The sequence below is a fragment of the Pleurodeles waltl genome, chromosome 5 (genome assembly GCF_031143425.1).
Source record: "Pleurodeles waltl isolate 20211129_DDA chromosome 5, aPleWal1.hap1.20221129, whole genome shotgun sequence".
NCBI lineage: Eukaryota > Metazoa > Chordata > Amphibia > Caudata > Salamandridae > Pleurodeles > Pleurodeles waltl.
Window position 1 is genome coordinate 8,398,305 of NC_090444.1, and position 144,179 is coordinate 8,542,483.

Sequence of the window (144,179 nt, forward strand, 5' to 3'; positions counted from 1 at the left end):
ACAACCAAGAGAACTCTCCACATTACCCCAACGCACACCAGACAACCCTAGGGGAGAGGATGTGGGGTAACAGCCAGAGAAGCCGACTTTGAAGCTGGGGAACACGGTTCGAGTTTCTTGCCAGCTCAACAAATCACCAAATTGTCCCTTGCAACCAAAAATGAATGTGTCCTTGTGTAATGTAACCAGTGTTCATGTAAAGCGCTCTAATACCTTTGTGTTGAGTTTGCGCTATACAAAACTGCAATACCTTACTGTTGAATTCAGCTACATAAAACCACAACAGAAATAAATAAAAAGAGCCCATTGACATGGCAAAGAAACAGCAAGATGCCCAAAAACAGGGAAGAAGAAGAAACAACATGTCGCCATCAGCACGAAGCAGTGAGGTGAAAGAAACAAGCATTTGCAATGCAATGGGTCTTGCATTTGTTCAAGTTAGAGCTATTACCGTTGTAAATTCCTAAGTTGACTTTTCTTGCCACATAAACTGAAAATGAAAAGTAAAACAGTTGATATAAGCGAGCCGATTCAAAGCTCCATGGCCGCCATGAGCATGAGCGCGAAGGAAAGACACAAAAGGAAAAATAATTACGCTTGCAGTCAAACGTATCAGCAAAAGTGCAATTATCCATGTAACAGTGTGTAGGAAGTGAGCTCTGTATATACTATTTCAAAGTAAGAAATAACGTGCACAGAGTCCAAGGGTTCCCCTTAGAGGTAAGATAGTGGCAAAATTAGATAATTCTAATGCTCTATTTTGTGGTAGTGTGGTTGAGCAGTAGACTTATCAGAGGGTAGTGTTAAGCATTTGTTGTATACACAGAGGCAATAAATGAACACACACTCAAAGACTTACTTCAAGCCAATAGGTTTTTATATTGAAAAATATATTTTCTTAGTTTATTTTAAGAACCACAGCTTCAAGATTTACATGAAACACTTTAAATGTAAGGTACTTCACTTAGATACTTTAGGAACTTTGAATGAAAACAATATCATGTACAGTCTTTGTAAAAATGGCAATAAGCTATTTTCAAAGTGGACACAGTGCAAAAATCAACAGTTCCTGGGGGAGGTAAGTAAAGGTTAGATTAGGAGGTAAGTAACACACTTACAAGTCTCAGTTCTGGGGCATAGGCAGCCCACCGTTGGGGGTTCAAGGCAACCCCAAAGTTGCCACACCAGCAGCTCAGGGCCGGTCAGGTGCAGAGGTCAAAGAGGTGCCCAAAACACATAGGTGCCTATGGAGAACAGGGGTGCTCCGGTTCCAGTCTGCCAGCAGGTAAGTACCTGCGTCCTCGGGGGGCAGACCAGGGGGGTTTTGTAGAGCACTGGGGGGACACAAGTAGGTCCACAAAACACATCCTCAGTGCGCAAAGCAGGCGTCGGGTTTTGATATGAAACAATGGAGGGACCAGGGGGTCACTCTAGCGGTGCAGGCAGGCACAGGGGGGGCTTCTCAGGACAGCCACCACCTGGGCTAGGCAGAGGGTCACCTGGGGGTCACTCCTGCGTCAAAGTTCAGTTCCTTCAGGTCCTGGGGGCTGCGGGTGCAGTGTTGGTTCCAGGCATTGGGTCCCTTGTTACAGGCAGTCGTGGTCAGGGGGAGCCTCTGGATTTTCTCTGCAGGTGTCGCTTTGAGGGCTCAGGGGGGTCGTCTCTGGTTACTCACGGGCTCGCAGTCGCTGGTGAGTCCTCCCTGAGGTGTTTGTTCCCTGGATCTCGAGCCGGGGGCGTTGGGTGCAGAGTGTGAAGTCTCACGCTTCCGGCGGGAAACGTGCAGTCTTTGAAAGTTGCTTCTTTGTTGCAAAGAAGTAGCTGGTTTTGAACAGGGCAGCTGTTCACAGGAGTTTCTTGGTCCTTTAGTCCAGGGCAGTCCTCTGACGCTTTAGAGGACGCTGGTCCCTGTCTGATGCATCGCTGGAGCAGGTTTTCAAAGTTGGAGACAGGCCGGTAGGGCTGGGCCAAAGCAGTTGTCGTCTTCCTCCTTCTCTGCAGGCTTGTAGGTCAGCAGTCCTTCTTGTTTCTTCAGGTTGCAGGAATCTGATTTCCTGGGATCTGGGGAGCCCCTAAATACTGAATTTAGGGGTGTGTTTAGGTCTGGAAGGGCAGTAGCCAATGGCTACTGTCCTTGAGGGTGGCTACACCCTCTTTGTGCCTCCTCCCTGTGGGGAGGGTGGCACATCCCTAATCCTATTGGGGGAATCCTCCAAACTCAAGATGGAGGATTTCTCAAGGCAGGGGTCACCTCAGCTCAGGAAACCTTAGGGGCTGTCCTGACTGGTGGGTGACTGCTCCTTGTTTTTCTCATTATCTCCTCCAGCCTTGCAGCCAAAAGTGGGGGTAGTGGCCGGAGGGGCGGGCATCTCCACTGGCTGTAAAAAAAGGGGTGAGCCTTGGACGCTCACTGCCAGGTGTTACAGTACCTGCCGGGGGAGGTGAGAAGCACCTCCACCCAGTACAGGCTTTGTTCCTGGCCACAGAGTGACAAAGGCACTCTCCCCATGTGGCCACCAACATGTCTGGTGTGTGGCAGGCTGGCAGAAACTGGTCAGCCTACACTAGAAGTCGGGTAGGTATTCAGGGGGCATCTCTAAGATGCCCTCTGGGTGTATGTTACAATAAATTACACACTGGCATCAGTGTGCATTTATTGTGCTGAGAAGTTTGATAACAAACTTCCCAGTTTTCAGTGTAGCCATTATGGAACTGTGGAGTTAGTGTTTGACAAACTCCCAGACCATATACTCTTTTGGCTACCCTGCACTTACAATGTCTAAGGTTTTGCTTAGACACTGTAGGGGCATAGTGCTCATGCACATATGCGTTCACTTGTGGTATAGTGCACCCTGCCGTAGGGCTGTAAGGCCTGCTAGAGGGGTGACTTACCTATGCCACAGGCAGTGTGAGGTTAGCATGGCACTGTGAGGGGAGTGCCATGTCAACTTAGTCATTTTCTCCCCACCAGCACACACAAGCCGAGAGGCAGTGTGCATGTGCTGAGTGAGGGGTCCTCAGGGTGGCATAAGACATGCTGCAGCCCTTAGAGACCTTCCCTGGCATCAGGGCCCTTGGTACCAGGGGTACCTGTTACAAGGGACTTACCTGAGTGCCAGGGTTGTGCCAATTGTGGAGACAAAGGTGCAGTTTAGGGAAAGAACACTGGTGCTGGGGCCTGGTTAGCAGGGTCCCAGCACACTTTCAAATCATAACTTAGCAAAGGCAATAAGTTAGGGGGTAACCATGCCAAGGACGCATTTCCTTACACAGTGTCGATGGCCAAGGAGGTAAGAAAACTGCCCCAAGAAGGGACAAAGTTAAAGGATTTACCAATGATAACAAAGGGTTTTTGAAAGGCAAGCCCATGGACGAGTGATACTGATGGGCTTGATTAAAAGCCCACAGATAGATTACACCAGGCCAGAGTGCTTGCACGCTCTACCTAAAAATTAATGCACCCACATCAAGGTTTATGGCCCATTGTGCGATAATCCACGCAACAGGGCCAGTCTCCGAGGCGGTAACAAACAGACTCAAGGTGGGACAAACGTCAAGCATTTACCTAAGAAAGCAAAGGAATTTGGGATGTCAGCCGAGGACCGAATTAAAGTGATGGGCGTGATAAAAGCCCACAGAAGTAGATTACATGTCGAGAGACAGCACATCACTTCCTAGGCTCGACCTAAAAAGTGCATGATGCAAAAGACCAGACAGGCATCATCCTACACACCACTGATCTGAAGCGCCAGCTAGAGAGATAGCCCTAAGCACAATCACTTATCTGTTTTAGGAAAGTGCTGAACATCACCGCTCAACAATTTATATAGATCTGGTAATAATAGTATTCAAATTTGGGTACTACATATGCCGACGTTTCGACTCCTATAACAAAATCACACTGTGCCTTCTTCAGGGAAAAAGAAGCAGTAGCACCTTGACCAAACACAACTTGTACCTTAGTCTATATTTTTTTCACTTTCAAACACGGCTTTAGCAGGCGCACTTTAGCGTATCAGACTCCTACTCGGAAAATGCAGGGATTGATATTAATTGTTTTTCCATGTTGGGTGATCTCTTCTTTTGTACTTTTTGTAAGTATTGCCTACACTAATTGCTACATACTGTGTGGCTCATTTTTACATTTGCATTTCGCCGTCACTTAGAGCAACTACATTATTTTGATTACAATTATGCCTGGGCCTTGGAAGTTCAGTTGTCCCTTCTTGGGTTGCTGATAGGGTTGGTTAAAGTCCTGGCTTTGTGTCTGAGAGGTCTGCATTAGCCCAACAGATGACTTGGTAGCTACAGAGGAGGTTCTGAAGGGGAATCCGTTGAAAAATGATTAGTACTTCAAACTGTGTTCCTACTGAGTTATTCTCTACTCAATGGTTCATGGGGAGTGTAGTTTTTCTTGATCTGTTAATAAAGTAAGTACACAAAATGCATGCTTGCCTCTGTCTTAAAATAAATCAAGACTGCACTTTGTGCTAGAAAGGGAATCTGCATATGTATCACTTTTGTCACATTTTATTGCCTTTCTAAGCATGTATCAGGTTTGGATTTTAATTATTAAAATACAATATTTGACTCCATATTCATCTTTGGTTGAATACATGCCCAGGTAGTTGGTATTGTGTTTCAAAGTAATTACGCACAAGCATTTTCACAGACATTAATGAGCTAGACTGAGCAATCTTGGAATTCTGCTATTGCCCAAGCCCTTCTTAGTCCGGCAACCATGGCTGGCAGCCAAACTAAGTAGCCAACAGAAAACTAGCCTGAGGCCAGGGGTGTAACACCTCCCCTGCTGTTTAAGAGGTCCCCAAACCTTCAGGAGCCCCTCAGTACTTTGGAAGGGGCATTTAGCCCAAGACTAACATATATCTGTGAGATACAGGAGACTAAGGGCCCTTTTTCACATTCTGACGGGGGCCCCATCATTTTGCATTACATTACTGCCCATGGCATTACAGAGACACAGTAAGGACTTTCCTATCTACTATCTCAACTGTGTATGGTTGTTGCTTTAGAATTCTCTCTTTATACTGTTGACTGAGCAGAGGGAGGTACAATGCAGGTCGTTTATCCCTCCAGAAAAAAGTACTTTGAATGTCCATCTATCAGGGAAAGGTAAGAAGTTGTACCTGGTTGTGGGGTTTGATTTTTGTCGTTTGCCTCTTTTTTTTTAGCAAGACGATCGATCATGTTTAAGATTTCAGCTTTCTGAAATTTGGTGAAGTTTGTGATACCAGAGGTGGCTGGAGACTTTGAAGGGGCAAGGGAAGTCTGGTGTAGGGATGATGGCCATAAACATTCTGGTGATTTGCAGCATGTACATAACTGCAACTCCTAAAGTTTGCAAATTTGATGTAAAAGTGACAGGGCCCAAAGATTTGCATAAATGCAATGCATGACAGGAAGAAGAGCATCAGTAAACAGGGGTGTGTTAGGGTAGGTGGAAGGATTGCAAGAGGTTTCAGGGTCTGTATGACGCTTCAGATTTTTTTTTAACACTGAAGAATATAGAGAAGGGCTGCATTGAGCTTGTGGACAAAGAACACTAAGCAAGAACAGTAAGCAGCAACTGAAAAATTAGTAAAACCAAAAGAAAACATGTGGAAAGTGAGAAAAGACGACTTGCCAAAATAAACGAAAGCTAGCTTTAAAAAATAAAACTTTGCAATGCTGTTTGTCCTGCAGGGCATGTTTTTGCCAGTTACAAGCCTTCTGTTTGTGGGGCACTAGAAGTTAAAAAGAACAAAATAGTACCTCGATCATGTCGGGAGCAGCAGACAGGCACTAATTAAGTTGAATCAATTAGTGCTCGGTCCCTGCTCCACACAGAGAAATGGAAATGTCAGGTGTGCCTTGATGAATTACGAGGTTGTAAAGAAGAGTGTCACATAAACCAACAAATGGTGAAGGACAGGTGGGCTCCAAGCCCTTTACTCAATGCAACAGTCTCGCAAGCGAGACCCATGCTCTAGTGCATGCACACACAGGCTTGACCCTAAAAAGGGCCCTTTCTGGGCCTAGATCTAGCTGTCTGCCAAATGTTGTGTAATTCCATTCAGCGGTTTTGGGCTGTAGCCATGTTCAAAATCCCTATGGGAAATGCACAGGGAAAATGTGTTTTGGGACCCCCTCCCTATTTCTTGGCCCCTGCTTGCTGAGATTCATCAAAAGGCACCATAGTTATTAGCCAAACAAACAAAGCCTTTTCCTATAGAAACTAGGTCCTAACTATAACTACCTACTGGCTATAGCCAGTAGGTATTTTAAATATAAATTCACAAACTCAAAGTTAGATTTTTACAACATTTCAAGGCTATAAAGAATCAGGATAGGTCCTATCCTTTAGCCCATGGGTACTCGCAAACATTTTCCCAGGGGCCAAAATGTTTGGTCTGTGGTGTGCCTGGGGGCCGCATTGATGCCATGGCAGTGGGGGTCGGGCGGGGTGGCTAGGGGGATTGTTGGCAAGGTAGGTGTAGGGGAAGCAAAGGATATACATCTAGTGGCTGAAATAAACAGTGGGAAACCAGAAAACCTGGAATTAATCCCAGCTCACCCACTTTTCCAAATTGTGTGATCCTAGGCAATTGTTTAGTGTCACTTTCCCTCCTTTTTCTGCATTATCACATTTAAGATGACCTCGAAATACATCATTCATGGTGTGCGCGGCACAAAACCTGCTTCTATGTTTGATTTAATAAACTATAATGTTGTTTATGTATGATAGGAACCCAGGCCACCCATAAAGTGCACATACCAAGTGACCTGCCTCTTTAATTTACTATTGATGGTGTTCTCAGGGTAAGGGAAATAATTAATGTTTCCAAATTTATGTTTGAAAACTATAACTTTAAAAGTAATGCATCTCAATGCACTGATAAAATAAATTGTACTAAGGCGAAAAGGTTCTGCATGTTAACTAAATACACTTAATTCATTTTGAAGAGACTGTCTTAGTTTTACACTTATGCTGCAAGATGTCTTTAAAAATGAAGGCGTTTCTAAAGTTAAGTGCAGAAGTCCCTAGGTACTTCCTTTCTTTAGCACCAATTAAGTTTGAAATAAATGATTATGTGTGTATTTAATATTTTTGTTAGTGCGGAGTTGAGCAAACAGCTGTCCAGTGCTCCTGTTGCCCCAGGGGCCGCATGTAAAGGTCAGAGGGGCCGCATGAGGCCCGCGGGCCGTACTTTGAGTATCCCTGCTTTAGCCAAACATTTTTGGGAAGTCCATGACGGTGACTGCAGTTCATTGATATTCTATGGGATCAAACCTATTAAAATCAATTAAAGAGGAGGCGATAGAACACTAGAGCTCCGGCAGATGGAATCTAAAATGATTCGGCTACTTGGCTCAGAAAACCCATGGGGGCATAATCTAGATGCAGAGCTTTATGTTCATCTGTGATATACCTTTTTGATTTTTTAACATCTCAGTTTTTGTAATTAGGAGACATCCTACTAGCATAATAATTCTCCGACATAGCAGCAGGTAGAAGGGACTCAGAATTGGTCATAACAATGTGTCTGTTCTAGATGCAATATTATGGCCAGTACCAGTATACTTAGTTTTATAATTTTGGATTTATAAATATTAATCGTTCATCTTTTGCACATTCTTTTTATTACTTTGTAGATTAGTTAGGTTGCATGGTTGGACACTGAGCACTTTAACCATGAGCGATTTTACTATTCTATTGATATAGGGTCATAGAATTGCTTCCTTGAGGATAAATTAATATATGGATTGATATATTCCTCCACATATTCCTACGAAGTTTTACATGAGGTATTTTTGTCTGATTTTTTTAATGAACCACCATTAATTATGGGTTGCAAATTAATTTATCAAAATGATTTATGAGATCTTACAGTATCTATTTAAATTTTTATATCATCACTCTTTATATTATCATTTTTAGATCTTTATCATGGTGATGATTTAGACCATAGATGGAATGTATGTTCTTGCATATACCATGTATTTTACATGTTTCATCCTGGTTTGAATTTGATTAGATTTGCTGTAGATATCTATACTGGAAAGTTTTCCATTTCGTGATTATCAGACTTTTATACACATGTATTTATTCAATTCATTTTATCTGAATACTTATGGATATTTATTATATTTACATTTATATTATATGCAAGATAGATTATTATTTATCTTTTTGGTATAAAATGAATTGGAATTGGTGTGGAAAGATATGTTAAGAAATAGAACTATAGAATTATTAATTGGTTTTGTTTGGATATTTATAAATATCTAGACTGTGAGAATTAGATATTAGACAGTCTTTTTATCATATAATTACCTATATTTGATATTCTTTTTCTATTATGATGAATTATGCCACAATACGAGGAAGTTTTATTGACATTTATAATATCATTTGTTGTATTACAGTAACAATAAATCATGTTTTAAGATGGCCTCCGCTTTTGTAAATGTGCAGTGGGGCATTGAAATTAAAGAAGGACTATATTGGTTAAATAGATGTGTGCAATAATGTCTGCCAATGTCCAGTTGAAGGCGTTTGCCGAAATGCGTAGACATTTGGCCAGGACAGCGTGATGGTGAATTTGTTCTAAATCTACTATTACGGATTTTTTCATAATAAATTGTTGACAATCCCTGGGGCAGTGTGCAGCCGTCCGGTGATTTCTTTTTCACTGGGTTTGATATATATATATATATATATATATATATGAAAAATGTCACTTACCCAGTGTACATCTGTTTGTGGCATGTTCTGTTGCAGATTCACATGCTCTGAATTAGTCCACCATCTAGTGTTGGGCTCGGAGTGTTACAAGTTGTTTTTCTTCGAAGAATGTTTTCGAGTCACTGGATCGAGTGACTCCTCCTCTTCTGTTCCATTGCGCATGGGCATCAACTTCATTGTTAGATTGTTTTCCTGCAGAGGGTAAAGGAAGGAGTGATAGAGTATGTAGGTATAAAGTAAGAGATGTCCATGCAAATGTATATACATATGTACTGTCAGGAATAAGGCCAGGCGCGGTCCAGGTCTCGCCTGAAATTCCGATGCGCAACTCTGCGGCGCCTTGTGCGCACCACTGGCCATCCCCGCTTGTTCCAAGAATGGCCATCAGTATCGTCTGTCCTGTGGTAAAGCTCACGTAGCTGCAGGTTCAGGGCATTGATGGACCAGATGCACTTACCAGTGCTATCTTATGAAGAGACTACATTTCCCATGTTTTTAGAGGCAGCGGCCATCTTGGGGTGTGGCAGGCCTATAAAGCCCAGCCACACCCAAGCATGTTGCTCACTATTTTGAAAACTTCAATGCAGCCAGACCTCGTGGAGGATTCTCTGGAAAAGTCCTGAGTTTCTGAATGGCAGAGTATTGTCTAACCAAAGTCCATGGTGCATCCAAAAACGAGTAGGTTGTACTCGTAGCGGTAAGGCCTTGCTGAATCCAAGTTTGGAGGAAGGTATTACTTCCAAGAGGTAACGTGCTTTGTGCACATGTAATTCATGGTGTTTCCGTTCACAGATGTAAAGCGCTCTTTTGGCTCAGTGATTCAAAGCGTTTCAGTTCATAGAGATAACGCGTTTTGTGCACATTTAATTCATGGTGTTTCCGTTCACAGATGTAAAGCGCTCTTTTGGCTCAGTGATTCAAAGCGTTTCAGTTCATAGAGATAACGCGCTTTGTGCACATGTAATTCATGCTGTTTCCGTTCACATATGTAAAGCGCTCTTTTGGCTCAGTGATTCAAAGCGTTTCAGTTCACAGAGATAACGCGCTTTGTGCACATGTAATTCATGGTGTTTCTGTTCACAGATGTAAAGTGCTCTTTGGGCTCAGTGATTCAAAAGCGTTTCAGTTCACAGAGATAACGCGCTTTGTGCACATGTAATTCAAGGTGTTTCCGTTCACAGATGTAAAGCTCTCTTTTGGCTCAGTAATTCCAAGCGCTTCAGTTCTCAGACGTAAAGCGCTCTGTGCATGATAATTCAGGCACTTCAGTTCCCAGATATAAAGAGCTTCAATTCACAGAAGGAAAAGGTTTTTGGCACAATGATATAAGTGATTTAGACAACTTGAGTAAAATCACTTCCTGGTGTTATTAAGTAAGGCGCTTTAGGTTTTAATGAGTAAAACCTTTTTGACGTTTATTATTATGAATGTGAAAGTATTTTGGAGATGATCCAATCAAAGTTTTCATTGTTCTTTGAATAACTTAAGATATGAAAAAACATATTTAAGTCTTTGAAATTTTCTAAGTCATGATCAAAGGTTTATGTTGTGAATACATAAATGTTGCAGGATTGATATTCTGTGTAAAATCATAATTCAACGTTCTTGCCATCTGTTGAATCGGAGGTCGTGTTTTACAAGGGGCTTTGCCCGCATTTCAGAAGGTCTCCACCTGATAGCTCGGAGACACATTTAGTCAAGAGTCTATAAATGATTTACGTTTTATATGAATGAGTAAATGCATATTGTTCTAACCTTTCCTTTTCAGATCTCTCTCCCTGCTGTTCCCTTCCCTAATTCCCTTCCCCCCAACTGGCTTCACCATAACTCTGTGCTATAATAGCTTTCTGAGTTGGTGACGCGGGAGGTGGGCCTTTTGTTCAGCAACGTGCAGATACCGAGGAAAGGACCCTGTGACATGTACAAATGTTTGTAACTTAAACTTCCGGGGAGGAGGGAGGGTACATGTGAATCTGCAGCAGAACATGCCACGAACAGATGTACACTGGGTAAGTGACATTTTTCCATTCAATGGCATGTGTAGCTGCAGTTGAAGTTGTTTGAAATAATGTTCTTAGAACAGCTTGTCCTACTGTGGCTTGTTGTTGTAATAATAGGTCTACACAGTAGTGTTTAGTGAATGTATGTGTCGACCACGTGGCTGCTTTACATATTTCAGCCATTGGTATATTCCCTAAAAAAGCCATTGTTGCACCTTTTTTCCTTGTAGAATGTGCTTTGGGAGTAACTAAAAACTGTCTTTTTGCTTTAATATAGCATGTTTGGATGCACCTTACAATCCATCGTGCTAAACCTTGTTTTGATATAAGATTGCCTGTATGAGGTTTTTGGAAAGCTACAAATAGTTGTTCAGTCTTTCTAAATGGTTTAGTTCTGTCTATATAGTACATTATTTGTATCTGATGTCTAATGTATGTAGAGCTCTTTCTGCCACAGAATCTGGCTGTGGGAAGAAGACTGGCAGTTCCACTGTTTGATTTATATGAAATGGTGATACAACTTTTGGTAGAAGTTTTGGGTCTGTTCTTAGTACAACCTTATGTTTGTGTACTTGCAAGAAAGGTTGTTCAAGAGTAAAGGCTGGGATTTCACTTACTCTTCTTAAAGAAGTAATTGCTACTAGGAAGGCAACTTTCCATGTTAGAAATTGAATTTGGCACGAGTGCATAGGCTCAAATGGTGGTCCTGTAAGTCTTGTAATCACTATATTTAGATTCCAAGAAGGAAATGGTGGTGTTCTTGGTGGAATGATGCGTTTTAAATCTTCCATGAAAGCTTTAATGGCAGGAACTCTAAATAAAGAACTATGTTGTTTATTTTGTGAATATGCTGAAATTACAGTAAGATGAATTTTTATTGAAGAGAATGCTAAGTTTGATTTTTGTAAATGAAGTAAATAACATACAATATTGATGCTGTAAGAGGGTCTATATTTTTGGATTGACAGTAATATACAAATCTTTTCCATTTTTTTGCATAGCACTGTCTAGTAGTGGGTTTTCTTGCGAGAGTTGTAAATATCCAAACTCTATGACCTCAGGAGCCAAATTGCTAGATTGAGTGTTTTGGGATTTGGATGACTGATTTGGCCTGTGTTTTGTGTCAACAGATCTGGTCTGGATGGGAGTTTAGAGTGTGGTACTACAGACAGATCTAATAATGTTGTGTGCCACAGTTGACGTGCCCATGTTGGTGCTATGAGTATCATGTTGAGTGAAGTTTGATGCAACTTGTTGACTAGAAACGGAAGGAGTGGGAGAGGGGGAAATATCCCTGACCAATTGACCCATAGAGCATTCCCCTTGGATAGGGGATGCGGGTGTCTGGATGCAAAGTTTTGACATTTTGTGTTTTCGCTTGTTGCAAACAGATCTATGTTTGGTGCTCCCCACTTTTGAAAATATTTTTGAAATACTTGAGGATGAATCTCCCATTTGTGAGTTTGTTGTTGATTTCTGCTGAGAATATTTGCCAACTGATTGTCTATCCCTGGAATGTATTGTGCCAATAGATTAATTTGGTTGTGGATTGCCCATTTCCAAATTTTCTGGGCTAGAAGGGACAGTTGGGATGAATGTGTCCCTCCCTGTTTGTTGAGATAATACATGGTTGTAATGTTGTCTGTTTTGATGAGAACATTCTTCTGTGTGAGAAGAGGTTGAAAAGCTTTGAGTGCTAGAAAGACAGCTAATAACTCCAAGTAGTTTATGTGTAGCTGTTTGTGTTTTGACATCCCATTGCCCTTGAATGTTGTGATTGTTTAGGTGAACTCCCCAACCAATCACTAATGCATCTGTTGTAATTATGGTCTGAGGCACAGGGTCTTGAAATGGCCGCCCTTTGCTTAGATCTGTGGAATTCCACCACTGAAGGGACATGTATGTTTGGCGGTCTATCAACACTAGATCTTGGAGTTGACCGTGTGCCTGTGACCATTGTTGTGCAAGGCACTGTTGTAAGGGCTGCATGTTTAGTCTTGCATGTGGAACAATTGCAATACATGATGCCATCATTCCTAAAATTTTCATGACAAATCTGACAGCGTATTGTTGATTTGTTTGTATTTGTGTGATTATATATATTATTATGCTGTATTATGTCCTGCATCTCTTCCCAATGGGCTCTGTCATAGTGAGCTAATAGTGCTTGCGAGTTGGCTATCCTCCACTGATTTGCTGTCTGGGACGCAACTCTTTTCCCTGCAGCATCAAATTTCCTGCTTTCTTTATCAGGAGGGGGTGCATCTCCTGATGACTGACTATTTGCCCTCTTTCTGGAAGCACTAACTAAAACAGAATCAGGAGGAACCTGATGGGTGATATAATCTGGGTCAGAGGGTGCAGGTTTATATTTCTTCTCTATCCTAGGTGTTATGATGCGTGCCTTTACCGGTTCATTAGAGATCTGATCTGCATGTTTTACCATGCCTGGGAGCATCAGGAGGCATTGGTACCTAGAATGTGCTGAGGATAGAGTGTTAAATAAAAAAACCTGTTCTAGTGGCTCTGTATGCATGGTAACACCATGATATGCTGCTGCCCTAGCTATGACTTGATTATAGACAGTACTATCCTCAGGTGGTGATGGTTTAGAGGGATAGCTGTCTGGACCATTACTTGGAATGGGATCAGGGTCATAAAGATCCCTTGGAAAACAACTTGTAACGCTACGAGCCCCACACTAGATGGTGGACTAATGTGGACTCCATCTTAGATTGTTTTCCCCGCAGAGGGTGAGGTAGGAGTTGTGTATGCTAGTAATAGTGCCCATGCAATGGAGTGAATACGTATGTACATAATGTAGTTTAAAGTAATATATTTACAAATTTACAAATGTTCAAGATCAACTTCTAAACGGCTACAGGCTCCCGGGGAGGCGGGTGGGCGCATGTGAATCTGCAGTGACTAATTCCACGAACAGATGTACACTGAAAAGTGACATTTTCCATTCGATGGCATGTGTAGCTGCAGATACACAAGCTGTGCATAGACTAGTAAGCAGTTATCTCCCCAAAAGCGGTGGTTCAGCCTGTAGGAGTTGAAGTTGTTTGAAACAATGTTCGTAGTACTGCTTGACCTACTGTGGCTTGTTGTGCCGTTAGCACATCTACACAGTAGTGTTTGGTAAATGTATGGGGTGTAGACCATGTTGCTGCCTTACATATTTCGGTCATGGGAATATTTCCTAGAAAGGCCATGGTAGCACCTCTCTTTCTAGTTGAGTGTGCCTTTGGTGTAATAGGCAGTTCTCTTTTTGCTTTAAGATAACAGGTTTGAATGCACTTAACTATCCATCTAGCAATGCCTTGTTTAGAAATTGGATTTCCTGTATGAGGTTTTTGGAAAGCAATAAATAATTGTTTTGTTTTTGAATTAGTTTTGTTCTGTCAATGTAGTACATTAACGCTCTTTTGATGTCTAATGTATGTGGTGCTCTTTCAGCTACAGAATCTGGCTGTGGGAAGAACACTGGTAATTCTACTGTTTGATTCAAGTGGAACGGTGATATGACTTTTGGTAAAAATTTAGGATTTGTCCGTAGAACTACTTTATGCTTGTGTATTTGAATAAATGGTTCTTGTATAGTAAATGCTTGAATCTCACTTACTCTTCTTAAAGATGTGATGGCAATTACAAATGCAACTTTCCATGTTAAGTATTGCATTTCACAAGAGTGCATGGGCTCAAAAGGTGGACCCATGAGTCGTGTTAAGACAATGTTGAGGTTCCATGAAGGAACTGGTGGTGTTCTTGGTGGTATAATTCTCTTTAGGCCTTCCATAAATGCTTTTATGACTGGTATCCTAAATAGAGAAGTTGAGTGCGTAATTTGCAGGTAAGCTGAAATTGCGGTAAGATGTATCTTAATGGAAGAAAAAGTTAGCTTTGACTTTTGCAAATGTAGTAAGTATGTTACGATGTCTTTGGCAGATGCGTGTAATGGTTGAATTTGATTATTATGGCAGTAATAAACAAATCTTTTCCACTTATTTGCATAGCAATGTCTAGTGGTAGGTTTCCTAGCTTGTTTTATGACCTCCATACATTCTTGTGTAAGGTCTAAGTGTCCGAACTCTAGGACTTCAGGAGCCAAATTGCTAGATTCAGCGATGCTGGATTTGGGTGTCTGATCTGTTGTTTGTGTTGCGTTAACAGATCTGGTTTGTTTGGTAGTTTGACATGAGGCACTACTGAGAGGTCTAGTAGTGTTGTGTACCAAGGTTGTCTTGCCCATGTTGGCGCTATTAGTATGAGTTTGTTTTGACTCAACTTGTTTACCAGATATGGAAGGAGTCGGAGAGGGGGAAAAGCGTAAGCAAATATCCCTGACCAACTCATCCATAACGCATTGCCCTGAGACTGATCTTGTGGGTACCTGGATGCGAAGTTTTGGCATTTTGCGTTTTCCTTTGTTGCAAATAGATCTATTTGTGGTGTGTCCCAACTCTGGAAGTAAGTATTCAGTATTTGGGGGGTGAATCTCCCATTCGTGGATCTGTTGGTGATCCCGCGAGAGATTGTCTGCTGATTCTGAATTCCTGGAATAAATTGTGCTATTAGGCAAATGTGGTTGTGAATCGCCCAATGCCATATTCTCTGTGCCAGGAGACACAACTGTGTTGAGTGTGTCCCTCCCTGTTTGTTTAGGTAATACATCGTTGTCATGTTGTCTGTTTTGACAAGAATGTGTTTGTGGCTTATTATGGGTTGAAATGCTTTCAGCGCTAGAAATACTGCCAATAGTTCTAAGTGATTTATGTGAAACTGTTTTTGGTGAGTGTCCCATTGTCCTTGGATGCTGTGTTGATTGAGGTGTGCTTCCCACCCTATCATGGAGGCATCTGTCGTTATTACATATTGTGGCACTGGGTCTTGGAAAGGCCGCCCTTGGTTTAAAATTATACTGTTCCACCATTGAAGCGAGGTGTATGTTTGGCGGTCTACCAACACCAGATCTTGAAGTTGACCCTGTGCTTGTGACCACTGTGATGCTAGGCACTGTTGTAAGGGCCGCATGTGCAACCTTGCGTTTGGGACAATGGCTATGCATGAGGACATCATGCCTAGGAGTTTCACCACCATTTTGACTTGTATTTTTTGTTTTGGATACATGGCCTGTATTACATTGTGAAATGCCTGAACCCTTTGTGGACTTGGAGTGGCAATCCCTTTTGCTGTGTTGATTGTCGCCCCCAAGTATTGCTGTGTTTGACACGGCAGAAGGTGTGACTTTGTGTAGTTGATTGAGAAACCTAGTTTGTGGATGGTTTCTATGACATACTTTGTGTGTTGTGAACACCTTTCTAGCGTGTTGGTTTTGATTAACCAATCGTCTAAGTACGGGAACACATGTATTTACTGCCTTCTGAGATGTGCAGCTACGACTGCCAGGCACTTTGTAAAAACTCTTGGCGCAGTTGTTATTCCGAATGGCAACACCTTGAATTGGTAATGTATCCCTTGGAATACAAACCTTAAGTATTTTCTGTGTGAAGGATGTATTGGTATATGGAAATATGCATCCTTTAGGTCTAGTGTTGTCATGTAGTCTTGTTGTTTGAGCAGTGGGATTACGTCTTGTAATGTCACCATGTGAAAGTGATCTGATTTGATGTAGGTATTTAATGTTCTGAGATCTAATATAGGTCTCAGACTCTTGTCTTTTTTGGGTATGAGAAAGTACAGAGAGTAAACTCCTGTTCCTTTCTGTTGTTTTGGTACTAATTCTATTGCTTCTTTCAGTAGCAATGCCTGAACTTCTAGTCCTAGAAGATCTATATGTTATTTTTACATATTGTGTGTTTTCGGTGGGACGTTTGGAGGGAATTTGAGAAATTCTATGCAATAACCATGCTGGATAATTGCCAGTACCCAAGTGTCTGTTGTTATTTCCTCCCAATGTTTGTAAAATTGGCTTAGTCTCCCCCCACAGGTGTTATGTGTTGGGGATGTGTGACTTGGAAGTCACTGCTTGTTTTGAGGGTTGTTGGGGCTTTGGAACTTCCCTCTATTCTTTTGGAATTGTCCCCCTCTATATTGCCCCCGAAAACTTCCCCGCTGATATTGGCTTTGATAAGTGGGCCTTGCTTGTGAGGTTGTGGCCTCTGTAGGTTGACCTCGAAACCCTCCCCTAAATTGTGTTTTGCGAAATGTGCCTCTGCTCTGTGGGGAGTAGAGTGCGCCCATGGCTTTTGCCGTATCAGTATCTTTTTTGAGTTTTTCAATAGCAGTGTTGACTTCCGGCCCAAACAACTGCTGTTCATTAAAGGGCATATTCAGCACGGCTTGTTGTATTTCCGGCTTGAATCCTGACGTACGCAACCATGCGTGTCTCCTTAACGTTATCGCAGTATTTACTGTCCTTGCAGCCGTATCTGCTGCATCCATTGCTGACCGTATCTGATTATTGGAGATACTTTGTCCTTCTTCTACCACTTGTTGTGCCCTTTTTTGGAACTCTTTGGGTAAGTGTTCTATGAAATGCTGCATTTCGTCCCAATGAGCTCTATCGTATATTGCCAAAAGTGCTTGTGAGTTGGCAATACGCCATTGGTTTGCTCCTTGTGCTGCAACCCTTTTACCCGCAGCATCGAATTTGTGACTCTCCTTGTCTGGAGGTGGTGCGTCTCCCGAGGTATGAGAGTTTGCTCTCTTGCGAGCTGCCCCAACAACCACAGAGTCTAGTGTTAACTGCTGCGTAATATAAACAGGGTCTGTTGGCGGTGGCTTGTACTTCTTCTCCACCCTTGGAGTTATGGCTCTGCCTTTTACAGGATCCTGAAATATTTGTTTGGAAGGTTTTAGCATTCCCGGGAGCATAGGTAAGCTTTGGTATTGGCTATGAGTGGAGGATAGTGTATTAAACAAAAAGTCATCCTCAATTGGTTCTGAATGCAAGGTGACGTTATGAAAAGCAGCTGCCCTTGCGACCACCTGCGTGTAGGATGTACTGTCCTCAGGTGGCGACGGCCTCGCAGGGTAACAGTCTGGGCTGTTATCTGATACAGGAGCATCATAAAGGTCCCATGCGTCGGGATCATCTTGACTGATTGCAGTATGAGTCGGGGATTGCATCAGTGGTGGAGTGGCTACCAGTGATGTGTGCATTGATGGTGGTGGAGTTGTTTGTCTTGCCACCTTTGCCTGTGGCTGCTTGTCCTTTTCTTGAAAGGCAAGTCTTCTTTTCATCTTAAATGGGGGAAGAGTGCTTATCTTCCCTGTGTCTTTTTCAATGTGGAGCCTTCTTTGAGTGTAGTCTGGCTCAACTGATTCAAGTTCCTCTCCGAACTTATGTCTTTGCATCTAGGAGAACAATCCCTGTTCCTCTGTGTAGGAACCTGTTTTCGGTTCCGAGGCTGGATGTTTCGGAATCAAAACCTTTTCGGTCTCCTTTTTGGGCTCCGAGGAAACCTTCTTTATTTTTGGCGTCGTGGTGTCTCGGTGCCGAATCTGCTCGGAGCCGCTGTCTCGGGCCCGAGATTGCTGTGTGGCGGTATCTCGACCGGAGTCGGATGACTTCGTCACATGCATGCCCTTTTTCGGTGCCGATGATCGGTCACCTTTTTTTCGGGTTAAGCCATGGCCTGTTGGCGGTGGCGTCCCCTGGGCTTTTGTTGTCTTCTCGTGAGTTTTTTGTTTCGACGTCTTACTCACGGTTTTTGGCGTTTCTTCGGGATCGAGCTCGTCCGAGTCCGATTCCTGGATGGAGAAGGTTTCTTCTTCCTCCTCGAAACGCCCTTGTCCTGTCTGCGCAGACGCCATCTGCAGTCTTCTCGCTCTTCGGTCTCTTAATGTCTTCCTCGACCGAAACGCTCGACAGGCTTCACAGGTATCCTCCTTGTGCTCTGGGGACAGACACAAGTTACAGACCAGATGCTGATCTGTATACGGATACTTGTTATGACATTTTGGGCAGAAGCGGAATGGGGTCCGTTCCATCAGCCTTGAAGAGACACGTGGCCGGGCCGACCTGGCTTCGACGGGGGATCGAAAAAACCCCAAAGGGCCACCGGAGCTCTTCAAAAGTCGGTGTCGATCTGTTGTAACTAACCCGATACCGAACGCAAACAATACTGACGATTTTTCCGAGATTCTAACTAACTTTCCGACCCGAAACACGGAGCGAAAAGGAACACGTCCGAACCCGATGGCGGAAAAAAAACAATCTAAGATGGAGTCGACGCCCATGCGCAATAGAGCCGAAATGGGAGGAGTCCCTCGATCTCGTGACTCGAAAAGACTTCTTCGAAGAAAAACAAGTTGTAACACTCCGAGCCCAACACCAGATGGCGGGATGTGCACAGCATGTGTATCTGCAGCTACACATGCCATCGAACATATATATATATATATATATATATATATATATATACACACAGACACACACACACACACACACACACACACACACACACACACACAGAGAGAGAGATCCCCATGCCTCATTACCAACTTAAGCACAGACGTCCCCAAGATTAGGCACATTCTTTACGAGAATTGGAAAATACTCAAAGCTGATCCCATCTCAGAGAAGATACTGCCAGCACAACCATTAATAACCTTTAGGAAAAGTACAGCTCTAAGACACCATCTTATTCATTGTCATGTTAAACAGAATAGAAAAATCTGATTGGAAACTAACAAGAAGGGCTTTGTTACAAGCAAAAAAAGTAAGGCATGCAGGAACACTGTGTGTCTGGATACAAAACCCAGATGGACGACAAAAGCAGAACGACAGACACATTTGATATGTGTATTTCAAACTATTGTATGTTTTGGTTTGTCCATGTGCAAAACAATACATGGGAAACATGATAAAACCATTTAAAAGAGTATTTTACAACCCTCCCTCACGCTAGAGGGAATAACAATACAACTTATCCAGTGGCAAGAAACTTTAGAGAGTCATGATGGTAATATAAATCTGCTGAGTTTTGGGGAAGGGACAGGGTATTACCTAGAGAGCAAAGAAGTAACACAGAGAAAATGCTGAGAATTCAAAGTTAAAATATATGTCCAACTTACAGACCAAGACACCAGATGGTTTGAATGCTGATGAAGAGCCAGCTGTTCATATCAAGTAATGCCTTTCACATAACTGTCCCGCAAGTGATATTATGGGAACAGATGCAGACTGGGGCTTTAATGTTAGTGCACATGTAGCATATTTACAAACTAATATTAGAATAAAGGTGAACTTTACCCTGCGTTGAATATAATAACCATGAATGGCCAAAGCATTACAGGGTAATGGGGTAACAGAGTTAACCTCAATGGGTTACCTGCGCCCTATGAATTACAAATACTGAAGATTTGAGTGTGAGACAGTAATGTTATGTTTGAAATTATTATTTTATTTTGGACTCCAATTTTGTATCACATCCTAGAAATAAATGAAAAGGAATTAACAGCAAATTTGCAAAGTACCTTGTCATGAGGGATGAACACTGAGTGGTACCTTTAAATTATTTTTTTTCGATTTCAAAGTTAAAATGAGTGAACTGTAGTCCTTCTTTTATGTTTTATTTTGCATTATTTTTATTTTCACTAACAGAAGAGTACTTTTCCTACACACTGCCTCACAAATGCCACCACAGTGATAGATACCCACTGGAGCTGAGTTGGAAGGGAACATGTAGCAATTTTGTATACATTTATGTTATGATCAACGTAAATTCAACTGTGTGTATAATATATCAATGGCTGCAAGTGGCACAGGGTAATGTGGTAACAGAGCTGACAGTAATGTGTTGCCACCACCAGATGCATTACTAATACTGAAGGTGCGAGTATAAGAGAATAATGCAATGAATCAAGTAATTGTTGAGTGAAAAAGGATGAAAGGGTATATGGAGACTATGCGTTTTTACACAATAGAATGGGCGAGCTTTAGTCATTTCTTTGTTTTTTATCTTTGCGAGCACCAGAGCACTTTATAAATGGTGGCTGTTCCTGTCCTTTTATAATCCATTTCAAGACACAAATATGATTTAGTGACTTAGTGCCTGATTTAGATTGACAGACGGGCTATTCTGTCATAACGGTGATGGATAGTCCGTCTGCCAAAATATAAATCCCATTATATCCTATGGGATTTATATTTTGGCAGACAGGCTATCCATTAACGTTGCGAAAGAGTAACCCGTCTGCCAAAATCTAAATCTGGCTCTCAGTCTTAGAAATGCAGTTTGGGGGTTGCATCCTTGAAGTGCCAAGTCCTCTGTCTTGTTCTTCCGCCCAGGAAGCGGACTGTCACAGCACTGCTAACTCCACCTCTGCTAGACCCACAACACAAGCCAGAGAAGGGACTAAAGGATTACACCTGAATGTCAGTCTCACTGATGTACGTTTGACAAAAGGATACTCAAGGGGCCCAGCCCTTCTCTTTGTTATTCCGTTATCAGCCCCATCTCCTTGCTGTGGTGTGCCCAGGTCCCTCTGACCAGAATCAAACAGCTTTTTTGAAAGTATATAATAGCTCGACTCTACCTTCCTCCAGTGTGTGTCCTACCCAGCTCTCAGGAAAGGAGAAAACTATAAAGCAGTCTGGAGGCTCTTCTTCAAGCCTCTTCAAAAGCCCCGGGTTATCCAATACAGAACCCACAGGCTTCCATACCTTGTACTACTCACAGACACACATACATCCCAGAACACACATGCAAAACACACCGCAAGCTTCCATGTACTGTACCACGCACAGGCACACATACTTTCAGTGCGCTGTGTATTTTGAATTCATTTCACATGGACGATCCTTTTTACAATGTTATCCTTTTTACCCCCGACTGACTAGATTTCAAGCACACTTTGACATTGCAGCTTGGCCGCTGCAATGCGATCTGCCCTTTTGGTAGGACAGCATCCACAAGCGTGCATGTTCATGCTGTGAAGGGATTCTCTTTATCGCCTCTCCCTCTTGACCATTTGCTGTCAGTGCAGCCAAGCGGGAGAAGGAGATGCTTTAAATTGTGAGCAGTAAGAATAATGCCGCTCTTATTACTCTGTTGCTAATAGGAATGACCCTTTGTTACAAAACGAAGCCGTTTGTAATAATGTATTATTCATGCTTTCAGCCCATTCTACAGGTATTACGAAGGGCTCTCCTACCTGAGAGTATCTGAATAATGCACCACGGCGATCAGTTTTTGACTGAGACTGAGGCACATATTTTGCGCCACTATTTAATGCCATTATGGGTGGGTTGCCTATTCATCTTGGGCAGGGGCTGAAATAATCCCTATACATAGGAAGGGTTCTCCATTTCTGCCAACCAATTATAGACCCATTAGCCTCATAGACATTACGCAAAAATAATTTAGTAGTCATTCTCAAAAGATTACAAGAATGGATGGAGGCTAATGATATGTTAAGTCCCCTGCAAGTAGGATTCCACAACTGCACATGTACTGTAGACCAAGTGTTTAGGTTGCAGCCACTATATTGGAAAACGGTTGCTCTTGATGGTGGTAGACTCTACATGGTCTTCGTAGACCCAAGATCTGCGTTTGATTTGGTCCCCAGAAACGTTTTGTGGCAGGTTCTGGCTAAGATGGTTCTTCCTACTTACTTACGCATAGTTGTTGCAAGACTCCTCCATCAGAATATTGCTCTGGTCCAATGTGGTCGGCTTGGAGAAGTGACTGAACCATTTCCACTTATTAGAGGCGTAAGGCAGGGCTGTGCCCTTGCCCCAACATTCTTCATGCTGTATATTATTGATCTGGTCACCCGTTTCAACTGGTGTGATAGTGACGCTCCCAGGGTAGCATACTTCTATTTAAGTCACCCATGGGCATTCAGAGGATCCTGAATACATTTTGCATTTTTTGCACATAAAAGGGCCTGGAAAGCAATGTGGGGAAAAAAACATCTGGTATTCAGCCCGTGCGGCATAACACAACCCAATACCACACTGAATGGGACGTTGTTGGAGCGTTTACACATTTTTGAGTACCTCGGGATCAACCCCAACGAGCGGTTGGATTGGGCAGCACACATTTCCAAGCAAGCCTCAAACTGAACCAACATGCTGGTGGGTTGCTGAAGGTTCATTGAGGGTCCTTCTTTAAGCCAGTTTCCGCAGTAAGACAGACTTATACTTATCAAGACTGGGCTCCACTTTTTAGGATGCTGAGCTCTGGGGACATAAGGCTATCATTACTGTAAAAGTGGTTGAGAATCATTTTTTTGAGGCAGTTGTTGAGTCTCCCAGGTTAGCATCCAACAAACCTCTAACGCTGGATTTAGGGCTGAGGCCAATTTGACCATTATTGTTGGTGAGAAGGGTTTGGGCAACCCCCGAATTGCTTTCTGATTGCTGTGGGTTGGAAGAGATACTTGGTCTTCCAGGGGCAGGTCATCTTCCTTGGGTTAAATATGTAAGCGATACCTTTATAAATATGGGGGAAGGCAGGCTCTGGAAAGATCTAGGGGAGAATAGCACATTAATCTCCAAATTGGAGCGCAAAAGAAGCTTCAAGATTTTTAAATGAAATACCCTTTTGACTAGCTCTTCTTATGACTCATTGACAAACTTTAATCTATGGGTAAAAGATTAAAAAGCCGAACAGTTTCTTGATGAAATTGAACCCAACTTAGCTAGAAACCTTTAGGTACAAATTTGGTATGGGTCTTTAGCAGTGTGTACATGTGGACTTGATACTGAAACTGTGGTACATGCCCCCTTTTTCTGCCCAGAGTATATCAGGCATAGGGCTAAATGGTTGGTTCCAATCTGGAGGAATCTTGGAACCACGCAGCACTTTGAAGCTTATAGAATTTTGGAATAAGATAGCAGCAGATGCATCATTTTCACTGTGTCAAGGTACCCATTTGCAACGAGGCAAATTAGGGAAAAAATCATCTTGCTATCAACTACTGGAAGGGATGTAGAGGTTGAGCCACTGTGAGGGTACAATTATGCAGCACAAATGATTCTTTGTATATTGCTATGAGAATAAATTAGGCACTCTTAATTTTATTGTCTCTTTTCAGCATTAGGCTGCTTTTATACACAATACTGCCTGTTTTAGTACCAGGCTGCTTTAATACAATCTTAATCGCTTGCTAAGCTTAACGGCCTGTTGACATTTTATCCGACTTAGTGTGATGTCAGAGTTTAGAGTTTTAAGAATGAATTGTCCATGCATTTTTATGGAGATTGCTTGCTATTTTTATTTTCTCCCATTTTAATTCTTATTAATGTGTATAACTTTGTATTACCTGCATTGACTTTCCGTTTTAAAGTATTTATTTGCTTGTTCTTTTTACGGCACATGCCAAAATAAAGAGTACTGACTGGCTGAATAATGCACAAGAATCTGGAGAGTTCTCTGCATTCATCCATAGTGACGCAGCACGCTTTATTTTAAATATTAGAACCTTGGTCGCTGTTCGTTTAGCCAAAGTTGGATTCATTTTCTCTTCTCGCCCTATCTATATTGATGACGAAGGGCGCGTTGTTTTTCTATGCTGCTCCTATGCAAATTTCTGTACTCCAGGTGACTGCCAATTAAAGATTATTTATACCTTGAATTTGACACATATGTTGTTTTACATGTAGATTTTTCCACGTTACAGAAACCACTGGACCTGTGAGCCCTATGTGAGGAGCCCACGTGCCTCCGTCTATATGTGTTTGCTGGCTCACATGAGGGGTGAGCAGCCATGCAACTCCAGGTAAATGTGGCAGAGAAGTGAATTATAGGAGAACACAGCAGACACGTTTTTAACTGACAATACCCCATACAGGTTGCCTCACTCACCTGTCCTGGTGAAGGCCCATGTGAAAGGTTTGGAGTGACCGCGTGTTTTGGGGGTTGAAACGTCGACAACCTACTATCCAGCCTGGACAGTCATTATTATCGTTTGAGAGGAACTTGACTAAGTGAGCTGTTACCTCCATTAGAAGAATATTAATTAGGATATGCAGTTCCAGCTCGGAGAGGCCTCATGCAGGTGATCGTGTGCACTGCAACTTACATTTCATCCTTTTATTGGTAAGTATTGATCCCCTGTCATTTAGAGCGAGCACCTGATCTGCACTTTTTCACCCAATGGAGCAACCATTATCTCATGACTTATTTGTATAAACTACAAAACCTGAATGTACACAATATTCTGCATACTTTGCCCCTGGTGCTGTGTGTCCTGTTTCCTCTTTTCTTCTTCAGAGATCAGTATGTGATAAGTAACATTTTGTTTCTTGTGTGATGTGTTTCTTTTTTCTAAATGTTAGTCCTCTCAGGCCCATTTAGAGTTTGGCTTGTGGGTATACAAGGGTACTTCACCTTTATGACAAGTACATCAAGCCATAAAACAATTATAATAAGGTGGACGCGATATGTGTCCACCAAACTCTAAATCATTACATATTGTAATGAACTGTCACCGTTACTCTCAGCAACTCCACTGACCATGGCAAGCCACATATCCCCCAAAGGGGGCCTGGGAGAGGACATCAATCCTAGTTAGGTGCAAGTATTAATGTACAGTAAACATTGCACTCAGCGCCACCACTCATCATATTAAGCCGGACCAGGGGGTGGATGGCATCCGTTTAGGTGGGGCCTTGCTGTAATGCGCTGTGATCATTACTCTTAGCATCTTCCTGGATCATGGCAAGTAATATCCCTCATAGAGGGCCGGGGAGTGGACGGCATCCATCTTAGGTGGGGCCTTGTTGTAATGCACTGTGATCATTACTCTTAGCATCTTCCTGGATCATGGCAAGTAATATCCCTCATAGAGGGACGGAGAATGGATGGCATCTATCTTAGTTACATGCTGAGGGAAACATGAATTGAGTTCTTGAATAAGAACCTAACCAGCTTTCAGCTTCAACATCAAATATATATGGCACTTTTTGTGATTTTAGCAAGCACAAGATGTGGCAGGCCCACTCATTATTGCCGGATGAGCCTGCATATCTGGCTTTGGAGGAATTCCTTTAACCATCTTCAGCTACTTTGGGCTACTGCAGATCACAACCAGCACACTTACCTTACTCAGCATCAGAATAGGGCTCACCATGCTTTAATACCTAATCCTGACATGAATAAACCCCTGTTCTACATAAGACCATGACACAATCTTATGAAACAAGAACAGGTCTCGCCCCTTCATTCCTTCATCTGTTCCAGCCATTATTTAAACTAGACTTTCTATCAAGGGACTGGCCCATTCCACCCATAATCTGTTATTTATCCAATTTACAATATGCATCTTTGACCTCTGCCACAACACTATTTACCTGTGCACATAAAGAACTGCACAGACCTGAAAAGACTGAGGGGCATATTTATACTAGTTTTGAGTTGAATTTGCGTTATATTTTTTATTTATTTTTTTACACAAATTCGGTGCAAAACTAACTCCATATTTATACTTTGCCGCTAGATGCAACTAGCACCAAATTTATGGAGTTAAAGTCATTTTTTGGCCGTGGAAACCTACTTTGCGTCAATGGGTTGCAAAGTAGGCGTTCCTGTGCAAAAAATGACTATGGCCTTAGCACCATATTTATCCCCTGTGCTAAAATCACGCATGAGGGAGGAGGAGTGGTCAAATAATGGTGCAAAGTAAATTTTACACCATTATTTAACAACTTGGGCAGGGCAGGCGTTAAGGGACCTGTGGGCCTATTTCCATGGTGGAACACCATGGAAAAAGCCCACATGTGCCCTTCCCAGGCCTCAGGGACACCCCCACCCACACCAGAGGGACAGCAGAGGATGGGGGACCCCATCCCACGTAAGTATAGGTAAGTTTTTTTTTTTTTTTTAAGAGCCATTGGGGGCCCTGAAGTGGCACTGGGTGCAATGGCCATGCCCAGGGGATCCTGGTCCCCTGTGCTGGCCACTGGGGTGGCAGGCACGACTCCTGTCTTTTCTAAAACAGGAGTCATGTGGTATGGATGGTTTTGAGTCAGAAAATGACACTAGGCTGGTTAGTCTTTTTTTTTTTTTTTTTTTTACTGTAACCTGCGTAATGTCATTTTTTAGTGCAAAACCCCCTTCTTTGGTGCCAGAATCAATCTTCCTCCTCTGTTGCCACTTTTCATACCTGCACTCTGCTTATAGAGTCTGTGCCCTCCTCTAACCTCTGTACTCCTACGATACCCTCTTTTTCCTTTAATTCTTACTCATCACTTCAGTCCTGCCCTCCTGGTTTACTACAGAGGAATATAGTGCTCGAACCGAGGAGACAGACTGTACACACTTTACAAACAATGATGCTTGTCAAATGAACAAGTATTTGGAGGTCACAGAATGGATAAAGAGCCTCCAGTGTCATTAGTATCCCCAATGACTCCTTCATCCATTACTTATGAGTGAGAGTTGTCACTAGAAGACATGTACACACGCTATCTCCTGTAAAGTGTCTTCTCTCTGCCTATTAATGAGAACTCTTTCCTCATGGATTTGGCCTCCTCTGTGACCTTAGAAATTACTTGTAATATTAAGCAAATCAGGAGGCTGGCTATACAGTGCTGTGCTGCATTTTGTGTACTTTATTTTGGTTATTCCAGCAGTATCATGCTGAGGTCTGCTCAGACAACTCACACCAGAAATTACACTGTGAACATTGACATTAAGGCACTTATATTTAGGAACAGTTTAGGCAGAAGTAGCTGACCAGTTACTGTAACTTTTTATTTACTTTAATTTCTGATTCACTTTCTTAAGGGCACAGTCACTCCCAAAAGAACAGGGCATTGTTTGCTAAACTTCATTGTAACAAACAATAATCTTTTAGGAAATTAGGCAAACAAAAGATGCAAGGGGAAAAAAACAAGTACAAAATAAAGATATAATTCGAAAAATGCAAACCGCTTGTTGGCTTCCAAGAATCAATATCACACAGAAATGCAATTTCCCTTCATTATTAATTCAATTTGTTAAGGATCACGCTGCACTGCTAGATCAGATCCTCTGGCTGGTCAAAATGTAATATGGAATTTGAGAATGTGCAGGGCCTCTGGGAAAACCATGGGGCTAGATGTTCACTTTCCTCTTGTTGTCTGATCGTTTAGAGCGCCTGAAGGATGTTCCTACTGTGTCAGTAATCACCACTGCTTCACGCGTAGGAGTACCACTGCATGTACACTGATATTACCATATTTGACGATTGCAGAGGCTCCTGCCTGCACACTGAACTTCACAGTTGTCTCAGCTCCTGTTACAGCTTTAAAACTGCCAATAAAAAGTGTTTTTGTTAAATTAATATGGTTTTATTAGGATTTGGGGGAGGGGGGTTACCAAAGACAGAAAGGGTAGCACAAATAAAGTAACTACCCAGTGGAATATTAGGGAACATTGTTTATGCACAGGCCAAGGGTGGGGCCCCTGTGTACAAAAAGAAGCTAGAAACCCCTCAACCGCCATGAACAGGTGCCAGAGTTTCCACAATCCACATGTGCTTCGGGGTTTTAACCTCCACCTTTGTATAGAGGTTGTTACCTCCAGCCCTGCATAGCATTTATAGCTGCCAACTATGCAGGGCTGGAGGTTATATATTAAAAAAAAAAACCTTTACAAAGGTGGAGGTTACCACCTTTAAGCACAAGTGGATTGTGGCAACTCTGGCACCCCTGGACAAGGGTGGAGGACAAAACCACTTGTCAAAAGCCGAAGCTAAAATCCTTGGGTAGAGGTGAAGGTTAAAACCACTGTTTACTGGTGGATATTGGAACCTCTGTGTGCACCTGTGTCCTAGAGGCCACGTGAAGACTGGAATCTCTGTTCACACATGGAGGTTAGAACCTCTGTGCACAGGCTAAAGATAGAACCCTGATGCAGAGGTGTAATATAGAACCTACTTGCACATTATTTATCACAGGGATTCATACAATGGAGAGGAGATATAGGAACATCAGCATATTCTGCCTTATTCACAGTTGGACACAAAGCGGAAAACCATTCTGTAGCAACAGTTTTTCAAATGAAACCTCGTGAAACTCATCTAGCATCAAGAAGCAAATACCTGTGACCAGAAGATGGGTCAGCGGTGTCTTACTGATCAGATCCCTTCTAACTCCCTTCAGACTCTCCAGAACACCTTGTGCGCATGGATAGCAACATGTGTGTACCATGATTAGATATTTGTTTATTTTTTTTTTAGAGCTGGTTTTAATTTAGGGGATCATCAGTGCTAAGGGATACTTTTTTTCTTTGCTCTTCTTTTTTATAAGGGCTTAACACGGCCTTTTTTTAGTCTGTGTGGTACCTGCCACTGAACAAAAACAAAACAATTTAATTGATCAGTTAAAATTCAAGTTAGTCAAGCACAGAACAACAAAAAATGCTGAATAAGAAAGTTTAGCCTTTGTTTTTGTTTTTTTGCAACACCTCATCCTGGGTGTAATGAAGGCCACATTCTGAATATTTGAATGCTTTCTCTTCTGTGTGGATTTTCACTTGTCACATTAGGTTTTCCTTTAATACAAACAGCTTGCACATTAACTAGAACCATATGGTTTCTTCCTGGTGTGGATTTCCTGATGTTGACCTAGCTGGTACTTTCAACTGAAAGCCTGGTCACATTCCGTGCATTCATATGGTTTCTTTCCACTGTGGTCTTTCTGGTGTCGCACTAGGGTTCCCTCTGAAACAAACACTGTCACATTCATTACAACCATATGGTTTGTTCCGATTGGGATTTCTTCATGTTGTACTACTTAATACTTTAGCATAAAAGCCTGGTCATATTCAGCATGGACTTTCTTATGTTGTATTACCTGTTGCTCTGTAATGTTGCTCTCCAGTGCGTGCAGTATATGTGCGTTAAGTACATTTTTTCTTGCAGTATCTTTGAACATATCCTTATGTGGGGGTAAGCAGATTGACTTTTTACTTACTAATTTCCTTACTTGGTCCGTTCTTACTTGGTTCGCTTACATTCATTATGTTCCCTCATTCCGTTCTTGCCTGGGGTGTTTCATGTAACTACCATTCTTATTCTCATGCTCACGTTTGGCGCGCTCACTGGTTGGATTTTGTTTCCCAGGCACCACCAAGTATTACATCAAATATTTATTACTTTGATGGGTCATTGCAATCCTTGATCATGGAGTAGTCATTGTGGTTTTGCTTAATTCCTAGATGTCCCTATAATTCTTTGTTCTGATGAGACCCCACAGGTGGTAGGAACGTCACCAACAAATACAAATTAATCAGCTATTCGGCCCCTTATATTCATACATCTAATTTATTAATAGCTTTTCAATGCGGTCATTTTGTTTCATCAAAACGTGCATTTATTTTTAGTAATATCTGTAGGATTGTGTTGTTTTTCCTTTCGTATTTGTTCCATTGATCATATGGGACACCAAGCACATCACATTTGATGTACTTATGAGAACAGAGTGACTTCTGAACACAATGATCTCTTGACTCCTTTTCCTTATTTTGGACATCCTTGAACAGTTTTACTGTGCTCGCTTGATTTACATTTTGCCATTGTGCTTATGCATATGTTATATAAGATTTATACATTATGTATCACCAGTGGCAACCTCTGGTTTTCTGTTAAAAAAAAAGCTCTGCAATGAATGCCACGCCACATTAAGCACATTCATATGATTTTGTTCCTGTGTGGATTTTTAGATGTTGCATTAGATGCGTCTTTCTTCTAAATGCCTTGTCACATTCAGTGCATTGATATGGTCTCTCCCCTGTGTGTGTTTTCTGATGTTCCATCAAGTGGTGTTTTCTATTGTATGCTTTGTCACATTCCGTGCATTCATATGGTTTCTCTCCGGTGTGGATTTTCTGATGGGTCATTAAATGATGTCTTCTAAAGAATGCTTTGTCACACTCACTACAACCGTATGGTTTCTTTCCGGAATGGATTTCCTGATGTTGGACTAGCTGGTGTTTTAGAGTGTATGCCTTGTCACATTGAGTACATTTATATGGTGTCTCTCCAGTGTGGAGTTTCTGATGTCGCGTTAGGCTTCCCTTTCCAAAAAATGCCTTGCCACATTCATTGCATTTATGCGGTTTCTTCCCAGTGTGGGTTTCCTGATGTCGCATTAACCGCAATTTTGTAATAAATGCCTTCTCACATTCACCACAACCATATGGTCTCAACCCTGTGTGGGTTTTCTGATGTAGTATAAGTGTGTGATTCACAGTGAATGCCTTACCACAGTCAGTGCAAACATATGGTTTCTCTCCAGTGTGAGTTTTCTGATGTTGCCGTAACTGCCCTTTTGTAATATATGCCTTCTCACATTCACTACAACCATATGGTTTGTCTCCAGAGTGGAATTTCTGATGGAGCTTTAAATGCACTTTTTTAATAAATGCCTTTTCACATTCAGTACATTGAAATGGTTTAATCCCGGAGTGGATTTTCTGATGGTTCAAGAGATTGCTTTTTCCAATGAATCCTTTCTCACATTCACTACAAACATATGGTTTCTCGCCGGTGTGGATTTTCTGATGTTCCAAGAGATGACTTCTTATAATGAACGCCCTGTCACATTCAGTGCATTCATATGGTTTCTCCCCAGTATGGAATCTCAAATGTAGTATTAGGGCTCCCTTTGTAATATATGCCTTGTCACATTCAGTGCATTTATATGGCTTCTCTCCAGTGTGGACTCGTTGATGTCGTATTAGGCTTCCCTTTGTACTGAACGCCTTGCCACATTCTGTGCATTCATATGGTTTCTCTCCAGTGTGGACTCTCTGATGTCGTATTAGTTGTCCTTTTGTAACATACGCCGTGCCACATTCAGTGCATTCATATGGTTTCTCTCCAGTGTGGAAGTTCTGATGATGCTTTAACAGAGCTTTTGTAAAGAATGCCTTGTCACATTCAGTACATTTATAAGGTTTCTCCCCGTTGTGGACTGCATAATGTTCATTTAGCTCACCCTTTGTAAAGTATGCCTTGTCACATTCAGTGCATTTACATGGTTTAACCCCTGTGTGGACTGCATGATGTCGAAGTAACTCTACCTTTGTAATGAATGCCTTGCCACATTCAGTACATTTATATGGCTTCTCTCCAGTGTGGACTTTCAGATGCCGCATTAGGCTAGCTTTGTCAACAAATGACTTGTCACATTCAGTACATGCATATGGCTTTCGCCCAGTGTGGGCTTTTCGTTGTCGTATTAGCTCTGCCTTTCTAATGAATGCTGGATTACATTCAGTTAGTTTAAAAGGTTTCTCATCAGTATGGACATTCTGATGTGCCTGCCGGTCTCCTTTTGTAATGAATGTGCTTTCCTCAGCATGGTCTGCCTGATGTATTGTTAGGTGTCCTTTCACATGCAAAGTCTTCTGACATTCAGGGCATTCATATAACTTCTTCACAGTGTCAAGACTATTTTGATTGAATGTCTGCCCACACTTCTTACATTTACATGTTCTGAGTCTCGTGTGAGCTACTTGGTGGATTTTTAGACGCCCCATGGTCCTGAACGTACTATCTCATTCAGAATATTTATAAAGTCATTCTATTATGTGTGCTTTGTGCTCACACCCTTGTCACATTAGTAACAAATTGTCTTTCTTCTCTACTGACTTCATGTGCTCCTTATATGATGTTACTAGAAATTGCTTTGTGACATTTAGTACATTTAAAAAGTTCTGCATTCCCTTGTGTCTCTCAGGCTAGTCTTTTCGAGTCAAGAATTTTTTTTCACGCTACTTGAGTGTGTAGAGTAAGATTTGGAATGTGGATTAGTCTTCAAAGGATGAATTTCAATGCCCAACTTTGCAGACTTTTGCTTTAACAAAATAACCTTATGCCTTTTCAATCTTCATTTCTTAAAGCATTTCTTTCACCTGTAACATAAAAAAGCAAGTCAATAATAAAGAATCTATAATTATGATATGTTATCCGGATAGACTTACACTGCATATTTATAACTAAGTGAAAGAAACTCTGCAATATACTTAGGACCTCATTATGAGTCTGGTGGTCACTAGACCGCCAGACTCGCGGTGGCAGTCGGACAGCGGTCCAAGTACCATAGAACAACCACAGTGGTTGTGCCATGGTCGGACCACCAGCACTGTCAGGATCGGAGAGCCCGACGGTCTGGCGGTCCTAATCCGCCAGGGCAGCGCTGTCCTGGGGCTTAAGACCTTGTTCTCCGCCAGCGAGTTCATGGCGGTACCACTTGGCATGGGCAGTGCAGGAGCCCCCCTGGCCAGCACTACTGCAATGATCACTGACTGCTTTGCAGGCAGTGAACATTGCAGATAGTGAACATTGTGAGGGTGCTGATGCACCCTGCGCACTACAGCATAGTCGCCAGCTCGATTATGAGCCGAATACAATGCTGTAGGGTGTTTCCCACTAGGCCAGTGGGCAGAAACTCAGGTTTCTGCCCACTGACCTAGCCAGAAACTCGTACTGGGCCCAGGAGGGAGGCAGCCACTATGGCGGAAACCTCCCAGTCAGATAGTCTTTCCTATTTTCAGATTCTATTTGATGTGAACTGCAGAAGGGGGTTTGCCAATATAAAAATAAGTGGTTATCAGTGTCTAGATGTTTTTATCTAGTACTTTTAGAGACTTGCTTTTATTACTTATTACTGCTTTGTGCAATGACATTGCAGGATAAACAGTGTATTGGAGGTCCCGCGCGCTGTGGGTACTCCACAGAACTATACTAGTCAATTGGATTACTTTTGCCCAGGAGCACCCTTGACCAAACCAGGAGATTCCCTCACTAGTGCAGTACATGCCTATAGCAGCAAATGGCCAACCCCACACCAAGACCTGCCCTTCTGAAGAAAACAAAGTATGAAACTCGTCAAGGGTGACCAAGCACTGGGCTGCAGTTTGTCATGCAAGAAACCACTCTACATTTAGTAAAAGATGTGTTTGCTTATATGTCCCATTATGTATTGAAAAGGACTAGGACAGTCTTGTCAGAACCAGTGTGCAAATCTACACCTTGCTGAGCACATGATGCTTACGGTTTGTTCTAGGCCAGTCATTACTTTCTGGCAGTGGGTTAGTGCTCTACATCCACAGAGATTTACTTGGTTCTTAGTTTCAATCCTGTAATTCTATGTGACAGCACATTTCAGCTGAAACATTTAAAAAATACAGAGGATCCACAAAGGTAGACTGTTTTAAAAGTAGATAGAATATTGGATTTGGCAAGGAGTCATTTGCAGATATCAGTGGTTCTTAACCCATGGTCTGTGAGCTCCTAGAGGTCCACAGCACCTATTCGGGGGGGGGGGGGGGGGGGGGTGTAGGTAGACCACTATAACCTCTAACCATTACTTTTTCTCAATCATAGGCATTTTCAGCTCAATAATTGTATAAAGACAGCTTCACCTATAAGTATAATAATAATAATGATTTTATCAAGCAACAATACTCCTTTTAAGTCTACTGGTTAGCCTCCCACATGTACTTGAAAAATGCCTTAATACAATCCTTAAAGATATGGTTAAAAAATAATAACCATTAGTTGGCATCTCCTCCTAGTTCATGATGGAGCACGTGTGAACGCACTCTGACCTGAACCAGCTATCAGCTTGTTACTAATTATAATGCTTAACTGCTTATGATTTCCTGGAAAGTTGTACGTATCTGCACACATAGATGTCTAAAGGCTTAGAACACTGGCTTTCTATGCGTTATGTTCAGCTAGACAGCGAAAAAGACCGTTCCAGGCTGCATGTATTCCCACCCACTTTAGATAAACAGCACTTACAGACTCAAAGCACTTCCAATTTAACATGAAAGGGGGAAATCCCACACTCTTCAGCAGAGATCAAATATTTTGAGAGGCAAAGTACCACTTCTTACTGAATGAATGTATTGCCAAAATTAGTGGTCTTCTAGATATGAGAAAATAATAGTATTTGCCTACTTTTGACACAAAAACCAGTCCATGATCTCCAACTTGTCTATAAAAAGCTGGATTATTGTCCTTGTCTGTTCAAGGCAAATGTCAATCTAGTTACTGCTTCTGTCCCAACACTACAGCTGGGAGCTCCATTTGTACACAATTGCCTTTTAATTTGAGAATGTGTCTTGGGCCTTATACTTTTGTTTATTCCCTCTCATATTTAAACATGCAGTTGCATAAGGGAGGATAAGTGCTAAATGTATATAGTGTATACTTGTTAGTGTGTTTGTGTGCATTATTGTTGCGTGCACATTGTAGAAATTGAGAAACACATCAAGAAAAAAGTGTTGACAATTTGAAGAGTCCGTAAAGTTAGCCAAGTGTAATGGGTTTTGGTTTTCTCACAAATGACTTATATGTCCCAGAACCTAGTAATACAAGTGCTAGCCTGGTACAAATCACCCTTTAACCCTGGTTGAAGAGTGTCCAGCCTCGAGAACCAGGTGGGAAGACTAATACTTAGAAAGTACTGAAGCACACGGAGTGTAGAATATAAAAAGTCCAGCAGTCACAAAAACATGCTTCATCGAAATGATGGTTTATTTTCCAGAAAACAATGGATGAGTAGAATAGTGCCCTCACAAAGCACCAGCCGACACGCGTTTCGTCCCTTGGACTTTTTCAAGGCTGAAGTTACTAATGAGGGTAAAAAAAAAAAAAAGGAACCAGAGTATCAGGTTGCAAAGTAGTCAAATAAGATGCTGTAGTATCAGGAAAGGTACTTCTACTCTAATATTTTATGTAGGTATGCGGCTAGAAGCGTTTGCCAAACCGTATAAATATAGTTAGCTGTGTTAGGAAAGTAACTCAATTCTAGGGGATACACCAATTAAGGCATAAAAAAAAAAAAAAAGCAGCATCTTAGTCCAATAAAGGCGAGACACAAACAAATGAAAGCCAGATAATCCTTAGGTTTGTGGGACGGTTGAATACAAATCAAATGTGAGAACTACAGAGAAGGACCACGATAAGCCTTAACCAAATGTTGGAAGGATCAACCTTAATCCTGTGAGTGACTCAGGAATAAGGTTGGCGTACTTTTCCAATACGGAACCTAGAGGATTAGTATAGGGTACTTTCAGCAGTGGACATGCAAATCTGTTAGTCGGACTGAATAGAGTCATGGAGGCATAAAAGTTGGAAAAATCAAAGTGTTAGTTGGGTGATCATGATAGTAAGATGAAGTTTGGGATGAATAAATAAGAGAAGGAGCAGGGAAAAGTCTGTAGAAAGGGAGGGATTTGGGAGATCATAGTAGTAAAATAAGGTCTGGGATGAGTCACAAGAGGGATACATAAGGAAAGAATTTAGCAGTGTTGTTTGGGGGTGGGGTCATAGGAATAAAATGAGGTTTAGGGTGACCCAGGAGAGACAGAGGAGGGAAAAGGTCTAGGATGAGACACAAAAGTGCAATGGAGTGAGTTTGTTTTTCTCTTGTACATTAGGAGTAAAGTAATAAATAAATACATGAATAATATCAAATCAGAATGTATAGAGCATGCTATTCACCTGTTAGGGTCTCCGTCCTCTGTGCTTCAGTTGAACAGCCAGGCGTTAAGGTCCTTCCTGAATTGAGGAAATGATGGTGACTGCCTGAGGTGAAGAGGCAAGGTGTTCTAGTTCTTTGCTGTGAGGTAGGTTAAGGATCTTTCTCCAGCTGAAGTCTTCAATATGCAGAGTACGGTGCTAGTGCTCATTGAGCAGAAAGGTCTGTTGGGGGAGTAGAAGGTGATGCGGTGGTTGAGGTAAGTAGTTCCTACGTTGTGGAGAGCCTTGTATACATGGACGAGGACTTTGAAATTGATCCCTTTCTCGACAGGGAGCTAGTGGAGGTCGCTCAGGTGTTTTGCTGATGTGTTTGCAGTGGGGGACGTTCAGGATGAGTCTGGCAGAGGCTTTCCGGATGTGCTGTAGTTTTTTCTAATTCTTTTGGGTGGTGCCGGCGTACAGAACTTTGCCATAGCCGAGCTTGCTGGTGACCAGGGCGTGGGTTAGTCTTATGGCAGTTGTTTGAGATTCTTTTGAATATTTCCCACAGAAGTCCGAGTGTGTGGAAACAGAAGTATGCAACAGAGTTGACCTGGCAGGACATGGTGAGAGATGACTCCAGAATGAAGCTGAGGTTACGTGCGTGGTTCATTGGGGTGGGTTTGGGGTCTCGAGTGTCACAGGCCACCAGGAGTTCTCAGGCAGATGTGGAGGGTCCCAGGATGAGGATCTCGGTCTTATCTGAGTTGAGCTTGAGGCAGCTCTCCTTCATGTAGGCAGCGACGGCTTCCATCTTGCTGTGTACGTTTTTCTTGGCAGTTGTAGGGTTTTCGGTCAGTGAGATGATCAGCTGGGTTTCGTTGGCATAGGAGACGATGTTCAGCCTGTGGCTTCGGACAATGGATGCGAGCAGGGCCACGTAGATGTTGAAGAGTGTGGGGCTCAGAAGGAGCCCTGAGGCACTCTGCAGATGATCTCTGTATGTTCTGACAGGTAGGGCAGAAGTCTGGCTCTCTGTGTTCTGCTGGTCAAGAAGGTACTTATTCGCTGTAGGGCTGCGCAGCGGATGCCAGCTGCGTGGACTCTGGAGCAGAGGGAGTGATGGGAGACCATGTCAAAAGCAGACGAGAGGTCAAGTAGGATGAGGGCTGCTGTTTGGCCGCAGTCGAGGAGCAAGCAGATGTCATCTGTGGCGGCAAGGAGGGCGGTCTCTGTGCTGTGGTCGCTCCTGAAGCCTCATTGGGAGATGTGCAGTATGTTATCTTCAACATGTTGTGGAGCTGTGCGTTGATGGCCTTTTCGCTGACCTTGGCTAGGAAAGGCAGCAGAGATGGGGCAGTAGTTCTTGAGATCCAAGGGGGGGGGTCGGCCATGGGTTTCTTCATAAGCAGGTGGATTCCCGTGTGATTCCATTCATTAGAAAAGGTAGCCTTCTCCATGGAGCAGTTGAGAGCGTGGCGGAGCTTGGGTGCAATGGAGGTGTTGGCTTTGTTGAAAATGTGGTTGGGACAGGGATCAGTAGGGACTCCCGAGTGAATGCTGCTCATGATAAGAGCGGGACTCGTCCGTGGTGAGGGTGGCCCAGCAGTGCAGGATCTACAAAGGTTTCGAGGCTTCAAGCTGGAGAGTTGTTGGTGGGTTTGTAGGGTCTTGTAGTCAGAAGCTATTGTAGATGCCCTTGATTTTTCAATGGAAGAAGGTGGCTAGTCTGTTGCAGAGGTCCCGAGTTGTTTGAAGCTTCCAACTGTGGTTTGGCGAACATAGAAAGGTAATATATGGAAATAATCGAATAAGTCTTTACATTGCATTGTATAAATTCAGACTTTCAAGTGTGGCAGTATTTGAAGGTAATTTATTTGTGTATGTTTTATAACTCAATTTTTTCTTTTATCATTTCCTTACTATTTCAATAGTGAAGCTCTAATACAGTTATAATATTTACCTATTGTGATAAATAAAACAAAGACCCATAAGCATCTAATCAAACAACTTATATAAAAGCATGCAATGACCTACAAACGTGTCAAGCATAGAATCATGTATATCTTTTTATTCTTAAGATATATATATATATATATATATATATGCTAAACAGGCCTAAAGAGTATCTATTTTTTTTTTTTAAAGGACTACACATATTTGTACAAAGAAATACGCATATGTACAGATATATATATATAATTACATTATAACTATATTACATACACAGGGATATGCTGTATATTACTGTTTGAGTATGGTGGTTATGTAGGAAACAGCCAACGCTTGTGTAGTCTTACGAAGATAAGATAGTTATCCAGGATCTTAGTTGGTGGGTAATGAATTCCATATTCTGGCCACTTGAACAGAGAACGATGTACCACCAACATTCTTTGTCCTGTACGGTGGGGTATTGAAGCCAGGTGCCACTCTTGAGCGAAGGCTTCTTCGCTGAATGCATTTGGTGGGTGATCCAAAGCAGCTTGAAGGTGGATCTTCTGGCAGCTGGCAGCCAATGTAAGGTCCTCAAGACAGGGGAGATGTAGGCTTATGGCTTTACATGTAGGAGTAGACTGGCAGCACAGTTCTGAATCGGTTGAAGTCTTGTCACAGCTGATAGAGACGATTGTGGTAGAGGCCATGTTGTAATTCAATTTAGACAGTGCAAGAAAGATTAGCCTGGATCATAGTCATTACACATATGTGTACAAAGAAATATATAGATATATACATACAATTAAATTTTAAATATTTACGAACCAAGGGATATGCTATACATTACTGTTTGAGCATGGTGGTTATGTAGGAAAGAGCCAACTCTTGAGTAGTCTTCTGAAGATAAGATATTTATGCGTAGATCTTATATTTAGGGGGATGAATTCCATATTCTGGCCGCTTAAACAGAGAAAGATGTATCACCTATAGTCTTTTTCTTCTGTATAGTGGGGCTTTGAAGCGAGGTGCTAATCTTGAGTGGAGGCTCCTTTGTTGAATTTATTTGGTGATTTTATTCCTGATAAAAGTTGGCCCTGTGCCATGCATTGCTTTGTGAGTGATACAAAGCAGCTTGAAGGTGTATCTTCTGGCAGCTAGTAACCAAGGTAAGACCCTTAAGGCAGCGGAGATGTTGGCTTGTGGCTTTTCATGTAGGAGCAGCTGACAGGCCTGGACCACTCACCTGAAATCCAGGTTTCCGCAGGAATGAAGAGCAAGACCCACACCCTTGTGGAGTAAACCTTCACTCCTGAGGTTACAAACAGTGAGCAAAAAGTCCTGAGGGGAGAGGGGTAGGTAACAGGGAGACGGGCAGAGAGGATATGAGACAACAAGTCCTGAGATGCCTTAATTCTGCAGTGCTCACCAGAAGGATGGTTCCTACCCTGGCAGTAAAGGACCCGGTGCACAAGACAGAAAAAGTATTAACCTTGAGCATTTATTCACCCTACTACCTTTCTTAGTATATGTTTAGGGGATTAACCATTGACAAAATACAAACCAATAAATAGCTTGCTTCGGATCTTTCAGCAGACAAAGTGACAGTATTCAAGTCACACAAAACGTTTTATACAAACTTCTTGTGGCACAATAAACCAGGAGTTATTGCACCACAATATGTAGAATACCAAATTGAGTCAAAGTTCCTTAACTGGTTAATTATCAATATTTGGATAGGTTCTTAAACACCTATTTCAGCATAGATGTCTCTTCAGATTAAAAGTCAGCGTTTCAAACAAAACAATATTCTGAATTGCAATCAGTTTTAGGGTCAACAAAGTCATTCAGCAGGAAGCAACACCCAGAGTAATCTCTTTTGCAGGAAGTCCGCTGTAGGATGCTACCAGGAAACAGTAGCAGAGTCAGAAGACTGCACACCGACCGGGGGCTGGAACAGCACAGGTAAGGACCTTGAAGTCAAGCAATGAGAGCGACAACAGGTGTGTTTTAAATAGAAAATATCTCATGTAGCTTTGCATGGGGTGAGAGTCATCATTTTCCCCAGGTGCTGGAACAGCTCTTGACAGCAAGAGGGAATAAGGCATAAGCAGCACGTTTGAAGGAATGTGAAAGGGATTTTGAGATTTTAATTTGGACTGTTCTTTATCCTTGTTAAAAATGTTTTAAGCAGTAATACTGTATAAACATCCGGGTCATAAGCAATAATACTGTATAACATCATGGGCCATAATTACAAGAAATCTAAGGCTTCTTTTAGAATACATGTGGACTATACAAAAGTGTTTACTAAGAGCTGTGTAGGCCTTAACATCAATCATGGACACCTACAGGGTTCCAAATGGCACAAGAAGTGTGCGTTGTAACCGTAGTCTGGCAGAACAGATGTGAATCTGTTGTAGTCTTTCATATTTAATAGAGATGATCCGTGGTAGAGGCCATTAGCATAATTCAAATTAGACAGTACAAGAGAGAGATATTAGCCTGGACCTTGTGTGGAAATCCCAGGTTTGGGGAGGGGGGGGGGGGGTGTGGAGGAGATGCGCCGTAGAGTTTTCTTGGTGATGAAGCTTCATCTTGCTATGGGCGTATAGATGGCTTTTTTCGGCCTTCTGGAAAGATTCCTGTAGTTGAAGAATTACTGAGGATTCCTCTTACTGGTGTGGTAGAAGAGGTAGATAAAAGAATGTTCTTGAAAATGTATGCAGGACAAGGGGAAGAAAGGCAGCGGGAAGGCCTCCTTGTTTGACCAGAGCCAAAAATTCACTTTATGATATTTCTTTGAAGAAGGAGTGCAGAGGCAGGGTTAGCTTACTCTTGGAGTGCATTTTCGGAAATGAGTTGTTGCTGGTGGTTTTCCATTGTTTTAAACAGGAGTTCAACGTGTCTGCTTTGGCTGTGTAATGATTTGCCAGTTTGTCTGAGAATTCTTGAGTAATGGGATGAGTTTTTTCCGTGCATTTAGGTTCACGAAATTTGCTGAGAATTTTGTAAAATTCTTTATTTGCACATTTAGCACTCTGACTGTTGATCTTTATCTTCTGTTACATTTGCATAGGTGAAGTTTGTCTTTATTGCGGTTTGTTTTTATCCAAGCTTGGTGCAGCCTTCTCTTTGTTTTATATTTTTTAGCTCTGTATTTCTCCAAGCTGCTCGTTTTCTTTTGTCCTGTATTGTTGTTCTTCGTGATATTAGGATAATGAAAGCTTCCTGAAGCCATTCAAAGTCTTTGAACTGAATTTATATATCTAGATCTATGTGGCTGTTAGTTGTATTTCTGAGAATTCAAAATTGTTTGTTCGTTCCATGGTTGATAGATGGATGATGTGTGTGTGTGTGTGGATCTGTGGTGTGTTATGTTAGAAAGTTAGCAAATGGTTGTCTGGTCTGATCATGTGTCTGGAGTAATACTTTAAAAGATAACTAATCCTGGATTTGCAAAAATGACATCTAGGGTGTGTCCAGCAAGGTGTGTGTAGCATCTGGTGTAAGTTCAGTGTGACTAGGCCAGTAAATGTTTAGGTCCCCAAAAATGCATAGGTTATTGTGTAGTGTTATAAGGTTTGAAGCAGTGTCTAACAATCTCTCTGGGAATGTTGCATTGCTAGCTGATGGTCTATAAAGGAGGAGGAAGTTACAGGAGGATGTAGGTGTCAGGGTTCACCTGGTCATTAGGGCCTCACAACCTTTATGAAAGTCTCACCAGTTTTGGTGAGATCTTATGTTTGCTTTAATATAACAGTCCACCTCATCTTTTCCCTATACGATGTTGACTGATAGTTTGAAAACCTGGAGGACTGGCTCCAGCCATGGCATCTCCTAACCATGATTCAGTTAAGAAGAGTAAGTAAGGTTGTATGTCTGTCAGTAGGTCGCAGATGTGGTGCTTGGTTTTAGAGCGTGATCGAGCATTTGTTAGTAGGCAGTTTCGAGAATGGGTTTTTGGTAGCGGTGTGACTGTTTTGTAGAAGAGTGAGCAGTATTTTTTTTTACTTGAAGCAAGTGTGCCATTAGCACTCTTACTAACTGTAAGAGGGTCACAATAGTGTTGTTTTTCTTTATCATATTCCTTGTCTAGACAGCTTAGAAGGCATTTTGTAGGGTCTGCACGTGTTGTGAGGGAGATGATGGTTGAGTCAGATGGTGTTTTTGTAGAGTAGCTTTACTGTGTAATAGGCATGGAAAAGTGAGGTTATGAAGAGCGTCAGCTTGTTTATTTTGTTTGTGTCTGTTTAGGGTCGAAGATGTATGGGTTAGGGTTGGTCGTGGAGCATGAGTCAAATTTTAAGACTTAACTGTGCAATGGATGAGAGGCGGGTGAATGAGAATGGTTTTGTTTTTAGATCTGTTATTGGGGTTGTTGAATGAAAATTTGGGAGTAAAGATGGTTTAGGATGTGTGTTATTTGTGTAGTCATATTGATGGGAATAGGTGTATATTTCCAATTTGTGATGGAAAGTATTATGAAGGTGTGTGCAAGATTTTGTTGTGCTGCTGTGTGTGTATGTTTTGTTTCTGTGGAGTAATGGAGAGGAGATCCACATGTAGCGGTTTAATGAGAAGGATTTGTATGTAAATTATTGCTGATGAGTGGAACATGTATGGTGTAGGGGTGGTAATGCATGTTGGAGAAGAGTGTATGAGGTGTGTAAGAGGGGATGGACAAGAGCTATGAGTGTGTGTTAGATTTGATCACTGGAAGAGGTAATGTGTGTGGGAGTGGAGTGTAAAGATGGTTTGGTTTTGTGTTTCGGGTAATAAGAGGAAGATGTTTGTTGATGGTATGGTGGAAGGCTAATTAAAGGTTTTGTGGTGACAAAAAAGGGTCTGTTATGAGGAAGTAAAGGAGAGTTCTGTATGACTAGGGAGTGTGTGTTCGGATACATTAAAGTTATGTTTTACTGTGGGATAGTGTTGTGTTGGTGAATTGTGGATGTTAGTGGTATAGGATACAGTGGTGTTTTGACAATGAAATCTTTGTGAGATTTGCTTGTGATATGCGAATATTGAGTATTTGCTGAGAAAGTGTTACTATGTTTTTGGATGTGGATGGTGACGATGGTTGCTGGTAAATGTCAAAAGGACAGTATTTCGGGCATTAGGCTCGACCTGGCCAAAACATGCAACTACCCTTGTCCTCTCTGCCCTTGATGAGACACCCTGAACCCTAGGCTTAAATAGCCCTGTTGCTCAATGGGAACCCTAGCCCTAACCAATCAGAACCCTGAACCCTAAACCTAAACCTAAACCTTAGAGCCAATGGGAGAACTGGCCCTATTAACTGGTCCCAACCCTAGCCCTATTAGCCAATCAAATCCTAAGCCCCAAGTCCAATCAGAACCCTAGCCCTAACAACCAATCAGAAACTCAAAGCCTTAGCCCAGTAGACACCCTAGCCACCAATCAGTATTCAAATCCTAAGCTCTTAGCCCAGTGGTAACCCTAGCAACCAATCAGAACCCCTAGTCCTAACAGTCAATTAATACTGAAACCCTAAGCCTTTAGTCCAAAAGAAATCGTACTCCTAGCAACTGATCAGAGCACAGGATGCAACAACCAGTAAAAACTTACATAAGGGGTAAGAGAACTTAAGAACAGGCTGCTAGGGCAGAGAGGTGCTGCTCAATTCAGAATCTCCTTGGATACAGACAGGCTCAAGCCACACTATAGCTTCCTGAATTCCACTCTCCAGGTAAGGCTTAAATCTGAAACCAGTAAAATACTGCTTTTCGTGCACTTAAACGAATCACCTTTTCAAGCCAAAAATGAGTGCTACATAAAATTTCCAAAGACAGTTTACACCATAAAGCAGATTAAGCAGTCTATTAAGCACACTCTGGTTAGCCACTGAGGTGTATTTCACCACCAGGTAAATTTAAACAGTCAGGGGTAGGGGGAAAAAGCATTTACATTTGTTTTTAAGACTACACAGAAAGTCAGAGTTCCTACCACCTTCTTTGTCTCTTGATCACTGGACTGTTTAGGGCACAGAGAAGTTGGGGTGGGGGGAGGGGGGGGGGGGGGGGAAACAAAACAGAGGAGGCTGTCTTGGGGGTTCCCTCCACAGATTTAAAGGCCCAGTGCAGGTATGAGAGGAGGGCTCAGGGTTGCCTGGGAGCTAGTGCGTCAATCAGCAAGAACAGGCTGCTGGAGTAGGGGGCTGTTCCTAATTTCAGACTCTCCTTGGATACAGACAGGCTCAATCCACACTTTGTAGCTTCCTGAATTAAGGCCAAATCTGAAGCCACAAAAATACTGCTTTTCAAGCACTTAAACTAATGACTTTTTCAAGCCCAAAACGAGTGCTACATACACTACCCAAAGACAGGTTAAACCATAAAGCAGACTCAGCAGTGCAGTATCTTACTCACACTCCGGCTAGCCACTGAGCTGTTTTACATTTTTAACATTTTGGGGGGGACTAATACAGTATAGAGGGGGGAAAAAATAGGAGAGCTATATAAACAAAATCACGGGTAGAACAAAACAGAGGTTTTAAAGTACAAAATTTGCAGAAACCGAGAGGTAAATTCAAACAAAAGCTACATGCACATTCCAAAGACAGTTGAAACCATAAAGCAGATTGAGCAGCCTCTTACACACTCATGCCTCCCTTCCCTCAGCTTATTGAACGAGTGGCTGGGACCCACGCCTAGGCATACCTGTGGCCACTTAAGGCATCTTGTGTTCATTTGCTGATTTTGGCCCGGGGCCCGGCCCATTGCTCAAGGGGGAGGGAGCCGCACAGCACCACTCCCTGGGGCGATTTCGCCCCTCGGCACCCCACTCCAGGGCCCACCCAATAAATGGTGGGTGCCCTGGACTCAAAGGAACCGTGGCTCCTGGATCCAGTGGGAGCCAGCAATGCCCCCCCCCGCAGGGGAAACAGATCTAAAGTCTCCTTACAGCATTTTTAAGCTCCTGCCAGATGGTAGCAGACTGTTTGCTCTTGCTTGGCTGGAGCTTTGAAATTGCTCCAGCCAACCAAGAACAAACACAGATTTCCCAGCCCCCGCCAAAGCAGGCAGGGAAACCACCTTGTCCCAGGGGGGATCACACCAGGACATGCAGGAGCCTGGCATGGGAAATGGGCCCCCAGGGGGTCATTAATGGCTCAAGGAAGAGTGCCACATGGCCCCCACTCTCCTTTCAATTCCATCTGGGGGCTGGGTGATGTGGTGCCCGGTCCAAAAACCAGCCAAGAGATCCCCCCCAGTACTATTGCGGCAGAGTCCCAGGGGATGAGGTCCCTGGGGCTAAATTAAGCCTCATGCCCTAAAGTAACTAACTTGCGCTCTTGCCATGCACTGCTTGTAATCTCACAGTACAGCACTCATTACATCTTAGATAACATCATTGATAATATCAATGTAATATTTGCAGTCAAATTTTTGAGCAAAAAAACTGTGCATGGCGGTGTTGCAAGTTTTAGTTACCTTAGGGCATGAGTTATAGTTACTTGAAATAACTAGCTATAACAGCTGAATTTCTATGGTTTTGCACTATTTAAAATGTGAGCTTAATTATAACGCACTTGTAACCTTTGTTATATATATATATACACACACACACACACACACACACACACACATATACATATATACATACACACATATACACACACACACACACACACACCTAGTGGCGGTCACTAGGTAGTTATAGTTAGGACCATGTTTCCATAGAAAAAGTGTTTTTTTACTTGCCTATATCTTCGCCACCGTTTGACGAATCTTCACAAAATTTTCAAACAAAAGGTGCCCTAGTGATTCTTGTTGCACCCAGCAAGTTTCAGGGTGATCTGTCAAGCCGGGGCTGAGAAGAAAAAAACAAAAAACAAAAAAAAAGGTTAATTCTCACAGGGCCTCTGAACAAGGCCTCAGCCTGAACCAATTAACAGAATTACACCAGACTTGGCAGAAGACTAGCTTTCGGAATGCAGCCTGTGCTTTCGCTTATATGGTGTGAATCCGTTCAGTAGTTTTTGATATTAAAGGGAATACAAATTTCTATATCTCTGGCTGCTACGACTTTGCGAAGATTAAGAGCTCATACACAACAAATGCACAGCTCTGATTTGCCGCCAACACTTCAAACCAGCTTCAAGCCAGGAATTGTTGGCAGCCATCCTGGAACTCTGCTTGAGCCAAGTCCCACAAAAAAAGCGTGAAGAAAATAAATACAAGAATCACCCTGAACCCTTAGAAAAAGCCCCAAAAAAGCATTAAAAAAATATATATATTTACTGCAAAATTGTGACATATTTCAAGGAATTAATTTTTTTAAGCCTGTGTTTGTTTTTCAATAAGCCCCCGGCTGGGACAGGTCCCGGGCGTGTTTTTTGTTTTTTTAAACAGGGGGAGCTCTGGTCCCTCCCTAAGCTCCAGGGACCACCACCTCCCCAGGGCTATTGTTAAAGTAAAGGCAGTGAGGGGGGGGGGGGGGGTAGATGAGGGGAGGCTGCGCAGACCACCACCTCCCCCAGGCTACAATGTAATTCTATGTGAGGAACTGCGAGGACCCCCTCACCTCCCTGGGGCATAACAGAAATATGGTGCAGGCGGGCGTGCACACCCCCCAGCCCAGGGGACCACCACTTTCCAGGGGCTATAATGTAAGCATTCAGCCCCCCTGCAGTCCCAGGAACCACCACTTCCCTGGGGCATAAAAAAAATATGGTGAAGGGGCTGAGCTCGTTGGAGAAGGGCCGCGCAGCCCCCCCCCCCTCGAGGAGCCACTGATTACCCTGGGAAATGCCTCGCCCCAGGGCAAGCTTTTGCCATATCCCGGGGTGGCCACCCCTAGGACATAGATGTTTGCTGTGGCTTGGCTGCAACTTTACAGCTGACACCAAGCCACAGCAAACGCTCTGCTCCGATAAATGGAGAGCTATTAAACAGCTCTCCCTTCATCTGAGCAGAGGTTTCCTCTGCCTGTCTGATCGCAGAGATGCAGGCAGGCACAAAGAAGACACGGTTTTCAAGTAACTATAACTCACGACCTTAAGTAACTATAACTTCCGCCCCCGCCATGCAGAGTTTTTTCTTCAACAAATCGGAGTGATAATGTTTCACTTATGTTTTTTTTTTTAAACCAACTTTTATTGATTTATAAATGTAAAAATAAGTCGCAGAGAAGGCACATTTCATTATCGTATTACATTTGCTTACAGATTCATAGATTAACAGGTCCATTTAGCACTTGGATGGGATAGAATGTTCACGTTCCGGTAGAGCCCAGCCACACATCCCAGATCTTATGGTATTTGCCTACACAACCCCTTGCTTGGTAGGCAGATCATTCCAGTTGGACACACCAGTCCATCCCCCTCCTCCACTGTTGTAGCAAGGGTGGGGCCTGAGATGCCCAGCACCTAGCAATGTCTTGTTTTGCAATAAGTAAGACCGTGCCCACAAGTGTGTGGATCGCCCTGGAGCCCCCAATGCCCTCCATTACCCCAAGTAGAGCAACCTTGAGGGAGGCCATCAAGGTGAAATTCAGCAGAGTAGAGAGTTCACGCAGGATGTGTGACCAGTATAGTTGAATCTTGGGGCAGGACCATTCTATGTGGAAGAGGTCTGCCGGTGAGTGAAGGCATCTGTCGCATTGAGAGTTCGGTCGGAGCCCAGCACAAAGGAGTCGGGCTGGGGTCAGATAGGCACAGTGCAAGAAATACATCTGCACCATACGCAGCCTGGCTGGGATTGCGAGAACGTGCGGTGCCATCAATGCATCCCGCCAGTCTTCCTTATCTAGGGGGTCAATTCAAGCTTCCCAACGGACCCGTAGGTGCTGGAGGGGTGGAGAGGCGTTCAGTGTGAGGGAGCAGTAAATCTGCAACCCCCCCCCTCCAACCACTCAGAGCCCCCATCATCGCCTTTGCCTCCATAGAATTGAATTCAGGTATCTGGGTATCATTCTTAACATGGGCACGCAGTGCATGTCTGAGCTGTAAAAACTTGTGAAATTGAGTCAGAATCAGGGCATATGTTTCTTGGAGTTGGTGGAAAGACATCATGCGCGTACCCTCCCAGACATCTCCCACTACCATGATGCCTATGGCGTCCCAGCGTGTGAAGCCTTCAAGATTGGTAATCTCATATGGCCACGTTCCCCACCATAGAGGGGTGTGTTGGGTGACCCGGTCCTATCACCCAATCAGTTTTTGGGCCGCGAGCCACCCATACAGGACCTGGCTGTTGACTTCCAGTTCCGTACAACATGTCCATAAGGTGTGCGAACCCCACTGTTGACAGTTCTAAACGATAGGTTGATTTGTCTTATCCCCCTGTGAGCCATTCGTTGATGGGGAGTACCTGTGCTGCCAAGTAGTAGAAATATAAATTAGACACAGCCAGACCGCCGTCGTACACACCGCGCTGGCATGTGTACCAGGATAGCCGCCATCGGCCCTCACGACTTATAAAGGAACAGGCCACAGCATCAATCTCCCGAAACCTGAGGCGGGGAATCCGGATGGAGAGGTTTTGGGGGAAATACAGAAAACAGGGTAGGACAAGCATTTTATAGAGTGCTATGTGACCCATGGCATTTAGCAGCAGGGTCTGCCATTTTCCCAGGTCTGCTTTCACCCTGTGGGCAAGCGGGGTAATATTGAGGGCCCAGGACAAGGATGAGTCAAGCGCCACTTTCATGCCAAGGTACATGAAGCTTAAACATCGGATCGGAATGGTCGTTTGGCAATCAACCAGGGCGCAAGACTCTGAAAACAGGACCAACAGAGATTTTGTGGAGTTCATCTTAAGGCCAGAGGACTCACCAAAAAATGTGCAGCAATTGAAGACACCTAGGGCCGCTTATCTCTGGTGGTGATAAATAAAGCAGGACATCATTGGCATAAAGCGCTATGCGGTCTTCCTCTCCTCTCACCCATCGCCATCTGTAAGAGGCTGGCCTGGTTTGTAGTGGGTACCTTGGATACCTACACCAGGTCCAGTTATCCCTTATTAGTGAAATGTAGTAGTGTTCTAGCAGCTTAGGCTGAAATAGGAGACGTGCAAAGCTCCTGCAATACCACTTATAGTCACACAGTACTTATAAACAAGTAAAGACAATACTCCGTGTTAACAAAAATAAAAGTATTTATTTGGGTGACAGTACCAAAAATATCTTGGAGAACACTCCTTCTGGAGGTAAGTATTATACACAATATATACACTAGACACCAAAATAAGGCACGTAATTAGGCATAGGATAGTGCAAACAATAGGAAATGCTATAGAATGCAATGAGAGAAAATAGGTCTGGGGCACACAAACCATATACTAAGAAAGTGAAATGGGAATCACAAATTCCCCCCTAGACAAGTGTAGTGTGTGCAGAATCGCTGGGAGTGTAAGAATACAGTAAAGTAAGTAAATTACCCCACTCAAGAGCCAAGAAAAGCAGGAGTAAAGTACTGCAAGTTTCCTTAGGATACACTATACCTTGTGATTGGGATTTTGCAGCAGCCAACCAAGTCCTGCAAAGGAAGGAGACCAAGTCCAGAAGTCGAAAGAAGTTCCAGGAAGGACAGGAGCCCCTGCAAACCCAGAAGAGGGTGCAAAAGAAGAGTCCCCCGGTTGGACAAAGAATGCAGAAATGCACCCTAGGAAGAAGCCAGTGGGTTCTTGTGTGATGCCTTGGTCGAGTTTTGCGTCACCTAGGCAACCAGGAGGGACTTGGGGGCCTCAACGCTGTGTGAGGAGGAAGAGGGGCCTCTCAGCACTTCAGAGAGCCGTCAGTGCACCAGATAGCACCCACGGGAGTCCCAGGACACAGGGACAAAGGAGGTGCAAAATGCGGTTGGTGCAGCACTACAAAGGAAGGTCCCATGCCGCTGGAGAACAACTCAGCGAGTTGAGTGTCGCAGGATAGAGGGCTGGGGACCTGGGCTAGGCTGTGCACGAAGGAATTTTGCAAATAGTGCACAGAGGCTTCAGGAGGTGAAGATGCGGTGCACAGGGGTACTGACGTTCTGGGGGGAAGGCAAGGTCTTACCTCCTCCAAATTGCGACAGCAGGACCTCAGGACAGTGTGTGTTGATGGGTCCACCCTCTGTGTTCCAAGGAGCACGCTCGTCGCTGTGAGTGGAGTCCAAGAGAACCCGGCCGTCGACTTAGAAGGTGCCTGCGTGAGCAGGGGAGTGACTCCGTCATCCCATGGGAGATTTCTTCGGTCCTTCTGGTGCAGAGTGAAGACAGGGAGTCCTCAGAGCGTGCAAACCGTGGAAACTGTTGCCGGCTGCAGCTTAAGTTGCAGAAGAAAAGTATCCCTTGTGTATACTTTGTTGCCGTTACAGCGGTTCCTGGAGCAGGCTGAGTTTATCTTAGGTCAGAGGATGAAGTAGTAGTTGCAGAGGATTCCTGCTGGAAACTTGCAAGTAGAATCTGAAGAGAACCCACAGGAGAGACCCTAAATAGCCCTGAGAAGGGGGGGAGATTGGCTACCTTATCAGATACGGACCTATCAGGAGGGGTCTCTGACATCACCTGCTGACACTGGCCACTCAGAGGCCTCCAGAGTGCCCCCCACACCTTGCAAAGCAAGATAGCTAAAGTCTGGGAGACACTGGTGGTGGACAGGGGAGTGGTCACTCGCCTTTCCTTTGTCCAGTTTCGCACCAGAGCAGGAACAAGGGGTCCCTGAACCAGTGTAAACTGGCTTATGGAAGGAGGGCAACATCTGAGCCCTTCAAAGCATTTCCAGAGGCTGGGGGAGGCTACCCCTCCACAGCCTGTAACACCTATTTCCAAAGGGAGAGGGTGTAACACCCTGCTCCCAAAGGCAATGCTTTATTCTGCCTTCCTGGGACTGAGCTGCTCAGACCCCCAGGAGGGCAGAACCCGGTCTGAGGTGGCAGCAGCTGTAGCTGCAGTGCAAGACTCCGAGAGCTGGTTTGGCAGTACAGGGGGTCAATAGTTGAGCCCCCAGGATGCATGGAATTGGCTCCCCAATACCAGGTTTGGAATTGGCGGACAATTACATGATCTCAGACACCTTACATGGCCATATTCGGAGTTACCATTGTGAAGCTACATATAGGTATTGACCTATATGTAGTGCATGTGTGTAATGGCGTCCCCGCACTCAGAGTCCCAGGAAATGGTCCTGAACTATATGGGGGCACCTTTGCTAGTGCAAGGGTGCCCTCACACTTTGCACCTAGCCTTCAGCAAGTGAAGGTTAGACATACAGGTGACTTATAAGTTACTTAAGTGCAGTGAAAATAGCTGTGAAATACACCTCGCGTTCCAAAAGGAGTGTCCGGGCCTCAAGAGATGTAACTTGGGCTTGTTTCTCCCTCTCCCGTCATCGCAGAAGACCCTTCGCATGACCACAGATTGAGGCCCTGCCTGCTGCCCAGAGAGTGATATGGGACTGGACCGACCCAATATTGTCACTGAAGTAGTGTTAAACCTCTCTGCGGAGGTCCGCAGAGTAGGCATAGTCTTGCAAAAACCATGCATTGAAACACTACCTATGTCTCCAACTCTGCTCTGTGTGGCCAATGGTCATAGATATAGGGGCATGATCGGAGAGGCCGTGAGCGTGTATCTGAATTTGGGTAACTAGGGAGAGGTCAGTGGTCGGTGCAAGGATCAGGTCTATACGGGCTTGGGTGTGGTGCGCCGCTGAGGTGTGGATATAGCGCCAGTGGCGGAGATGCCACGACCGCCATGTATCACAGAGGCCCGTGATCATCATCCAACAGGTAAGAGATAGGGAGTGCCTGCAGCGAGTGTCCAACAGGGGACCCGTGATGCCTAGGTTCGGGTCTAAGACTGCGTTCATGTAGCCGCCTATATAAGTAGGTTGATGTTATGCCCATCTAACCACCCAGTCTCCTATACTTCCCCTCCCAACTTGAAGAAGCATCTGTTGCCTTAGAAAAGCCCAGGCAAACGAAAAGAAAAGGTAAGGTGAACCTCTAGTGGTGTGGAGTGGTGGACTCCTCCATTGAGTCCGATCTCATCTACGTTCCACTGCTGGCCCATGCTGAGCCCTTCGTTTGCCCCACCCCCACAGGCCGTCAAATGGGTGGAGTTTGACAGTCCTTCTTCCGGAGCGGTGTGCCCCGGTGATGCCGGACCGTGGGAGGCCTCCCTCTGCGACGATGGCAAGGGGGTGTCCGCCCCATGAGCTCCACCGGGAATCGGTGTCTTCTGCGGCGGGAACCAGCGCAAGGGCATCCCAGGTGGCCGGAGCACTCCAGGTCTGTCCCAGGGAGAACATCCAGAGTACACCCAGAGCGAGATGAGGATCCTCTGGCACCTTCCCGAAGCGGTCGCTCCTCCGTCACCCAGGCCGCCTCCGGTGTATCAAAAAAGTGCACCTTGCTCGCATATAGGACCTTAAGGCAGGTCGGGAAAAGGAGCATATACTTTAAGTGTAGCGCCCTCAGTTTTTGTTTTACCTGTTTATAGGAGTGCCGTTTTGCCTGGACCTCTCAGGAGTAGACCAAGAAGATCACAATCCTCGAGTTCTGATAGTGGAATTCCAGCTGAGCACGGGTCTCATGCAGGACAGCGCCCCTATCACGAAAGTTGAGGAAGCAGGCAATGAGCGCCCTGGGCGGTGCCCCCGGCGAAGGCCTCACAGAGAGGGCCCTGTGGGCATGCTCAATGGCATACCACGTGGACAGTCTGTCCGAGAGCACCCACGATCTGAGCCAAGCCTCCAAGAACTCCACGGGCTGGGTTCCTCTGCCGCCTCCAGGAACCCCACGAAACGCATGTTATTCCGTCTTGAGCGATTGTCTGCATCCTCTGCATGTTGCTGTAACTCATGTGTGCAAGTTAGAAGTCAGGACACCTTGGCTTTGAGATCGCGGACCTAATCTTCCACTGTCGATACACGAGTTTGTCTCGGTGAGACGTTTTTGAGGTCTTGGCGCAGCAGCACCATGTCTACTCTGACCTCCCCAATTTTTTTCTCTTCCACTGCTTGGGAGGATTGTATACCACGTAGGATCTTGTCAGTGTCTCCCTCAGTCTCTGGTCAGGGCAGGAGCCCCCGCTGCATCACCCCCGGGTGCCCCAGCTGGGTAGTGAACTTGTCAAAACGAGGTTGAGGGGAGGATGATTTTGTTTTTTCCATGGTGCCAAGGGCCAATGTGTTGTAGGCGCAGCTAGATCCGCAATGCTGTGGGAGGTCCAGTTCCCCTCCGCCGGGCCCAGCAGAGTCCAGCTGCACAAAGCCTGCCCAGCGATACTGGCCTCAGATGGCTGGGGGCCAGCAGGCGAGCCCCATTGTGTTCTACGGGCCGGGGAGCGCCGGGTCGGGACCAGGCTCAGGCCACCTCATCGCAGGCCCACCTCGTTCTCTCAGAGCCACGGGCTCAGCCGGCTTAGTAAATTAGGTCCCTGGCAGGTCTCAGGGGCCATCAGGAGAGTCTCGTGGCCACTCCTTCCAGCTCTGGTCACCTCACGCTCTGAGGCCTGCCAGCTGCACGATCCAAGCCACTGGGGTCCTGGTCTATGGAGTCACTGTGCCCCAGGAATCACCAGGGAGCAGCGGTACCCCTCCGTCAAGGGAAGCCACCAGTCCTCACCTCCACTGCCAGATCAGGCACGTGTATCCAGGCAAGAGGGACAGACGATGGGAGGGGAAGGGGGGCAGTCCCTCGTCCTCAGCTCCAGGAGCTACCATCCGGCGAGAGGCGTTCCGGGCTGCGACTCCAATCTTAGCAGGCGCCCACCATCATGGGCACCCATTGTCCGGGGTCCTCGAGGGGGCCAGTCAATCCATGCATCGGGAGGCTTGCTGCACACCCACAGCTATCTGCAGGTCTCTCCACAGTCAGATAGGGCTCCCAGCTTCAGCTCGGTGATCTCTGCATGACGTGGATGGCAGTGGTTGATGGAGGGGTCCGAAGCACTCTCAAAGTGTGGCCGCCATCTTAACGCCCCAAGCCACACCTCATTTATGTTTTTAATTAAGTTATAGAAGTTGTTGCGAGTGCTGTAATATCTGGGTGAATTAGCTATAACTTGCGCCTTCGCCATGCACTGCTATCTTAGAGTGCGAATTATAGTCAATTGAAAGAACTCTAACTAGAAGTGCTGAACTTCTATGGTTTTGTTTGAGTAAATTCAGAGCCCAACTATCATGTCCCTGTAAACTTTGTTTTTTTCCCCAGTGAATTTCTATTATTATTATATATATATATTTTTTATTTCCTAACTATAACACTCTAACCTTGTTTTGTCAGTGAATTTCTATGTTTTTAAACATGCACTTACTTTAATTACTACACTTTAATCCAACCACTGCAGCGCACGGCCTTTAGACAGGCCCTTCAACTAACCCCCTGTAACCACCCAACCTTGTGCAGTGGGGGTTGGCTGCAGAGCCCCTATACTCACTCAACCCTGCATCCTCTTGCCCTCTGTTTCTGTCTTTCTGCTAGTTTCTTGCCACCTTTTTGTCGGTCTTTGTCAATTTCTTGCCCTCTGATTTGGATTTTCTGACCATTTCTTCCCCTTGGTTTGTGCATTTCTGCTCATATCTTGCCCTATATGCTTGTGCCTCTTGCCTGTTTTCTGCATATTTCTTGCCCTTGGTTTCTGCCTTTATGCTAGTTTTTTGCCCTGTTTCTGCCTTTATGCTTGTGTATTCCTCTGTGCCTCTGTTTTCTGGTTGTTTCTTACCCTCTGTTGGTGCATTTCTGCTAATTTCTGCCCAGTTTGTGCCTCTGTGCCCATTTGCTGGTTGTTCCTTGCCCTCAGTTTGTGCCTCTCTGCCCATTGTCTGCTTCTTTCCTGCCCTCGGTGTCTCTATGCCCGTTTCTTGTCCTATGTTTCTGCCTTTCTGCTGGTTTCTTCCCTCCGTCTGTGCCCTTCTGCTGGTTTTATGTTCATTTTTTGTCCTCTTTTTATGCCCCTGTCTGTTCTTCTGCTCATTTGATGCCCTGTTCGGGCTATCTGGGACTGCAGGTGGAGCCTCAAGGCCTCCCCTGCGGTCCCAGCCGACTCCTTGTCACAGAGAGAGAGAGCTGCTAAATTTGCTCCGAGTAGGTGGCGGTCCACAGGTCTGAAGCAGAGTCCCAAGACGGCTGCCAACACTTCCTGGTTGAAGTGATGGCAGCCAATCAGAGCTGTGCATTTCCCTGCACAAGGCGTCATTCACAAAGCCGTCACAGCCAGAGATATACAAATTTGAATTTAAATAAGTGTTTCCAATGTTAATTCCCATAGACATGCCTACAGGCCGGTCTACTAAATGGAATTACACCAAATTTGGCGGAAAGGTAGATATAGTCTGCAATTGAGCCTTTTTCTTATTTGGTGTAGATCCGTTCAGCATTTTAGGATAAATTTAAGAAAATCCATATTCGTATATCTAGGGGTTCGACGATTTCACGAATAATGATGAGTTGGTGCAGGGAAATGCACAGTTGACTGGCTTCCAATACTTCAACCAGGAAAAAGTGAAAAAAAAGAAAAGGGGCCGGGGTAGGTAGGGACACCCTGATCACTTAGCTCTGATGTTGGGGTCCCAGAGGGACCCCGCAGGGCAAAAAACACTTGCCACGAATTTGCAATGACGCTGCAAATTTGTGCCAAAAATAAAAATAATTTTAAAAAAAGAAAAAAAAAGTGCAGTCTCCCATGCTTGTTTTGTTAAAGTCCCTGGGTAGGCCAGGTCCTGGGGCATGTTAAAAATAAAGAAGGGGTACACGGGGCCACGACCTCAGCTTATTTATGCGCTGGGAATTGCCACCTCCCTGGGGCTTTAATTCAATAGGGTCTGCCTTTGCGGGCGGCCTTATAATAGGGAGGGTTCTGCATCTCCCCTCACCCTGTGTTCCCCAGAGACCACCACAAGGTTTGTATTATATGCAGTGGGCACTTGACACCTTCAACAACCCCCTTTCCCCCCCCGGCAACCCCCACCTCCATAGGGCTGCACTCAAATACTGAAGGGGTTCCATCCCTGAAACCCCCGGTCCCAGGGACCACCACCTCCCTGGTGGAAATTCAGATGTTGGATGGCCCCCCCGCGAGAAGCCACTAATGGCCCTGGGAACCAAACCCACCTCCCCCCGCTCCTGCAATGTTCTGAAGGGCCCACCGCTGGGACATAGCTGTTTCTTGTGCCTTGGCGGGAGCTTTGACAGCTCAAGCCAAGTCACAGCAAGCACTCCGCTTCGAGCAAGTGAGAGCTATCAAACCAGATGTTTCCTCAGTTCCCATCCCCAGACAACCTCCAAGTGTTTGCAGCCATCTTGGGTATCCTTAGCTCTGGTGCTGGGGTCCCAGCCAGAGCAAAAAACAAAACAAAAAACTAAAAACTGGGGGGTGGGCTAATTCTTTTAATTGTACTTAGGGGGTGGGTCCCACTACCTTCCAAGGGCTTACATCTTATGATATGCGGGGGAGCCATGGCCCCTCCCTGCAGCCCCAGGGAATGCCACCCCCCGGGACTAAGTTGAAACCATAAAGGGGGTCTGTTCCGGACACCTGACCCCGGGACTGTTTATCTTTGGAGGTGTGTGTCTGTGTGGGGAAGGGGGGGTACATCCCCGGGCTGGCTCCTGCTATATCCCGGAGTGCCTTTCCCCAGGACATAGATATTTTCTCTGACTTGGTGGGAGTTTTGACAGCTGCGCCAAGTCAGAGCAAACAACTCTACTCCCAGCAAGTGAGAGCTGTCAAACAGCTCTAGCTTGATGGGAGCTGAGTTACATCTGTTTCCGTGGCCCCAGACGTGCAAGCAGGGAAACAGACAAAACAATTGCTCTCAGACAGGGAGCTGCATGTTGTCATGTTGTCTGTGATAGCAATGCCGGTTCTCACAGGAAGCGGGGAGCTGGCTGGGACCGCGAGGGCAATGAGGCCCACCCCACATCCCAAAGGGAGCAATAAAAGGCAAGCTAAAAGGTGAGAAACTAGCGGAAAGAGGAAAAATAATGTACAGAAATGAGCAGAAAGTGGCAAAATAAAGTCATAAAACAGCAGCAAGGGAAAAAAGCACTAAAAAAACAACAACAAAAAAAAGTTTTGCTGCAAATTTCTCTAACATCTCTAGCAGAGATGTTGGTAAGTCACACCGCGAAAAAAAAAAAAAAAAAAAAAAAAAATGTGTGTTCTCCCGCACTTGAATTAGTTAAGCCCCATGGAGAGCCCAGCCCCGGGAGCATATAAAAAAAAATAAAGGGGGTGGGGCCTGGCACCTCCCCTCCCCCCTTCCTCCTGGGCTTATTTATGCCCCGGGATCTGCCACGAAGGGGACCGAAAGAAGCAGAATAAAGGACAGAAACCAGCAGAAAAAGGCAAAAATCAAGGTAAAAAATAAGCAGAGAGAGACAAGATAAAGGTGAAAAACGAGCATAGAGGCAGAATAAAGGTGAGAAACGAGCAGAAAGAGGCAAGAAAGGTGAGAAACGAGCAAAAAGAAGCAAAATAAAAGGTCCGCCATCAGCAGAAAGAGGTAAAATAAAGGTGAGAAACGAGCAGAAAGAGGCAGAAGAAAGGTTAGAAATGCACAAAAGGAGGCAAAAAAGGTGAGAAAAAAAAGAGGCAAAATAACGGTAAGAAACCAGCAGCAAGACAAAAAAGCACTTTAAAAAAATATTTTGCCGTGAATTTGTGGTGACGTCGCAAAGTAGTGGCTATTTTTTTTCTTTAAGTGTGGTCTCCTGCGCTTGTTTTAGTAAGTACCCTGGGTGGGTTAGGTTGCCTGAGGCATTTAAAAAATAAATGAGGAAGCCACTAGTCTGGGCTTATATATGCCCCAGAGACAGACACGAAAGCAGCAGAACGAGGCAAATTAAAGGACAGAAGCACGCAGAAAGAGGCAGAATAATTTGCAGAAAGGCAAGATAAAGGTGAGAAACATGCAGAATAAAGGTCAACAGCGAGCAGAAAAGGTGAGGTAAAAAATGAAAGTGCCAAAATAAAGGCCAGCATCGAACAGAAAGGGCCGAAATAAATGTGAGAAACTAGCAGAATGAGCAAAATGAATGCCAGAAACCAGCAAAAGGCAAAATAAATGTGAGAACAAGTAGCAAGAGGCAGAATAAAGGTCAGCAACAAGCAGAACGAGGCAAAATAAAGGTGAGAAACGTGCAGAAAGGTGCAACATAGAGAGGATGATCGAGTAGAGAAGAGGCAGAAAAACAAGCAGAAAATGAGCAGAGGAGGCACAAAAGCAGAGGCAGCAGAGGGTAGTGGACTGCAGGCAAGTTGGATAGGAGGACAGTCATTGGGAGCGGATACAAGGACTTTCTCCCATGTGCCCCTTCTTTTTTTTTTTTACCACGCACCCACTGAAAGACCTAATCATACACTCATGTACCCACTGGCACACACTCAGGCACTCATGCACCCACTCACAGATCCATTCAAGCACTTATCCGCTCACAGACTCGCTGAGAGAGAGAGAGACTGTTCTGCTTAGCTTCAATCTAAGAGGGAACGAAGCAAAAGAATGCAGCACTCAGTCTGAGTAATTAATTTATTAGGGCACTTCCCACATCTCAAACAAAAGCACACAAAAATATAAACATTAGCATTTAACTTGAATGCAGTAAAACATATGTAAATATCAAAATAATCACAGCAGTTAAACAATGATAGGCAGAAAAATTGCAATACATCAACAATGAATATGTGCAGTGTATATGTATATATGCACAGTAAAGCTAGGTAATAAAGAATTAAAATGCATCACCATCGGGGTTGATTTCTTCATCCTTGCCAAAACAAACAGCTAGATATGCCAAACAAGGCCCCAATCGGGTCTGGCACAAGCGGTACCTGAAGCTGCTCACTGACTGACTGGAAGATTTTGTCCCAAAGTTAGTTATAAAAGGACATAGGAAGCAGATATAAAGCCAATCGTCAACCTCACAATGTCATCTTCAACATTCACTTGGAAGTGATGGAAACATCTTGCTAACCCGCTGAGGTTTAGAATAAAGCATCCATTTTGTATAAAAAGCCATCCTCTTAAAGTTGGCACCTCTCAAGGCTTCATGGGAAAAAATATTATACTGCTTACATCAATGAAGATCTATCACACAGCCTGTTGGAATCATTATCCTATTTAGATCAGAAGGAAGAATGATTGCAGGTTTCTCTTGCTGAAGAATTTGGTACCTATTACCAACCCCTGTTTGTTTTTGCACCCACAAGGCTTGAGTAATCTTGGAAGACAGTGATTCGAATCGGTAGCAGGTTGAAGAAAGCATTGACTGGATTTAATGGGAAATCTGAAAAAACTAAAATCTTAAAGAATTTGGGATTGCAGGATTATTAGTCTTGAGTTGTTCTCATGCTTTTACTTTGCCCCTACTATAACATCTTGAATTTTAAAGAAGCCCAACTCTGCCCAGTCATCTATAAGTTTTCTAGGAAGCAGGAGCCCATATGCTCCAGCTTCCTCTAAACAGAATGATGGATGAAAGTGAATAAAGTGATAGAGCTGTTGCATTTCGACACCTCTGGACCATAGCAGATATGAAACCTTATATCGAGTACACTTCGGGAGCCACAGTATTTTGAGAAAACTGGATATTTGAATATTATTTTCTAAGAGCATCTGGTTGAGGTAGAAATTAGAATCACCTGACACATGGGGGCAGCATTAAAAATCCAATCCATGTATGCTGCCTCATAATACTTCTTAAAATAGGGTAAAGCTAGGCCTCCATCCTCAACAGCCAGCTGAAGTGATTCCAGCCGAATACAAGGTTTTGTGCTTGTCCAAATAAAGTGACGAAGCACATAATTTTAAATCTTTAAAAACGTTTTGAGGGACTTTGATCATTACGTTTTAAAAAATGAATAGGAACAGCTGAAGTATCATCATTTTGACCAAAGCGATGCAACAAATTATTGTTAAAGGGGAATTCTGCCACTTATGCACAACAGCTTGTGCCTTTTTACTAGTGGAGAGATAGTTGAGCGAAAAAAGATCTGACATGTTTCCTACTTTTTCCTTCCTTATTTTTTTTTTTTAAGTAAGGCCATATAAGCAATGGCTTCCCCTTTAATGAATTCCTTACATGACTCCCAAATTGAAAAGATGGAAGCAGTTGCCTCATTCCTAACTGAGAACTCAGCAACTCATGCCCTTAAAACTGAAATCCTACCCTCATCGGTTAATAAAGATTTGTCTAGGGGCCACCTAGGTCTCTCCATCTGTCTTGCTGGAAGAGACAGTTGGACCATTGGAACCGAATGGTCCAAAAGGGGGTTGAACATTACGCTTGAGGCAGCCCTGTTCCAGTAATGAGAAACTAGGAAAAAAATAATAATAATAATAATCCTTGAGGCCGAATTAACCCTTAAAAAAAAAAAAAAAAAAAAAAAAAAAACCAACAGGTATAGTCTTGTGCCTGAGGATAATAGAGCCATCAGGGATCCTGAAGTGCCAAATCACAAATAAAAATTTGCCAAATATTGCAAAGCTCGCAGATTTTCTGTGCTTAGATTTTTGCGAGATGCATAGAGTTTCATGTCTTGAATTATACTGAAGTTGCCTCCTACCAAGTGGCCAGAAAACATACTCAAAAGATCATAAAGGTTCTCCAGGGAGGCTATCTCATCCTAAAAAGGGCATAAAAGCTTGAAATATGAACCAATAGTACCCCCCATTTGGACATTAACCACTACCCATCTGGCTTGGGGTCTTGATAGACCTGAATAACTTCTTCTTGAAATTTCCAAGTTAGAAGAACAGCAACCCCATGTACAGCCACGCTAGCAGAGGCAAAAAACAGAATGAGAGATGAAGACAGGAGTGCTAGGAGGATTGCCTGCTCCTTAAAGAGAGTCTCCTGAAATAAAATGACCTGAATTTGGGAGGATCTTAACCACTAAAGTATAGCTCTTTATTTGTGGGAAATATTGAGCCAATTAGCATTGCAAGAAGCGATTTTGAAAGAGCTGTAAGGACGCAGATTACTCTGTCCGGCGATCATTTAGCGAACAAATTAGGAACCTTGGAGTCAATAGCTCGAAAGGGCCCGCCTCCCCTAAAATCTGCCCTGAAAACCTACATGGGAAAAAAAAAACAAAAGACAACTTCTGAACTACTTGCACATTTTTCACCCCCCACCACATTGTGATTCCACCCCCCCCTACCATTGGAAGAGGCCTAACCCGTCATGACCCCACCTCCTAGTGGCATCCAAACCAACCCTGTGATCAACACCCCAAAACCTAATTTGGAGTGCACTGGCATGGCACCCTCAAAACCTGCATCCTGGAAGTGAGGAGGCCGCACATAGGCCAGGATGTATACACATTAGATAAACATTACGTAAATGAGATTATGGGAATATCCCCTCATTATTGATGCATCTCAAATCTTAATGTGGAATTCAATCTTGCTACAATCTTTATGCTTACTGGGTAATTTACTAGAAGTAGAGTTACTACTTAGGGAGCCCAAAAAAATCCCTTGCCTGCTGGACACTTTGAAAAACGTGGGCCTGACCCTTAAAAAAGAAAAAAAAAAAAATCCTTACATTTTGCAAGTTGAACAATGCCAGCTGGGGCACAAGCCTTTTGAAATCAACGGGGCTAATAAATTCAAAATGTTGACATGCATTTGCTATAGACAAGTTGAAGAAGACCTAAAAAGGAAAATTGCTCCCTGAGTTGAACACTGTCATTTTTATGGCTTGTGAAAAGATTTGTTATTTGATCATGAAGTCACCAAAGTAGACCAATATGGTGCGCGGATACTCTGAGTTAAGGGATCTTGCTGCGGGAACCCTATGAGCCCGCATGATGCTTAGGTCTGAATAAGCTGCGGCCTTATCAGGAAGAATGCATTTGTAGATAAGGTCTGTAATCATTTTAGAGACCGTAGATGTTGCTTCCGCCTCTTCGAAAATTTCAACAAATCTGAGACATGAACATCTGGATCTGTGTTCGTCTCCATCAAGTTTATACTGAAGGTCCCAGAGTTCTGACTGGATCTGGTTTGTCGAAGTTTCATAGCCCTAATGTATGTCCTCGAGATCAGAGCCCCTGTGTTTTATTTGGGTTATCCCAGAAAGATGCAAAATGTTGGAATTGAGCTGAGCCAGATGTTTGTGGGTTTTCCTATGTGCCTCCTTATGTGAAAATTTCAGAGTACGTAATTCAATAAGGATCTGATTAAGCATATTTTCAACAGTTAATTTAGGAGGTGTATCTGGGGAGTTTGTGGAATTTGAGTTGGATGAACGAATAGATAAAGTCTGAATGTGGATGAGATTGCTGTTGGGCGGTGGATCTAGTACCAAATAAGACAGGTCTGTAATCATTGGATCAACTGTGTTGATCACTGGATTATTTAGTGCTTTATTAGACAGGCAAAATCTTTTCTTTTTCACTCCCCTTTTTATTACACACTGAAAATAAGGGATGAGAGGGCTTTCTGTTATGATGATCCGCAAAAGAAGATGAGCCGGAGGGTGGAAGGGTATCCATGCTTGCAGAGGAGAGCCCTGCCTGGTCCTCAGGAAAGGGATCACTCCTTTATCGACTTGAGATCAGTAATGCCTGGGCTGACCCAGACTTCTGCAGCACCACAGAGCTGGAGTTGGTTGAAGCAGATACCATAGGAGATATAGGAGCAATTGTAGTTTCCTGAGGCCCATCAGAGTCTCTTAAAGATAACTCCATATGGTCTTGCTTGGGGCCCGACCTTTGCTTTCCCAGTAAAGGAATCAAGCTCTTCAACTGCTAGCTTTCAGGGTCTTCCAAGCTGTGCGTGATTTCAATAAAGCATCACTAGCAATATGCTTAAATCTCGGCTAGAAGACGTTTTACAGGGGGACGACGGAGGAAAACTATAGCACAACAGGCCACATCTGTACTACACAGACAGCTTCCACTACACCACCCTAGATTCACACTCCACCTAGGGAGCTGCCTACTAGTGCAACATCCCGAGTCTGCTTCAACTCCTGTGTGGCTCTTAGTCCTTGGCCTTTGGCCCCAATACAAAGAAGTGCCAGAGAATGCAAGGACAACCCAGAAATTTACAAAGGGCTTTGTAATCTCTTAAACCAGTAGCTACAATACCAAAACTAGTGAAAAAGCAATGCTGGAAAGCAGCCCTATGCTGGTAAATTATAAGAACCAGGTCGCTGGATGAAATGCAACTTGTAGTAACAAGTTGGCTGACAAGACAGGTGTTCCTGTATATTTCCTATATATGTAGCAGGAGGCAGGTGGCTCTGAATAAATGCATACACCTTTAAAATCAGATAAAGGGCTTAATGTTTGCACAAGCGTTTTAATATTGGATGGCAGCATATATAATATGGCAAAATAATGCTTGATTCTGGCTTGCTGCTTGGCTACTGGTAAGATAATTGGAGTATTGGATAATTGGAGTACCCATCTAGAAGGCCTTTGGCTGTATGAAGTACTACAGTACTATACATATTGAAATAAGAGTATTGAACAAAGATTTGAAGTGACTGGTTGTAATGGAGGTTTAGTGAGACATTCAAAGCCAAGTCTCATTAATCATGGTAAACTGAGCTGTCAAACAAGTGAGAAAAGAGAATTCTTTTACCTGGCTCTCTTGCATCTCTTTGAACCATGGCATACACCAAATGTGGCAGAAAGCTAGCTTTAGTTACACAGTGTGTGCTTTTGCTTATTTGGCATGAATCCGTTCAGTAGTATAAGATATTGAAGGAAAAATAAATTAGTATATCTAGGATCCTTTGCAGTGAATTCATGAAAAAAGGTGAGCTCTCGAACAGGGAAATGCACAGGTCTGATTGGCTGCCAATACTTCAATCAGGAAGTGCCACCTTCCTGGGGATTACTTTTAAGTAAATGCGGAGAACCCAGCACCCACGAGGACCACCACCTCACCAGGGCACATTTATTTATGAAATTTTGGAGGGGTTGGGTGGGGAGGGGGAATTTTTGACTCTGCCCCTGCGCAGACCCTGGGACCGCCACCTTTCTGGCGTAGACCTTTTAAAATATATTGGGGTCTGTTGCGGACCCCCTGGCCCCTCGGATCACCACCTCCCTGGGCAGAACTTTTAAAATCTGTAGGAGGCTGCGCAGCACCCCTCCTTGAGGAGGGACAGATGGCCCTGGTTGCGCCAACCCCCAGGGCCGGCTCCTTCTACGTCCCAGAGTGCCCACCTGTAATGCTATTGGTGTTTAACTATAGACTCCATCTTGACACATCGGTGGCGCACGGTTTTTCCACACCAAGCTTGTTTTCGCTTTTTCTCACCAGCACAGTTACACCATGCAGGACATAACATGGGGGATGTGGAAGGTAGAGGTGATAAGATTCTCAGCCTGAGAATGTTCTCATCAAGGAAAGTACAGCTCATCTGTCTCTGGAATGCGCATTTAGAGCAGGGCCCGCTCCTTTGCATGTTTTCAACGCAGAGAGTACATTTATTTTATATCTGGGGAGTGCCTTAATAAATTCATTACTAAGTGTAAGAGTGCTGCATTCTTTTAAATTGTTTCCTCTTAGTTCAAGGTAGCGCATCATACCACCCCTGGGACATAGCTGTTTGCTTTCTGTAACTGAGAGCTGTCAAACAGCACTCCCTTACAGAAAGAGGATTTTCATCTAGATTCCTGAACACAAATGTGGGTGCGGGAAGACAGCTGAAAACATTGCTCCCACAAGCAAGCAGCTGGTATTTAAAGCAGCTCCTTGTTTCCTTGAGCAATGTCGGCTCCTGCAGTAGATGGGAGGTGGTGAGACTGCGGTGCCTTAAGGCTGCCCCATGGTTCCAAAACAGAGGGCAAGAAACAAGCAGAAAGGCACAAACAGAATGCAATAAACAAACAGAAAGACAGAAATAGAGGGCAGAAACTAGCAGAATGGGACAAACAGTGCAAGAAAGGAGAAGAAAGGCACAGAGTGCCAGAAACAAGCAGAAAGGCACACATGGAGAAGAAACGGAGAGAGGGGCACAAACTGAGGGCAAGAAACAAGCAGAAAGGTAGAAACAGAGGGCAGGACACAAGCCTAAAACAAGCAGAAAACTGGCAGAGGGGTAGAAATAGAGGGCAAGAAATCAGCAGAAAGGCACAGAGGGTTAGAATTGAGCAAAAAGGCATAGAGGGCAAGAAATTAGCAGAAAATAGGAAGAAACAGAAGGCAAGAAACAGGCAGAGAGGCACAAACAGAGGTCAGGAAATGGGCAGAGGCACAAACAAGACGCCAAGAAATGGGAGGAGAGGCACAAACAGAGGGCTTGAACTGAGCAGAAAGGTAGAAACCCAGGGCAAAAAATGGGCAGAGAATCACAAACAGAGCAAGAAATGGGCAGAGAGGCGCAAACACAGGTCAAGAAAGGAGTAGAATGGCACATACAAAGGGTAAGAAACGATGCATCATTGGGTGATTATAGTGGCCTTGTTCGGTTATAGGGGGTTGGGCGCAGGGCCTGGCCATTGTTAGATTACCATATAGGAATTAAAATAAATGTTGAAAAAACAAATTTACTGGGGAAAAAAAATAAAAAAAAGTGAAGGTTACAGGGACATTATAGTTACGTTCTGAATTTACTTGTACAAAACCAGAGAAATTCAGCAGTGAGAGTTCTTTTAAGGAATTATAACTTGCGCCCTAAGGAAACTATAACTCGCACCCTCACCATGCACTGCTAATTACCCCAGATATTACAGCAGTCATGACAACTTCTATAACATCCTTAAAAGTATAAATTAAACATCATCAGTGAAATTCTTGAAGAAAAAAAAACTGTGCATGGCGGTGGTGGGGGTGCAAGTTATAGTTACCTTAGGGCGCAAGTTATAGTTACTTAAAAGAAGCCCAACTGTAAGTGTTGAATTTCTATGATTGTGTGAATACATTTAGAACCCAACTACAACGTCCCGGACGACAACGGAGAGTGATGCCTTTCTTCTGGAGGGAGATCTTCCGTGACTTTCAGAAGTGTGGAGGTCCTCTTGGAGTTTGTAGATTCCATCCGATGTCCAAGCAACCTCTCATCGGCAACTGTTGAGTCCTGTGTGCAGCAGGCTGAGTTTAGTGCCTTTTACCTTGTGCAGCAGGACTTCAGTTCTCCAGCCTTGGGTCTTCTTTGTTGCTGGTTTTGTGTCCTTGGAATCTGAATCTCTGATCTAGGGGTGCCCACTAAATACTGTATTTAGTGGGAGTTTAGAGGAGTCCCTAGTAGTGGGTTGTCTACCTTAGGGTGGCTACACCCACTAAGTGAGTACTTCCTATGGGCAGAGGTCACTTCCCTTCGCCAGACTGGCTGTTTTCCTTCTATTCAAGATGGAGGAAAATGAAATGGGGAGGGGCCACCTTGCATGTAAGACCTTAGGGGTGGTGCAAGCTGGGGCTGACCACTCCTCTTGTCCTTTGTGTGTTTTCCCGCTGTTGTTCCTGCCAAAAGTGGGGGGTTCCAATGGGGGCGGCCATCTGCAGCTAGCATCAGGCTTGGGGGTCAAGTTTCAAGGGTTGTAAGCTCTTTGAAGCTCGTTACCAGGGCAGTGCACATTCCTGGGGGAGTTGTGATAGCATCTCTGCCCAAGAAGGGAGAGCAGGATCTCTCCACCCCTGGGTTCCAGAATCTTGTCTGGTGGTGGCAGTCTGGTTGTGACTGGCCAGCAACCATGCCAAGGTTAGTTAGCTTTGCAGGGGTCACCTCTACTGTGGTCCATGGGTACCTTTTGCAATAAATCCACTACTGGTACCTGTTTGGATTTATCATTCTGAGTTGTTTGATACCAAACAACCCAAGGTTCAGAGTGGCCACCATGTAGCTCTCAAACTCATACTGACTAGTGTCCAGCACATGCATTTAAAATGGTTTCTCTTTGGGGACGACACTGTAGGTGCATACTGTTCATGCAGCTATGCCGTCACATACAGTATACAGCAGTGGTTCCCAACCTGTGGGCTGGGGACCCCTGGTCCGCGGCTGCTTAAAAAATGTAATATTATTAGGTCCCAGCTATCAGTATTGACTCAGTGGGGGTCCCCGGTTCCAATAATGATTCAGTGGGGGTCCTCGGGCTCCAGTATTGATAAAATGGGGGTCCACAGAAGTGAAAAGGTTGGGAACCATTGGTATACAGTATGAAAATGCTGGAAACTAACACTGCATTCTAAAGCTGGCCAGGAGCACAACACTGCCAGTCCCCAGGGAAGGGCAACACTTTAGTTTTACCATCAGAATGACTTCCACTCTAATTGTGATCTAGTGGACTAGTTGGGAATTCGGAACCAGGAGACAAAGATCAACTCCTGGCCTCCCATTTGGCCAAATTGTGTGCTCTTGGGTAATCAGTGTTTGAATGTATTCCTCTGCTCCATTTTTGGCAACAAAATGAGTATTTAGAATTATTTTAAACTTAAATATTAAGCAAGTGATAAAAAATGGACTGGATGTTACGTGGTGGAATGGGGAAGTGCGTAGTCTTGTGAAATATTTACACAAAGGATAGATCACGGTAAACGTATAGCCTTTGCAGTAAGTAGCAGTATGCAGAAGTTTGTGGTCGAGTAATTTGAATTGAAATTATATTCATAACCCTTTCTACCCCTGACGAGCTGTTGAGGCACTTTGATCTAAACTGTGTGATCCTGGGCAACTCATCCTCTTCCTGAGCCTCTGTTCACAGATCTAACAGTACATCAGAACTTTGCAAAAGGCTTCACAGAAGCAATAAAAACAAAGGGCATAGAGTCATGGCAGGTCCCCAGCTCTGTATTCATTCACACGTTCAAGGCTGTTTAGTGGCAGGAGGCTGGACTTCCATTTGTCGGTCGCTAAACACTCCTGAAGCTGCAGCTGCAGCCTTCCAGCCACCAGCCACCAGTAGAGACTCTTTTATAGCTCTGGCAGCTCCTCATGAGCCTCCGAGGACCCCCACAGAGAACTTCACCTCTTCACCACCCCCGCCTGCTCCCCAGATCTCCTCCTGCCCCCCACCGCCCCCAGGACCCCATGCACAGCTTCACCTCTGCACCCCCCTCCCCAGACCATCCCCTGAGCCCCCCACCCTCCAGGCCCCATGCACAGCTTCACTTCTGCACCCCACCCGCTCCTGTCACCCCCTCCCCACCCTCCAACCACATGCACAGCTTCACCTCTGCACCACCCTCCCCAGACCATCCCCTGAGCCCCACACCCTCCAGGACCCCATGCACAGCTTCACCTCTGCACCACCCCTGCCTGCTCCCGTCACCCCCTCCCCACCCTCCAGGACCCATGCACAGCTTCACCTCTGCACCACCCCGCCTGCTCCCGTCACCCCCACCCTCCAGGACCGCATACACAGCTTCACCTCTGCACCACCCCCCACTGCTCCCTTCACCCCCTCCCCCCTCCAGGACCCCATGCACAGCTTCACCTCTGCACCCCCCTCTCCAGGCCACCCCCTGAGCCCCCCACCCTCCAGGCCCCATGCACAGCTTCACCTCTGCACCCCCCTCTCCAGGCCACCCCCTGAGCCCCCCACCCTCCAGGCCCCCATGCACAGCTTCACCTCTGTACCCCCCCCCCGACCATCCCCTGAGCCCCCCACCCTCCAGGACCCCATGCACAGCTTCACCTCTGCACCCCCCTCCCCAGACCATCCCCTGAGCCCCCCACCCTCCAGGACCCCGTACACAGCTTCACCTCTGTACCCCCCCCCCGACCATCCCCTGAGCCCCCCACCCTCCAGGACCCCATGCACAGCTTCACCTCTGCACCCCCCTCTCCAGACCACCCCCACCCTCCAGGACCCCATGCAGCTTCACCTCTGCACCCCCCTCCCCAGACCATCCCCTGAGCCCCCTACCCTCCAGGCCCCCATGCACAGCTTCACCTCTGCACCCCCCTCCCCAGACCATCCCCTGAGCCCCCCACCCTCCAGGCCCCCATGCACAGCTTCACCTCTGCACCCCCCTCCCCAGACCATCCCCTGAGCCCCCCACCCTCCAGGACCCCATGCAGCTTCACCTCTGCACCCCCCTCCCCAGACCATCCCCTGAGCCCCCCACCCTCCAGGACCCCATGCACAGCTTCACCTCTGCAACCCCCTCCGCAGACCATCCCCTGAGCCCCCCACCCTCCAGGACCCCATGCACAGCTTCACCTCTGCACCCCCCTCCGCAGGCCATCCCCTGAGCCCCCCACCCTCCAGGACCCCGTACACAGCTTCACCTCTGCACCCCCCCTCCCCAGACCATCCCCGAGCCCCCCACCCTCCAGGACCCCATGCACAGCTTCACCTCTGCACCCCCCTCCCCAGACCATCCCCTGAGCCCCCCACCATCCAGGACCCCATTCACAGCTTCACCTCTGCACCCCCCCCACTGCTCCCCAGATCTCCTCCTGCCCCCACCGCCCCCATGCACAGCTTCACCTCTGCACCCCCCTCCTCTGTAGTGTTTCTATTCGAGAGGTTGAAGACTCACTCCACTATGTGCCTAATCCGAGACTCCGCAGTGTGTGCGTGCCCCCCCCCCCCCCCCCAATGAAACACAGAGATACGGGGTGTACTCACTCCTGCGCAGAGCTCGCTCGCTGCTCTCACACCCGGGGGGCGGGGGGCCGGGGGGCCGCGCGGGAAGCCTGCCCCTCCGGCCACGTCACATCACCGGCGAGGGAAGGTCATCGCGTGCTCAGGTATCAACTTCCGGGCCCTTTTACAGTTAGTGACCTAAGCTACGCGCACGCGCAGGTCTTAACTTCTGGACTACGCGCAATTAGTATCCGCGGCTCGGCGCATGCGCGGATTCAAACTTCTGGTCTATCGCGACTCCGATCTCTGCTCAGCGCATGCGCAGATCTACTGTTCCGGTATATTTGACACTCCCTCCCTCAGATTCCGCGTGCCACACCCCAAAACACATCCCTAAACCCTCGTAAGCCAGAAAAAAAGCCAAACGGAGGAGAAACGAGTGTTTTCAAGCAAGGGCAGGCCCTTTCACATACCGAGTACCGCGCCCCAGCCGCCAGGCCCTCGTTGGTCTTATCTCTGGCGCGAACATTGTGGCGCAGCCGTCGAGATGTTTACATTGGGTCAGGACTCGGCGGCTAGGATCTCCTTCTCTGCTGTTTAATACTGAACTTAGCAGAAGCCGAGCCCAAAAAAGTTTTTTATTTCCCATGACCCTTGACATGAAAGTTCCTGCACCAATCGCTGCGTCCCTGGCGTCCTCTTCCTTCTCTCATTGGCTGAACGCATCCTCGAGATCCGCCTCTTTAGCGGTTTTATCGAGCGCAGCACGCGCGTGGCGGTTACTGGCGCGTGGATGCACCGGGGGTGACGTGACCTGCGCAGGATCACAGGGGGTTCAACCGAGAGACTCCCTGGTTCAAGGCGGCAGCTCCGCCGTGAGGCCAGGACACCAGCGCCTCGGGAGCCGGCCACATCCACGAGATCCGCCGGGTCTCCAAGAGCCGGAGAACGCTTCACGTGTCCATGTTTCTGATCCGCATCTGGAAGGCAATGGAGACCATATGGGAACATACCACGACCCGAGGGCGGGAAATCACACACCACTTACCACTGCGGTGTAATCAACAACAGGATGTAACCAGGGTGGGGTAACCCTCGCCTCCGCGTCCTTAGTAGAAATGGAAATTCTTGACTCGTTACCTAGAATTTTTGTATTCTCTGTCAGGATCGGAGGTTTGATTATGCTTGTTCAAAGCTGTTGTAATATATGTTTAACACTACATCTAGAATTGGCTTTTAATAAAAGGTTTTGAAAGTAGACTCAGCAGACCGGAATGCTGCTCTCATTGTGTCCTGCAAGGGGAAGTCTAGGCCGAAGGATTTTTAAGCTGTGGCCCCTCTGAGTGCCAAATCTAGAAATATAGGTACCTGCTTCGAAAAGAAACAGTTTCACCCAGTGAGCTAAGGTAGGGGCAGAGACTACATGAAAGGGTTTCGGGCGGTGCTCAAAAGTTGACCCCCACTGAATTGACAACATTCCCTAGTACGGACTTCATACTCCTTCAAACATTGCACAATTTGGTATGGTCTGGAAAACTAGAGTAAGTAATCTTTCTCGAGAGCATCTTAGTCCACCTTGTATGAGAAAGGGAAAAAACTTTACCTGAAATGTCCACATCTTTGACATCAGACAACCTTCTGCAAGAAACTAAACCTAGAAGGATAATCAACAAAGTTCTTTTCTGGATACATCTGAATTGGCCAGCCATCTCTGTAAGTATCTGAACATGATGTTGACATCCCAAAGGAAGTAATATCTCAGAAGGGAGGGATTAACTAAACCAAAACCCCTCATGACTCTACCTACAAGAGGGTGTTCACCAATTGGTTTACCATCTATTAGAGAGTGACCGGCTAAAAATGCAGCCCGATAGTTGTTGACAGAAAAATAAGTTAATCCATTATGAGCCAATTCTGCTAGGAAGTTGATGACAGGAACACTAGGTGCCCCCAGGGGATCCAAACCCTGTTTGTTGCACCAACACAACTATTTCTTCCAAGCTGAGGCATATTGCTTGTGAGTAGAGTCCAACCAGGAGTTTGATATGAAAGAGATAGCTCAGTCTGAAAGGTCTGGCAGTAACCAGCGTTTCCTGAGATGCACCAGGAAGTGTAGAGGGCCCTGGAGAAGAAGCGGATGTAATAGGTGCGACGGAACCGGAATAAGGATGTTTGCATTGTTTCCATGAATGCCTTTACCATGCATGCCTTTACAACAATTTTTTGTTGGTAAGGCATGCCTAGTAAATGCATGTGTGGAATGGCATGCATGGATTTCACATGCTACCCCCCCCCCCTGTGTCCTGCACTTCAGAGTTTAATGGGGCCACCTTATCAAAGCTTTTATAAGTGGACCCCTGCCTTCTAACCTGCAAATGTGCCAACCTCTGCCAATGTACCAGATATACTTGCAAACGTAAACCAATGTGCTCCACTGTCTAATGTGTGTTGGTGACTGTAACCCTACCAAGTTCATACCAAAAAGTTTCACAGTACGACTGTACTTTATCGACTCCTACCCAGATATGCTCACAGAGGTATAGTGTGCTTTAGCATACTTTATTCATAAAGGCAGATGTGAGTGAAGCAGAGTCACAAATCAGCTCACTGGAAGATAATGCTTTTAAACAAAGATGTCCAGAAACTACAAAACGCAGCCAAGATCCTTCAAAGAGATATGGCTGAATTGGAGGATAAAAAAATCGTAGAGGGAATCTGCGTATTTTTGGAATTCAGGAGGGCTCAGAAGAATTGGCACATTCCTGCAAAACCTTCCTAGAGAAATGGATATCAAAAGTGACAGGTCTAGTCTTTGAAAAAGGATTTGAGCTAGAAAGGGCACATCATGTCCCATCATTCAAACCCGCCAACAAGAACACCACATGCCAAACTGTATGTTGGCCGCTGAGATACCAACACTTGGAACTAAATCTTACACACATGTAAACATAACACCATTCTGTGGAACAGCCACACAATATTCATTTCACAAGACTATTCCACGGTCGAAGTTAGGAAAGACTTCCTCACCCCTGACCTAGACTCAGAAATGTGAACCTACAATTCTCCTTTGTTGGCCCTGCTAATTTTAGGGTTCTTCCTGAAGGCAACCATCACATCCTTAATGATTACGAAGACTTGCAAGCCTTCCTGGATTTAGAAGAGGGTGTTCTAATGGATACTCACCAACCGCCTGCAAATAAACCAAAGTTGCGATTCCTCTCACAAGGCCTAACTGTTACAACCAGTTTCTCACCACTCGTGATGACGTGGACTCCTTTGAACTTATTACAATTTTCGATGGCTTGAGCATATGAGCTCCTATGTGCCTTGTTTTTCAGGAGTAGATAGGCATTTTTCAAGCGCGACAACCTCTTTAAAGACAACTGCACATTATTCTCATTGTCAGATGTGCACTCATCATAGCAGTTTCAGGTTTTGTTTTATGGCTTGCCAGTGACCTATCAACAGATATGTGCCATGTGTTTTAACAGGTGCATCTGAGATTTCTGTGACTGCTAAGTGCTCTTTAAGGTTATAATTTACATGTTTGTTACCTCAGTGATACAATTTGCCTTTGTTACCAACACACCTTTACGAAGTTGTGTGATAATTCACACTATCCTGCTAATATGTTCTCTTTGCAAAAGTGTGCCTGTTACACTGATAAGTTGCTAATTTCCAACCTTGACCCCTCAGTGACCTTTGATTATTTCTCAAATCCGTATTGTTTAGATATATTGCATGTTCTGCTCTTTAGGAATGTAGATCTAAAACTTATTTGATGGTTCTGCTGGTTCAACTAGTTCTACCAGTTATTGCATGCTGTGACAGCCAGGGTTTTTTGCCCTTCTATCGTCTCCCTCACATTCTGTATTTTGGGTGGGTTCAGTGGGTGAGTTTTTTTGTGTGATGGGAGAGGGTTTAGGGGGAGTGTTTTTCTCTTATTTTGTTTGTGGTTGTTTATGTCTTTATTTTTTTTTTTCTTCTTGACCAATGGTTTGACTTAGCAATCCTTTTACATTCATGGCTGATGTTTGCCCCTTAGTTTCGTAACACTACCCATCTAAGTTTTTGTAGTAGGATTGCTGGTCCAGCTATGCTCCAATGACCTTCCGATGTGGACTTCGAGTTTGCTTGTTAGGAGTTTCTTCCAAGGCTATCGTACTCTTGACCATATAGACGTGCTTTCTCAGCCCACACGTTTCACAATTGCGTACACACTCTACAGTATGGCTAACAACCCCTTAGGTACAAACTTAACATTAATCTCCCTAAATGTTAAGGGTCTCAACCATACAGTTAAGCATACAAAATTTAGAACTACCTGTATAAGCTTAAAGCAGATAGAATACTCCTACAATAATCCAAAATTACTTGTAAAGGATTCACCACAGTTGGAAGGAGCTGGATCAGTAACACTATTCTCCAACAGTTAAAAAAAAAAAAAAAAAAGTGGTGTGATAACACTAATCACCAAGATCTCAGGACTTTTCTTAGATACACAACAGATGACGATGGTAGATAGATCTCAAAGATACTATACAATTATTTTAATCCCTTCTATGTCTTAAATGTGTATGACCCAAACATAGATGACTCCGAATTTTGAAACTCGCTCACTATCCCCAGAGGTCAAATCCCTGGTGACAGACTATCATGGGCCGGGGTTTTTAACCTTCCCAAGGAATTTACCATTGATAGACAGTCCAAAACGTCATTGCAACCCTCTTTATCCCAAATAAACACTCCATAGTGTATGCTCTAGGTTTAATCTCCGAGATTCTTGGAGGCTACAACAGCCTGATACCAGGAACTACACTTTCTTTTCCAGCCCACACAAATTGTACCCATAATAGATTATCTTTTGCTAACCAAGATACACACACAGCTGATTGATCAGATGGCTATATTACCAAGACTAGTCTCGGATCATTCAACCGTCACTCTACGTCTTTTAGGCACCAACACAAGACCGTCTTGCAAAATCTGGAAATTTAATGACGAGTCAGTTTGAGACGTGACTTCAAGAAGTTTAGTCAAAAATACCATTCAAAACTACATCAGAGGCAACTCTTCTTCAGATACTTCTCCCACTATCCTTTGGGATGCACTCAAAGCCACGATTAGAAGCTCATTGATTTAACTCCAATGTAAACTGAATAAGGCCTACAGTAACAGTTTCCTAGAACTTGAGGGAGAGCTCAAAACCTTAGAGGCTAACCACATTTGCAACCCGAACAACCAAACATTCTCTAACCTTAATAACAAGAAATACAATAACAATAGAATCCTAAGCGAGAAAACTGGAGTTTGGATTAATACATACAAAAGATGTCAACTTTGTGAAGCAAACAAGGCTGGTAAAACACTTTCATCGTATTTGAAACATAAGCAATCCAACAAGAACATTACTGCACTTAAAGACAAACAGTATCTCTACGAGCCATCATAAAATTTCAGACATGTTCAGTGACTTCTATAGATCCCTATAAGGAGGTTGATTCTAACACTTTTAGTGAAAAATGTAAGGAATATCTAAATAAAATACAATTGCCCACTATGAGTGCTCTAGAGAGGTCGATTTTTACTTTAGCGCTGAAATTAGCAGAAGTTACAGAAGCCATCAAATGCCCCAAACCACACAAAGCCCCAGGCCCAGATGGCTTCTTGGTTTACTTCAACAAAATATTTGGCCCCGTCCTTTGCCAAACACCCCTTGACCTCTTTCATCACCTTTCAAGCTTGGGATCCATAGTTGGTACATCCAGCGAGGCCACCACTGTAGTGATCCCAAATGAGCATAAGGACCCAACACAAGCTAAAAATTGCAGGCTAAAATCCTTAATGAATCTGGACGCAAACATGCTTCCTCTGCCATATTATAGAAAAAACTAAACATGCAGACTCCGAAACCGTTGTGTTCACCCTGGATGCCAAAAAGAGAGACGTTTCTACATGAAACCCTACTTAAATTCAATATGGGCGATACCTTTACTTAAATGGTCATGGCCCTTTACAGCAGACCCTCAGCCAGAGTGAGAACTGGAGGATTACTGTCCTCTGCGCTCAATCTGGAAAGAGGCACTAGACAAGGCTGCCTCCTATCCCCCTCGTTGTTCATCTTGATGCTCGAGCCTCTCTACTGTATTCAGTCTAATCTTCTATCACAGGTGTTTCGTTCAAAAAAACCACAGTGAAATGGCGCCGTACACAATTGATGTACTAACCACAACTGAAAATGCCAGTCAATGTATCCTTTATTATTGCAAACCATAGAAGACTATGCGCCGGTTGCAGACTATAAGCTAAATAAAGAAAAGTCAGGCGTTATGGGCTTAAACACTCTAAGCCTCATTATGAGTATGGTGGGTGGTGGAGGCCACATGCCAAACTCATTAGGTCGGAAGACCACCAGTTCGGTCTTCTGCCCACTGGCCCAGCGGAAAACTACCCACAACGTTGACACTGGCTCATAATCAAGGCAGTGAAAAGCACCACGGGGCTGCCCATAGGGGCCCCTGCATTGCCCATGCCAAGTACATGGGCAGTGCAGGACACCCCTTGGAGTCACTGTCACCACCAGCCTTTGCATGGCGGTGAAAACGCCATGCAAAAGCTGGCGGAATCGGGAGTCGTAATCCCCTGGCAGATGAAGACTGCCGGCACTGTCAAGCTGTCAGCCAGCAAAAAAAGTGGCAGTGCTGCCAGTCGGACCGCCAGACTCGTAATAAGGGCCTCAGTGCAATAGGGCCCTCCTGAGCTCCACAAGTCTGTCATGGCAACTTAGGTCCATAAAATATCTAGGAATTAATTAATCTCGGACCTATTAGAAACCCTCCAACAAAATGAAAAATTGAAAGTAAAAAAAAAAAAAAAAAAACACCTATTAGAGGTTTGCAATCCAAAATTTATCACGTGGTGGGACTGCATCGAGACAGTGTAGATGATAATGACTCCCTTTGTGAATTATCCTAGAAGTGTAATACCTCTTGTATTGTCTGATGGCTTCCACAGAAAACAAGATATGTTGGTAACAAGATTCACATGGCAGAAAAAAACACCACAGAGTCTCCATCAAAAAGCTATGCCTTCCTATGACTTTAGGTGGCATGAATCTGGCCGATTTTAGAAATTACCAAAATGACTTCTTAGCCATGCAAAGATCACTATGGTTCTCCCAACCTTACAGCTATACCCCCACTTTTTTTTTATAAAGTATTTATTTTTATTAGAAGTAAAGTTGCAGTACATCCAAGACATTGTACCAGAAACAACCTTGTACATATATGCCAGTCAACCCACCCCCATTTCCCAGCCAATCATCCCAAAGGGGGTCCACACACAAATCTCCAGGTTACAGAATAATTGGATCAGACCTATTAACAAAGACGTTAAGACACTTTATCTCTCTTAGTACTAGGACTGTTTTCTCCTATAACATGATGCGTACTACGATTCATTCTGAGTCCCCCAAGACGTGCCCTGGCCAGGTTCTTCCACTTCCTCTGTCTGTTCGAGTAACCCCGCCATGTTTGTATATCTTCCTGTATATGAATGTCTTGTCTGACCTGCCTTAGCCATGTTTCTTCTGCCACTGCCCATTCCTGTGTATCCTTAAGCCATCCCTTTGCACTAGGCCCCTGAGTATTCATCCAAGCAATCGCTACTCAGCGCTTGGCTAATAATATAGCTAGCTGCATCAATTTCCATTCAATTTTTTTACCCTTCTTTTTTTTTTAATAGCCCCCAGTAAGCACTTTACGGGAGTCAGTTCGAGTTCCACCCCCCCCCCCACACTTCTCAAAGTTTGCACTACAAAGCCACAGGAAGTTTGCACTGTAGGATAATTCCAAGCTAAATATAGGAAAGTTGCTGGTCGGGCGTGACACCTTTGACAGCTGTCATCTTTACTAGGGTCGATTCTATGTGGGAAGACTGGGGTAACATATGTGCAATGTATATAATTATAATAATGTGTGAGCTTAAATCTCGCATTTCATACCCCTATCGGAGCCGGGCACATGCTGCCTTCCACTGTGCCTCCTCCAGTGGTGTGCTCAACTCCACTTCCCAGGCCCACCTGGCCCATACAATGAGCCAGGGTGTGTCTGCCATCAAGGCCCTGTAGATGAGGTATAATATGATGCCCCCCCACCTGTATTCCAGGAGTACTCTAAGCATTGCCGACGCGGGAGGGGCCTCAGGGTATGTGGGCCATATCTCTCTCACAATATTGAGTATGCTGGCATACATCAAAAACTGTCCATGATTCACCCTGAAAGCATCCTGAGCTGCCTCAAAGGTTACAAAAGGTTCGCTGGGGTAAAGATCTGCGAGCGTTAGACACCCACCCTCTCGCCAAGGTCAAACATCTACCGTAGTGGTAAGGTGTCTGACACTGGAAGGTCCCAAAACTCAAATTTGCGGGCAAATGGTGCCCGCCGTAAAACCACCTTCGCTGCACGCATCCAAAGCATTGTTGTGTGTTTTATTATGTATGCAGGCTTGTGGCCCCCACCAACCCCAGTGTGGAGTAGCTGTGATAGTGTTTCGGTTCGAGAGTCATCCCTGAGAAGGGTTTTCTCCCAGTTGTCCCCCTCTGTTAGCTGCACCCTGCATGCAGTAATTGGGAGGCCAAAAAATAGTACTCTATGTTGGACAATGCCAATTCTCCCTCCCTCTAATGGGAGGTGAAGGGTTTCATGTTTCCCCCGACCACACCAGAGAAAGTAAGCAGGAATAAGTTAGCCTAAATAGCAAGCAAGGAAGTGTGTCTGGAGAATTCTGTAAAGTATTGAGGCAGAACCATAATTTTTACCACTGCTAAATGCCCCATGACCGACAAGGGAAGGGTGTTCCAAAACTGCACCAATCCCTTCAACCCTGACAGTACTCTCTCAATAATACGCTGATTTCGCAGTGTGACTGTGTGAACCACCATAATTCCGAGATATCGGAAGTGGCGAGTTTCCCACCTCCGGGGCATATGCGGTAAAATCTCCTGTGGGAGTCTCGTCAGGCTCCCCAGTGGGAATATTAATGATTTTTTTATATTAAAACATAGGCCCCATAATTGCCCAAAGGATTCCAGCTGTCTGAGCAAAATAGGAATAGAGGACCTCAGCTCTGTTAAGTAGAAAATAGTATTGTCTGCGTACAGCAACAGTAGGTGGTGCGTCTCGCCCACTGTAATGCCCTATCTCTCCATGTCCTGTCGAAGACTCTGCTCCAATGGCTCCAGAGCCGTCTCAAAAAAGCAAGGGCGATAAGGGACACCCCTGTCTTGTGCCCCTCTCTATTTGCAGTCTGTCAGAGCATTGACCACCCCATGCGGACCCTAGCTGAAGGTTCTGTGTAAAGAATTTTGACCCATCTCAGGAATTTTGGCTCAAGTCCCACAGTTGTGAGGTCCGTCAAGAGGTACTCCCAGTTGACGGTGTCAAACGGTTTCGCCATATCTATCGAGACCTGTGCGAATTCCTCCTCCTTATCCTCCACCTCATGGAGCACATGCTTCAATCTACGGATGTTCATAGTCATGTTCTGCCTAGGTATGAACCCACTTTGGTCAGGATGGACCTGCCGGCCATCTCTGGGCCAAGCCGTGTTGCAAGAATCTTACTCAGTATCTTTACATCTAGGTTGATCATAGTGATAGGCCGGTAGGACCCCCGACCAGAGGAGACTGCTCCCTGCGTAGGAATCCTAGCTATGAGCCCCTCCCGCATGGATTCTGGTAATATATTACTGGTAAATGCCTCATTGTACACCTCTAAAAGCAGAGGAGCGTCCTGGAGTCTCCCCTCAAGTGGGGGTTGGTTGTGTCAGGGACAGTCTCTGAATCAGGGCATTGACCATGCGAGATGACCTCTCCCGGGGACATCCGTTCCGGAGACTAGCCAGTTATCTCCAAAGAGGTCGATTGAGTGAAATGCATAGTACCGTTCTCCCCTATGCGAATTCTGTGTGAGGTGACGAGCTGTGTGCTGTACGCTCCCTGTGGACATCTGCAGATGTTTTGAGTGCGCAAGCACTTTGTGGTCCTTTCCACCGCCGACCCTCCCCGCTCCGGCCTTCAGCCCTGAAACTCCGATCTCAAGCCAGTCCCAGACAGCTTGTGGTGTATCAAAGAAATGAGCTTTATCATTATGGAGGACTTTCAGTTTGGCAGGGTACAATAGCATGTAGGTCAGCCTCTTGGCCTTTATTTTCTGTTTTACTGCCTAGAAGGATTCACGTTGTTCCTGCACTTGTTTGGTATAGTCTGGGAATATGGCAATTTTACAGTTCTCCTACCGTGGCATTTCTTGCTCCCGAGCTGCTCTCAGGATGCAGTCCCTGTCCCTGTAGTTAAGGACTTTGGCTATGAGGGCTCTCTGAGGGGCACCAAGGTGGGGGGTGTGAAGAACCAGGGTTCTGTGCGCCGTTTCAATGACAAAAATCTCTGAGAGGCCCAAAGTTTCAAGGAGAACCTAATCCACTTCTCAGGAAAGTGCTCGGCGGAGGCACCCTCTGCCTTTTCCGGGAACCCCAGCACTCGAATGTTACTGTGGTGGGAGCGGCATTCCACTTCCTCCCCCCTCCTACCCAAATTGGCCACCTCTGTACTCACTGCGTTCATCTGTCTCTTCAGGACTGGCAGGCCCCCCTGGAGGGTCCATATGTTGGTCTCTGCTGTGGAAACTTTGTCTGAGACTTTGCGCAGGTCTGCCCATAAGAGGTACGCCCTGGTGGGCTCCATCGTATCCCCCTCCGGGGGCTCACCAGCCACACCTCCCATCTGTCGTGAGGCGCTGAGTGGGTTGTTTTGGGGTGGTGTATTGTGTTATGGAGTGCGAACCGGCTGCTCGCGCCATCCTGTCCTTTCCCATAAGGGCGTGTGAAACCGTCCCCTGGGATGGCATATGATAGTCCCCTTAGCAACCTGATGAATGTCTGCAAGATCTTGAGCGTCTGCCAGAGAGGGCCCACTGGTGCCCATCCAGCGTTCTGATACATGCCAGTCAAGTAGATGTTGTTCAGTACACAGAAGAGTCCTAAATTGCCTTTCTGCCGGCGCTGCTGGTACGTTGCCATTACCGTGCCCTGGTCACATTCGCGTCCCCCCTCCATCAGGAAGCTTGCCCCCATGGAATTCCCCCCCAGTCTCTCCTCACCACGCCTGGCCAATGAAGGGGGGGGTCCCAGTGGTCCAATCCCTCGCAGGGCTTCGTCAATTCCAGGCCCCCCCAAGGGTGGTATCATCAGCCAGGCAACTGGGGCTCCCTCCTTGGCAAAATGTCTATTCCCAAAATAACTCTAAATCAAAGAGGCTTTGAAACAAATGCTCCTTCTAACCTCTGGTCAATGACCAACAGTTTTTAGGCATAAAGATTGGCTTCAGGACAAGTATCTACATTTGTCGAAGAAAGTAACCTCTTGCATTACCCAAACACATTCTGGTATGGCTGTGGTACAAAGGGGCACTGCCTTCCACACAGAATGAATTAAACACCTCCATGGATTCAAAAGGAGAACCATACCTTTCTAAGCCCCTGTCCACTCCAGGCCACCAGAAATCCGTGCATGCCTTGCACTTCATGGCAGTCATGCCCCAGTGACACTCATGCAACAGCGTAATCAGTTTTCCTCAAATAGAATCAGGAACCACTAATTTCTAACCTCTGCGCAAGATGTTATCCATCATTGATAATTCTGACCATGCCAGTTTATATTTCCCAAGCAGTTCATCATCCTTCCACTCCTTCCTCCAATCACTGGATAAATTGCTCCTTACTTTTTTCAATTCTACACCATGAGCACACTTCCATTCATTTTCCCCTCCAACAGCAATCCCACAGTGGCCACCAACCAATCATCCGCCTCCTGTTGCTCCATGCCTCTCTCAATAAATGGATAAATTGATAACTGTTTCTTGAACGAGGGACATATCTCATCTTGAAGGAAAATTCTTGAAGCCTAAGTAGCCACTTTGCTATCCGAGTGGTGGCTCTCCCGCCTTCTTTTGTTGTAAAAACATTCATGGTCTGTTCTTTTTTTCAAATTTGGTTACCCATAAATATTTCCTACAGTGTTGAATCCCCCACCAAAAAGCGAAAGCCTCCTTTTCAATCAGGGAGTAGCTTTCCTCAGCTCCCCTCAAAGTTCTTGAGGCAAATGCAATGACTCTCTTCCTCAGTGTAATTGTAAATGTACAGCACCCAGTCCATGTGGACTTGCATCAGTACCGTTTTATACCCAGAACTGTACGACTTCAATACAGGAGCTTTGACTATTCATTGTTTGACAATACAAAATGACTTCTAACATTCGTTGAACCATGCAAATCTCTACCCTTTTAGAAGCAATCCAATTGCTCTTGCTAAATCAGCAAAATGATTAACTGACTTTGCATAGTACTCAGCCAGTCTCAGAAACTATTTGAGTTGGTCTTTGTTCTTCGGACTGGGAGCAAGTTGAATAGCTTCCAACAATTTTAATTTGGGTATGATGCCCTCCACCCCAATCACATTACACAAGTACTCATTCTCTGGCATTGCAAACGTGAATTTGTCAATCCCTATAGTTAGCCCCGACATCTGCAACTTTTTCAAAACCTGCTCTAGTACACCATCATGATCTTGCGTGTTCTTCCTATAAATTAAAATGTCACCCTGAAACATAGTGACATGATCTATTCCTTCCAGAACCTTCTGCATGACCTGTTGGAAGATGGCAGAGGCCAAATCAAATGGCATCCTTAAATATCTAAACGCCCCTTGTGGTGTCATGAATGAAGTTCTCTGTCTGCTATCCAGATGCAATACAATCTGGTAATAAGCCTTTGACAGATCTAGTGTTGTAGAACAACTACCTTCCTTTAAAGTGCTCAACCTATATTAGGTAATGGGTGGCGGTCCACCCATATACTATCGTTGAGGTTGTGAAGATCAACACACATTCAGACCTTACCATTGGCTTTCTTTGCTCATACAATGGGATTTAGCCATCCTGAAGTCTATTGGCTTGATAATCCCTTCAGAGGACAATTTATCTAGTTCTGTTAATGCTTTTTTCATGGACAAGGGAAATGTCCTGACTTTATGGACTTTAGGAGTTGAACCATCCTTAAGAATTATCTGCTGTGAAAAATTCTTTAGTTTGCCTGGCCTGTCCTGAAGCACCTCTACGAATACACTCTCATTTGTCTGTCTCAGTTATATTCATTACTATAACTTGTCCAGGATGATTTGGATTAAGTGTTATTCCAAACTTCTTTTGCTGTCTCCATCACAACAGTAGTTTACCTTTTTCTAACACATAGAGGTAGCCCATAATAGATTTATTCTTGAAATGTATTTGAGATTAAAGGCAACCCAACAAGGTAACCTTGTACCACAATAACCTACAGGAGCTGCATGGGTGTTTTCCAGTTTCAATTCAAGAAATTTAAGGTATGTATCTTTATCATTTACAGGTTATGGTGAGCAAGAGTCTGCCCGCATATCCACACTAATTACAACAATCATTATTTTACATTTGGGAGGATTAAAAGGTTCCTGAACATTCAGTACCTTTAGTTCGTCCATTTCACTGTACAAAATGCTATTACCTGAATCTGACACATTCACAACTAATATTTTATCATTCTCAGATGAGTTCTTCCCTATCATTTGAATCAAAATGTTGCTTCTTCAGGCCTGACGAGCCCCGACATGCAGGCCTATTACTGGGCATCGCAGCTGATCAATGAGTGCGTATTTGCTGACATCGGTGACCCAGCGTATCGGTCGACAGGGAGGATATGGGGATCCAGGGCTGCTGGTCCACCCTATATGAAAGGCGCTGAGAGCGCAAGCTCCCACTAAATACACAGACTGTAGTTAGGACCTGGAGAGAGGCCATTAAGCACCTGGGGGGGGGGGCAAACTCAGACATGACACCACTGTGGAGTAGTGATCAGTTGACGCTAGAGGGCTTCTGTAAATGGAGCCTCATTGGTATTGAGCGGCTGGGGGACATCTAGAGGGAGGGGGACATGGTCTCCTTCGATGACCTGAAAAGGGAATTTGAAATGAGAAACACCGGATACTACAAATATCTGCAGTTGAGGCATGTGATAACCTGTCACCTGCCAGAGGGGGGGGGAACGCCTACCGGCAACGAGGACCGGGTGGAGTTGCTACAGAACCCCAGAGAAATTACAATTAGAGCTCAATTCAGATTAATACAGCTGCGACTATTGCATCAAGCATATATGGCTCGAACACTCTTGCATCGCCTGAGGCGCAGTGACTCCGATTTGTGTGATAGGGGAGGGGATGTGGGATGGTGGGATCATTCTTCCATATAATCTGGGAATGTCCAGTGATTCAGAACTATTGGCAGGAGGTGGTGGCAGTCATGAATCAGGTGCTGGGCCTTACGATACAGGTGGAGGCCAGATGGATCCTCCTACACATAGCAGAGGAGGCGAGGAGGAACATTGCAAGGATATGGGGGGCAGCGCACCCACCGGCTCTCAGATTGGAAAAGGGACCTAACTTGGTACCAAAGGGCTGAAGACATGATTTATAAAAGCTGTGGTTGCCCCGAGAAATTTGAAAAGATTTGGACCCCCTGGGTTGAATACAGAGGGTAGTATGGGTAATGGGGAACGAGATGGGAGGAAAGCTTTCTACTACCACATTTATTTTTCAGCTGTGGGGTTCATTTAAGACTGTGATAGCCTTCTCGTATACATCGTCCTCCCCCTCATCTTCATCATCCTGAGTACCAGGAGACGGTAAGCTTCTTTTCATTTTTTCCCCATCTATACCTAGATTATGTTTGAGTAACACTAATTTACACTTGGAGACAAAACATCACCACCAATTGCCTGTAGGTATGCTTGAAAAGCATCTTCCAATCTTCCCACAACATTAGCGGTTGCCCAGGAGATTGCAGAAACATTGGTGGTGCTATTACAGGTTCCATAATGCACAGCTAGTCACACACAAGTCCAATACAAGTTAATAAAATAATAAACAGTCACCGCAGTCTCACCGCAGTCTCAAACTGGATAAACAATGCACTTTTGTAGCAGTAATAAACAATATAATAGTACACCACACACTGAATAACTTATCATGAAGGTCCAAGTCTCATATATAGGCTGTTAAAATCTTCTTTTATTTATTCTTCTTAAAATCATCAAAAGAATACTTAAAGACAGCCAACGCGTTTCATTCCAGAAAGGACTTCTTCAGGTCATACTGAAAAGAATGCAAGTTTCTCCAAATCTGTTATATGGGGCACATCATTTATGAAGTCTTGAATTCACCTCCTAGCGCCATCCACACGTGCCTCAATTGCGAGGAGCAACTCCCATCGGCCTTCACTGGTCAAAGTGACATCGAGCATCATCCCAGCTTGAATGTGGCTCAGTTCTCGCATTGTGGCACTAGTATTGGCGCCCGCAGCGCTTGCACAAATCCTCTTCCCGTCTCACCACCCGACATGAGATTTGCTGCTGTGGTGGAGCTCCTTGTCAGATGGCTCTTTTCCTTTGCTTGAGGTGAAAGGTCAGAAAGTCTAAGGATGTTCTCCCTGCGCACAGCTACTGCGCATGGGAGGGGCCCAATGTTAACATTGTAAATGAGCTGAAACAGCAGTTTATTAGATGCTCAAGCAATAAATCAACAACTAATACATCTTTCGCTCCGACCCAGAGGCGGACTTGGCCTTTCCACAAGTTTAAGTTTCCTTTAAGATGAGCTCCTGCAGTGGCGCTCGGTGCCTGGCTTCGAGGAGCTCTCCACACAGCCACATACATGATGGCCACATCCCACTCCGGCCGCCCAGGCGTCGGTTCAGCATTGCGCCTGGTAAATAAATCAGTCCAGCAATGTTTTTATTGCAGGTGCGCCTGCTAAGCATGAAAACTGAAAACATAAGTGAGGGGCAAACTTGGCAATATGATTTGTTTAAATAAACTTCACTAGTCTTCTCCGCAGCTATTTTCCCTTGGACAGAGTAACAGAAAAGAAAATCACCCCATGAGTCCTTTCCTTGGGAGGTTCACAAAGCTCTATTTTACCATCTGCCTCGCACTGGCAGGTCGTCTGAGCTCTCGAGCGCCTCATGGCAATTATGCTATTAGGATTTATGCTCAATAATTCCTCTCTTTCAGCTTTGTTCCAGCCACTGACTCAGACTTTAAAAGCTGCTAAATTCGCAGTTCACCGTTTCCTTTTAATGTGGCTCACAGTTCCTCACATCCATGTTAAAGCATAGACTCTGGTATTTTGGTCGCACACCACTTTGCCAGTAGACAGGGTTCAGTCTTTAAACCACTGATCACCAGTGAAAGAACCCATCCGCAATTCATGTTGTTTAATGAAGATTTATTGGGACCACACAAGTCACATACAGCTGAACCCCAGAGAGCAACAGAATCTGCTCACTCCCCTCAGCTCCACATCCTACGTGGATCTCCTAAGTTCACTCTACCCTTAAAGCTAGCCGACATAATGATACAACAGTGTGCATCCTCCCAAACCCCCGGATGACCACCCAGTGCTTCACCAACCAGTCAGCTTCTCCCTTGGGGTGTAGGAGCCATCCCCCTGCATCTGCAGGCACTGACCACAGCTGTGTCGTACTCCGTTTTGCTCGCCGTTGGGCCCACTGAGGGAGCATCAAGCCAGGAGGAGTTTTTATGGCTCTAGAAGGTCAGCCCTGTCTCTCTGCTGAGTTTTGAGACGCTCGACCCTCCAGGACCCACCCCTGCACCAATACCCTGAGCACCAAAGTGTAGGAAAGTACCATCTTGCCTGGCATGTTACCCCCATATTTCACTGTATATATGTTGTTTTAGTCTATGTGTCACTGGGACCCTGCCAGGCAGGGCCCCAGTGCTCATAAGTATGTGCTCTGTATTTGTTCCCTGTGTGATAACTAACTGTCTCACTGAGGCTCTGCTAACCAGAACCTCAGTGGTTATGCTCTCTCTGCTTTCCAAATTGTCACTAACAGGCTAGTGACCAATTTCACCAATTCACATTGGCATACTGGAATACCCTTATAATTCCCTAGTATATGGTACTGGGTATTGGGGTTCCAGGAGATCCCTATGGGCTGCAGCATTTCTTTTGCCAGCCATAGGGAGATCTGACTATTCTTACACAGGCCTGCCAGTGCAGCCTGAGTGAAATAACGTCCACGTTATTTCACAGCCATTTACCACTGCACTTAAGTAACTTATAAGTCACCTATATTTCTAACCTTCACCTGGTGAAGGTTGGGTGCAAAGTTACCTAGTGTGTGGGCACCCTGGCACTAGCCAAGGTGCCCCCACATTGTTCAGGGCAAATTCCCCGGACTTTGTGAATGCGGGGACACCATTACACGCGTGCACTGTACATAGGTCACTACCTATGTACAGCGTCACAATGGTAACTCCAAACATGGCCATGTAACATGTCTAAGATCATGGAATTGTCACCCCAATGCCATTCTGGGGGGACAATTCCATGATCCCCCGGGTCTCTAGCACAGAACCCGGGTACTGCCAAACTGCCTTTTCAGGGTTTACACTGCAGCTACTGCTGCTGCCAACCCCTCAGACAGCTTTCTGCCCCCCTGGGGTCGAGGCAGCCCTGGCCCAGGAAGGCAGAACAAAGGATTTCCTCTGGGAGAGGGTGTGACACCCTCTCCCTTTGGAAATAGGTGTGAAGGCTGGGGAGGAATAGTCTCACCCAGCCTCTGGAAATGCTTTGATGGGCAGAGATGGTGCCCATCTCTGCATAAGCCAGTCTACACCGGTTCAGGGATCCCCCAGCCCTGCTCTGGCGCGAAACTGGACAAAGGTAAGGGGAGTGACCACTCCCCTAACCTGCACCTCCCAGGGGAGGTGCCCAGAGCTCCTCCAGTGTGCCCCAGACCTCTGCCATCTTGGAAACAGAGGTGTTGCTGGCACACTGGACTGCTATGAGTGGCCAGTGCCAGCAGGCGACGTCAGAGACTCCTTCTGATAGGCTCTTACCTCTCTTGGTAGCCAATCCTCCTTCCTAGGTAGCCAAACCTCCTTTTCTGGCTATTTAGGGTCTCTGTTTTGGGGAATTCGTCAGATACCGAATGCAAGAGCTCACCAGAGTTCCTCTGCATCTCCCTCTTCACCTTCTGCCAAAGGATCATCCGCTGACTGCTCAGGACGCCTGCAAAACCGCAACAAAGTAGCAAAGATGACTACTGCAACCTTGTATCGCTTCATCCTGCTGGCTTTCTCAACTGTTTCCTGGTGGTGCATGCTCTGGGGGTAGCCTGCCTCCTTTCTGCACCAGGAGCTCTGAAGAAATCTCCCCTGGGTCGACGGAATCTTTCCCCTGCAACCGCAGGCAACAAAAGACTGCATCACTGGTCCTCTGGGTCCCCTCTCAGCACAACAAGCATGGTCCCTGGAACTCAGCAACTCTGTCCAAGTGACTCCCACAGTCCAGTGATTCTACAGTCCAAGTTTGGTGGAGGTAAGTCCTTGCCTCCCCACGCTAGACTGCATTTCTGGGTACCACGTGATTTGCAGCTGCTCCGGCTCCTGTGCACTCTTCCAGGATTTCCTCCGTGCACAGCCAAGCCTGGGTCCCCGACACTCTAACCTGCAGTGCACAACCTTCTGAGTTGTCCTCCGGCATCGTGGGACTCCCTTTTGTGACCTCGCGTGGACTCCGGTTCACTTTCCTTCCAAGTGCCTGTTCAGGTACTTTTGCGTGTACTGCCTGCTTCTGTGAGGGCTCCCTGAGTTGCTGGACGCCCCCTCTGTCTCCTCCTCCAAGTGGCGACATCCTGGTCCCTCCTGGGCCACAGCAGCACCCAAAAACCTCTACCGCGACCCTTGCAGCTAGCAAGTTTTGTTTGCGGTCTTTCTGCGTGGGTACACCTCTGCAAGCTTCATCGCGACGTGGGACATCCGTCTTCCAAAGGAGAAGTCCCTAGTCCTCTTCGTTCTTGCAAAACACCAAGCTTCTTCTATCCGGTGGCAGCTTCCTTGCACCCTCAGCTGGCATTTCCTGAGCTCCTGCCCACTCTCGCGACTCTTGGACTTGGTCCCCTTGTCTTACAGGTACTCAGGTCAGGAAATCCACTGTTGTTGCATTGCTGGTGTTTGTTCTTCCTGCAGAATCCCCCTATCACGACTTCTGTGCTCTCTGGGGGTTGTAGGTGCACTTTACACCTACCTTTCAGGGTCTTGGGGTGGGCTATTTTTCGAACCCTCACTGTTTTCTTACAGTCCCAGCGACCCTCTACAAGCTCACATAGGTTTGCGGTCCATTCGTGGTTCGCATTCCACTTTTGGAGTAAATGGTTTGTGTTGCCCCTATACCTCTATGCTTCTATTGCAATCTATTGTAACTTTACATTGCTTGCATTACTTCCTTTTGCTATTACTGCATATTTTTGGAATTGTGTACATATATCTTGTGTATATTTGGCATCCTCATACTGAGGGTACTCACTGAGATACTTTTGGCATATTGTCATAAAAATAAAGTACCTTTATTTTTAGTATATCTGTGTATTGTGTTTTCTTATGATATTGTGGATATGACACCAGTGGTATAGTAGGAGCTTTGCATGTCTCCTAGTTCAGCCTAAGCTGCTCTGCTATAGCTACCTTCTATCAGCCTAAGCTGCTAGAAACACCTCTTCTACACTAATAAGGGATAACTGGACCTGGCACAAGGTATAAGTACCTCTGGTACCCAGTACAAGCCAGGCCAGCCTCCTACACAAAGCACTTGCAGCAACCAAGGCTTGTTGAGTGTCCAGTCCGGACACCAGCACTAAACCCGACCTGCAGGACGCGGGGCTTCGGAACAGAGACGACACCGAGAGGGATCCCGCAGGCTTCTGTTCGTTCCCTCAAGAAACGTGAGAGCCTCGGACGCAGAGGGGCGGCCGGACAAACGCCCCTGCACCCCAGACCCACAGCCAAGGTGCACCCCAACCGACTGTGCCCTGCTGCCCCAAGGCCTTCACGAGCTGAGCCCCCCAAGTCCTGTTTTCACAGGTACCCCCTGTAGCGTTCGAGGCTATCACCCGACCAGCACCTCTGCACCCAGACACCCCCGGGCAGTGAACCCAAACTGCTGCTGGGGCTTTGGACCTTGGCCCCCCAGCACCGTAAATCCCAAAGGGCACCCCGAACTCTGTCTACAAGTACCCCAATGCAGTCAACGTTTTTGCTTCCATAAGAAACCATTTCCGCGTTCGAGGTGCATGCCTCAAGAACTGACAAGTGTGCATTTTAACGTTTTCTTCTATAATTGCTAACTCCGAAAGTACTTACCTGATTTTAATGATCTTGGTGTCTAAAATAATATAAAAATGTGTGTTGTTATTAGAAATTAGCCTTCGATTTCCTTCTTGAGTGTGTGCACCATTTATTGACACATCCTTAACACGCCCCTCTGATAAACCTATCCTGCTCGGGGGGGTTATTAAAGAAAGCCCCGTAAACCAGAGAGTGGTGTCTGGAGTTTGTGCATAGTGGCCCTTGCACTGGCCCACCCCCCTGAAGTTCAGGTCTTGTTTAGCCCCCTGGGACGAGAGCACATGCAGTGACCCCACCCACAATACCCGTGACGTGGGTGAACCCACAACCACAGACAAGCTAACACCGGAGCACGAACACAACACATCAGTGGTAAATGTGTGTTAAACAAACATCACATTCCATCAAATCCACTGTAAGATGACATCACACCCAATATCTCACCGTGGCAACTACTAATATCCACCTCACAAGGATGAGAGGCGGAGATAGCCCTGCTGGTGTCAAAGGCTGAGGGTCTGATCACGAGTGACCCCTTTTAGGTGCAATAGTTATTGTACCTGATAACACCAGGGACCGAAGTGTATGTAGAGATGAAAGATAAAGATGGAACATACAAAGGGGGAGGAGGGAGGAAGAGAGGTGGGGAGGAGGGAGAGAGAGAAAGAGGAAGTGTGTGGGAGAGAGTAAGGTGGGGTGGACGTGGGGGCAGAGGAGAGACATAGAGGAGGAGGGGGAAGAGAGGAAGGTGGAGGAGAGAGCGGGGGAAGTGGGGGAGGAGAGAGGGGGGGGAAGTGGGGGAGGAGAGAGGGGGGGGAAGTGGGGGAGGAGAGAGGGGGGGGGAGTGGGAGAGGAGAGAGGGGGGGAGTGGGGGAGGAGAGAGCGGGGGGGGAGAAAGAGAACGGGGCAGGAGCACAACAAGAGCATTTATATCAATAGTGGACAACAATTTTTTTTACTATTTCTAATTTGTTTTGTAGTTTTATCTAGCGCAGGTATACTGGAGGCATCGGAGCGCTTACACGAGCAGTAGTTGTATGTACACAAAGATGCATTCATTGTCGGTAGAATAAGTGATTTGCCCAAAATCACATAAAGTGGAGCAGACGCCGAGACTCGAGTCTCATTTCCTGCTCCAATGTCGGCAGCTCAGGCCCTTACACCACAATTACATCCAAACAGGAGGAGGAAAGAAAACCCCTCAATCAATAACCCTGCCACCCAGAAACTCGCCTGCAGCAGATCACACGGCGACAACTCATCCGCAGAAGATCGCACGGCGACAATACACCTGCAGCAGATCACACGGTGACAACTCAGTTCACACATGGAGCAGATCACACGGCAGCAACTCACCTGCTGCAGGTCACGCGGCCACAACTCACTCATCTGCAGCAGATCACACGGCAGCAACTCACCTGCTGCAGATCACACGGCGGCAACTCACCTGCAGCAGGTCACGCGGCCACAACTCACTCATCTGCAGCAGATCACACGGCAGCAACTCACCTGCTGCAGATCACACGGCGCGCTCCCTTCACACGGCACTTCTGGGTGATAATTCACGGTCTGTGTCCATCCGGGGCTTGTGTGCTGCCCCCATCCCTCGTGATCTGTGCTGCAGCTGCTCACAAGACCGGAAGGGGCTGTCAGCATCCTGTACAAATGTCTTAACTTCCTGCCCTGTCCCACCAGTGCTTAATTTGTCAATAAAAACATGCCGGTGCCCGAATCCCTCCTCTTAATCACGCGGCTGCTGCAATTAAATGTGGGAACACGGAATACTGAGGCAGCGTAATCCGGACGCCCTCTCGGGCCTCTTTAATCCATCTAAAGCCACTCCCTGCCCCTTCTGCTCACTCTTGCATCTTACTGCTTTCTGCCTTTGTGCCGCTTTTTCGTTTTTTCCCTTCCTCCGTCTTTCCCATGTGTGTCTTTTGCTCGCAGCAAATGCTTGAGGCAGAAGAATAAGTCCCGCCCTCACAAATAAGAGCCGGTGCTCAGCACCGGAAACAACAAGCACAAATTAAGCACTGTGCCCCACCCTCACCAACCGAGTACTCTTGCAGCCCGCAGCACCCTGGAACCCACTAAAAGATATGTACTTGGCACAGCCCCCAAGTTCCCCTATGGAGTAACAGCAGATCTCACTCACAGCTCAGTGGTTACCACATCCACCTACTGATATCGTGCACAGGGTGGGTGAGACCCAGTTTATCTGAACCCCAACCATTGCTATCTCAGCCCCACACTCCCAAAGCATGGCATGCTATTGCAATGTTACATGTATGAAGTGCAAATGCCAACATAACACTCAGATATGTACCTTAAAGTAAACGCCAGACTAATCCCACCCCAGGAACCACTCTACCCTACAATGAATGTCCTTTTACTGCTGTGTCCCGACCTCAAAAGGCTCCTTCAATAAACAGGTTCATAGTTTGCAGGGGTGACTAGGGTGCCCCAGTGCCACCCGCAAGCCCCCCACAGAGGCCGGATGCCTCCTCCCAGCAGACTTTGTAGGAGACGCAGTTTGTGAATTGTTTCTTTTGAGCATCGATGTGGATGTGACTTACTCTGAACCTTCCAGGAACACCCCCATGTTATAAAATACACCCCTGAGTCTGTAGAGGCCGAAAGCTCTTGGTCTCACATCGGATTGTGAAGGGAAGTCTGGTGCTCAGACTCCCTGCTGAAGTATGTAGACTATATGTGGCCACTGGTATCCACTGAGTCTGTGAAAGAGACCCGAGAGCCGCCAAACTGATAAATAAATAAGCATTGGCTAATCCAGTAGGATATACACACAATATCAACAATCACCATGTCAAATATATATCTATGGATCTGTGCAGACACTGGCCCCAGGAAAAATAATTGCCACTGGACCTAGGAAGAGCATTCATGAATGTCTTTAGGCAGCAGAGCACTTCAAATGAACATAGGCGACAGTGACCTTCGATGGCCCCAGACACTAATGGGTGAGAGTGTCCCCAAGCAGCAACAGGGCTGACTGCTAACAGGTATTAATGAGAATCACTGATCACAGGTAGCAATGAGTATCAATAGCGTCAGCCAGTAATGGACTGCGGTACTCACGAGTAGTAATGAACAGAAGCTGCTCTAACCAGTACTGAGCTCAATGGCCCCAGCGAGTAATGGACTAAACAGAAGCTGCTCTAACCAGTAGTGACTTTCATTGGCCCCAGGCAGTGATGGGCACGAGTGTCCCCATGCAATAACAGGGCTGAATGTTAACAGGTATTAATGGGAATCAGTGATCACAGGTAGCAATGAGTATCACTAGCACCAACCAGTCATGCACTGCAGTACCCATGAGTAGTAATTAGTGTCAGGGTCTCCATTCACTAACAGGCCTCAGTCTCAACAGGTATTAATAAAACTGTTAGAAACGGGGTCTCTAGTTGGCAGAGGTATACACCCTTGTCCAAATAGGGACAACAATCCTAGTCAGGGCAAGTGACACACAATCTAAATTATCCTGTGCCCACCCTCTGGTAGCTTGGCACTGAGCCGTCAGACTGAACTTAGAAGGCACTGTGTAAAGTATTTGTGCAATAAATCATACAGTAACTGTAGGAGGCTGGCCCGGCTTATAGTAGGTACCTAGTGGTACTTACACCTTGTGCCAGGTCCAGTTATCCCTTATTAGCAGATTAGAGGTGTTCTAGCAGCTTAGGTTGATAGAGGTAGCTATAGCAGAGCAGCTTAGGCTGAACTAGGAGACATGCAAAGCTCCTTCTATACCACTTATATCACTTAGCACTATATCATAAGAAAACACAATACTCAGAGTTACCAAAAATAAAGGTACTTTATTTTAGTAACAATATGGCAAAAGTATCTCAGAGGATATACTCCCTTAGGAGGCATGTAATATACACAAAATATACACACGCAAACCAAATCAGGTAAGTAACAGTTAGAAAAGTAGTGTAAACACTGTAGAATACAATAGGATGCAATAGGAGACAATAGGCCGAGGGGGAACACAAACCATATACTCCAAAAGTGGAATGCGAACCACGAAGTGTAGGCCTAGTGTGGTGTGTAGAGGATCGCTGGGAGTGTAAGAAAGCACTAAGGGTGTCCAAGATGCCCCACTCCAAGACTCTGAAAAGTAGGAGTAAAGTTACCCTACTACCCCAGAAAGACAGTAAAGCTGATATAGGGGATTCTGCAAGGACAACAACTGACTGCAAAACACTGAAGACGGATTCCTGGACCTAAGGACCTGTAAATGAATAGGACCAAGTCCAAGAGTCCAGCAAGTGTCCAGGGGGGCAGGAGCCCACTAAACCCCGGATGAAGGTGCAAAAGGGCTGCCTCCGGGTAGAAGAAGCCGAAGATTCTGCAACAACTGAAGGTGCCAGGAACTTCTTCTTTGGTCAGAAGATGTCCAACGGCGTGCTGGAGGATGCAGAGCTGTTTCCATGCAGAAAGACCGCAAACAAGCCTTGCTAGCTGCAAGAGTCGCGGTTGAAGGTTTTGGGTGCTGCCAGGGCCCAGGAAGGACCAGAGGGTCGCCCCATGATGGATGAGACAGAGGGGGCGTTCGGCAACATAGAGAGCCCACGCAGAAGCAGGCAGCACCCGCAGAAGCACCTGAACAGGTGAACGGAGGATCTGAGCATGACGGTCGACTCAGCACAACAAAAGAGGGTCCCACGAAGTCGGAGTCCAACTCAGCGAGTTGGGCAATACAGGACAGAGTGCTGGGGACCTGGGCTAGGTTGTGCACGAAGGAAGTTTTGCAAAAGTGCACAGAAGCCTGAGCAGCTGCAGTTCACACAGTACACAGGATTACTATCTGGCGTCGGGAGGCAAGGACATACCTCCACCAACTTTGGACAAAAGGGCCACTGGACTGTCGGGGACACTTGGATCCAGCTCCTGTGTTCCAGGGACCATGCTCGTCAAGACGAGAGGGGACCCAGAGGACCGGTGATGCAGAAGTTTGGTGCCTACATTGGCAGGGGGAAGAATCCTGTCGACCCGCGGGAGATTTCTTCTTGGCTTCCAGTTCAGGGTGATGGCAGACAGCCCTCAGAGCATGCACCACCAGGAAACAGTCGAAAAAGCCGGCAGGATGAGGCGCTACAATGTTGCTGGTAGTCTTCTTGCGACTTTGTTGCGGTTTTGCAGGCATCCCGGAGCAGTCAGCGGTCGATCCTTGGCAGAAGTCGAAGAGTGAAGTGCGGAGGAACTCTGGTGAGCTCTTGCATTCGTTATCTGGTGAGATACCCACAGGAGAGACCCTAAATAGCCCTCAGAGGTGGATTGGCTACAGAGAAAGGTAAGCACCTATCAGTAGGGGTCTCTGACATCATCTGCTGGCACTGGCCACTCAGAGGTGTCCATTGTGCCCTCACACCTCTGCATCCAAGATGGCAGAGGTCTGGGACACACTGGAGGAGCTCTGGGCACCTCCCCTGGGAGATGCTGGTCAGGGGAGTGGTCACTCCCCTTTCCTTTGTCCAGTTTCTTGCCAGAGCACGGCTGGGGGGATCCCTGAACCGGTGTAGACTGGCTTATGCAAGGAGGGCACCATCTGTGCCCTTCAAAGCATTTCCAGAGGCCAGAAGAGGCTACTCCTCTCAGGCCCTTCACACCTATTTCCAAAGGGAGAGGGTGTAACACCCTCTCTCAGAGGAAATCCTTTGTTCTGCCTTCCTGGGACTGGGCTGCCCAGGCCCCAGGGTGCAGAAATCTGCCTGAGGGTTGGCAGCAGCGGTAGCTGCAGAGAAAACCCCAGAAAGTTAGTTTGGCAGTACCCGGGCTCTATGCTGGAGCCCCGGGGATGCATAGAATTGTCACCCCAATACCAGAGTGGTATTGGGGTGACAATTCCATGATCCTAGACATGTTACATGGCCATGTTCGGAGTTACCATTGTGACGCTACATATAGGTGTTGACCTATATGTAGTGCACGTGTGTAATGGTGACCCCGCACTCACAAAGTCCGGGGAATTTGCCCTGAAAAATGTGGGGGCACTTTGGCTAGTGCCAGGGTGCCCACACACATGGGGCCAGATGTAAAAAGGGTTTTGCGACTCGCAAACGGCGAAAAACGCCGTTTGCGAGGCGCAAAAGCCTCTCCGGTATGCAGAAATGTATTTTGCAAGTCGGATCCGACTCGCAAAATGTATTTCCGAACCGCAAATAGGAAGGGGTATTCCCTTCCTATTTGCGACTCGCAATGCTATGCAATTTCATTTGTGACCGCAAAAGCGGTCGCAAATGAAATCGCAGTTACCATCCACTTGAAGTGGATGGTAACCCAGTCGGAAACGGGAAGGGGTCCCAATGGGACCCCTTCCCCTTTGTGAATGGAAACAAAAATAATTTTTCAGAGCAGGTAGTGGTCCTATGGACCACTGCCTGCTCTGAAAAATACCGGAACAAAAGGTTTCGTTTTTTTTTATAAGTGCAGCTCGTTTTACTTTAAGGAAAACGGGCTGCTGATAGAAAAAAAAAACTGCTTTATTAAAAAGCAGTTACGGACATGGTGGTCTGCTGTCTCCAGCAGGCCACCATCCCCGTGAGTGCCCATACTCGCAATGGGGTCGCAAACTGCGACCCACCTCATTAATATTAATGAGGTGGGTCTTTGCGACCCCATTGCGAGTTGCAGAAGGTGTCTGAGACACCTTTCTGCATAGCAAATTGCGACTTGCAATTTGCGACTCACACGGACTCGCAAATTGCAAGTCGCAATTTGCTTTTTTGCTACATCTGGCCCTAAGTAACTTTGCACCTAACCTTCACTAGGTGAGGGTTAGACATATAGGTGACTTATAAGTTACTTAAGTGCAGTGTAAAATGGCTGTGAAATAACATGGACATTATTTCACTCAGGCTGCAGTGGCAGTCCTGTGTAAGAATTGTCTGAGCTCCCTATGGGTGGCAAAAGAAATGCTGCAGCCCATAGGGATCTCCTCCCATAGGGATCTCCTGGAGCCCCAATACCCTGGGTACCTAGGTACCATATGCTAGGAATTATAAGGATGTTCCAGTGTGCCAATAAGAATTGGTAAAATTAGTCACTAGCCTGCAGTGACAATTTTAAAAGCAGAGAGAGCATTAACACTGAGGTTCTGATTAGCAGAGCCTCAGTGATACACACAGGGAACACATACAGGACACACTTTATGAGCACTGGGGACCTGGCTAGCAGGATCCCAGTAACACAAGCAAAAAACAAACATACATATAGTAAAAATGGGGGTAACATGCCAGGCAAGATGGTACTTTCCTACCCCTCCCCCCCAAAACGAGGGACAAGGCTAACCTTGCCCAGATAATCTTCATTTACTAAGTGGAAATATCTGGATAGTCCATCTGCATTGGAGTGGGTACTCCCAGGTCTATGTTCCACTGTATAGTCCGTTCCCTGTAGGGGTATGGACCACCTCAACAATTTAGGGTTTTCACCTTTCATTTGTTTTAGCTAAAGTAGAGGTTTGTGGTCTGTCTGAACAATAAAGTGAGTACCAAACAGGTATGGTCTCAACTTTTTCAGTGCCCAGACCACAGCAAAGGCCTCCCTCTCTATGGCAGACCAATGCTTTTCTCTAGGGGCCAACGTCCTGCTAATGAAAGCAACAGGTTGATCCTGGCCCTCAGTATTAAGCTGTGATAGCACTGCCCCAACCCCCAATTCAGAAGCATCAGTCTGGACTATGAACATTTTGGAGTAGCAAGGGCTTTTTAGGACAGGTGCAGAGCACATGGGCTGTTTGAGCTCATCGAAAGCTTTTTTGACAGCTAGCTGTCCACAATACCTTTTTAGGCATCTTTTTACTAGTGAGGTCATTAAGAGGAGCTGCAATGGAGCCATAATTCTTAATAAACCTCCTATAGTACCCTGCGAGGCCTAAAAAGGCTCTCACCTGGGTTTGAGTTGTAGGGGAGCCCATTCCATAATGGTCTGAATCTTCCCCTGCAGTGGTGCAATCTGTTCCCCACTACCAGGTGACCCAGATAAACCACTTTCCCCTGCCCTATCTGGCACTTTGAGGCCTTGATAGTGAGGCCTGCCTTTTGCAGGGACTCCAAAACTTTCCACAGGTGGACCAGGTGATCATCCCAGGTGGAGCTAAAGACAGCTATATCATCCAGATATGCAGCACTAAAAGCTTCCAACCGTTGCAGGACTGTGTTCACCAACCTTTGAAAAGTGGCAGGTGCATTCTTCAGACCAAAGGGCATCACAGTGAACTGATAGTGCCCTCCAGTGGTTGAGAATGCAGTTTTAGGTTTTGCATCTTTTGATAACTTAATCTGCCAATACTCTGCAGTTAAATCAAAAGTGCTCAGATACATGGCAGAAGCCAGTGTATCTTTCAGCTCATCTGCCCTGGGTACAGGGTGAGCATCTGTCTTAGTTACTTGGTTGAGCCCTCTATAGTCAACACAACACCTCATCTCTCTTTTTCCATCCTTACTGTGAGGTTTTGGAACAAGCACCACTGGGCTAGCCCATGGGCCTTCTGAAGGCTCAATCACTCCTAAGTCTAACATTTTCTGAACCTCTTGTTTAATGCAGTCCCTGACATTGTCTTGCTGCCTATAAATCTTACTTTTGACAGGTAAACTGTCTCCAGTGTTGATTGTATGCTCACACCAAGTAGTGGTACCTGGTATCAGTGAGAAGAGTTCAGAAAACTGACTTAAAAGATTTACACAGTTATCTTTCTGCTCTGCAGTAAGACAATCTGCCAGCACTATTCCCTCCACTAAGCCATCAGCTTCAGTGGTTTTTGAAGAGACCAGGGAGAGGGTCACTCTCTTCTTCTTGTCCCTCATTGGTTGCAATGAGCAGGGTGAGATCAGCCCTGTCATAGTAGGGTTTCAGGCGGTTGACATGGAGCACCCTAAGGGGACTCCTGGCAGTCCCCAGGTCTACCAAGTAGGTAACCTCACCCTTTTTTTCAACAATTAGATGGGGTCCACTCCATTTGTCCTGGAGTGCTCTTGGGGCCACAGGCTCCAATACCCACACCATCTGTCCTGGGTGGTACTGAGTCAGGACAGCCTTCTGGTCATGCCATTGCTTTTGCAGCTCCTGGCTGGCCTGAAGGTTTTTACTGGCCTTTTTCATGTACTCGGCCATTCTTGATCTTAGGCCAAGTACATAGTCCACAATGTCCTGTTTAGGAGCTTTTAAAGGTTGTTCCCAACCCTGCTTAACGAGTGCAAGGGGACCTCTCACAGGGTGCCCAAAGAGGAGTTCAAAGGGGCTAAAGCCCACTCCTTTTTGGGGTACCTCCCTGTAAGCAAAAAGGAGGCAAGGTAACAGGACATCCCATCTCCTTCTGAGTTTTTCAGGGAGTCCCATTATCATACCTTTGAGAGTTTTATTAAACCTCTCAACCAGACCATTTGTTTGTGGGTGATAAGGAGTAGTGAACTTGTATGTTACACCTGTAGGAGGCTGGCGGGGCTTGTAGTGGGTACCAGAGGTACTTACACCTTGTGCCAGGTCCAGTTATCCCTTATTAGTGTAGAAGAGGTGTTTCTAGCAGCTTAGGCTGATAGAAGGTAGCTATGGCAAAGCAGCTTAGGCTGAACTATGAGACATGTAAAAATCCTACTATACCACTGGTGTCATATGCACAATATCATAAGAAAAAACAATACACAGAGTTACTTAAAATAAAGGTACTTTATTTTTAGGACAATATGCCAAAAGTATCTCAGTGAGTACCCTCAGTATGAAGATAAGTAATATACACAAGATATATGTACACAAACCAAAATTAGGTAAGTAATAGCAAGAAAAGTAATGCAAACAAGGTAGAATTACAATAGATTGCAATAGGAGCACATAGGTATAGGGGCAATACAAACTATATACTCCAAAAGTGGAATGCGAACCACGAATGGACCCCAAACCTATGTGAGCTTGTAGAGGGTCGCTGGGACTGTAAGAAAACAGTGAGGGTTAGAAAAATAGCCCACGCCAAGACCCTGAAAGGTAGGTGTAAAGTGCACCTACTACCCCCAGAGAGCACAGAAGTTGTGATAGGGGGATTCTGCAGGAAGAACAAACACCAGCAATGCAACAACAGTGGATTTCTGGACCTGAGTACCTGTAAGACAAGGGGACCAAGTCCAAAAGTCGCGACAGTGTCGAGAGTGGGCAGGAGCCCAGGAAATGCCAGCTGAGGGTGCAAGGAAGCTGCCACTGGATGGAAGAAGCTTGGAGTTCTGCAAGAAAGAAGAGAGCTAGGGACTTCTCCTTTGGAAGACGGATGTCCCACGTCACAATGAAGCTTGCAGAGGTGGTCCCACGCAGAAAGATTGCAAACAAGCCTTGCTAGCCGCAAGGGTCGCAGTAGAGGTTTTTGGGTGCTGCTGGGGCCCAGGAGGGACCAGGATATCGCCACTTGGAGGAGGAGACAGAGGGGGCGCCCATCAACTCAGGGAGCCCTCACAGAAGCAGGCAGCACATGCAAAAGTACCTGAACAGGCACTTGGAAGGAAAGTGAACCGGAGTCCACGCGAAGTCACAAAAGGGAGTCCCACGACGCCGGGGACAACTCAGAAGGTAGTGCACTGCAGGAAGGAGTGTCGGGGACCCCGGCTTGGCTGTGCACAAAGGAAATCCTGGAAGAGTGCACAGGAGCCGGAGCAGCTGCAAAACACGCAGTACCCAGCAATGCAGTCTAGCATGGGGAGGCAAGGACTTACCTCCACCAAACTTGGACTGACGAGTCATTGGACTGTGGGAGTCACTTGGACAGAGTTGCTGAGTTCCAGGGACCACACTCGTCAGGATGAGAGGGGACCCAGAGGACCAGTGTTGCAGTCTTTTGGTACCTGCGTTAGAAGGGGGAAGATTCCATCGACCCAAGGGAGATTTGTTCGGAGCTTCTGGTGCAGGGTGAAGGCAGGCTACCCCCAGAGTATGCACCACCTGGAAACAGTTGAGAAAGCTGGCAGGATAAGGCGATACAAGGTTGCTAGTAGGTGTCTTGCTACTTTGTTGCAATTTTGCAGGCGTCCTGAGCAGTCAGTGGTCGATCCATTGGTAGAAGGTGAAGAGGGAGATGCATAGGAACTCTGGTGAGCTCTTGCATTCGTTATCTGAAGAATTCCCCAAAGCAGAGACCCTAAATAGCCAGAAAAGGAGGTTTGGCTACCAGGTTAGGAGGATTGGCTACCAAGAGAGGTAAGAGCCTATCAGAAGGAGCCTCTGACGTCACCTGCTGGCACTGGCCACTCAGAGCAGTCCAGTGTGCCCCCCAACACCTCTGTTTCCAAGATGGCAGAGGTCTGGGACACATTGGAGGAGTTCTGGGCACTTCCCCTGGGAGGTGCAGGTCAGGGGAGTGGTCACTCCCCTTTCCTTTGTCCAGTTTCGCGCCAGAGCAGGGCTGGGGGATCCCTAAACCCGTGTAGACTGGCTTATGCAGAGATGGGCACCATCTGTGCCTATCAAAGCATTTCCAGAGGCTGGGGGAGGCTACTCCTCCCCAGCCTTCACACCCATTTCCAAAGGGAGAGGGTGTAAAACCCTCTCTCAGAGGAAATCCTTTGTTCTGTCTTCCTGGGCCAGGCCTGCCTGGACCACAGGAGGGCAGAAACCTGTGTGAGGGGTTGGCAGCAGCTGCAGTGGAGACCCCGGAAAGGCAGTTTGGCAGTACCCGGGTACTGTGCTAGAGACCCGGGGGATCATGGAATTGTCCCCCCAATGCCAGAATGGTATTGGGGGGACAATTCCATGATCTTAGACATGTTACATGGCCATATTCGGAGTTACCATTTTGACGCTACACATAGGTAGTGACCTATGTGTAGTGCACGTGTGTAATTGTGTCCCCGCACTCACAAAGTCCGGGGAATTTGCCCTGAACAATGTGGGGGCACCTTGGCTAGTGTCAGGGTGCCCACACACTAAGTAACTTTGCACCCAACCTTCACCAGTTGAAGGTTAGACATATAGGTGACTTATAAGTTACTTAAGTGTAGTGGTAAATGGCTGTGAAATAACGTGGACGTTATTTCACGCAGGCTGCAGTGGCAGGCCTGTGTAAGAATTGTCAGAGCTCCCTATGGGTGGCAAAAGAAATGCTGCAGCCCATAGGGATCTCCTGGAACCCCAATACCCTGGGTACCTCAGTACCATATACTAGGGAATTATATGGGTGTACCAGTATGCCAATGTGAATTGGTAAATTTTGTCACTAGCCTGTTAGTGACAAATTTGGAAAGCAGAGAGAGCATAACCACTGAGGTTCTGGTTAGCAGAGCCTCAGTGAAACAGTTAGGCATCACACAGGGAACAGTTAGGCATCACACAGGGAACACATACAGGGCATATACTTATGAGCACTGGGGCCCTGCCTGGCAGGGTCCCAGTGACACATAGACTAAAACAACATATATACAGTGAAATATGTGGGTAACATGCCAGGCAAGATGGTACTTTCCTACAACACCACACTCCTTCCACACTGCCTTGAGGTATGCAGACATGAAGTTACTACCTCTGTCTTCCACCACTTCCTTAGGGAAACCCACACTGGAAAAGATTCCCAGGAGGACCTCTGCCACTGCAGGAGCTGTAGTGGTCCTTAAGGGGATGGCTTCAGGGTACCTAGTGGCATGGTTCACTACCACAAGGATAAACCTATTGCCTGAAGCTGTTGGAGGGTCAAGGGGGGGGCAACTCTGTCAGCCCCTACCCTTTCAAAGGGCACCCCAACCACAGGAAGTGGAATTAAGGGGCCTTTGGAGTGCCACCAGTTTTGCCACTGGCTTGGAAGGTCACACAAGAGCGACAAAACGTCTTTAGTGTCCTCTGACATATGAGACCAGTGAAACAGGGGAACACGCATGCCCCAAGTTTTACTTTGGCCCAAATGCCCAGCCAAGGGAATGTCATCTGCCAAGGTAAGAAGAAACTCTCTGTATTGCAGAGGGATGACCAATCTCCTGGCAGCTCCAGGTTTAGGGTCCCTTGACTCAGTATACAGGAGGGTGTCTTCCCAATATACCTTATGGCTATCACTGACATCCCCATTCTGCTGCTTGACAGCTTGCTGTCTCAAACCCTTTAGTGTGGGACAGGTCTGCTGTGCCACACTCAGCTCTTCCCTAGCAGGCCCCCTTGCACCCAAAAGCTCAGCAGTGTCTGCTGCCAGCTCCTCTGGTTTAGGTTCTGCACAGGAAGAGGATTCCTATTCCTCAAAAGGGGAATCTTCTGGTGAGGGAGGGATAGTGGGCAAGGATTTACTCTTCCTACCCCTAGCTTTTGGGAGCACTTGGTCCATTGTTCCAGGATCCAAGTTTCCCTGTCCTTTTTGCTTTTTGACCTGAGCCCTTGTCAAAGCAAAAAAATGCCCAGGAATGCCCAGCATTGCTGCATGAGCCTCCAACTCCACTTCAGCCCAAGCTGATGTCTCCAAATCGTTGCCTAGTAAGCAATCTACAGGTAATTCAGTGGCTACCACAACTTTTTTTGGACCAGTGACCCCCCCCAGTTGAGATTCACAACAGCCATGGGGTGGCTAAGTGTGTTATTGTGAGCATCAGTCACTTGGTACTGCTGACCAAGTAGATGTTGATCAGGGTGAACCAGTTTCTTTATAACCATAGTTACACTGGCTCCTGTGTCCCTGTAGGCCTCAACCTCAACACCAATAATTAGGGGTAGTTGCTTGTACTTACCCATATTAAGGGGACAAGCAACCAAGGTGGCAAAGTCAATGCCACCATCAGAGACTAAAACAGCCTCTGTGGCCTCCCTAACCAGACCAACCCTAACTACACTGCCAATAGTGAGCCCAGCTACACCGTTGGATTGGCTATTTGTAGCAGATTTCCCATCACCACTGCTATTACTACGGGCACTAGAGGTTGTAGTTGGGGTTGTGGTGGTGGGAGGTTTGGTGTTTTTCTTTGGACAAGTGGCATCACTTGCCCAATGGCCTTTTACTTTACATAAATAACACCAAGGCTTTTTCTGATTGTGAGAAGAGGATTTGGACCCACCCCCCCCAGAGGATTTTTGTGGGCCTGATGAAGACTCAGAATGTTTTTTATCTTTGTCCCCACCCTTGTCAGAAGACTTACCATCCTTCTTCTTGCCATCCTTGTCACCCCCTGTATGAACTTTTGTGTTCACTCTTGTCCTTACCCATTTGTCTGCCTTCTTTCCCAATTCTTGGGGAGAGGTCAGATCTGAGTCTACCAAGTACTGGTGCAACACATTAGACACACAATTGTTCAAGATATGCTCTCTCAGGATTAGATTAAATAGGCTTTCAAAGTCAGTCACCTTACTGACATGTAACCTACCCTCCAAGGCCTTCTGAACAGACTACAAAGTCTGTCCAGTCTTGAGAGGACTCTTTTCTGGTGCCTCTGAACTTAATTCTGTATTGTTCAGTGGTTAAGCCAAATCCATCCAAGAGTGCATCCTTCAAAACTTTGTAGTTATTAGCATCACTTTCTCTGACAGTAAGGAGCATATCCCTACCCTTACCAGTGAAAGATAGCCACAAGATAGCAGCCCACTGCCTTTGAGGGACCAACTGTACCATACAGGCCCCCTCAAGTGCAGCAAACTACTTATTAATGTCATCCCCCTCCTTGTAAGGGGGGACTATCTTATGCAGGTTTCTGGAATCTTGCTCTCTAACAGGATTATTATTAAAAACACTGCTGCTGCCACCATGGGGAACTACCCCCAACCTCTGCCTTTCCCTTTCCACATCCAGAGATTCCCTGTCTAAGGCCAGCTGCTGCTGTTTAAGTTTCAGCCTGGCCTCTTCCAACCTCAGCTTTCTGAGTTCCCTTTCCATTAAGTTATCCCGAGGGTGGGAGGCTTGGGAATTGTGAGATACAGAAGAAAGGTGGTAATTGGCAGAGTTGGACCTGTCCCTAACTGGCTGGACACTAGTAACCTGGCCTTTAGGAGTGAAAGGTGTCCTACTATTGTGTGACCCCCTCCCACTACCAGTGTCACTAGGTGACCTGTTTGCTGGCGGGATCTTGGAAGAACCCTCCCCAGCAACCTCAGGGGACTCCTCTGAGTCTGACTGGGTACCCCCCTCTACCTCCTGATACTGGGATGGGCCAGACTGGTTCTGGTCACTTTTGAGGAGAAGGCTGAGGAGAAGATCTTTGGTAGGATTCTTTCCAATTGCTAAACCTCTTTCAATGCAGAGATCCCTCAAACATTTAAAGCTATATTCCCATAGGTTGCCTGGACAACTGTGGGAGTAAGCTCTACTGCAGACATGATAGAAAAAAGGTTTAGGACAGAGAGACAAAAACGTTTTTGGAACTTTTAAAAGAAGAGAGAAAAACTTGTAAAAACTTTTGAAAACTTTAGAAAGTTTTCAGAAACTTTTTAGAAAGTTTTAGAGAAAGAAAGTTAAACTGTTTAGGTTACTGTGTATATTCTGAAGTATTTGGTATATGTTTTTCTTATGAAAAGCACCAATGACAAAGTGGTAAAGCAGTTACAAGTACTTATCCCACCTCTGCACCACCAATGTAGGAGGTTGGCCTGGCTTATAGTGGGTACCTTGTGGTACTTACACCTTGTGCCAGGTCCAGTTACCCCTTATTAGTAGAGTAGAGGTGTTCTAGCAGCTTAGGCTGATAGAGGTAGCTATAGCAGAGCAGCTTAGGCTGAACTAGGAGACATGCAAAGCTCCTACTATATCACTTATATTACTTAGCACTATATCATAAGAAACACAATACTCAGAGTTACCACAAATAAAGGTACTTTATTTTATTGACAATATGCCAAAAGTATCTCAGAGGATATACTCCCTTAGGAGGTACGTAATATACACAAAATATACACACACACCCAAAATCAGGTAAGTAAACAGTTAGAAAAGTAGTGCAAACACTGTAGAACACAATAGAATGCAATAGGAGAAAATAGGCCGAGGGGGAACACAAACCATATACTCCAAAAGTGGAATGCGAACCACGAAGTGTAGGCCTAGTGTAGTGTGTAGAGGGTCGCTGGGAGTGTAAGAAAGCACTAAGGGTGTCCAAGATGCCCCACTCCAAGACTCTGAAAAGTAGGAGTAAAGTTACCCTACTACCCCAGAAAGACAGTAAAGTCGAGATAGGGGATTCTGCAAGGACAACAACTGCCAGCAAAGCACTGAAGACGGATTCCTGGTCCTGAGGACCTGCAAAGGAAGAGGACCAAGTCCAAGAGTTATGCAAGTGTCCAGAGGGGCAGGAGCCCACTAAACCCCGGATGAAGGTGCAAAAGGGCTGCCTCCGGGTGGAAGAAGCCGAAGATTCTGCAACAACGGAAGGTGCCAGGAACTTCTCCTTTGGTCAGAAGATGTCCCCCGGCGTGCTGGAGGATGCAAAGTTGTTTCCAAGCAGAAAGACCACAAACAAGCCTTGCTAGCTGCAAGAGTCGTGGTTGAAGGTTTTGGGTGCTGCCAGGGCCCAGGAAGGACCAGGAGGTCGCCCCTTGGAGGAGGAGACAGAGGGGGCACTCAGCAACACGGAGAGCCCACGCAGAAGCAGGCAGCACCCGCAGAAGCACCTGAACAGGCGTTCAGAAGATCTGAGCACGACGGTCGACTCAGCACAACAAAGAGGGTCCCACGAAGTCGGAGTCCAACTGAGCGAGTTGGGCAATGCAGGACAGAGTGCTGGGGACCTGGGCTAAGGAAGTTTTGGAAAAGTGCACAGAAGCCCGCGCAGCTGCAGTTCACACAGTACACAGGAGTACTGTCTGGCGTGGGGAGGCAAGGACTTATCTACACCAAATTTGGACAGAAGGGCCACTGGACTGTCGGGGACACTTGGATCCAGCTCCTGTGTTCCAGGGACCACACTCGTCAAGATGAGAGGGGACTCAGAGGACCGGTGATGCAGAAGTTTGGTGCCTGCGTTGGCAGGGGGAAGATTCCGTCGACCCACTGGAGATTTATTCTTGGCTTCCAGTGCAGGGTGAAGGCAGACAGCCCTCGGAGCATGCAGCACCAGGAAACAGACGAGAAAGCCGGCAGGATGAGGTGCTACAATGTTGCTGGTCGTCTTCTTGCTACTTTGTTGTGGTTTTACAGGCGTCCTGGAGCAGTCAGCAGTTGATCCTTGGCAGAATTCAAAGAGGGAAGTGCAGAGGAACTCTGGTGAGCTCTTGCATTCGTTATCTGGTGAGATACCCACAGGAGAGACCCTAAATAGCCCTCAAAGGAGGATTGGCTACAGAGAAAGGTAAGCACCTATCAGGAAGGGTCTCTGACGTCACCTGCTGGCACTGGCCACTCAGAGGTGTCCATTGTGCCCTCACACCTCTGCATCCAAGATGGCAGAGGTCTGGGACACACTGGAGGAGCTCTGGGCACCTCCCCTGGGAGGTGCTGGTCAGGGGAGTGGTCACTCCCCTTTCCTTTGTCCAGTTTCGGGCCAGAGCACGGCTGGGGGGATCCCTGAACCGGTGTAGACTGGCTTATGCAGAGAGGGCACCATCTGTGCCCTTCAAAGCATTTCCAGAGGCCAGGAGAGGCTACTCCTCCCAGGCCCTTCACACCTATTTCCAAAGGGAGAGGGTGTAACACCGTCTCTCATAGGAAATCCTTTGTTCTGCCTTCCTGTGACTGGGCTGCCCATGCCCCAGGGGCGCAGAAACCTGTCTGAGGGTTGGCAGCAGCGGTAGCTGCAGAGAAAACCCCGGAAAGTTAGATGGCAGTACCCGGGCTCTATGCTGGAGCCCCGGGGATGCATGGAATTGTCCCCACAATACCAGAATGGTATTGGGGTGACAATTCCATGATCCTAGACATGTTACATGGCCATGTTCGGAGTTACCATTGTGACGCTACATATAGGTGTTGACCTATATGTAGTGCACACGTGTAATGGTGTCCCCGCACTCACAAAGTCCGGGGAATTTGCCCTGAACAATGTGGGGGCACCTTGGCTAGTGCCAGGGTGCCCACACACTAAGTAACTTTGCACCTAACCTTCACTAGGTGAGGGATAGACATATAGGTGACTTATAAGTTACTTAAGTGCAGTGTAAAATGGCTGTGAAATAACGTTATTTCACTCAGGCTGCAGTGGCAGTCCTGTGCAAGAATTGTCTGAGCTCCCTATGGGTGGCAAAAGAAATGCTGCAGCCCATAGGGATCTCCCGGAACCCCAATACCCTGGGTACCTAGGTACCCTATACTAGGGAATTATAAGGGTGCTCCAGTGTGCCAATAAGAATTGGTAAAATTAGTCACTAGCCTGCAGTGACAATTTTAAAAGCAGAGAGAGCATAAACACTGAGGTACTGATTAGCAGAGCCTCAGTGATACAGTCAGGCACCACACAGGGAACACATACAGGGCACACTTTATGAGCACTTTGGTCCTGGCTAGCAGGGTCCCAGTGACACAGGCAAAAAACAAGCATAGATACAATAAAAATGGGGGTAACATGCCAGGCAAGATGGTACTTTCCTACAGTAACACAATAGGATATTCTTCTGGTTAAAATAAGGTCAAAACGATAAAGATTCAATAAGCACAAGTTGAAATATCACCTCTGCAAGCCTTAAAAGAGTCTTAAATCTTAGAAATCAACAATTACCTCTTGATTACACAACGTACCTGGTTTGCGTCAAAAGTAACAGAGACTGCAGAGGAGGGGATGCATGGAGAAATATGGTGTGCGTTGGATTTTCTGATGCAGCACAGACGATGCGTTGTTTCTCTCCACGTTGCAAGGGGCTTTGCATCATTTTCGGTGGACAGTCTTGGTTCCTCACTGCGATGTGGGGATCTTTTTGTCACCCAGGAGCGATGCGGGGAAATCCGGGGTGTGCTGGAAGAAGTCACAGGCATTGATTCGATCCGGTAGGGCAATGCGTTGAATTTTATGTTGCATGGCATGCGCTGCGTAAATTTCCACTCGGGGAATGGGCTGCATTTTTCCGGTTTGGCTGTGCGGTGATTTCTCAGTCGCAAAACAGCTGTGTATCGTTTCTGGCAGGCTGTGTGGCGATTTTCAGTGCACAAGGAGTTTCCTGAAGAGGTGAAGTCTGTTTGGCCCTGAGACTTCAGGAAACAGGAGGCAAGCTCAATCCAAACCCTTGGAGAGCACTTCTCAGCAAAGTCAGAGGGCAGCAGGGCAGCAGAGCTACAGCAGGGCAGCAGTCCTTCTCAGCAAAGCAGTCCAGAGGAGTCCTTTGGGCAGCCAGGCAGTTCCTCTTGACAGGTTGCAGGTTCAGGTCCAGAAGTGTCTGAGTTGGTGGGGGTCAGAGACCCAGTTTATTACCCCAAAATACCTTTGAAGTGGGGGAGACTTCAAAGAGTGGTTTTGAAGTTCACAAGATCCCCTGTCAGTACAGGTTTGCCCACCAGGGTCTCAGTAGGGGGGTTGGTAGTCCATTGTGTGAGGTCAGGCCACTGACCTTTGAAATGTAAGTGTCAGGCCCTCCACCCTTCCAACCCAGGAAGACCCATTCAGTATGCAGATGAGTACAGGTGTGACTGAGGAGTGTCCTGTGTTTTTTGGTTTTCTGGGTGAAATGCACAAGGAAGGTGTCAGCCAGCCTAGCCCAGATGTTGATTGGAGACAGGCTGTAAGGCACAGATGGTTTTAAGTGTAGGGAAATGCTCACTTTCCAAAATTTGCATTTCTAAAGTAGCAGTATTAAATCCAACCTCACCAATAACCAGGATTTTCTATTACCATTCTGGCCATACTAAATTTGACCTGGTTACCCCTTTCTGATCAGAATCAGAGTCTTAGAGCTAACAAAAATTAGGTTAGAAAAATAAGTCAAAGTGTCTGGGGGTGACCCTGCAGAGAGGCCATTTCCAACATATCCCCCTTTCAATCTAAAGCCAGGGTTGGCTAATCAATATTTTGATGGACTTCCCTGCTTAGGGCGATATAACAAGGACAATGGCCCACTACTGCAGGGGCACTTGCCAGTTCTATGCCTTTCTAAACTCAGTTGGGCTTCTCTGTCTGTACTCTCTGGGGACACTGAACTGACCCATGGGGAACCCTTCACCTCATCTGTGGACCCCATTTGTGAAGCTCCTAACCTTACTTTGCTCATAGATGCATCCCAGTAGGCAGAGAGTACCACCATGGCCAATAAAGTGATGTGGCCCATTCCACTCCTTGGGTCTGACGTCTGCCCCCAACCTAGGGAAAACTCTGTCCTTAAGGACAGTAACCAGCAGAGGCCACTGACAGCTGTCAGTGTCAAGGGCCAGGCCCCAGGCCATCCACTGTTAGGTGAAGGCCGAGTGGGGCCGTTGGGCAAGCTTCTCCTCCAGCCTTGGGGCTGGCATGGAGTTCCCTATGGGCTCCTGAGGTTTCTCTGACCTCTGAGGCATCTCAGAATGGGGGGGCAGTAGCCTGAGGGGTCTTGTACCCCTTCTTCACTCTACTTCCCACCAGTTCAGAAAACTGGCATCCTGACACTTGTCAATCAACCCAGGGTCTGTACCCTGAGGCTGAACATGGGACAGTGGTGAGTCCTCCCTCACCTTGCCCCTATATCTGGGCTCCCGTACCCTCCTCTGGTGAGTGGTACTGCCAGACATCTGAATTGCCAGGGTGCTATTATGGGTCTCCCCTCTCAGTTCTCCTTTCACCAGGTGGAACTCATTCCCCAATTGGCATCTGGGGACTCACTATGACCCCTCACTGGGTCACCTTCCCACCCCACCCCTATACAGGGATACCAGGGCCATAGGGTGGAAAAAATCGTCCTGATGAGCTGGAGTCACCCTATACACCTGGTCGGTGCACTGCTCTGGGGAAACTAGTTTCTCCACTATCATGGTATGACTAGCCCCAGTGTCCCTCAGATCAGTGACTTGGACCCCATTTACTCCCACCTGGTGGAAGTGACGACTCCCACCCTCAGGGATCACCAGCTCACTCTCTGAGTCTATCTCCCAACTGAGGGAGATTAGAGCATGGTCTCTGACCTGCTCCTGGGGACTACTTCCCCTAAAGGCCACCCCTGTAGGGGTCCCACCAGTGGGTGGTTTCTGTGGACGGACAGAGTCCCCCTGCTTGTGTCCTAGCTGGGAGCACTCAAAGTAGCAGGGTTGGAAATGGGGTCCCCTGGGCCACCGCCCACCAGAACCACCACCCTGTGTCTCAGATGGGGCATGGGAACCCTTTCCTCCCCCCTTACACTGGGACTTGTCTGGGTCATCTTTAACCTTCCCCTCACTCCTGTGATCAGTCAGCTTACTGTCAATTAGGTGCTGGCGCAACTGTAAAGCAAATACTGAGCATATGCTCTCTCAGAATCAAATTATATAAACCTGTATAATCATTTACTTTACTGCCTGGCACCCAACCATTCAGTGCCTTACTAGAAGACTCAAAAAAGTCTACCCAAGTTTGGCTGGAGAGTTTGGTACTGTCCCTGAATTTCTGGCTATACTTTTCAGGGGTCAGCCCAAACTTGGCAATCAAAATGGCTTTCATAGGGTGTAGGAAAGTACCATCTTGCCTGGCATGTTACCCCCAGTTTTCACTGTATATATGTTGTTTTAGTTGTATGTGTCACTGGGACCCTGCCAGCCAGGGCCCCAGTGCTCATAAGTGTGCCTGAAAGTGTTACCTGTGTTATGACTAACTGTCTCACTGAGGCTCTGCTAACCAGAACCTCAGTGGTTATGCTCTCTCATTTCTTTCCAAATTGTCACTAACAGGCTAGTGACCAATTCACATTGGCATACTGGAACACCCTTATAATTCCCTAGTATATGGTACTGAGGTACCCAGGGTATTGGGGTTCCAGGAGATCCCTATGGGCTGCAGCATTTCTTTTGCCACCCATAGGGAGCTCTGACAATTCTTACACAGGCCTGCCACTGCAGCCTGAGTGAAATAACATCCTCGTTATTTCACAGCCATTTACCACTGCACTTAAGTAACTTATAAGTCACCTATATGTCTAACCTTTACCTGGTAAAGGTTAGGTGCAAAGTTACTTAGTGTGTGGGCACCCTGGCACTAGCCAAGGTGCCCCCACATTGTTCAGGGCAAATTCCCCGGACTTTGTGAGTGCGGGGACACCATTACACACGTGCACTACACATAGGTCACTACCTATCGGTAGCTTTACAATGGTAACTCCGAATATGGCCATGTAACATGTCTATGATCATGGAATTGCCCCCTCTATGTCATCCTGGCATAGTTGGCACAATCCCATGATCCCAGTGGTCTGTAGCACAGACCCTGGTACTGCCAAACTGCCTTTTCAGGGGTTTCACTGCAGCTGCTGCTGCTGCCAACCCCTCAGACTGGTTTCTGCCCTCCTGGGGTCCAGCCAGGCCTGGCCCAGGATGGCAGAACAAAGGACTTCCTCAGAGAGAGGGTGTTACACCCTCTCCCTTTGGAAAAAGGTGTTAAGGCAGGGGAGGAGTAGCCTCCCCCAGCCTCTGGAAATGCTTTCATGGGCACAGATGGTGCCCATTTCTGCATAAGCCAGTCTACACCGGTTCAGGGTCCCCTCAGCCCTGCTCTGGCGCGAAACTGGACAAAGGAAAGGGGAGTGACCACTCCCCTGACCTGCACCTCCCCTGGGAGGTGCCCAGAGCTCCTCCAGTGTGCTCCAGACCTCTGCCATCTTGGAAACAGAGGTGCTGCTGGCACATTGGACTGTTCTGAGTGGCCAGGGCCAGCAGGTGACGTCAGAGACTCCTTCTGATAGGCTCCTTCAGGTGTTGCTAGGAACCGCAGGCACCAAAGAACTGCATTACCGGTACCCTGGGTCTCCTCTCAGCACGACAAGCGAGGTCCCTTGAATCCAGCAACTCTGTCCAAGTGACTCCCACAGTCCAGTGACTCCTCAGTCCAAGTTTGGTGGAGGTAAGTCCTTGCCTCCCCACGCCAGACTGCATTGCTGGAAACCACGACTTTTGCAGCTACTCCGGCCTCTGTGCACTTTCGGCGGAAATCCTTTGTGCACAGCCAAGCCTGGGTCCACGGCACTCTAACCTGCATTGCATGACTTTCTAAGTTGTCCTCCGGCGGCGTGGGACTCCTTTGTGCAACTTCGGGTGAGCACCATTTCACTCTTCTTTGTAGTGCCTGTTCCAGCACTTCTGCGGATGCTGCCTGCTTCTGAGAGGGCTCCTTGTCTTGCTCGACGCCCTCTCTCTCCCCAGATGCAATTGGCGACATCCTGGTCCCTCCTGGGCCACAGCAGCATCCAAAAACCCTAACCGCACGATTTGCAGCTAGCAAGGCTTGTTGGCGGTCTCTCGGCGGGAAAACACTTTTGCACAACTCTCCACGGCGTGGGGGATCCATCCTCCAAAGGGGAAGTCTCTAGCCCTTGTCGTTCCTGCAGAATCCTCAGCTTCTACTGTCCAGTAGCAGCTTCTTTGCACCCACAGCTGGCATTTCCTGGGCATCTGCCCATCTCCGACTTGCTTGTGACTTTTGGACTTGGTCCCCTTGTTCCACAGGTACCCTCAACTGGAAATCCATCGTTGTTGCATTGCTGGTTTGTGTCTTTCCTGCAGAATTCCCCTATCACGACTTCTATGTCCTTTGGGGAACTTTAGTGCATTTTGCACTCACTTTTCAGGGTCTTGGGGTGGGCTATTTTTCTAACCCTTACTATTTTCTAATAGTCCCAGCGACCCTCTACAAGGTCACATAGGTTTGGGGTCCATTCGTGGTTCGCATTCCACTTTTGGAGTATATGGTTTGTGTTGCCCCTATCCCTATGTGTCCCCATTGCATCCTATTGTAACTATACATTGTTTGCACTGTTTTCTAAGACTATACTGCATATTTTTGGTATTGTGTACATATATCTTGTGTATATTTGCTATCCTCATACTGAGGGTACACTCTGAGATACTTTGGCATATTGTCATAAAAATAAAGTACCTTTATTTTTAGTATATCTGTGTATTGTGTTTTCTTATGATATTGTGCAAGTGACACTAGTGGTACTGTAGGAGCTTCACTCGTCTACTAGTTCAGCCTAAGCTGCTCTGCTAAGCTACCATTATCTATCAGCATAAGCTGCTAGACACCCTATACACTAATAAGGGATACCTGGGCCTGGTGCAAGGTGTAAGTACCCCTTGGTACTCACTACAAGCCAGTCCTGCCTCCTACATTGGTTGTGCAGCGGTGGGATAAGCTACTTACCACTTTTGTCATTGTACGTTTCATAAGAGAAAAATATACAAAACAAGTTCAGTGTATGTACACCTAACCAAAAAGTTTTGCATTTCCTCTTTTCACTCTTTCCTAAGTGCTGAAAAGTACCTCTAAACTTTCTAAAAGTTCTTAAAAAGTTTAAAAAGGTTTTTTTCTGTCTTTCTAAAAGTTCTGAAAAACTTTTTCTCTCTTTTTCTCTCACTTGAACACTGTCTAAAATGTCTGGCACAGGCCAAACTGTTGATTTGTCCAAACTTGCATATGATCACCTTAGCTGGAAAGGAGCAAGGAGTCTCTGCATAGAGAGAGGTTTGAGTGTAGGGAAGAATCCCCCCAGAGAATTGTTGGTTAACATGCTTATAGAACAGGATAAGGCCAAAGGGGCCCACTCTGTTGAGAAAGTAGCTAATGGTTCACAATCTGATCCAGGGACTCCCCTAGAAAAAGATTCAGGAAAGAAACTTCCTAGCCTGCCCATTACTAGACAGCCTAGCATAGTTGGTACTGATGTAGATTCACACCATACAGATAGTGTGGTTTCACATCATAGCAAGAGTATTTCTTCTCACCACAGTAGAAGTGATGTTTCTGTTAACCAAGCTGTTAGGATGCCTTCTGTAAGGGATGGGTCTCCTTCTGTACATTCTCACCACACTTCTGTTTCAAGGCATGTCCCTCCCACCCACCCTGATGACAGATTGTTAGAAAGGGAGCTCAATAGATTGAGAGTGGAACAAACCAGACTGAAGCTCAAGAAGCAACAGCTGGATTTGGATAGACAGTCCTTAGAAGTGGAAAGGGAAAGACAGAAATTGGGTTTAGAAACCCATGGTGGCAGCAGCAGTATTCCCAAGAGTCATCCTGCAAAAGAGCATGATTCCAGGAATCTGCACAAGATAGTTCCCCCTTATAAGGAGGGGGATGTCATTAACAAGTGGTTTGCTACACTTGAGAGGGCCTGTGTTGTACAGGATGTCCCTCAAAGGCAGTGGGCTGCTATCCTATGGCTATCATTTAGTGGAAAGGGTAGGGATAGGCACCTTACTGTGAAAGAAAGTGATGCCAATAATTTTACAGTTCTTAAGAATGCACTCCTGGATGGTTATGGCTTAACCACTGAACAGTACAGGATGAAGTTCAGAGAGACCAAAAAGGAGTCTTCACAAGACTGGGTTGATTTTGTTGACCATTCAGTGAAGGCCTTGGAGGGGTGGTTACATGGCAGTAAAGTTACTGATTATGAAAGCCTGTATAACTTGATCCTGAGAGAGCATATTCTTAATAATTGTGTGTCTGATTTGTTGCACCAGTACTTGGTGGACTCTGATCTGATCTCTCCCCAAGAATTGGGAAAGAAGGCAGACAAATGGGTCAGAACAAGGGTGAACAGAAAAGTTCATACAGGGGGTGACAAAGATGGCAATAAGAAAAAGGATGGTAAGTCTTCTGACAAGGGTGGGGACAAATCTAAAAATGAGTCTTCATCGGGCCCACAAAAACACTCTGGTGGGGTGGTGGGCCCAAATCCTCTTCAAATCAAAACAAAGAAAAGAAACCATGGTGCTATTTATGTAAAATAAAAGGCCATTGGACAACAGATCCCAGTTGTCCAAAGAAAAGCACCAAGCCTCCTACCACTACAACCCCTACTGCTACACCTAGTGTCCCTACTAATAGCAGTGGTGGTGGGAGCAAACCTACTAATAGCCAATCTAAGGGAGTAGCTGGGCTCACCTTTGGTAACTTAGTTGGAGTTGGTCTGATTAGGGAGACCACAGAGGCTGTGTTAGTCTCTGAGGGGGCTATTGATTTAGCCACCTTGGTTGCTTGTCCCCTTAACATGGATAAGTACAAGCAACTACCCCTAATAAATGGTGTTGAGGTTCAGGCCTACAGGGACACAGGTGCCAGTGGCACAATGGTGATAGAGAAACTGGTCCACCCTGAACAACACCTACTTGGTCACCAGTACCAAGTAACCGATGCTCACAACAACACCCTTAGCCACCCCATGGCTGTTGTAAATCTCAACTGGGGGGGGGGGGTTACTGGCCCAAAGAAAGTTGTGGTTGCCTCAGATTTACCTGTAGACTGTCTATTAGGGAATGATTTAGAGACATCAGCTTGGGCAGAAGTGGAGTTGGAGGCTCATGCAGCAATGCTGGGCATTCCAGGGCATATTTTTGCTTTGACCAGGGCTCAGGCCAAAAAGCAAAAAGGACAGGGTGACTTGGATCCTGGAACAATGGACCAAGTACTCTCTAAAGCTAGGGCTAGTAGAAGTAAAGCACTACCTACTATCCCTCCCTCTACAGTGGATTCTACTTCTGAGGAAGAAGAATTCCCACCCTGTGCAGAACCTACACCAGAGGAGCTGGAAGCAGACACTGCTGAGCTTTTGGGTGAAGGGGGGCCTGCCAGGGAGGAGCTGAGTGTGGCACAGCATACCTGTCCCACACTAGAGGGTCTAAGGCAGCAAGCTGTCAAACAAGCAAATGGGGATGTCAGTGACTCTCACAGAGTTTACTGGGAGGACAACCTCTTGTACACTGAAGCAAGGGATCCAAAACCTGGAGCTGCCAGGAGATTGGTGATTCCTCAGGAGTACAGAAAGTTCCTCCTAACTCTGGCTCACGACATTCCCCTTGCTGGACATTTGGGGCAAATGAAAACTTGGGACAGGCTTGTTCCCTTTTTTTTATTGGCCTAGAATGTCTGAGGACACAAAAGATTTTTGTAAGTCCTGTGAAACCTGTCAAGCCAGTGGCAAGACAGGTGGCACTCCAAAGGCACCCTCTATCCCACTACCAGTGGTTGGGGTTCCCTTTGAAAGGGTAGGGGTTGACATAGTTGGCCCCCTTGACCCTCCTACTGCTTCAGGCAATAGGTATATCTTGGTGGTAGTGGACCATGCCACAAGATATCCTGAAGCAATTCCTCTAAGGACCACTACAGCTCCTGCAGTGGCAAAGGCCCTCCTGGGAATCTTTTCCAGGGTGGGCTTCCCAAAAGAGGTGGTATCAGACAGGGGAAGCAATTTCATGTCTGCTTACTTGAAGGCCATGTGGAAGGAGTGTGGGGTGACATACAAGTTCACCACACCCTATCATCCACAAACAAATGGACTGGTGGAGAGATTTAACAAAACTCTCAAAGGCATGATTATGGGACTCCCTGAAAAACTCCGCAGGAGATGGGATATCCTTTTACCATGCCTCCTTTTTGCTTACAGGGAGGTACCCCAGAAAGGAGTGGGCTTCCGCCCCTTTGAACTCCTCTTTGGACACCCTGTGAGGGGTCCACTAACACTTGTCAAGGAGGGTTGGGAACAACCTTTAAAAGCTCCAAAGCAAGATATAGTGGATTATGTACTTGACCTCAGATCAAGGATGGCGGAGTACATGAAAAAGGCCAGTAAAAACCTTCAGGCCAGCCAAGAGCTCCAGAAGCAATGGCATGAACAGAAGGCTGTTTTGGTTCAGTACCAACCAGGGCAGAAAGTGTGGGTCTTGGAGCCTGTTGCCCCAAGAGCACTCCAAGATAAATGGAGTGGACCCCACACAATTGTTGAGAAAAAGGGTGAAGTCACCTACTTAGTTGACTTAGGCACTGCCAGGAGTCCCCTTAGGGTGCTCCATGTCAACCGCCTGAAACCCTACTATGACAGGGCTGATCTCACCCTGCTCATGGCAACTGATGAGGGACAGGAAGAAGACAGTGATCCTCTACCTGATCTCTTCTCTTCCACAGAACAAGATGCTCTAGTGGAAGGTGTTGTACTGGCAGATTGTCTTACTGCTGAGCAGAAAGACCTTTTCATAAATCTCCTGGGTCAGTTTTCTGAACTCTTCTCTACTGTGCCAGGTACCACTTCTTGGTGTGAGCACACTATAGATACTGGAGACAGCTTGCCTGTCAAAAGTAAGATCTATAGGCAGCCTGACCATGTCAGAGACTGCATAAAGCAAGAGGTGCAGAAAATGTTAGAACTGGGAGTGGTTGAGCACTCTGAAAGTCCATGGGCCTCTCCTGTGGTACTTGTACCAAAACCTCATTCCAAAGATGGAAAGAAGGAAATGCGGTTTTGTGTAGACTACAGAGGTCTCAACCAGGTAACCAAAACTGATGCTCACCCTATACCCAGGGCAGATGAGCTCATAGATACACTGGCATCTGCCAAGTATCTAAGCACTTTTGATTTGACTGCAGGGTATTGGCAGATCAAATTATCAGAAGATGCTAAAGCAAAAACTGCATTTTCAACCATTGGAGACCATTACCAATTCACAGTAATGCCTTTTGGATTGAAAAATGCACCTGCCACTTTTCAAAGGTTGGTGAACACAGTCCTGCAAGGGCTGGAAGCTTTTAGTGCAGCATATTTGGACGATATAGCTGTCTTTAGCTCCAGCTGGGATGATCACCTTGTCCACCTATGAAAAGTTTTGGAGGCCCTGCAAAAGGCAGGCCTCACTATCAAGGCTTCAAAGTGCCAGATAGGGCAGGGGAAGGTGGTTTAGCTGGGACACCTGGTTGGTGGGGAACAGATTGCACCACTTCAGGGGAAAATCCAAACAATTATTGATTGGGTTCCCCCTACTACTCAGACTCAGGTGAGAGCCTTTTTAGGCCTCACTGGGTACTACAGGAGGTTCATTAAGAACTATGGCTCCATTGCAGCCCCTCTTAATGACCTCACATCCAAGAAAATGCCTAAGAAGGTATTATGGACAGCAAACTGTCAGAAAGCTTTTGAGGAGCTGAAGCAGGCCATGTGTTCTGCACCTGTCCTGAAAAGCCCTTGTTACTCTAAAAAATTCTATGTCCAAGCTGATGCATCTGAATTAGGAGTAGGGGTAGTCCTATCACAACTTAATTCTGAGGGCCAGGATCAACCTGTTGCTTTTATTAGTAGGAGGTTGACCCCTAGAGAAAAGCGTTGGTCTGCCATTGAGAGGGAGGCCTTTGCTGTGGTCTGGGCACTGAAGAAGTTGAGGCCATACCTGTTTGGCACTCACTTCATTGTTCAGACAGACCACAAAACTCTACTTTGGCTAAAACAAATGAAAGGTGAAAATCCTAAATTGTTGAGGTGGTCCATATCCCTACAGGGAATGGACTATACAGTGGAACATAGACCTGGGAGTACCCACTCCAATGCAGATGGACTCTCCAGATATTTCCACTTAGACAATGAAGACCCATCAGGGAATGACTAGTCTTATTGTCCTTCGTTTGGGGGGGGGGGGGTTGTGTAGGAAAGTACCATCTTGCCTGGCATGTTACCCCCAGTTTTCACTGTATATATGTTGTTTTAGTTGTATGTGTCACTGGGACCCTGCCAGCCAGGGCCCCAGTGCTCATAAGTGTGCCTGAAAGTGTTACCTGTGTTATGACTAACTGTCTCACTGAGGCTCTGCTATCCAGAACCTCAGTGGTTATGCTCTCTCATTTCTTTCCAAATTGCCACTAACAGGCTAGTGACCAATTTCACCAATTCACATTGGCATACTGGAACACCCTTATAATTCCCTAGTATATGGTACTGAGGTACCCAGGGTATTGGGGTTCCAGGAGATCCCTATGGGCTGCAGCATTTCTTTTGCCACACATAGGGAGCTCTGACAATTCTTACAGAGGCCTGCCACTGGAGCCTGAGTGAAATAACGTCCACGTTATTTCACAGCCATTTACCACTGCACTTAAGTAACTTATAAGTCACCTATATGTCTAACCTTTACCTGGTAAAAGTTAGGTGCAAAGTTACTTAGTGCGTGGGCACCCTGGCACTAGCCAAGGTGCCCCCACATTGTTCAGGGCAAATTCCCCGGACTTTGTGAGTGCGGGGACACCATTACACGCGTGCACTACACATAGGTCACTACCTATGTGTATCTTCACAATGGTAACTCCGAATATGGCCATGTAACATGTCTATGATCATGGAATTGCCCCCTCTATGTCATCCTGGCATAGTTGGCACAATCCCATGATCCCAGTGCTCTGTAGCACAGACCCTGGTACTGCCAAACTGCCTTTTCTGGGGTTTCACTGCAGCTGCTGCTGCCAACCCCTCAGACGGGTTTCTGCCCTCCTGGGGTCAAGCCAGGCCTGGCCCAGGATGGCAGAACAAAGGACTTCCTCAGAGAGAGGGTGTTACACCCTCTCTCTTTGGAAAAAGGTGTTAAGGCAGGGGAGGAGTAGCCTCCCCCAGCCTCTGGAAATGCTTTCATGGGCACAGATGATGCCCATTTCTGCATAAGCCAGTCTACACTGGTTCAGGGACCCCTCAGCCCTGCTCTGGCGCGAAACTGGACAAAGGAAAGGGGAGTGACCACTCCCCTGACCTGCACCTCCCCTGGGAGGTGCCCAGAGCTCCTCCAGTGTGCTCCAGACCTCTGCCATCTTGGAAACAGAGGTGCTGCTGGCACACTGGACTGCTCTGAGTGGCCAGGGCCAGCAGGTGACGTCAGAGACTCCTTCTGATAGGCTCCTTCAGGTGTTGCTAGCCTATCCTCTCTCCTAAGTAGCCAAACCCTCTTTTCTGGCTATTTAGGGTCTCTGCTTTGGGGAATTCCTTAGATAACGAATGCAAGAGCTCACCAGAGTTCCTCTGCATCTCTCTCTTCACCTTCTGCCAAGGAATCGACTGCTGACCGCGCTGGAAGCCTGCAAAACTGCAACAAAGTAGCGAAGACGACTACTGCAACTCTGTAACGCTGACCCTGCCGCCTTCTTGACTGTTTTCCTGGTGGTGCATGCTGTGGGGGTAGTCTGCCTCCTCTCTGCACTAGAAGCTCTGAAGAAATCTCCAGTGGGCCGACGGAATCGTCCCCCTGCAACTGCAGGCACCAAAGAACTGCATTACCGGTACCCTGGGTCTCCTCTCAGCACGACGAGCGAGGTCCCTTGAATCCAGCAACTCTGTCCAAGTGACTCCCACAGTCCAGTGACTCTTCAGTCCAAGTTTGGTGGAGGTAAGTCCTTGCCTCCCCATGCCAGACTGCATTGCTGGGAACCGCGTCTTTTGCAGCTACTCCGGCCTCTGTGCACTTCTGGCAGAAATCCTTTGTGCACAGCCAAGCCTGGGTCCACGGCACTCTAACCTGCATTGCACGACTTTCTAAGTTGTCCTCCGGCGGCGTGGGACTCCTTTGTGCAACTTTGGGTGAGCACCGTTTCACTCTTCTTCGTAGTGCCTGTTCCTGCACTTCTGTGGGTGCTGCCTGCTTCTGAGAGGGCTCCTTGTCTTGCTCGACACCCTCTCTGTCCCCAGACGCAATTGGCGACATCCTGGTCCCTCCTGGGCCACAGCAGCATCCAAAAACCCTAACCGCACGATTTGCAGCTAGCAAGGCTTGTTGGCGGTCTTTCGGCGGGAAAACACTTCTGCACGACTCTCCACGGCGTGGGGGATCCATCCTCTAAAGAGGAAGTCTCTAGGCCTTGTCGTTCCTGCAGAATCCTCAGCTTCTACTGTCCAGTAGCAGCTTCTTTGCACCCACAGCTGGCATTTCCTGGGCATCTGCCCATCTCCGACTTGCTTGTGAGTTTTGGACTTGGTCCCTTGTTCCACAGGTACCCTCGACTGGAAATCCATCGTTGTTGCATTGCTGGTTTGTGTCTTTCCTGCAGAATTCCCCTATCACGACTTCTATGTCCTTTGGGGAACTTTAGTGCACTTTGCACTCACTTTTCAGGGTCTTGGGGTGGGCTATTTTTTTAACCCTTACTATTTTCTAATAGTCCCAGCGACCCTCTACAAGGTCACATAGGTTTGGGGTCCATTCGTGGTTCGCATTCCACTTTTGGAGTATATGGTTTGTGTTGCCCCTATCCCTATGTGTCCCCATTGCATCCTATTGTAACTATACATTGTTTGCACTGTTTTCTAAGACTATACTGCATATTTTTGCTATTGTGTACATATATCTTGTGTATATTTGCTATCCTCATACTGAGGGTACTCTCTGAGATACTTTGGCATATTGTCATAAAAATAAAGTACCTTTATTTTTAGTATATCTGTGTATTGTTGTTTCTTATGATATTGTGCAAGTGACACTAGTGGTACTGTAGGAGCTTCACTCGTCTCCTAGTTCAGCCTAAGCTGCTCTGCTAAGCTACCATTATCTATCAGCATAAGCTGCTAGACACCCTATACACTAATAAGGGATACCTGGGCCTGGTGCAAGGTGTAAGTACCCCTTGGTACTCACTACAAGCCAGTCCAGCCTCCTACATAGGGGGAACTTGTTCAGTTCCCCAACCTCTAGTGTAGGAAGTGTGTCCCTCCCAAGTTTTGGCACGTGTTTCCACAAGCCCTCCCCCATTGCTCTTCAGGAACCCCATGAGCCCTTAGTGGAACTTCATAAGCAGCAAACCACTTGTCATTGTTATCTCCCACCACATAACTTGGCACCACATCTTTAGGAATACAAACCTCTTTGTCTTCAGCAGGTCCTGTAGGTATGCTGCCACCATCATTGCTGGACTCAGAATGCCTAAACTTGAGCTCCAGCTCTTTCAGACTCAGTCCATGAGCTAGAAGTAGTTTTATTTCAGCCAAGGTGCTTTGAGCCTCAGCTTGTTTGGATTCTCTCTCAGCTTTCCTGTCCTCTGCCTCCATGTTTAATCTGGCCAACTGCAGTTGAAACTCTCTCTCCTCCCTCCTTTCCTCTATGGTCAGACTGTGACTTGAGATACTGCTCCCTGGTGTAGCAGGGGGTACAGATCCAGAGATGTCATCTTCCACTGCTGTTGGTAAATCCTCTGGAGAACCATCCTCCGGCCCTTCCACAGCAACATTCTCTTGTGAACGGGCTTCTTCCCATGACCTCATTGCCTTTTGGTACACCTCCTTCTTAGAAGCTCCTCGGGTAGGTACTCCCATCCCCTTGCAAAACCCTTTCAGCTGGCTGACAGTGTATGTCTCCAGCTTAGCTAGGTCAAACTCTCCAGCTCCTCCTTGAGATCCAGCCAGAGACATGTTCTATAGGAGTAGATTAAAATAAAAAATTATATTGGCCTTTGACTGTGGCTAGGTAGTTTACACATATCTATTGTATGTTACTGCAAAAACACAAGTCCTATCCTCATTGCTGATCACCAATGTTAGAAATGGGGTCTCTAGCTGGCAGAGGTATACACCCTTGTCTAAGTAGGGGCCACAATCCTGGTCAGGGTAAGTCACACACATTCCAAATTATTCTGTGCCCAACCTCTGGTAGCTTGGCACTGAGCAGTCAGGCATAACTTAGAAGGCAATGTGTAAAGTGTTTGTGCAATAAATCATACAGTAACACAGTGAAAACACTACAAAAATACACCACACAGGTTTGGAACAATATTGGATATTTATCTGGTTAAAATAAGGTCAAAGCGATAAAGATTCAATAGGCACACATTGAAATATCAATTTAAGAACAGTCTTAAATCTTAGAAATCAACAATTGTCTCTTGATTACACAAAGTACCTGGTTTGCGTAAAAAATAACACGCACGGAGACCGCAGAGGAGAAGATGCATAGAAAAATATGGTGTGCGTCGGATTTTCTGACAAGGCACAGATGATGTGTCGTTTCTTTCCACGCTGCAAGGGGCTTTGCGTTGTTTTCGGCACACAGCCTTGATTCCTCACTGCGAAGTGGGGATCTTTTTGATGCCCAGAGACAATAAGGGTAAATCCTGGACATGCTGGAAGAAGTCACAGGCATTGCGTCGATCCGGTAGGGCGATGTGTCACATTTTCTCTCACGAGGCAGGTGCTGCATTGAATCTTCACTCAGGAAGTCGGGCTGCGTCATTCTGGTTCGGCTGTGTGGCGATTTCTCGGTCGCACAATGGCTGTGCTTCGTCTCTAGCAGGCTGTGCGTTGATTTTTGGTGCACAAGGAGTTTCCTGAGGAGGTTAAGGCCCTCATTATGACATTGGCGGTAAATCCCACTTACCGCCACGCTGACGGCCGCCAACTTACCACCGCAGCAGATATCCGTTCACCATCTTATGACACACACACAACAATCCATCAGTATTCAGCCACATACACAAATCCGCCAGCCCAAAGGTCAGTGATAAACTGGCGGTATCAAAATCCACACCGTTACTCCAAAAGAACAATGCCCACCACGTTATGACCCCCGAATCACCACGGCAGACATTCAACGGCGGTAAACCATTGGCGTTACATACTGCTGCGCTCATAATGGACACCCACATACAAAATAACACCACATTGGACAATTCAAACAGCACACACCTGACAGCCGTACACACACCACACCCACACACCCACACCACTATAAAACACACACCCACAATACCCACAACCCTCTATTATTACAAACCATTGCCAGCAGAGAGACACCAAGACCACTGACACAACTAAAGCCACACACTATTCACACCTATACAGCACTCACGCACTCCACATCACACACCCCAACGCATTACCCAACACACCCTCACCAACACACCTCACATAACACCCATGGCACCACAAAGACACCCCTGTTTCACAGAGGAGGTGCTAAAGGTCATGGTGGAGGAAATTGTCAGGGTAGAGCCACAGCTATTTGGAGCACAGGTGCAGCAACAACTATAGCTAGGAAGATGGAGCAATGGCGGAGAATCGTGGACAGGGTCAACGCCATGGGACAGTACCCAAGAACTAGGGATGACATCAGGAAGAGGTGGAATGACCTACGAGGGAAGGTACGTTCCATAGCAGCAAGACACCAGCTCATTATACAGAGGACTGGCGGTGGACCCCCACCTCCTCCCTGACAACTCACAGCATGGGATGAGAAAGTCTTGGCAATACTGTATCCTGAGGGCCTGGCCGGAGTCGGAGGAGGACTGGACTCTGGTAAGTCAACTCTCAACTACTATCACCCTCCTACCTGCATGCCATCACATACCCTCACCCCCATCACTCCACTACATCCCACACACCCCACCAGCACAACCCACTCATCCCAATGCCAAGCCCTGCATGCTATACCAATGCATGGACAGCCCTGCATGGGCACTCATCACTAAAGCATGCACAGCATAGAGAATTAACTATCCCACCATACACTAACAGACACAAGTGAAAGCTGGCAGGGCAAATCCAGCCATAGAGGGGAAGCCACGGATGTACAATATGTCAGACACAGAAACCACAACACATCATTTCCATCCTCACAGGTACCCCAGCCAATGTCAGCGGAGTGGAAGTGCCAGCACAATCAGTCCCCCAACTGAAGAGGTCCACAGTGATGACAGCAACTCTGGATCTGGATGACCTACCTGGCCCATCAGGGACCACTGGACAGCCGGTTACCTGGGCCCAGTCACACACCACCACAGAGCCTCCCCCATCAGGAAACACCACCACAGCACCCACCCAGTATACCCATGCCTCTGTCCCCAGGACGTCAATCAGCAGTGTGTCCACCTCTACAGGGACCCCAGGCCACACCTTGCACACAAGACAATCGGGGACCTGGGGTCAGTGGCAGTGGGCACACGGTTCAGAGGACAGAGGCACAGGCCACCAGGGACACTGGGAGGACTGCTATGTGCCAGGGGGAGGATGGGCCCAGGGAACTGACTCTCCAGGAGGCACTTGCCGAGATCCTGGAAGCCTATCAACATTCCCAGGACACGATGGGCCAGATCCTGGACAATGTGCTGGAGAACAGGCAGCTGCAGGAGGGACAGTACCAGGGGATCAGGGAGCCGGTCGGGAACCGCCCTGCAACTCCTTATTGGTTAACTTTGGCCCCTATGGGGTACAGTGGTCAATGGTGCTCTACGCCTGTGGTGACGGTGTGCATCGCCGCGGACGTGACCGCCATTTTCTATCATATTCCTCACTTGCTACCTGACCTCCTATAGGAGAGGGTTACCTACACATGCTGCTTTGACCTGTGTCTGGACGCTACCATGGTCCGTGTGACTGGGGAAAGGGCCCCAGCCTTCACTTCGGAAGAGTTGGAGAGACTGGTGGATGGGGTCCTACCCCTGTACGGACTGCTGTATGGGCTTCGAAACCAACAGGTGAGTACATTGTGTGCATGATGCATGTGGCATGAATGAATGGATTTGTGTGAAGGCCTTGTGTAAGGGGGGGTGGGTGGATGTTCTCTTGGTGGTGTACAGGTTGTGTGCTGGGCCATGTGTGTGGAAATGGTGATGGGGACAGGTATGGTGGGCCGTATGTGTAACAGGCAGGTCTGTTTGTCTAATAGTATTTTCCTGTGTGTGTGCCTTTGCAGTTCAGCGCCCATAAAAAGAAGGGTATATGGCGTGCCATCTCTAAGGAGGTGCGGACCCTGAGGGTCTATGGCAGGCGGAGCACCCACTGTCACAAACGGTGGGAGGACCTGAGACGCTGGGCATGGAAAATGGTGTAGGCCCAGCTGGGGATGGCCTCCCAATGAGGAAGGAGTGTCCGTCGAACCCTGCCCCCACTGATGCCTGCATACTGGAGGTGGCCTATTCAGAGCTGGATGGGCGCTTGAGGGCATCACAGCAGCCACAAGAGGGTGAGTACAGTGCCCATCATTACAACATACGCATGGTAGGGTGGTATCCGGGTGGTGGATGTGTGTCAGTGGGTGCCCCTAGGCCAGGCCTGACATTGCAGCGTAGGTCCCCTGGTGGCTAGGGTTCTGAAGGGATAACCCTGCAACCAAGCTTGTAAGCATCCACTACTGGTCAGCGCTGCGTGGGTCCTAGGTTTGCTGCATTTGGCGGTGTGTGGCCCTCCCCGTACCTTGGTGGGAAGCTATTTCTCTGGTAGTGCAATGCATAGTGCGAAGGGCTGTTCCCTGTGTGTGAGTGTGCTGTGTACGCAAACTGTGGTGTTGGTTCAGCCATTGACCTAGGGTATCCTTTGTCTCTTTCCCCCCTTTCTTGTTTAGTCACCCTGTCCTACTGTGCATTAGCATCATCTGGTGGAGGAGCAGAGGCACAGGCGACAGAGGGAGCTGCATCCCACAGGACCCAGGAGACCGACGGCGAGGGCACCAGTGGGACAGAGGGCAAGGGGAGCTCCAAGGCAGAGACTTCAGGGGACAGTTCAGACACAGATACCGCCTCCAATGGAAGCTCCCTGGTGGTGGCGGACACTTCTGTGACCACCCCAGCTACAGGTACATCCGCCACCCTCCGTCGCAGCACTGCCCTCCCAGCAGCCCCTCATTGAGTTGCCCGTGCCCGCTTACCCAGGAGGGTGGGCATCTCCTTCGCCCCAGGCACCTCAGGCCCTGCCCAAGTGAGCCCTGCTGTCCTGAGTGAGGAGGCTATTGACCTCCTGAGATCCACCTCTGTAGGGCAGTCAATCATTGTGAATGCCATCCAGGGGCTGGCAGCCCAGATGCAACAATCGAATGCATTCCTGGAGGGCATTCACACTAGATTGGCGGCCCAACAGAGATCGAATCAGGCTCTGGCCTCCTCTGTGATGGCAGCCATTGTCCCTGTTTCTACCGTCCCCCCTCCAGCTTCCACTGCCCAGTCCCATTCCCCTCAACCCCAACGTATTACAGGCACACATACTGATGAGCATGCACACAAGACAACACCCAAGAGTGTCACAGGCAAACACAAGCACAACACTCAATCCCACAGGCACTCACACAAACACCATCCAGTTGCAGACACAACATCCACTATTTCCACTGTCTCCCTCTCCTCTCCCTCCACCACCTCCCTCCCAGCCACGACCACACTCACACCTGCATGCACTACATCAGCCTCCACTACTAGCATCCTCACCACACCAAGCAGAACATACACCTCACTGGCAGAAACCTCCACAACATCGATGTACACATCCCCTGTGTCCTCTCCCACTGTGTCTGTCCCCACCCTCCTAAAGTACACTAACGCAAGCACTCAGATACCCAACAGCCATCCATCTCACAACAGCATACAGCCCATGCACCTGCGCCCAAATCCAGCAGACAGACACCTCCAACAACCACTCCCTCATCCTCCACTCCCACTCCTTCTCCCTCTTCCTGCCCCAATCTCCCTAAAAAACTGTTCCTATCCACCATTGACCTCTTCCCTCCCCCTCCCCCCCATCCTGCATGTATGGCCAGGGTATCACGAACCCAGCCAAGCAACTCAGCCCACAGTCCATGTGTCCACTCCTAACTGCACCCACTTATGATGGAAAGGGATCCAGGCCACATGTAGTGAAGGGTAAGGAGCCTGCACCAGCCAGCCTAAAGGGGAAGGAGCCTGCCCCAGCAGGCAAGAAGGGCAAGGAGCCTGCACCTGCCACCCGAAAGGCCAAGGAGCCTGCACCTGCCACCCGAAAGGCCAAGGAGCCTGCACCAGCAAGCAGGAAGGGCAATGAGCCTGCACCAGCCGGCAGGAAGGGCAAAGAGCCTGCACCAGCAGCTGTGACGGAGCCCCCAAGGGATGTGCAGGAGACTCCCCCACCAGCAGCACCACCACTGTGCAGCCGTCACCGCTGGCGGACGCAATGTAATCCTGCCTCCAGGGGCTGCTGTGCGGCCTGCCCCCTCCAGAACCAGTGGGAAAGACACCCACTCAACAGACTGTGGCCTGGCACTCCCCAGGAACAAGCACAGGGCAGGTTGCCCCCTCCAGAACCAGTGCGCAAGACACCCACTTGTCAGACTGTGGCCCATCACTCCCCAGGATCAAGCACAGGGCATGTTGCCCCATCCAGAACCAGTGAGCAAGACACCCAGTCGACAGACTGTGGCCCATCACTCCCCAAGATCAAGCACAGGGCATGTTGCCCCCTCCAGAACAAGTGGGAAATACACGCACCTGAGAGACTGTGGCATTGCACTCCCCAGGATCATGCACAGGGCATGTTGCCCCATCCAGAACCAGTGGGCAAAACACCCACTCAACAGACTGTGGCCCATCACTCCCCAGGACCAAGCACAGGGCAGGTTGCCCCCTCCATAACCAGTGGGCAAGACACCCACTTGACAGACTGTGGCCTTGCTCTCCCCATGTTCAAGCCGGGGGCAGACTGCCCCCTCCAGAACTAGTGGGAAAGACACACACTCGACAGCTGTGGCCTTGCACTCCCCAGGATCAAGCACAGGGCAGGTTGCCCCCTCCAGAACCAGTGGGCAAGACACCCACTCGACAGACTGTGGCCCATCACTCCCTAGGATCAAGCACAGGGCATGTTGCCCCTTCCAGAACAAGTGGGCAAGACACGCACTCAACAGCTGTGGGCTTGCACTCCCCAGGATCAAGCACAGGGCATATTGCCCCATCCAGAAACAGTGGGCAAGACACTCACTTGACAGACTGTGGGCCATCACTCCCCAGGACCAAGCACAGGGCATGTTGCCCCATCCAGAACCAGTGAGCAAGACACCCAGTCGACAGACTGTGGCCCATCACTCCCCAAGATCAAGCACAGGGCATGTTGCCCCCTCCAGAACCAGTGGGAAATACACACACCTGAGAGACTGTGGCATTGCACTCCCCAGGATCATGCACAGGGCATGTTGCCCCATCCAGAACCAGTGGGCAAAACACCCACTCAACAGACTGTGGCCCATCACTCCCCAGGACCAAGCACAGGGCAGGTTGCCCCCTCCATAACCAGTGGGCAAGACACCCACTTGACAGACTGTGGCCTTGCTCTCCCCATGTTCAAGCCGGGGGCAGGCTGCCCCCTCCAGAACTAGTGGGCAAGACACACACTCGACAGCTGTGGCCTTGCACTCCCCAGGATCAAGCACAGGGCAGGTTGCCCCTCCAGAACCAGTGGGCAAGACACCCACTCAACAGACTGTGGCCCATCACTCCCTAGGATCAAGCACAGGGCATGTTGCCCCATCCAGAAACAGTGGGCAAGACACTCACTTGACAGACTGTGGGCCATCACTCCCCAGGACCAAGCACAGGGCAGGTTGCCCCTCCAGAACCAGTGGGCAAGACACCCACTCGACAGACTGTGGGCTTGCACTCCCCAGGATCAAGCACAGGGCAGGCTGCCCCCTCCAGAACCAGTGGGCAGGACACCCATTCGACAGACTGTGGCCTTGCACTCCCCAGGATCAAGCACAGGGCATGTTGCCCCATCCAGAACCAGTGGCCAAGACACTCACTCGACAGACTGCGGCCTTGCACTCCCCAGGATTATGCACAGGGCAGGTTGCCCCCTCCGGAACCAGTGGGCAAGACACCCACTCGACAGACTGTGGCCCATCACTCCCCAGGATCAAGCACAGGGCAGGTTGCCCCCTCCAGAACCAGTGGGCAAGACATCCACCTGAGAGACTGTGGCCTTGCACTCCCCAGGATCAAGCACAGGGCAGGTTGCCCCCTCCAGAACCAGTGGGCAAGACATCCACCTGAGAGACTGTGGCCTTGAACTCCCCAGGATCATGCACAGGGCATGTTGCCCCCTCCAGAACCAGTGGTCTTGTTTAATCTCCCGGCTGAGGTTCCCACCCCTGCCCCTCTGAGTTGCCTGCCTATTTACCAACTGATGCCCCTGCAGTGTTCTCTCTGTGTTGAAGCAGGTGACAAGTGGGGCCTTGAACTTTAGCCTGTGGCCATGTGGCCCACGCAAATTGAGGACTGGGCTGTGTCCCGTTTTCTATAAATTTGTATACATCTGTTATATTGCCTAACTTATTATTTCTACTGTGTTGATCTTATTACAAACACTTTGGCAAAATTGTTTTGTCCTTGCATTATTCAGCCGCTTTACGGGGATACATTGTTTTTCTTGTGCAGCTGGTTGTGTGCATGGTGTATGTGTGTATGGTTTGTGTGTGGTGAATGTGTGTGTCACTCTCGTTTTCCTCCCACCCTCCCTTGTGTGCTAGGCAGCTGTACTCACCGTCGTTGCCTTCGCCGGCGTTAGTGTGGAGGAGCAGAACTTAGAATATCATCGGGAACACTTGCAGTTCGGGTTCCATGGCGGCCTGGTTCTTCCCTGTGTCTCCAATGGTGAGTCTTTTCACTTCTGTGCAGTCTTTCCGCCAGGCTTTTGATGGCACTGGTACCGCCCCGGAAAAGGTGGCGGTTTGCAGGGTCTTAATAAGTTGGGCGGTACATTGACTTCTGTCTGGCTGTAGGCGGCTACCACTGCGGTGGCTGTTGTTTTCCGCCCTGGCAGTCGGTGTGGTATGTTGGCTGTCTTTCGGAGATCTTTCCCCCATGGTCCTAATTTGGCAGTAGTTACCACAAGCCTGTTGGCGGTATTCCTGCCACTTTATCACCAACCGCCAGGGTCGTAATGAGAGCCTAAGTCTTTTTGGCCCTGAGACTTCAGAAAACAGGAGGCAAGCTCAATCCAAGCCCTTGGAGAACACTTCTCACCAAAGTCAGAGGGCAGCAGGGCAACAGCAGGGCAGCAGTCCTTCTCAGCAAAGAAGTCCAGATGAGTCCTTTGGGAAGCCAGGCAGTTCCTCTTGACAGGTTGCAGGTTCAGGTCCAGAAGTGTCTGAGTTGGTGGGGTCAGAGACCCAATTTATATACCCCAAAATACCTTTGAAGAGGGGGAGACTTCAAAAAGTGGTTTTGAAGTGCACAAGTTCCCCTTTAAGTACAGGTCTGTCTGCCAGGGTCCCAGTAGGGGGTTTGGTAGTCCTTTGTGTGAGGGCAGGCCACTAGCCTTTGCAATGTAAGTGTCAGGCCCTCCACCCTTCCAGCCCAGGAAGACCCATTCAGTATGCAGATGAGTGCAGGTGTGACTGAGTGTCCTGTGTTTGTGGTTGTCTGGGTGAAATGCACAAGGAAGTGTCAACCAGCCCAGCCCAGGCATTGATTGGAGACTGGAGACAGGCTGTAAGGCATAGATGGTTTTAAGTGTAGGGAAATGCTCACTTTCTAAAAATGGCATTTCTAAAGTAGTAATATTAAATCCAACTTCACCAATAAGCAGGATGTTTTATTACCATTCTGGCCATACAAAATATGACCTGGTTCCCCCTTTCAGCTCAGACTCTACCACTCAAAAAGTATATGAGAGCATTCCTAATGCTAGTCTATGAAAGGAGCAGGCCTCACAGTATTGGGAAACGAATTTAGGAGTTTTCCAGTACCAGGAGATACAAAAATAACATGTACATGTCCTGCCTTTTACCTACATAGCACCCTACCCTATGGGATACCTAGGGCCTAACTTAGGGGTGACATATGTAGAAAAAGGGGAGTTTAAGGCTGGGTAAGAACTTTTAAATGTCACGTCGAAGTGGCAGTGGACCTGCACACAAAGGCCTTGCAATGGCAGGCTTGAGACATGGTTAAGGGGCTACTTATGTGGGTGGCGCAATCAGTGCTGCAAGCCCTCTAGTAATAATTAAGTCGCAGGCCCTGGGCACATGCAGTGCACTTTACTAGGGACTTACAAGTAAATTAAATATGCCAATTAGGCATGAGCCAATGTTACCATGTTTTTAGGGAGAGAGCTCATGCACTTTAGCACTGTTTAGCAGTGGTGAATTGTCCAGAGTCCTAGAGCCAGCAAAAATGAGGTCAGAAAAAGAAGAGAAGGAAGTCAAAATGTTTGGTGGTGACCCTCCAGAGAGGCCATTTCCAGCAAAAACTCAGTGTCATAGGTAGTAGTGATAACTAAAGAGCTTTAGTAGCCTCAGACAGTAATGTACATCAATGTCCATAGGAAGGAAAACGTAAAATGCCTGTCACGGTCCGACACCCACATCGGACCGCAAAGCAAACAAAGGAATCCCCATAAAGTACCCCAGGGGCACTTATGACAGATCACGCCCCTTTAACATGGTTGGCCCGTCATAAATATACTAACCCCAGGATCCTTTGCTGGTTTCTATCACTTCAACCTTTCTCCTTCCAGATTCAGCACATGCCAGGGAAAGAAACAGTCCCAGCCGACTTCCTATCAAGAACTCCGAGTCCTAAATGGCCCTATCAGCCATGCCTGCATGGAGGGGGCTATGTCACGGGGCGACCCCTACATCGGCCCCGGGGCACTTTAGAGAGACACTCCGCCTCACAGGACGCGAAGCACTTCCGGGGTCACGACCTTATGGTGCTCACCACACCAGAAGAAAAGGAGATCGGGAGAGACACAGCTCTCTCTCCAACCGTCGGGATCGGGAAATAGGCAGACCCTGGAGGGGAACACGACGTGGGACCAGACAGGCCCCTGGAGGACCAACGGAGAAACGAGGAGAATGGGGAGGAGTCATTAAGGGAGCAGACGAGGAACCAGGCTTCACTCCAGGAAAAGGAAGGAGGGTCGGGCAGCAGCCCAAAGGCATATGACACAACCAGGGGAGGGGGAGGCAGGAATTAAACACCAGTAACGAAAGGGAGACTCTATCTCCCTTACATGCAAACAACACAAGTTACGGCACTAGTGTATGGGTGTAAAAGCATGTTGTGTACACTTGAGAGAATATTGTTCCACCCTCACTTATCTCCCACACCTCCCTGGTACCCTGGACTCATACCCCGATAATACCCCTAAGTGGACACTTACCTGATACTGTCCTTTTCTGTTATTTTGTTCGAGGGACATCCACAGGAAGGCTGATGAACAGGACCAAGCCAGGACAGTTACACAGGTCTCCGTCTTGACAGCTGAAAAAGAGAAAAGAAAAGACTTGTTAAAAGAGACGCTCCTAAGTCAATTCTTATGTTCAAGTTATTTTTTTACTTTGGAAAAGACAATGAAAAAAAAAAACTATAAAAGCATTATCATTACAAATACCCTTACAAGTCTCTTCCCACTTATTCGGTACCCTTACATTGCCCTAAGCAGGGCTCAGAAAGTAAATAACATTATTTTTGTCACGTGTGAATAGTCCCCAATGGCCCGAGGTGGTAATTAACCTCATTGACCCAATGCAGTAATGTTCATCTAAGAACATAGGCGGTGATGAGCATCAACCTTTCCAGGAAGTAATGACATTCAGTGCCCCAGGGTTGTAGTGACCCCTAATAGTTATGAGCATTAATGGCCTCAAACAAACAGTAATGTGCTTTAGTGGACTGAGGTAGTAATGAACGTCAATGTCCCTAGACAGTAATGATCAGACACTTTCCTTGGCAGTATTGAGCATTAATGGCCTCAGTCAGCAATGAACGTCAATGTCCCCAGACAGTAATGATCATACTCTGTCCTAGGCAGTATTAAGCATTAATGGCCTCAATCAGTAATGAACGTTAATGTCCTCAGACAGTAATGATCATACACTATCCTAGGCAGTATTAAGCATCAATGGCCCCGGTCAGTAATGAAAGTCAATGTCCCTAGACAGCAATGATCGTACACCTTCATAGGCAGTATTAAGCATAAATGGCCTCAGTCAGCAATGAACGTCAATATCCCCAGACAGTAATGATCAGACACTTTCCATGGCAGTATTAAGCATCAATGGCCCCAGTAAGCAATGAACGTCAATGTCCCAAGACAGTAATGATCATACACTTTCCTAGGCAGTATTAAGCATCAATGGCCCCGGTCAGTAATGGAACTTAATGGCCTCAGACACCTAAATGGTGACAAGAGAGTAATTAATCTTAAGTCCCTGAAGCAGTAATGAACCTAATAGTAAAAGCCCTTAATAACCTCAGACAGTATTTAACATCAATGGCTCCAGGCAGCAATGAATATCACTGGCTGGAAGTAGTAAAGTTCTTGATTGACCCCAGGTAGCCATGCACCTCAGTACCCCAAGACAGTAATGGACATCTGTGGCCCAAGCAGTAATAAACATCATGTGGGCACAGGCAGCAATGGAAACTGATGGCTCACATGAGAGTAGCACAGCTACTCCAGTGGAATGTGAGGCAGAAAGTCACCCCAGGACAACTGCAGAGAGGGGTGGCACCATAATCATCACCTAGCACTGAGGCCTGGCTACATGTGTCTGCACAGGGAACTATCCATGGATCTGTTGCTGCCATTTTTAAGTACGTAGACGAATATTATATGAAACTACAAGTCTCAGAATGCAAAATGTAAACGGTGCACTACAAATGATATAGGGGGTCATTACAACATTGGCAGTAAAAGGCGCTTACGGCCGTGCAGAAGACCGCCAACACACCGCCGCCGCGGAACTCCGCCACAGCTATTATGACCCACATCTCGGAATCTGCTGAAATTCAGACACCCACACAATTCCGCTACACCAAAGGTCAGTGTTAAAGTGGCGATAACAAAACCTCCACCTCCACGCCAACAGAAACACGCCCATGCTATTACGACCCACGAATCCACGTGGCGGTCTTTCAACCGTGGTATTCCATTGGCGGTACACACCGCCGCGCTCAAAATACACACACATCTCCAAAACACTGCCACATTGGACAATTCCAAATACACACACCTGATACACATACAAACACCACTCCCACACACCCAACACAATATAAAACACCCACCCACATCACCCACAAACACCTATGACCAAAAATTATTCACGAAGGCCAGAGAGACAGCACAGAATAGACAATCCCACCACACAGAGGCACACAACACCATCACCCACACAACTTCCACGCACAAAACACCACACACCACTACACATCACCACACACATCAACACTGACACCGCCCCACACATCACACACACCACCCCATGTCACGCCAAAGACACCCCCGGTTTTCTGAGGAGGAGCTCCGGGTCATGGTGGAGGAAATCCTACGGGTAGAGCCACAGCTATTTGGCTCACAGGTGCAGCACACATCCATAGCCAGGAAGATGGAGCTATGGCGCAGAATAGTGGACAGGGTCAACACTGTGGGACAGCATACAGGACATTGGGAGGACATCAGGAAGAGGGGGAACGACCAACGGGGGAAGGTGCGTTCAGCGGTCTCCAGGCACAACATTGCCGTTCAGCGGACTGGCGGCGGACCCCCAACTCCTCCCCCACAACTAACAACATGGGAGGAGCAAGTCTTGACCATCATGCATCCAGACAGCCTCGGAGGAGTCGGTGGAGGAATGGACACTGGTAAGTCAAATCTTAACTTTCATATCCCCCACCCTACCTGCATGCTATCACACACCCCCTCCCCTATCACTCCAACTTCTCACTAATGTACTAATAACACAAACCACCCATCCCAACACCAAGCCCTGCATGACACAACTAAGAGACTTGAGAGACTGTGGCTTTGCACTCCGCAAGATTGAACAGTGGGCAACCCACCCACTGTAGAGACTTGAGAGACTGTGGCTTTGCACTCCCCAGGATTGAACAGTGGGCAACCCACCCACTGTAGAGACTTGAGAGACTATGGCTTTGCACTCCCCAGGATTGAACAATGGGCAACCCACCCACTGTAGAGACTTGAGAGACTGTGGCTTTGCACTGCCCAGGATTGAACAGTGGGCAAACCACCCACTGTAGAGACTTGAGAGACTGTGGCTTTGCACTCCCCATGATATGGCAGTGGGCAACCCACCCACTGTATAGACTTGTGAGACTGTGGCTTTGCACTCCCCAGGATACATCAATGGGCATGGAGCCCCGTCGTGGATGTGGCGTGGTGCTGTAATCCGGCTGAGGTGCCCCCCCCTTCCCTTCCCCCTGAGGTGCCTGTTGTATTTCTCTCTGATGCCCCAGCAGTGTTCTCTCCATTTGTGGACAGGTATCTTGTGTGGGCCTCGCCCATGCATTTTTGGACTAGTGGTGCACGGACATTGATATGTGCATATCTGCACTACTTCTCGTAATGTATTTACTTTTGAATGATTTTATATATATCTGTATATATTTGAGACATGTATATTGATACATTACAATGTTTGAACTGATTTTGTTTTGTCTTTGCATTCTTCCGGGGGGGTTGTGGGTTGTTAATGTGATGTTTGTAAATGCATTGGTGTGTGTGTTGTCATATGCGAGGGTGGGGGTGGGGGTGTTGCGTGTGTGTCCCCCTGACTTCTGCCTCCCCCCTCTCCTATGTCATAGGAGCAGTACTCACCGTTGTCTTCGCCGGCGTTGGGCTTCGTAGATGAGTAGGAATACAAGGGCCGGCAGGATTTGTAATTCAGGCTCCATGGTGTCCTCCTTCCTCGTGGGATGTGTTCTGGTGAGCGTTTTCCCATTGCAGAAACTGTTTCCGCCGTGTTTTTATCCACGGTGAATCCGCCCAGGAAAAGGTGGCGGATTGGCGGGTTGTGATACTATGGGCGGTACATTGTCTTCCGCCTGTCTGTTGGCGGTGACTGCTGCCCTGCTTGTCTGTACTGCTGTGGCGGGCGGTGTGTTAACGTGGCTGTCTTTCTAGGCGGTTTCCGCCAGGGTCATGATTCCCTTTTTTTGTCTGCCGGCTTGTTTGCGGTATTACTGCACCTTTAACACCGTCCGCCAGGGTTGTAATGACCACCATAATGTTGTACGTGTATGTTTGAAGACCTATGGGCAGCGTAAGGTTGACTTAAGTTGGGGGTGCATGGAAGGTTGGGAGGGGGCTCCCTTGGACATACGAGTCTGGGGGATAAAGGGGAGTATGTTACCAGAAAACCCAGAGCACACTGTATAATGCACTGCACTTAATGTGGCTTCTACATGTGAGTCAGACACTGTACAGTGAGTGTGCAGCACTGAACCACACATGTGCTGCTGTCCTATGTGTTGTACATGAGGACAGAATGGGGGCAAGAAAGGAGGGCACATAAGGAGGACACAAGAGGAGTACACAGGAGGGCATAGATAGTGGCACAGCAGGAAGGGACACTACAGAGGAGGGCACAGGAGAGGAGGGCACTGGAGAGGAGGGCACCGGAGGGGTAAACAGGAGGAGGGCACAGGAAGCAGGGCACAGGAGAGAGGAAACTAGAGACACCGGTAAGACCTCCTCTGTCCTAGTAGCTTCTGTCTGGCAGCTCTTTTATTCATTTATCTGCATCACTTGGGATGCCACCATGTGGCAGCACCACGCATGGTCGCGGTTACCTCTCGCTGCCCTGCTCCCTTCCTAAGTGCGAAGCCCTAATACTGCAGTAAGTAGCTAAGTGGACTATGATCATATGAAATGCCATCAAGAGTCTTGCTCAGATGGTGTGGTTATGCAAGGTGATACATTCCTTCCGGGAGGATGTTACGCGTACGGTATCTGGGGTGACGAACTGTCTGTTCCTGCTGGACCCTGTTCGGTCTTTGCTTGATATAGGACATACCACTAAGAAAACTAAGGGCCTGGTGCAGTTTCAAAAGCTGGCTTTGATCTTAGCTAAACATTGTATCACCGTGGCCTGGAAGTAGGCTGCAGCACCCCCACTCAAGCCAAGGGGCGGCTGACATGCTTGGGAGGGCATGTGTTGAGCTAGCGGACTACAACTGGCTGTGCGCAACAGGAAATGGGTTAGAACCACCGGGCTGCTGAGACACATATCTGCAGAAGCTCGAAGCGAGCGCGGATGAGCGCCCTCCCTTGAGGACACTGCTATAGACCTCGGGGAGGCATAGCTGTGTGAGACCCTGCCTTGCTTTAGATGTCCGGGATGTTTTTAGGCAGATAAACAGATTGCATGGACGAGTGCATTGGTTTGGACAGGGGAAATGTATGTGGGATCGACGACACAAGAAGACCAATCCTGTGCAGTTCCTAATAGAAAAGTATGGGACAGCCTAATAACCACTAGAGAAAACATAAGACTAGCAATAGAACACAACTAACCCTTCTGAGTACTATTCCTAGATCTCCAAAAAGCATTCGATAATGTATCACACCATTTCCTTTTCAAAATTTTGGAAAAAATGGGAGTTCCAATTTCCTTTATCTCAATAATAAAAGCAATATACCAAAACGCTTCAAGCGAGATCATAATCAATGGACACCTCACCAAAAAAATCCCAATTAAAACAGGAGTAAGACAAGGGTGCCCTCTCTCATCGGCCCTTTTCATATGCGCAATTGAACCCTTACTAAACAAAATACGAAACGATAGAACAGTCACAGTCTAGCAAAAAAAGAGTCAAATGCATGGGATACATAGATGATATAACCACTTTCTGCAACAATGCACAAGAAGTCAATAAAATCATGCAGCATGCACAAAACTTTTCAGAAGCATCTGGCCTGAAAATAAACAAGGATAAATCTTTATGTCTGACCCTAGGCGCATGGGACGATCTCGACAAAACGAAAGTCACAAAAACCACAGATAAAATAAAAATACTCGGAACATATTTTAGCACTGATACTACAGGGCAACAAAATTGGCCCACAATCAATGAAAAAATTAGAAACAAAATTGACTTCTGGAGATTAAGAAGACTCACAATGGAAGCAAAAACTCTCATCATCAAATCTATCATTCTTCCTATTTTGTTGTACATAGCCACAGTATATCCACCCAAAATGTCATGTTTAAATGCGCTACAAAAAATTATCTTTACCTTTATATGGAACTCGAAAATGGAAAAAGTAAAAAGAGAAACCATGCAAAAAAACAAAAGATAAAGGAGGTAAAGACGTAGCAGACCTAAAAATGTTCCTATTCTCTAAATACTGTCATTTGTGTCTGAAAGCTATTGAAAATAAGACTGCCTTTGTATCAGACTATATCATGTACTCCAATGGCCTGCTTTTAAAAAACTACGGACTATGCACCTTTGACAAAAGGAAACCACATTGCCTCACAACCCCAAAAATCTTTGAACCTCTCAAGATCTCCCTGGAACAATGCAAAAAAAAGGACATAGACCCACAAATATGCACCAAAAGAACGGAAATTAAACAAGCTCTTAAGGACTCACAGCCCCTACAAATGGTGAACAACCCATCTGAGAAACAATCCAAAACTGTATGGGCACAAGTAAACAACAAAGAACTAACAAACAAACAAAAATACATTGCATGGCTGGCAGTCTCTGGAGCCCTAAGTCAAATCTTTCCAACACAGAAGACTAGCTAAAGACGCCAAATGCCCAAGGAGTACATGTGCAAGGGATGAAAGCATTGTTCATCTCTTTTGGAACTGTTTTTATGCCCAGGAAGTGTGGAAACAAATAAGCACATTAATATTAAAACTTACTGGGCAACCAACGATATCTTATGAACTGTTACTATACGGCTTAAACATGACCTGTAAAAAAAGGAAAAGTGACATTTTATGGAAAAACATTAACTGTGTCAAAGAAAGTTTATGGATTACAAGAAACCTCATACTCTTTAACCACAAAGATATACCACCAGACGAATGTATCAAAGAAGCCTTAGACAAGATGCAAACATACGCGTTTATTGATGCAAAAAAACATAATAAAGATTGGGCCTACAAAAACTGGAAACAACACAAATGGGCCACTCTCATAAACACAAACCCTCAATAAAAATGTATTGCAAATTAGGAAAATATGAGTTGATCTAGATGGAAACTTTGCACATGTAAGGGCAGCGCAAAAAAATATATATATCTGTGTGAGACCCTGCCTTGCTTTAGATGTCCGGGATGTTTTTAGGCAGATAACAAGATTGGATGGACGAGTGCATTGGTTTGGACAGGGGAAATGTATGTGGGATCGACGACTGTGAGAAAGTCGGGCCATTCGAGAGTTACACAATCTGCGAAAGAGACACAGGTGGTCTCACACACACACACACACACCCCTATAATTATGAGGACCGGCCATTAACCGTAATGAAGTGTGTATTTACTATTCTAACTCCATGCGCGCTTTGACAGTGGGGAAGGTTATAAAGACGACCAAGGCAAATATAACTGCACTTTTAGTTTTTTGATGCACTCGCTCGAAACTACCTAACACACTACGGGGACCGGTCCTCGCAAGGATTGTGTTTGTCTGGAACTGACAGTATTTACACACGATATGAGGACCGAACCGGTCCTCCCAGCAGGGGCTGTACATGCCCAAACACCCCCCCCTCCCCCCCCACACACACTCTGGCATTGGGGGAGGGGGGGTGCGGTTGGACTTTGTATTCCTTTGTTTTGCATTGTCCATGTTAAGTTGTACCTGCACCTGCAGCTATTGCCTACGTGTTGATGTGGAGATGTGCTGTTTATCTGTTTTGGGCGAGGGCGCCATGGTATCCTGGGGGGTACTTTGGCCTCTCTGAGAGACAAGATCTCAAGGGGATGGGGGGGGAGTGAACCCATCGTACGGGACCCCGATAGTATTCTGGACGAACATGCCTTAAATGTATCTGCCTTCCTTCCTCCTTTGCAAAGTGTTGTCGATGTGTGTCAGATGTGGTTCTGTTCCAGGTGCCAATGAAGCATGAATTGCAATAAAGATGTTTACAAAAAAAAATAGTCCTGCTCAAAGCTTCCGGCTACTGAAAACCATAAACTTTCTTCACACTTCTTCACCTATCACACTAAGTGAAGCGCCCTGTGACGCTATAACCGCACTTCAGTGCTCATCACACACAACATGGAAACATTTCCCACATAGGATCAAAACGACGACAACACACCCTAAGAGATGCAGCACACTAGCCATGTAGGAAAGCGCATTGGGGCCCACATAGAGGTAGTAAGCGCTACAATATGTTGCAATAAAGTACAATACAACATGTGACTGACAAAGAGGAGCACAACTGCAGGTGGCACTGACAGGAGTGACTGCTCACAGGTGCGATAACACCCTCACTGCGGCCCTTGAAGATGAAACCACATATATGCCAACCTCGAGCGATGCCAACGTCTGGGGGCAGGGTACCAAGCGACTCCATGCCCAGTCACAGGGCTCTGGCCCTGAGGTTCATCTAACAACTGAGTGCATTAAAGAAGGTGAAGTCCTCGAGAATTTAAACACACCTGAAAACAAAGATTTGTGAATAAAAAGCCCAGGGCTGGAGACCTGCACCTTGGTGACTGAGTCCCTGGTAACCGTATCATGGGTGCGCTCAGGGTCGGCACAATGATGGGTGGCAGGTCTGGGACCCAGAGAGGTGGGGGGAGGGCTTGGTCCTGCACTCTTCGTGAACCTGTGGGTGTGGGGTTAGTTGAGATGCTGAAGTGGAGGTTGAGTTGTCAGGGGCTCAAATTGGCCACATCCCTGCAACCTAACAATACGTAACCTCCTGCAGCCCATCTATTCATCCCATCAAACCATTTCCATCAACTCTCTAAATGAGGATCTATGCTGTGCATAGAGGAGCTATGCTGTACTTGCAGGAGCTATACTATGCAGGGAGGGCCTATGTTGTGCAGTGAAGAGCTATGCTGTACCTAGAGGAGCTATGCTGTACCTAGAGGAGCTATGCTGTACTTGCAGGAGCTATACTATGCAGGGAGGAGCTATGCTGTGCAGGGAGGAGCTATGCTGTACTTGCAGGAGCTATACTATGCAGGGAGGGCCTATGTTGTGCAGTGAGGAGCTATGCTGTACCTGGAGGAGCTATGCTGTACTTGCAGGAGCTATACTATGCAAGGAGGAGCTATGCTGTGCAGGGAGGAGCTATGCTGTGCATAGAGGAGCTATGCTGCACTTGCAGGAGCTATGCTGTACCTAGAGGAGCTATACTGTGCAGGGAGGAGCTATGCTGTGCAGGGAGGACCTATGCTGTACGAAGAGGAGGTATGCTATACTTGCAGGAGCTATACCATGCAGGGAGGAGCTATGCTATACCTAGTGGACCTGTGCTGTATTTGCAGGAGCTATACTATGCAGGGAGGAGCTATGCTGTGCATAGAGGAGCTATGCTGCACTTGAAGGAGCTATACTATGCTGGGAGGAGCTATGCTATACCTAGTGGACCTATGCTGTATTTGCAGGAGCTATACTATGCAGGGAAGGGCTATGCTGCGCTTACAGGAGCTACACTATGCAGGGAGGAGCTATGCTGCACTTGCAGGAGCTATGTTATGCATGGAGGGGCTATGCAGGAGTTATACTGTGCAGCGAGGAGCTATTTTGCACTTTCAGGAGCTACACTATGCAGGGAGGGGCTAAGCTGTGCATAAAAGAGCTATGCTGCACTTGCAGGAGCTACACTATGCAGGGAGGAGCTATGCTGTTCCTAGAGGAGCTATGCTGCACTTGAAGGAGCTATACTATGCAGGTAGGTGCTATGCTGTGCATAGAGGAGTGATGCTGCACTTGCAGGAACTATACTATGCAGGTAGGCGCTATGCTGTGCAGGACGGAGCTATGCTGTGCATTGAGAAGCTATGCTGCACTTGCAGGAGGTATACTATGCAGGTAGGCGCTATGCTGTGCAGGGTAAAGCTATGCTGTGCATTGAGAAGCTATGGTGCTCTTACAGGACCTATACTATGCAGGTAGGCGTTATGCTGTGCAGGGTAAAGCTATGCTGTGCATTGAGAAGCTATGCTGCACTTGCAGGAGGTATACTATGCAGGTAGGCGCTATGCTGTGCAGGGTAAAGCTATGCTGTGCATTGAGAAGCTATGCTGCACTTGCAGGAGGTATACTATGCAGGTAGGCGCTATGCTGTGCAGGGTAAAGCTATGCTGTGCATTGATAAGCTATGGTGCTCTTACAGGACCTATACTATACAGGTAGGCGCTATGCTGTGCGAAGCAGAGCTATGCTGTGCATAGAGAAACTATGCTGCACTTGCAGGAGCTATACTATGCTGTGCTTTGAGGCGCAGTGCTCTGCATAGTGGAGCTATGCTGTGTATGTAGGAGCTCTTTCTCTACAGACCACAAGTTAGACAATATTCGAGGTAGTGAGTTGGGAAGTCACCAGGCAGGTGCCATGAAGTGGAGAGACAGCCGTCAGTATTTTCCTCTATTACTTACTTGTAATCTTATTTACTCTTTGCCCAACTCATCCTCACCAAAGTCATTACTTATGACCTGAAGCCCACGTCAAACAGGAAATATTCAGAAATAAATGTTGGGAACAGAAGCCTCATCCATCCCCAACCGGATGCTATGAAAGGTCCTGATAGTCCCAGACATACTTTTGGGATGAGAATGCCCCCTGCATGGTTAATGGACATATCCCCCTGCCCCGAAGGCCAGACTGCAAGTACCTGGTATTTTTTATTTTGTCCCTAAACTCACACTCATTTATTATGTGTGCAGAAGCCCAGGCCTGTCCTTTGATGTGAGAACCTCCTCGATCCTGCCCTGTGAGCTGGTGGGGCACCACACGTGCCCTCAGTTCACGGATAGTTGCCCTCTGTCCGTGCCGCGGGTTCAGCACATAGAGCAGTGGAGCAGCGACCATGTTTTCAAGGAAGCCACAGTGTGTAAAGACCCTTTTTATCTTGACCACAGGGGTGGAGGTCTACGGGCCCACCCA

The 144,179-nt window shown here is 46.7% G+C and overlaps 1 protein-coding gene across 3 annotated transcripts; it reads right to left on the bottom strand.

The window, feature by feature from the left end:
* Nucleotides 1-27,257: 27,257 nt before the first annotated feature.
* Nucleotides 27,258-91,439, bottom strand: LOC138295241 (zinc finger protein 268-like). Of its 3 annotated transcripts, none has more exons than XM_069233437.1 (3): nt 91,309-91,439; nt 45,786-45,894; nt 27,258-32,567 (listed from the first exon to the last, which is right to left on the bottom strand). In XM_069233437.1, the coding sequence occupies exon 3, from the start codon at nt 32,190-32,192 to the stop codon at nt 30,330-30,332; it is 1,863 nt and encodes a 620-aa protein (XP_069089538.1). In that variant the 5' UTR covers nt 32,193-32,567; nt 45,786-45,894; nt 91,309-91,439; the 3' UTR covers nt 27,258-30,329. The 3 variants fall into 3 exon arrangements, with proteins under 3 accessions (XP_069089538.1, XP_069089537.1, XP_069089536.1); XM_069233436.1 differs by lacking the exon at nt 91,309-91,439 and adding an exon at nt 69,980-70,129; XM_069233435.1 differs by lacking the exon at nt 91,309-91,439 and adding an exon at nt 69,549-69,698.
* Nucleotides 91,440-144,179: the final 52,740 nt, after the last annotated feature.

Coding starts and splice junctions, on each gene's coding strand:
- LOC138295241 (XM_069233437.1), bottom strand. CDS start 32,192: ATGGGGCGTCTAAAAATCCACCAAGTAGCTCACACGAGACTCAGAACA.